The 144,179-nt window shown below is 41.7% G+C and overlaps 1 protein-coding gene across 1 annotated transcript; it reads right to left on the bottom strand.

The window, feature by feature from the left end:
• Positions 1–43,718: 43,718 nt before the first annotated feature.
• Positions 43,719–126,911, bottom strand: FBLN2 (fibulin 2). Its single transcript, XM_086469818.1, has 16 exons — positions 125,531–126,911; positions 81,151–81,262; positions 76,881–77,010; positions 72,594–72,780; positions 71,144–71,350; positions 67,139–67,255; positions 66,585–66,686; positions 59,026–59,160; positions 55,813–55,950; positions 55,372–55,515; positions 51,627–51,755; positions 50,975–51,100; positions 50,274–50,390; positions 49,337–49,465; positions 45,103–45,226; positions 43,719–44,076 (listed from the first exon to the last, which is right to left on the bottom strand). The coding sequence occupies exons 1-16, from the start codon at positions 126,909–126,911 to the stop codon at positions 43,719–43,721; spliced, it is 3,636 nt and encodes a 1,211-aa protein (XP_086325944.1).
• Between the last annotated feature and the right edge of the window lie 17,268 nt (positions 126,912–144,179).

Raw genomic sequence — 144,179 nt, 5'->3', positions numbered from 1 at the left:
TCTGCATATACCCAGAATCAACCCTGCACTGAGACCTGCACCTAATCAAGATCTAAACCCAGCTGTTTCACTGCCTGCATCCTGCGAAAGACTTGTGATAGTAGGTATTATTAAAGAATGCATAACACACAGAGACAAGACTGCGTTCCTTACAAAATAAGTACCAATTTCTGTAAAATTCTGGTAAGCAGTAGTGGATATTATTTTTACAGTAGCCTGATTTTGAGAAGTGGGAGATGTAAGCTCAACTGTCTCCCAGAGAGGGGTTGAAGGCCATATCCCTCACCTTCCCAGCAGAACTGCCTATTCAGCCACTGTCCAGTCTGTGGAAGATAAACTGAGCAGTTTACAATTCAAAATTCACAGGTGGACAAGGTCTATTTAGCATACTCACTTTGGAGAAATTAGGACCATTGACTAAACATGGCTAGACTATGTCCTGGTCCCAGCTCCCACGTTTGCTTACGCATTTTGGATTTTACAAGTTGGTTGGTAAAAAATGAAGTGACTACAGCAAAGGGCTGAGATGAGGCTTGCAGCTCAAATGCAGCAAGAGGACGTGGGATGAAGTTGACATGACTTCGAGAAGTAGACACACACAAAAATTCTTGTCCCCAGAGCTTGTTCTAACGAAACACACCATCGTTTCCACTCATTGCATGGAAAACATACATGCAGCTAACGAATGTGTTGAACAGACAGTCTAGATAATCCCCAAACCATATTTCTGGTTCATAACACAGCTTTTCCCTTCAAAAGGGAATGACTAAGCCTTAGCCCCTCCGCCTGCCCAAGAAGTCACAACTTTATGAAATATGTTCACAGCTGCATAGGCAAAAGCAGGATTTTTGCACAGATGACAGATACCTGGGGCGAGACTGATTCCACAGTTACAATTATACTTTATCCAATATGAACAAGGAAGCACAAAGCACACACAAAGCATGACAGAGGCATGGCAACAGATACCCAAAAAGGAGTCAGACTCCTATATACCTTTACAGTCTGAAGCATAACTGTTGATACGTGGAGGGCACTCCAACACCACAGTGATGGACAGTACTAAAAAAAAAAAAAACCCAACCAAAACCAAAACCCCAAACTTAAAAGAGGTCAAATCTGTTCTTGTTTCACCTGCTATTTCTGAATACTTCACTTTCAATCAACTGAATTCCATTATTCAAGATTTCCTCAATGAGAGTACACTGAACTGGTCCAGTTGAAGCCTTGCATAGGCCCACTTCACAAAGTCTTGAAATCCATGAGCTAAGTTTTCCTCTCAGTGTCACCAGAGTAACTGAAATAGTAAAGGGAGTTTCTCTGATCTCACACAGCTAGCTATAAAGGGAGGGTAGCATTTGGCTCTAGCTGAGAACATTAAAACATTCTAATTGATTTTTGTGAGCCATTAGAAAATGTCATCAGTACCTGTGTACTGACACAATTGTTGTTTTGGATAAACTTCTGTTGTGCCCGGAACCATGATTATACAATATACAATAAGAAATGGAGAACAGGGCACCAGCTTCCCATTCCTGTCCCACCATGACACACTTTTTTCCAAAGGGAATGTCTGAACATTCCTTATTTAATGTTTAATCACAGATGTGCAGAAAAGAGGAAAGAAAAAAAAGGAATTAATGATTACAAAAATTAGTTATAACCACCTACAAAATTATTCCCTTCATTTACCATAATAAGTGGACATGGAGAGGGAGATCAGAGCCATCTTTAATAATTTTGAATAATTGTTAATAATAATCTCCATCATTACTATGATGAACTTCCAAAAAGCTGTGCTGGTGTTTAATATTAGTTCCTCCGGATGATCAGAACACTGATTTGTTTTTTTTTAATATGATGGTAAAAAACTATAATCTGTGCAGTTTTCACAAACTGTAAGTATTCTGCAAGTGCCAGCTACTGCACTGATTATCCTCTTCTAGTTTGTTAGTGAATCTTCTCACCCACTCAATCAGAATGTCTCTAGTTCATTTCCCATCACTTGGTATTATGAAAAACAGCCTGGCATTTAATCAAACTAGGACAGCTTTACTAATAAAGCCAGTGGGGGAAGCAAATAATTTGTCAAATCTTGCTACTCCTAAACATAAAGAGCACTGCAAATCAATACACGGAAGTGTTCTCAGTTTGATTCCGGCTGCAGAGAGGAAAGGGTAGCACCGTGTTCACTGTCTCCATGCTAATTGAGTGAGAGTACATTCTCCATCATATCTGCTTCTTACCAGAAAGGAAATGTGCAAGATACTGAGTTAAACTCAAGGGGGAAAAAATAACTACGAAAATACCTCTTGAATTGCAACTTCTTTAGGTGAACACACCCCCATCCCTTCTTTATGCCCAAACAGATGACCGCATATCATCTGATGGATGAAGTAGAATTCAACAGTTTCTCATCAATGAATCCTGGTGAACTTAAATTTCATATCAAAGTATCTATAAATAGGCTAGAAAAATACAAATTCATGGTGAAATCTTTAGCTGCATTCATGTGTTGCCCATGCTATTGTTTGACAGCTATTATTGTGTGACATTTGTATTTTTGGAAACAAAAACTCAAACCATGCACACAATCCATTTGCCAAATTAACATTCAAGACTTCAAATTTTTGCTAATGTCATTTGTCAAAAAGTTTATTCTATTTTTGTGAAAAAATATCTGTATCTCTTACTATAATGTCTAGCTTATCTGAACTTTAATCAACTTGTTTGTTAACACTATAACCTGGAATGTTTACTCACCTCCCCAAGTTGAAGTAGTCTGTTAAAATATGCCCAAAGACTATGCTAAGAGCCCTCATCTTTCCGAAAGTACAGCGAATGAGATAAGCTTTTTGCAACTCAGTCAGTAGTGGATTGTCACATCACGTTCAGGTTTGTTGGCACGTCAGCAGTTATCCCAAAGAATTCAGCTTTATGTTTCCCAGGAATGCTAATGCCACAAAGACTATTGCAATGCTATGGTAGTTGTATCTAAAACTATACACTGAAGAAATCTGACTTTCATGCACTTTTTCTTCTCCTCAATGTCTCAGGGCTGATACTTACTGTCAAAAAAGAATGCAAGTACAGTTTTTCATGTGATAATGGCCTACAGAGAGAAACAGCATCTATTTTGCTCAACTACTTTGTATATCTCACACGGGTTTCATGCTTTCCAGGCATGTACAAATCCTGTGTACAGGGCCTCTGTCTGGCTAAAGATTTAAGATGCTCAGGTCCTCTCTTTGTGATTGGTTAATAAAGGCTCATTTCTCAACTGCTCCAGATAGTTTGCCTCACTCCCCTTAAGGCTACTCAATGCTTCCCTCCTGTTTCTTTTCATCTTGGGCTGGCTCCTAAGTTGTAGGAAAGCAGCCACCAGACTCTACTGGCTGGCCCCGGCCTGGCTGAGGGCAGCACGCTGCATTCCCCAGACTCCGTACCCAGCAGAGCATGGGGGCTTGTACCACCAGATACCCTTTGAAAGATAGAAGCAGGATTAGGTGGGTTGATATTCCTTTTGCATTAGTTCACTCAGCCAACGGCCAGTTCTGCGGACGTGGTTATGTAACTGGAAACGGGCAGCCTGCCTGAACAAGACAGTGCTTATCCACAAGATGCAGGATCTACACAATCTGTCAGCATTGAGAATAAGCCAAATTAAGATCAGCCCTTTAACTTTCATGTTTGTGGACTCTTCTGTTATCCTAAAGCTTCAGCAGTAACAATGTCACATCTATATTTTTTAGTACATGTTGAAAATATTCACGCAAGCTAGGAAAGCAGCGTGCACATATAAAAACCTTTTCACCGGTTCAAACATTAAAACTACTGTACAAACCACCATTTATTTGCCCCAAATCCTTTGTTGTAGCAGTGTGCAATGTATCAGAGCTTATCGCCTTTGACATGACAAAGAATCTCCTACTGCCAGCATTCTCAGCTCACAACCAGTCAATTAATCCTGCAAGCACTCCAGAGTTAATAAGACACTAAGGACCACCTTCTTAAGGAAATTCTCCCTCTCTGGGAGGTTTACACTTGTATTCTGAGGGGAAAAAAGCCTGAAAGCTTTTTTCTCAAAAAGAAAGCTGATGAAATCATTAGAAGAATCAGAGACATACAGTTTTGTTCTTTTTAAAGTGAACATTAGGAATGTGAATTACATTAATTCTTTAAGGACCATGATACTCTGGAGCTCACTGAACATGAGCTTCTCTCTGGAAAGTAGAAGTGTAATAGTATGGCATGACAACTGAGATAGTGAGTCCTGTATCTACACAGCTCTACACCCAGTATGGCTGATCTTTGGTCTGTTCGAAGAGCAGAAAAACAGCTCTCTGCAGGTTCCTAAACATGCTGGGAGAAATCAAATGCCTGTTCAGTTCTTAAGTTGTTTTTTACCAGTCACTACAAGAACAAGAGTCTGCAGATGAGTGTCTCAGGCTAGGAATATCTTAACTGGGTGTAGAACAGTACCTATGCTTTATTTCAGAGTAGACATACAGCCCAAAGGCAGCACTAGATTCAACTAGATCCAAAAAGGGTACAGCAGTGCAGAAAGTTAGATCCCCAGAAAACTAAACCTAAGCTGGGTTCATTGATTCTGTATGTGGCGAAGGAGCTTAAAAATCCACTGTTCAAACACCCAGCAATTGAGCAGGAAGCTGCCTAAAGTCATGCTTGGTTTATAGTTACCGATAACAGTGCAATAAAAACTCATCTCAGCATGTCTGAGATCACAGCTCTTCCACAACCTGTAAGAAAGATTTGCACTCAAGTGAGGGTTTCCACTTAGAAACACAGTCTAGATCTTTCTACAAATAAAATCAGCTACCCCTTTATTCTCTAAAACCTGAACATGACATTTCGTTGAAAGTGGAGGTGGAAATGCAAGTGGTTAGACTTTTCATGCCAGCAATGACTCTGCTCCAGTCTCCATTTCTCACTCCCACCATCATGCCCTAACCAGCACCTGGCAGCTTATTCTGAGTGGTCATACTCAGCTCCCTACTGCTGGAGCCAGAGCATGATTCAACAATGGATTTACTGAGATAGCAAGAGAGTATGAGTGCGTAGTGCAGGGATTAGAGTATTTAACTGCAAGGGAAGAATTCTGTGATCTGAACTCTGTTTCCATGGCTCCTGCTATATTTGATGTAGAACTTAGCACTGTAAAACGAAAGAACCAGTCCTGGGAGCAGGGAATTGAAATCTCTCCTCCTAAGTGACTTCTCTAAGAGTCATGATCACTCCCTCCCTTCTGTTTGGCCTAATGAAAATTATTTACTACTGAGTTCAGCAGGAGTGGTGAGGATTGCCTGTGCCCAGACTAGTCTGGCAGTTTAAGCTTTCTCCTTCGAGGTGGGAATTGAGGACATTAATGCAATTAGACAGGGGAGGGAGTTCTGTATCTCTCACTTCCTGGCAAATCCCTTAGGACATTGAATAGCAGGTTGCAGAGCAACAAACTTTTTGAAAAATAATAACCATAGCTCTTGTGTTTCTGCAGGAGGTCTGATCCTGTCTGTGCCACAGAAGATATAAATTGTCCAGGTTTGCTATCTAAGATGATATTTTCTTGAACACAGCAATCACATTGGCAGTAATGTTTAGTATAAATGCTGTTTTCCAAGGCAGAAATGGATTGCAAGATCATTTCAATCATAGCTGAAAATCATTTTCTGGAACTCAAAAATCACTCCATTTCAGCTACACAAGACTAACCTCTAAGTCTGGACACTGCTTGCCTTCACTCTTGAGCCAAAGGAACTTTTTGTTGCAGCATTCCACGCTGGTGGAAATGTCTGGTGAGTGGAACTGAGATATTTAATGGCTGTTTGGAGCAGCATAAAGACACTGAACATTAAACCTTACACTGGAAGGTAAAGAGAAAGACAAGTGGTTTAGTGGGCACAGTGCAAACGAAGCTATCAAAGAGCCACATTTAGGAGCACTTCATTAAAATTTTTTCCAGTGTCATCTGTTCTGCATTAATCGTATGCAAATATTTTGTATTCCATATTGGTAATTCTTTTCCCCCCAAGTTCAAGTCCTCCCAAGACATGAGAACAGTAAGGTTTACACTGAAAACAGAGCTAGTGATATGGTTCTAGATAGCACCAGATATAAGTACCTAGAAATATATATTTTTTAAATACAATAGATCAGTTAATACGAAAATATTTACTGCATAACTATTTTGATTTAACCAATGTGTGGCAGCATAGTGCAATATAGCATCAAGACACATACCTAACAAAACCGCCTCTTTTCTGAAGCCATATACAATAGAGCATCCCAAGCAGAGACTCTGCAAAGAAAAATGATGTCCATTTACCTTGTGTCAGTGAAATTATTACCCATGTTATATTTAGCTAACAGACAAAACGTTATAGGGCATGAGCACACTTTTGCAGGAACATCCTTTGGCAGCCGACTCACTGAAAGACATTGACTGTGGCCTTGGGAGGAGAAGTCTGTGAGATTAGCTTTTTGCTTCTGGGAGGAGGAAGGCCCCTTGCCTTGCTCATTGCAACAGAGGCAGAATAAATGATGTTAAAAAGGCGGGGGGGGGTGGGGTGGGTGTATAAATACATGCCAGAAGGTATCGTATTCCCATATGCCAGACGAGAATTGGGTAAAAATTATGGATGGCTCATCATATCTCTTCAGGACTATAAATCATCTCTTTCCTGCCTATTTGACCTTTTCCCTCCTACTTTGCCTTCGGGAAGTACTAACATGCTTCATGCACCTATGCCCAGTGTGTGAAGGGCACGCAGAGAACAGCTCCTACAACTTTGCTCTGGCAGTGCAAGCCGAGACAGTCCTCAGTGTGATTTTTAACATTATCTGCACTACACACGTACATTTGGGTTGAAATATATTGAGCAGAGGACAGATGATATGAGAGATGTAAACAAATGTCAATGGATTCAGCAGTCCTAATTATCTCACTGAAAGATGCAATATTTTCCTATTCAGCTACAGTCAAAGAGAAACTATTCTTGGGGAGGGGGAAGGGACTGTTCTAGGCTTCCCACTTTTTTTTTTTGTTTGTTTTTTAAATGGAGAATTTAAAGGTATGTCTCATGCTTTCAAGTATCAGATTATTTCTGGCTAAGCATAATTACATCCAACTCCACTCCTATCTGATAAAGTAAGATAATACATCCGCATCTCCAGCCAATGTTTCTTTTTCCAGAGCACTGTAACGCAGCCCTTTGTCTTAACTGATAGATCACAAAGACACATCAGAGCTCCAGAGTTACTGAGGAATAACAGGTGACATTTTTCATCTCCAGTTTATGTATTCAAGAGAGGACTAAATGACGCACACAACAGGCCAGACTGACTAGCTGCTATTGCACGGCATGTGCACAGACTGATTATAAAACTCTGACTCATGACCCTCTGCAGCATAGTCTAATGGAATACCTGCTGAAGAAGCATAGGCAGGCAAAAAAAAGCAATCGTTTAAATGAAAAGTAATCACTCCTTTGAACAGTATTTCACACAAGTACATGTGTGTGACTAGAGTAACATAAATATATTCATAGAGACTGAATTAGAGAAATACTAACTGTTGCTAAAATAAAGAAAATCAGCCTTGCTTCTGCAAAGCTATATTAAAGTCCCACATCTGCAGGAAAACACCCTTCCTGCCCTTTCGCAATCAGCCGACAGAGTTGGTTTGCTGCTGTTTCAGCTAGCGATAGTCATTCACAAGAGAACAAAGCAGTCTTGATCCTGTTCAAAAGGAATGTTTTCTTAATAACGAAAAGAAGTTTGTACTTTAGTCTTTAGGAAAAAAGGAGAAAATGTGGTCTTACCTGAGATCTGGACCTTATGACACACAGGGTTGCTACCTTTGCTGTCAGATTTAATGCAGCATTGCAGAGCACTCTTGGGGAACAAGTTATTCATGCCCCCAGGCAAGTCACTGGAGTCCTGAAAACGGCTCAGGGTCAAGTAAAAGGATTGGGCAACATCCCAGTAACAATATACCCAAGTTCCCCAGGAGCATTGGCTTCCCATTGTTTCCTAGTGGTATTTTCCATTTGCTTCCTAAGTGTTTACGTCTCTTGTACCCAGTAGGCTCTTCAAGATACCCAAGTAATACAGAACACTCCTCAGGAAGTCTCAGAGCGTGAAGGGTGAAAGACTACAATCACTTTGAGAAACAAACTGGGCCAAGACACTCAGTGTCGAAAGCTCATCATCTGCCTGCAATTAAGATAATAGCTAAGCAAATAAACCGGTCCAGTCTGGAGAACTTGAGCCATAACTGCCTGAGAGGAGTTGCCAAGACAGGGAACCTTAAAGAAATATTCTGGATGTGACTGCTGCAGATGAACCCATGCAGATGAACAGCTGGAAAAGGGCTCCTTTGTCTCACTTTAAGCTATCCTGGATTAACATAGAGCCAGAAGCTTTCTTCACTGGTAGAGATTTACATCCCATGATGGAGCTGAACCCAGTGGTTTAGCTTTTTTCCCTCCTTTCAGTGCAACTGAGGGATTTACCTGAACCCTAACTTTCCTCAGAAAAGTCTGTAGTTTTAATAGGTAAATAATTGACAGCATTTCTCTCATAAACCCATTGTGGGGTATGCCTTCCTGTCCACACTTATGCCCAGTGATAACATCTGGGGAACTCCTTGGGGTCTGAGTTCATGGTCAAGAAAGGGAAGGATGAGGGCTACTTTACAATTTTAAAAGAGATTCTGAAAAGCATAAATGGAGACACTTGGCCCAGCTCCCTAACTGCCATTTGCCCTTCTGCAAGCTTTCCCTGGTGAAGATCAGACTGTCCCTGAAAAACTGATGAGGAGAATTCACAGCAGGAGTGTTTGACAGCAGCTTCCACCACCAAGCAAATATGCTTCCAAGGGTGATAGCTGGGACCTGGGCAAAGGAAGGAAGTACTCACAACACAGCAGGTCTCCAAGAACACAGCAGATCTGGTTTCACAAGGCAGGTAGTCAGGAAAGTCCAGTACACCCTGTCTTCTGATGGCACTCCTGTCGCAAATTTGGAACTTGTCTCAGCAAAGGCATAAATGGTTGCTGATCTGATGATACTGTCTACCAGCTCATGTCAAACACATCTTACATGCCAAATGAGCTGTAGAACAGAAAACCTTAAAGAGAGAGTAGATCAGTCAAAACTAAAACCAGCACAGACTAGATCGAATGAAACGGTATTTTTACCCGGGGACAACGTGACAATGGGCAAGCCCCATCTGCAAAGCAGGCTTTGGCAATAAACAGACACCAGTGCTACTGTTTACAAGGGGGTGGTCTGCAGCGTGTTATTTCCACTGAGAGAAAACAGAAGGAATCTTGGAGGGAGGGGGTAAACCAAAGTATTATAAAGAGAAAAACAATAATATCATGGAAATGTATGGCAAAGAGAAATTAAATTAAACTGTAATAAAGGAAATTGAATTAATTGTTTACCACTAGTTATGATTTATTTTTAATGATTCAAAAGACAATGATCTTGAATGGAACATACAATCCCATCTATATCTATATCTATATCTATATCTATATCTATATCTATATCTATATCTATATCTATATATCAATGTCCAAGCCCTTTTCACACCCTTTCCTATATTTATAATTAAGAAGGAAGTCTTCTGATGATGTGCCTCAGGAAGAATGAGAAATTACTTAGGTAAGTTAAAAAGCACTTTCAAGTCGTCCTGGAAAATTAATTGTTCAGAGGTCACATTCGTCAGTAGGTCTGCACAGAATGAGAGAAATTCTTTGGGCACATTATCCATGTGTAAATTAGCTGTGTTTACATGTAACCAAGACACAGCATGTAACCAATGTATAGCATATAAATAGTAGGTGACTTCAGATGTTGGGTTTCCTATGAACCACTTTTGCATAGGTACTGAAAAATCAATTTCAAAGATAATGTCAGAGCATTATTTTGGTTCCTTGATGAGCAGAGATCCTAAAACAAGAGTATGGCCACACAAAATGGTGGCTTTGGGTATGTTAATGAAATTAGAGAGTCTTTAGGAATTGAATAGAATCTTCAAATATAAATAAAAAATTAGCACTGGCCTGATGCTGGCCTGAGTGAAGTAGCAGAATAACAGCCTGAATGCTCTATGCATGCGAATCTCCACCTGCTCTAAACACAACTTCACTTACCCAGGAGCATCCTCTGACAGTTCGTGACTCCTAATTAACAAGAATCCAAATGTGGAGCATGCACGTAATTATTACAGCTGTGTACACAATGTAAGTAGGTAGAAGGCTAAATTGTCATTTAACTGAAACACTCTAAAGCACTTTAATGCTGCCATAGTGGCACCCAAACTTCACTGTCACTGCTGCTCTGTGTGTGACTATAAGTTGTTACAAGAATGATTAACGACTCTGCTTTAAGCTCATATAAAGGCTTTGCAATCCAAACTCTTACAATCTGTTTTCATTTTACTTCTTGGATACTGAATCTTTTACCTGTATGAAGAATCTCCTTTGCTGGTCTTGCTGAAATTTTAAACTACTTAAAGCCTTTTTGAGGACTGCATTTTTCTGGATGAGAGCACAGCCACTGTGGGAAGGTTGCTTTCCCCCATAATCAGTAGCTTTAGTTCTCTAAATGGACATCATCTTGGAAAACATGACAAAACTGGATTGACCTTGACAGTGTATGTTCCTCACCTCCATTTTTCATACACTAAAGATCCATTTACTTTGTAGCTCCAGGCAAAAGACAGATCTCAAACTCTAGAAAACAAACTACATTATGGTACCATATACCATAGGATATGGTATCTATATGATATGATATCTATGGTTTCTACATATCATATAAATGTTTAGTTCCACATTTGTCTGGGATTATGTTCCTTGTGTACTTAGCCTGCATTTATCCTTCCGAGATAACCATTTCCCTTATGTAATAGGTCCTGCAACTCTCCCTCTGGTAAAAGGCAACAAGAAAATAATATTTTGACAAACTGAGAAAACGCAACTGAGAGAGCAAACTTCTGGGAACAGGTGAGCCAGAACTTCCCTCTGGTCTTTTTCACCTGCATTGTAAGGTACTGCTTTTGACTAGTCCAACCTGAAACAGCCTGGGACTGACCCACCTGAGTTACTGCTTTTCTCATCAAAACAGCCTGGGACTGACCCACCTGAGTTACTGCTTTTCTCATCATGGCTTCTTGCCAGAGTTGCTAAACCCTTTGATTATAAAAAAGCAAGGAATGGGTGTTCTTTGGATGGATTCCAGGATGCTGGAAGTAGTTCTTTATCTTGGCCCACACAACTGAATTTGTTGCCCTGCTAGACATACTGGGAATAAAAAGGTTTTAAGCAGATCCATTTCTGCTTCCCCTAAAGATTCAAAGAAAAGAGGCCTGAAGAGTCTTTGAGCTCTCATCATTCACCCACTCCAACCCAGACTTAACAATATCATTCTGTAAGATAAGCACCAAGAGGGAAGGGCCGGCACTGACAGGGTGGGTTCATGCAGCAGGGCACTGGCAGTCAGGAACAGAGCCCAGCACCTCTCCCATGTCAATATACTACTCGTAAGAATGAGATAGCAGGCATTAATGAACTGAACAGCACCAACAAGTTTCTTTTTTTGTTATTACAGCTGAAACTGACATTCGGCATTTGAAACCTGGAACAGCTTTGAATTTGTATAATTTTAAACAGACAGATTTTTACTTAGTAAGAGTTTGAGTAAAAATTGCATAAACACTGAAGGAACTGGATACATGCAACAGTGACCAAGACTGCACAGTGTGTCTGGGTTTGCTTGTCTCAGAGTGACTTCTGAAGCCTCTGACGTGACTAGATGTAATCTGGCTTGTTCTAGTGATGCATGCTCACAAGTCACATCTTGTGTGTAACACAAGGTGTTTTAAGGAACCAGGACATATCAGTTATCCCAAATCATCAGATTTCATTTTTAAAGTTTATAGTGAAAGTTTCCTTTAGAAAAAAAAAAAACAAACAAACAACAAAAAAAAACCAAACAAACAAAAAAAAATCAACAAAAAGAGCCAAAATAAACACCAAAAGCTCACAAAAAAAAACCCTGTTACAGAAATGTGTAGTTTGAGGGTTTAAAATCACAGACTTGGGATAAATTTTCTATTCCTTCCTCTTAAAAAATCTACAAAATATGGCAGGCAGGTTATCTGTCCTCATCACTGGTAGGAATTTACTGAGAAAAACCTGTAAGGACCTAACGACTTTTGCAGAAGATACAGAAAAAGTGCCAGGCATCTGCAATAACACTCGACACCACTAGATGTCAATGTTGGTGCATAAAAGGCAAAAATTGGCCAGTTGTTATTTTAGTTGAAAGCTCCTTGCTGTTTTAAGAAAAGTTACTTCCCGTCCCTGACAGCATTAGCAGGGACGAGTGGCTCACCAAGGACATTTTCCCACCCATGAGCCCTCCATGCGTCAGGTGATGTGATGTGTTTGCCCTCTCTGCAACACTGCCCAGGTCCTGGAACGAAGGTAAACTGCGTTGGAGTATTTCTGGACTGGCTTAGCTCTGAATAGGTTCTGGCAGGACTGAAATTATCACTCAGACTTTAGATAGAGTTGTCCGTCAGGTAAAAAAGAAAGCTGCCTTCTTGGGGTTTGAAATCCCAAGCCTCAAGTACTCCAGAACAGGTTGCCTCCCTGTTCCTAGCTGGGGCCTTGTGTGGCCTGACACCCTCCTGCAATCCCAATAAAACATTTTTTTCATTTATTGAAAGGGGGGCAAGCACATTTTGACCCAGGGATGTATGCTACATCATGGATGCTGAGTAAGTTATTTTTTATTTCCTCTTTTCTAGAGTACAGCTAAGGAAGGGGACACTTGCAGAAACAAGTTTTCAGAGACGTCCCAGAGCTAAATGGCACATCTATGACAAAAGGAGCAGAGAAGGAAAAAAAAAAAAGGAATAATTAAAAAAAAAAGTTTTGGGGATAAAATGAAAGATGGATGCTGCTGAGCAGAGGAGGCAGATGAAGGACTGAAAGCAGCCAAAGTAATACATGCTGGCAACTCCTCTGATGTTTTGACATCGGAAGCAAGGATAAGGTAGTATTTGATATACCTCACAATAGCGTAATGACACAAGCAGTAAAGGTTAAGATTGGCATCTCAGTGAGATAAGAATCTACCACCTGGGAGAAAGACCCCTATCTGGAAGCTGGATGTGTTTAGAAAGAGGAAGAGGGACAGGATGATTCCTCTATCTTCCTGATAAAGAATGTGCGGAAATAGTAGTGGTGGTGGTGAAGGGCAGCAGCAGAGCTTGTGGGGAAGGACAGTTCATGGGAGACCAAAGCACAGACCATAGGTCCAAAACAGAGACAGCCTAGGGAAAGTAGAGGTCACCTTAGGACAGTCTACAGAGACAAAAAGGGTAAGTCAAAATATGCTTATGAAAAAAGTAGACAGCTGCTTTCCTTCACCTACTATCCACCGAGGAGTGCAAAACAGGAGATACACATTTTTCTGCACAACTGAAGTGCAGAAAATTCACAGTTACGACTGTCCCAAACCCCAAAAGCTAAACTGGGACTGACTGTGAATAACTCCCTCTAATCAAAAGCACAGTACCATTTTGGGTAACAGGTCTGCAATTTCTAAATGAGAAGGTCCCATATTTTAGTTCTTAAGCAATGGAGGGCATCCCTGGAGCAATGAAAGTCCATGGGTACCATCTTGAAGAGATTCTGTGAATGGTTAAAGCAATGTGCACCTAATAAGAACTCAAAGCAAAATATTCCTATTATTTGGAGAAAATATATTAAAATTCATGCTGCAGAAAGGGAGCAAAGACTTCTTCTGTATTTGTTTACAGCAGTAACTCACACTAGTGGAACTACGTGGATATGAAACTTTTAAAGAGAGAACTGGCCTTGTATTTTGTCAGCTTTATTTCTTTTAAGTTAGGTTTTTATGGCTTGCCTAATTGTTTTGCTTTCTATTCCCCACTGAAGAATCCTGATTGGCTTTGCGTTAATTTGCTGAAAGCCAGAAATCTAGTAAAAATGTAATGTTACCCTTTCTAACAGCTGGAGAACAAAAATCAATTTCAGCAACTTGCTGAGTAATGAAATTAGAGGACTCACAACCGACAGAAACTTCCCTTGAAGGGCAGTGCCACCACTTTTATTTAACCCCCTGATGCAGACAACCTTCGGACACAGCTCAGAAAGCAGCACTAGGCATATCTTCTTAATCTTAAATGATGTTTCTGTCAAAAGAAGATGCAACAGTAGATCACAGAAAACTTGGTTTGAACTAAATGAGGAGCTAACACACAAAGGAAGATATTCGATAAGCTCTAATACCTGTACATGTACATCAGCCATCTGCACAGCTCAAAGCTACTCTAGGAGTAGGAAGCATTCGCTGGAAGAGTTAATTGTACTCACCAGTGTCAACTAGTAACCTGGGAAGCTGTCAGAGCTGAGTCATCCATTTTTAAAGTTAATGACTGCGTTTTATTGTTACCCAGATTCTTCAAGAAGAAATTGGACAACCTGCACCATGGTTAGCCAGAGTTCAGTTCTGCTGTACACCTTCCTGAAGGAAGCTCCAAAGGGATGCTCTGCTACAAGACAACTGACTCGAGTGAAATAACTCTCATAGTCACCTTCCAGCTATTATTAGACTTCCCATGGCTGCTGTCCTACCACCCTCCATAAAGCTCATGAGAAAAAATGCTGAATTTGCCCTTCAGCAGTTATTATGCAGTCTGAAGTTAAGGATTTGTCTGCAGTAACCCAGGGCTCTAAAGAAACAGAGGGTAAAAATAACCCACAGAGCAAAGACAGAGTTGTCTCCATCACTGATTAAAGAGCCATTTAAAAAAAAAACAGACCTATGTTTTGCAGGTATTAGATTACTGATGTTCTTGTTACCAGGTACATGTAATTTCTCTGAGAATATGGAAGACTGGTATTTAGACCTTAATTTAAATTAATCTCGATTTTGCAAAACTGTAAACTGAGCCGAGAGCTCTTTAAATGTGTGGCCTAGAAAGCGAACAAATGCCTTTGGATTTGTTATTGTGCTGCTTATTTGGCCCAAACCCCTTCATCCAGAGGATCCTAAAGCCTTTGCAAGGATGAACTGAATGAAAGTCTCAGCTGTTTGAGATGGGCAGATAGGTAACAAACCTGGAGAGACACGCAGGACTGAGATAGGAAACCAGCAACACCTCCAGCTCACAGGGAAAGAACCCTGCCACGTGCTTCTCCTTTACTGTCTGGTCCTAGTTATTTGGAAAGGCAGAAGAATACAGAAGATTTTACCCCTAATGAAACACAGAAACTGATTCTCTTCCACTACCCACCTCCTTCTCCTCCTGTCTTGGGTGCACATGGCCCGGTGTGCCACTGCTCGCCTTCCAAGCGTATTGGAAATAAGAGTATGATATTCCAGTCAGAGGCAAGAATGCAGTCTAGGCTCTGCTTGGGTAGAAGAACTGCCTATTTTTCAGAAACTGTAAGAAGGTTTATATTTTTGAGGCACTATAGGGGCTGGGCAGTGCAGGCGACAGTGCCCGAGGCATCCTTGCTTACAAGGGAGCTGTGCTCAACGTTTCTATGAAAGAGCCACTGCCTTTAAAAGCACCTCAAGTACAATTCACTGGAAAAAAGATGCTGAAAATAATTAATGTCTTGAACTTTTATGCCTTGGAGATTAACTGAGCTTTAAAAAGCACTGGCATATTTAATGTCTTAAAGAAAGACTAGACAAAATGGCTGCTGTAAGGCTACGGCCTACGTTACAAGCATTTGCCCTTTCCCTTCATGATATCATTCCACATAATAAGGAATAAAGGGACATCCAGGGATCATTCTTTATTCAGCAAAGGAACCCTTTAGGGGTAGCAATTAGCACAATGGTACACTCTTCTTGCTTCTCTTCCACAACCACTACAGCGACTCAGCTCACACAGAAGACAAAACATGCTACTAAGCCATTGGTAACAGCAAGATTACTAATGTAGGTGTTGGTTTTATTTTGTTCCCCACAAACATGGTCTGCCACGTAGTACTGTTTTTACAGACGCTTTATTTTGTACTTCTTAAAACTGACTACGGTAAAATGTGATATTCTGGTTGGCAGCCTCTTAAGAACTAAGGAGAAAGGAATAGATGTTTCGTAAAAAATGAAGTGATTTAAGTGCAGAAAGGAACGCTGAAAGATTATGGCTTTAATTACATTTATTATTCTCCTGGTTGCATAGAGGGAAATGTTCAAGGACTGACTTAGAGATTAGAAAACCTGGTACTGGAAAGCAGCTGATGAATATATTTTTTAAGCAGGTTCTAAGTTTGAATTAGGCTGGTTTATATGGCAGATTATTCATTTATCACCCATTTACAAGATCCTCCTTTTACATCACCAATTAGCAATGTTGGCAATGTGTGTACTGGGGGACACACTTCTTGTGGGATACACTTCTTGCGGGATACACTTCTTGCGGGATAGGTATGTTTATGGATTGGAAGAAACCCACCACTTTGTCAACAACAGTCTTCTGAATCGACAGGTGGTGGCAGCAGCAGCAATGTTACATCCAGATATCTGATTTATGTGGGCATGGAACTGCTCATTAAAATCCACAATGTTTATTTGCAATATGCAACTGTCAGAGATTCCCCAAGACCCAGTTCTGCCAGCAGGTATAGCTTTCCCCTGGGTGAGAACTACCTATCATCAGCAGACTAAGCCCAGACATTTTTCTATGCAACTAAAAGGCACATGGGTGGTGTCTTTATAGGGAGAAAAAAAATATAAAAAAATCAATCTATGCAGCTATAAAGGCCACACCACCTTTTCCCCACCCTGTTCCTCAGTATTGAGCCAAAAAAAGGAGCTTGGTTAGAAGCAAACCCTGACTTGCTGTGCGTACTTCAATATAGTGTGAAATGAGAAGTCTTCAGAACATGGCATCTACAGTTCAAACACCCGAAAAGGAATTTCTAACAGAAACCCTATTCTTTGTTACATGCTGGCCACACTAGTTCTTTTCTGCTTTTATTCCAACACCGAGAGAGATGGAGATTACCCTAATGACATATTTGTATTTGAATTTCATTCATGTCCTATCTTAACTATATGTTACCTTGCTCCCTGTCCCTAATTCTTGCCTAATTATATGTTTCTTCTTCTGCAGAACAGATAGATTCCTAAATCTTCTGAGCTCATCTCCTAGCACTAGTGTACATAGAGTGCACAGAACAGCACTTGCTTTATGCTGCTCAGGGTACTGTGCTCCTCAGGGGTTCATTTTCCCCCCACAAAATAACTTCAGGCACAATATACCTGAGGTTATAAAGTTAAACAGACCCTGAGAGACTGCAGCATATGAGATTCAAACGTCAACTTTTTACTGTGGTGCAGAATCTGACCAAGTAGAAAAGTCCATGAGGTAGCACAACCTCCTTATCCCAAACAAAGTCATTGAAGGTATCAGGATGTGACTTACCTGCAAGAGAACAGACTGCCTGGAGTACTAGCCATCTCCACAGCAAATGGTACTACACAGTGACAAGCAGAACATGAACAAACTGATTTCTCTGTATGAAACAGCATGAAGTTCTGTGCAGGCTCCAAAATCCTTCCAGGACATTGTGAATACAGACACGTGTGATCGACCTGCATGGAGCTCCATGCTGCTCTGACTGCTCAAGCTGCCCAATTTGAAGCTGGCTTAAGACTAGGTGCATATGTGGCAGTCACACTTTTGACTGCAATTTAAACTTAACTGATCTGTCCGTACAGCATTTAACATAACAGAGGCCCAGCGTTTGAACTCCTGAAATAAAAACATTGCCAACAAGAACCTGCTTTCATATAGAAGAAAGCGGATGAGCAGTTACAAAGAAAAGAATATTATTCTTAAGGCTACTCACTGTCTCAGCCTCTGTGCTTTCTCCAGCCCAGTTCCTGCCTGCCTCCTTACTCCAACTACTTTCACTCTTGCCATTTCCTTGCCCATATTTGTGGAAGGAGGACACTGCTCTTGGTTTATGCCAGTGGCAACATCAGTCTCTTGGAGAAAGGCCTCTTGCTCTTCCTGGAATTTGTCCTGCTGTGGAGATGAGATTCAAAACTAATCAAACAAAAAAGAAACACCTGGCCAGAGAGCACCTGGCCTGGCCTTGTGCCCTGACTCTACAGGGAGAGAAAAGGGACTCTGAATGGAAAATTAGCTTTTTACCTAAGATAGAAAAAGCACAGAAAAGCGCTTTCACCCTCCAGTAAAAGCACTGAACTTGGTACAAAGCAAAATCCTACTCAAAAAAACTGGCTTCAAAGAAAGCATGGTCATGTTACTTTCAATACTTGGTTTAAAAGTAGCGTGGTGGTAGTTTACACTTCCATTAACTTCTTGTACCTGGAAGAAGAAAAATAAAGATACTAAAGAGCACTCTGACATGTATCAGAAAACCTATGACAGCAATAGTGATTCTATCTCAACACCACCAAGAGAAATCTTCATCTTAAGTAATAAACTCAGTCTCTGGGGCACTTCACACACACATCAAAAAGAATCCCAAATCACCAAACAAACCCACCGCAACAACAACAGAACAAAAGACAAAAAACACCCACAAAAGCCAAACAAACAAAAAAACCCAAACCAAATCACATCGTACAAAAACCAAAACAGCCCACCCCCAAAAAAGAACCCTCAAAACAAAATACCCTCACACCACCCCCAAAAAAGCCCCAGACAACTACCCCAGCAGACAATAGGATTAATTGCAGAGGTGAGCTACTTCAGGCTAAGGGGAAAAAACAGGTAGAAGAAACAGGAGTAGAAGGGAGAAATTAAATCGCAAGAAGCGTGTAAGTGTTAATGACTTTTTAAAGGGGTACAGTACACTCAGATGTTTCCTTCAGACATACCACCATGCCCTTTATTTATTTTAATGAAATTTTCATTCTTTGTAGGAAAGAACACCCCACAAAATTTGGGACATTTCCCCAGTTTAATCCAAACAACCTCAGCATTTATATTCTGAATGGGTTTTTTTTTCAGGATTGATGCAGGTGAATTTTTTTTTTTAACATTATAAAGAATATAATCACATAGGTAGAAGCTTGACATTATGGCTCTTGGCCTGGGAGCTTTAAAAAAATGTTTAAAAACAAGAATTCCTTGACTCTGTAGGTTATAAGAATGTGCAAATACAGAAGTTTACAAATAAAAATGGAAATCTGAGGCCTTTCTTCAGAAAATATTTTTCTTTTTTTTCCTTTACAATAAGAACCAAGTAACCAACAGCCCCCTGAGTGACACAAGCTTGTCCCCGAGGAGCTGGACTCATACTGGACTCTGAACATAGAATCATAGAATCATAGCAGAGTTTTGATTGGAAGAGACCTTCAAGAACATTGAGTCCAACCTTTGTCCTAGCTCTATCAACACCACTAAACCGTGTCCCTAAGTACAATGCCTACCTGTCTCTTAAACACCTCCAGGGATGATGACTCCACCACCTCCCTGGGCAGGCTGTTCCAATGCCTGACAACCCTTTCAGTAAAGAAATTCTTCTTTCTCCCAAGGCAGAAAGCCAGCTTTACCTATTGCATTGCTCTCCATTTTCTTTGCCAAACTTACAAATACATTTCACATCTAAGCATGCTAGGAGTCAGGGGGAAGTATATTTAGCATGAACTGACAGCTATTCCTTGGAATAATTTCAAGAGCTGGAACGGGGGGCAGTGTGAGTAGGGAGAGGAGGGACTAGGGATCTGGAGGCACCTGAAGGCCTGCCAGGAGCAGGGCAAGGCAAGGCAGAGCTGTGCTGCAGTTACTCAGCATAAAACCTGACCCCTCTCGCATGAGTGAAGCATTTCTGAAGCAGTCCCTCCTTAAGGGCTGAACGAGTCTCTGTCCTGCCCAACAATGCAGAGTCTCGTGGAGGATTTCTTTTAGTGAAATGGCCTGCAGAGAGAAATGGAGTAGCTTCTAGCACACAGCAAATTCTCTTCATTTTGAATTATTGTGGAGGTGGGCCTGCATAAGATTTACATACCTTGTAAACTATGGATTTATGGGGAATATAGGCTGTAATGGGGCATTGTGAACATGAATTTTATATTCATTGTGATATAAGCATGTTTTAATACGTGTATTTGAAAAGTTTCCAAGAGGAAGTTGGATTAATTTTGCTCCATTTATGATCCTCTGTGAATCACTCACTCTAGCAGCCAATGTTTGCCAAATTTTAATCTGCCTGGGATTTTTAAAAATAAATATTGAATAAATAAGTAACGAATAATCAGATTGGTTGGCAAACGTCCGAAGTCATGATTAACTTGCTTAAACCATGAAGCAGAGCTGAAAGTGCTGAGCTGTGTTCTGTACTGGTCTGATCTCTTCCCAGGCCTAAGGAAACCAAACGTCCCTCAGTAAAATCTTTCAGCAAGGAGATTATTTAGGTGGCAGTTGTTTAATGAGTTAATATAAATTCCTTGTCATTTAAGTATGAAAATAAGTGTGTTGTGCCTTCTTGTGTCTCAGAGGAGCGTGTATCTCAGCCCATCCTCACTCTTTAAAATACACTTTCAGTTTAACTTTTCTTTGGAAACAAATGCCCAGGAATGGATATATGCAGTTAAACCAGACCAAATTCATACATCTCTTAGGTAACTTAACTTGAAACATAGTTAAATTGCTAAAGGTTTCAAATTCCCAAACCAGGCTTTCACATCTTGTTTTGCTACTGATTCACTGTGGCCCTGTGCAAACCACCTTCATTTCTGTGGCAGTCTCCCATCAGACCTATCTAAATAGATCTGCATGTCTTTAGGACCAGGTCAGTCTCTAACCACCTTTTAGAGACAGTTAATAACCTTGCCTGGTTATTAACAAGTTTTAGTTGAGGATGAGGTTGTAATCCTAACAAAAAATAATCGCCCACTTGATTCTAAGGAGAAAAAAAAAAAGCCTTTCCAAACTGTTCTAAAGTATCTTAATAAAACATTTTCACTGAAGTCCAATTTCAGCTGTTTTCATATCAATTTGTCAGCTTTGCAGCAGCCGAAGTAAACTCTGGTTTAGCAGTGCAAAACAGTAAATCATAGCTTTCCTCTCTCCTCCTGCTCATTTTTCAACACTAATACCTATAAGATTTCTAGACACAAAGTCCTTGCTATCCTGCTTCTCGTGTTAACACACCACTTGAAGTCAAAAACCACCCTCAGTGCCTGATTCTGCTTGGAGCTATGGAAATGACTATGAACACGTAAGCAGGAGATAGGAGCATATGTTCAGTGCTGAATTCATCCAGTCTGCAAATGGCCCCTAGTCTCTAAACAAAATGGACAGTGTTTTTATGCTCGCTGCTCAGGGCTAGCCTGCTTTAAGCCAGGTGTGTTTGTCCAAGTCTTCTCTGGCCTTCTCAAGATGATCATGTGGTCATAGGACACCACTATAATTGGTTTCTGGATTTGGTTTCTGTTGTGAGGACTTTTTTCCCAAAGCATTTGAAACAACATGATGCCCTTCTTGCAGGCCAGGAGGGTGACAGGTTTTTTGGAATTAATCCAAAATGTGAGCTGTGTTCCTTGCATTTGAATGTGCAAGTCTTTCCGGGACAGCAAGGACTGTACAGGACAGAGAAAGCTAGACCTGGCCTGGTCTCCTGCACTCTGCACATTGGGGAAGGTTCCTGTGGTGAGACACCCCAGGCTTGCACAGAGAGTCCGTCTCAGAAAGAGCTATATGGCCCACAAGAAAAGCAGCATCCAGGAGTGAATACATGCACAAAGGAATCAGGACCTCAAAACAAAACAGAGGATTAAGATATTGCCTGTACAGACATCCCCCAAGGGTTTCATGTTGATAGTCACAGAAGTACCACACAAACACGCAAGAAAGTGCAGTATGCATTCACTCCTGATATTTATAATCTCTGCTGCAGTAACACTCACAGATTTTGCATCATCTGTATTCAAACAGCTAAAGGACTGACAAGCACAAAACCCCAACGCTTGTGAACAAAAAGCAGTTGTGATGGAAATATTATTTCAACACTAACAACCCCAACACATGCACCCTTGCAATTCTTAGGTCTCCTAAAATGCTGCTGCACACAGGACTACTGCTGCACGGAAGACTAATTTTTTTCTTTACAATTCATCACGATCAGATGCAGCAAAACAAAGCAGTTCCGTTCTAAGGACTGGGAATTTTGAAAAGCCCCACAGTAAAGGGAGACCATCTGAATAACCCTGTGCAAATACTGTGCCTTTCTGAATGCAGCAGTGAAACAAAACTGTTCACTAGGTGATGGTCACAAACCACTGCAGACAGTGCAGCTACACGCCTGGTTAATGATGAATTCCAAAGCACAGTGGAGAGAAAAAGAAAAATGCTAAGTATTTAAAGTAATAACATTTAGCTGGTACACGTAGAGCTTTATTTCAGAATTCATTGCACGTACTGATGAGTTTGTCCTCCCCACACACTTGTGCAGATCCTAAGCTTGCAAGTGCTCTCTTGTCTTCCACGCAGGAGGGAGTGTGGCTCAGAGCCGCAGTGCTCAGACAGGAGCCCTTGGGGCTGTTCAGCTAAGGGGGATCTCCAGGAGGGATCCCAGGCACGGTCTGCAGTCGCTGTTTGGAAGAAGGGGAGGCACATGCTCTCTGCATCACCTATAAGCTAGCAGCTTGAAGCTCCTCTTTGAGCATCACAGCAGCACTGATAGTTGGGGATGAGGGGAAGAAGGCAGGGCCTTCTCACCACTTCATGTCTATATGTCTATGGGACACGATGATGAAAGAAATGCTGGCATGGTGTCTGTGTCTGAAAAGGGGTTATGCAGGGTGAAAATGCTCTACCTCCCACAACCGCACTGAAGGTGCGGGTTAACGTTTTCCTAGAGGGCCTGGTTTAGGAAAGAATAGATTCAGATATTCACTGAATCCCTCAGTCTTTCATTCAGCATCGCAAACTATGCTTCTTCATCAGGTAGAAAATTATTTTTCCACCATTAGCTGTTTCACACTGCGACTAATTTTCTTCAAGACTACTGTATAAACCTTACATTCCTCAAAGAAAAAAATTCAAGAGCATACTGGACAGCAAGCCCTTAAAAAAACCCCTCTATTGTCTTCCTATCTCTAGAAGCAATGTGTTTTTTAAAAAAAGTACTTCTCTCTAACTCCTTTGGGCAATCAGTCCAAGATTAAAAAAATGAAGGCATGGATGGGAGCAATGCAGTGAGACCACATTATGAAGTTAAGTGACAAAAGCAGTCTGTTTGGCTGGATTTAAATTTCAGTCCTCATATTAGAGACTACAATAAAGCTGAAGGTCAAGAGCTGATAAGCACTGTTGAAGGGCAATCTGTACACTGTCCATGACACACCAGCAGGGTTAAAACAGCAAAGTGGTGTAGCAGCTGCTCCATCCTTCCATATATCTGCTGGCCTGCTTTAGTAACCCCAGCAATAGAGACAAAAACAACACCAGAATGGGAGATTCAGGTACTATCCTGAGTCACCCACAATGATGTATTTCTGCCTACTTTTTTTTTTTCTTGTCTTCCCTTCCCATCATGTAGCTGATGTATTGTCCCTCAACCTTACTGACTGTGCCCCCCTCTGCAGAAACTTTCACTTCCAAGCCATCTACCCACTGAAGCCAGCTGAGAAGACAGCAGACATCTGGATGTCTCAAAGCCCAGCAAGTATATTCAGCAAGTCAGTTTTTCACATACTTCTAGCCTGTCTTCTGATGAAAGAAATTCTGAAGTGGAGCCCGTTTAACAGCAGGAGTAGTAATGGGAGTAATAGGGTAGTGCAGTGCTAACTGTGGCACTTGGCAACTGTGACACTGTCTGACATTAAGAGGCTAAAACTCTGACTGTGGCACTGGGCTGTTAAGAATAAAACGAACTTTCACTTCTTAGTCATACATATCCATCACTAGCGGACAAACGCTGGCTTTTGTAGTAACGACTGCAGTTTCTTTTGTGAGAGATACCAGTAAGAGATGTAAATGCCGTTTCTTCTGTGATTTCAAAAGCGTTTTAATTCATCAACATTTTTTTAAATGATCTTTAAAGAAGAAATAAAACTCTTCAGTAACACAGCTGAGTTTCAGCATGTACAGCATCTCACCTATCAAAGGCTCTTCCTTGTTTGGCTGAGAACCTGGCTAGAGATTTTTAAGTGAATGGATGTCTACTGTTGCTCCCTTGAGGATTCAGCAGTCAGTCCACAGTACAGGACAACTCTCAGTACCTACTAAAATGCCAGGGTCTTGACTGTGTCTTCAAAGTTAAGAATACTCTGAAGCCCTGCCTGGAACAGAGGACATATGTGGACACTATAAAGGTCATCTCTATGGGATCAGCTGGTGCATGACAGGGTGCTCTCATGTTTCTGTACTGTCCTATACATACATCTCCAACTGTTTTGGCTTCAGGATTGACTGTGATGGTAGCTGTGTGATTCAGGGCCTGGAACATGTAAGTGATAAAGATCTGTGTATTAGATGTTTCCAGTTTGAAAAAAGACAGAAGGCGGCTCCCTCTTACTTTGGCCTTGGGCCTCAGGGGACCTTTATGCTAGCAATTCTTCTTGTGACACTGCTGTGGCCATGGTCTGTTGTGGGAAGATGCCTGAAAACTTCATTAAGATAGCAAGTCACAACCTTAATCAATAGGAACAAGCCAAATCAAGCTTCTCGAATATAAGGATTATCTTTAGGAATAATGACAATACCACAAATTTCTGAAGGGGTAATTGTCCTCAACAGACACTCAGGAAGACAATATTAAAAGTCACTTAATACTACGATTTGAAAGTGTCACTAAACAGAGACAGTGAGTATGAAAGTACAAAGACCAACTCAGCTAAATGTTTAGAGAAGCAAACAGTTGTCAGTTGGATCATATACTGCCTAGACTGGCTCACAGGTAAGTGATTTGCTGAACCAAACCTCTCAGTACTGTCAGCATTGCCATGTAGGAACCATATTACAGTTTCCAGTGCTCATGTCTCTTGTTCAGATCATGAAATGGTTTGGGGTTTTGTGAATTAGTTTCACATTTCCCTCAGATGCATTTGGCTCCAGTCTACTTTGATCTCCCTCTTTCTCTCTCTATCCCAACTTTGGCCTATCTTTGAAAATTATGGATTTACTTGATGGTCAAGCTGAAGCACATTCAAATATCTGCCATTTTGAGATATAATTTATCTGCCTTTCCAAAACCAGCAAAAAAAATCAACACAAATTTCAGGAGAATTTCATCCACCCATCCAGGACACTTCAATTGTTTGAAACATGACACTTCCAAACTCTGTCAGTCTCCTCACAGTGCTACCACAGCATCCGAATAAGATGATGGCTACTGAAAAAAAAATTGGGACTACAAACAGCTGCAACGTTGATTGCTTAGTTCCCCATTTCATCCTTCTCAGTTCCTCTGTCTCATCCACTTACCGTATCTTGTCATAACCTATACTCCAGTTGCTTCACAAACAGACAGCCTGTCACATAATTGCACATAATCCGATTTACGCTACTCTAAAATGCCGTGGCTGTACCAAAGAGCAAAGGATCTTCACTGCAAGGAAAAAATGGAAGCTCCAAAAGGCCAAATGCTGTTTCATTCAGACCTTTATTAGCCTCAGATCAAATATTACACAAATGTAGAAACAGCTAACAGCATTTATTTGCCAAGTTTTACTATTGTACTAATGAGCTACCCAAATAGTAACAGCAGCTTCGATGATTCCCAAGACACGCACATTGCTCTAGTTCCCTTACAAGATGAGCATAACTTTTTATATTCTTGACAAAAATAGACCTCAAAAGCAAAATGAAAAATCACGATTTGCTGGTGTCTATGCTTCCAAGTTAAAATTAGCTTGTGGTGAGCATACCCATGGCAAAAAAAAAAAACCCCTAATGCTTATATGTCCATACAAGGGGAAAATACAAAGAGGGTGTGAGCATAGCCAAAACTAACGCATTCAAAAAGTTGAACAGCTATCTGCAGAATGCTTTTTTGGAGTAGTCAATCAGCAGAGACAGCTACGATGCTTTACTCTTCAAAGAATGCTAGCCTTTCATGTAGGCTGGCTTTGTGCATAAGGAAAGTATTTTTAGCAATGCATTGAGTGATTTGACATTGAGAGAACTGAAAGACATTGTCAAACTGTGAAAACTTGGATTGTTGTACTTGCCTTGTACTGAAGACTTTCTGGGCCTAAAGAACGGCTTTCTCCTCTGATACCAGTCTGGAAGCATCATAGACACTATAATTATTTACATTTCTACATCATATATTTAAAAGAAACCCACATACTCTCATATCATTGTCCAGTCTTCCCAGAGATTGCTAAAATATTCCTGTGTGGACATCTCTCATCCTATTTCAAATTCAGGATTTAAGTAGATACAAGGTCAAAAATGTTGAAACAGGAAACTGGCCTGGTGCTCTAGTGGATATAAAACACAAATAGAACTAAATTTGTCTGCAAATATAAACCATTTCCCCAGGGGATACAGAACCAGCACAGTAGCTGCATCCTTGTGGCACTTGCAGTCTCTGGAACCTAAGATTTCATGATTAAAAGTGGTTTTCACAGAAAATCTCTGTTCCTCGGTCATCCCTTCTGCAGACAACAAACCTTTGGAGTCATAGCACCCAGGCAACTTGATCTAGTGTGGGCAAGAAACTGCCTCTTCCCAGCAGCCTTGTGATGTGGCATATAGAAAGATGTGGCTGGATGGTGTCCATCCCATGCTGTCTCTGCTCAGCACAACTTCCCTGTGCCAAAGATATGGAACCAGTGCCTTGAACCAAGCAGATAACACAAGGATAACACTGCATACTGATATTCTTACACTCTTAAAAGGAGACACCAGGTAGGTGTAGACAACATCATCTATAGTTATAAAATTATATTTTCACCTTCACTACCAAAGTTTTTAGCTATCACATTAATATTCTGCCCCTGCAAATCCTGAATTCTGTGCTTAGCTGAGTGTTACCTATGCCATATAAGGCAGATCTGTGCCATTGCTTGCTATTACATGATGAAATCCCACAGTCCTTAAAAAACTGTACAAAGCACAGCATTCTTAATGTCTAACAGAAAAATAAGAGAGAACTAATCAATATGCACAGACTTTCATGAACCAGAAGTCTTAAATTATGACTGGTATTAATTGTATACAATTGAAATTATAAGCTCCCCAAGATAAATTGTATCTCACCTGTAAATCTTACAAATATTTTTTCCTAACATTTTTTATAAATAAGTTCTCATTCATAAGCATTCACAGATTAATGCAGAGCTATGGATGGAATTTCGCTGCAAATAAAGCTATGCCAGTGTCACTGCTATTTATAATTCTCTAGACTCAGGGGTTTTTTAATAAAGTGTTGCAGGTTATGAATCAAGGCATTTTTTATTGTTTGGTGTATAGGCCTTAAAAATCAGAAAAAAGCTGTATAGTCTTATTTCCCCAGAGATTATGTAACAGAAGGGATAAACTTACAGTTAGTACAGTAGTGGTTTTGACAGTTATAATTTTTTCCCCCTTTCAGAAGAAAGTAATCTGAATTTAGATTAAGACACATCACTATAGCTTTCCTAATAAACTGTTGGATTAAGTTTCTTGATTGCTCTGTATCCAGATCTACCTGAGTGAACCAAAATGTGTAAACTAAAAATGTAGGAAGAGAGGAGCTTATGCATTCCATTGACCTTTATGTTAGTTAAGTATTTGAATTTTAATATATGTATGATATATACTTTAATTAAAGTGTAAATTAGAACTCTGAATTTCTTCGATTTATGAGCCATGTATCACTGAAGCTTCATTCTAAAACTTTTCAGCCAGCACTGTTGCCGTATGACGTACTGTCAGATGCCGATAGGAAAAGAGCATATAATTTAAAGGTGAGAACTTCTGGCCAGTTCTCTTTTTTTTTTTTTTTTTTTTTTTTTTTTTAATTTAAATTGGAATATGAAGGCAATCAGTAGAAAAAAAAAAAAAAAGAGAGGCAATTGTGCTCTTTCCTTACTTGTTCCTTGAAAGAAAAAAAGCAGCATCTCTTTGACTGTCTTTTTGCCCATCTGTTTTTAAATCCCCATGAAAGCTGCTAATTGTCCTTGGTAGCATACGAGTTCATTTTTAGTTTCAGCTCATACTAGTCCATCACTTACACAGTGAGATCAGTGCCTGCTCTAACTTTGTTAGTCTGGATGTTGCATCTAACTGGGAGCTGCAAACCTGAGGGCAATGGCAGGTCTGCGTAAATGTATGAAGACAGTAGTATTTACTATTTGTATTTATGTTTTTACTTTATAGCAAATTCTTTCTGAAGATTTTGTATGTTTGTCACAGGAAACACAAGTTATGCCAAAACTGGAGATGGCCAACGTTGTCTCCAAGAAAATACGTATACTTCCTGTGTTCCTCAGTGCTGGTGCCTGGGGAGGTCATTAGAATAAAACCCAGGATTTAGGAGGAACTGGAGAGAGGTGAGGGGCAACGATCCTAAAGTACCAGAAAGGGTTAGCCTGACCTCCTCTTCTAATGAGCCTCATATCTTCCATCGCAAAACAGATGGAGAAAAACGAGCATTCTTGGTCTTTGTATATATTACGTTACTCTGCATGATGATAAAAATGTGATGATAATAGCAGTTTCTCCATTTGCAACTTGACATTACCCAGTGCAGCCCTAATCCTGTTCTACCGGCAGCTTTGGCAGGACCTAGAGACAAAATCAAAGCAATGGGAGAAGGGTTAAACAGAGAGCTCCTGCAAGGGTCCCAGTGGCTTCAGCAAGCCTAACAGTACTCTTAAGACTCCATTTTTGCACAAACTTATCTAGTAACATCTCAACGAACAGCTTACATTAAATGCATCTGTTTAAGTTAGAGCTTGAATGTTTTTCAATTCTTCTGAAAATAAATCATTAGATCAGTATTCGTCATTTACCATCCTATCTCTGCCTGTCCTAATAAGCAACACATTGCATTTATCACCACCTTCTGTAATCATTTATCATGGTGTAGTCTGTTATAATCCTTGGACAAACCTCTCCTCAGCACTGAGGAGCTGCAGGATTTGGCCCACTTATTTTTAATAATAGAGACAAATTCTTTCTGAAGTCTTCCCAACGTTAGTAACTCAAACGATTTCCTTTTTTTAGATTTGGTTTTATTGCCTTGTACTTAAGGCTCAGATAATTAAGTAGATTTTTATTTATACTGTCTTACTTATTTACCAATGCCTGTTACTTAAAACCTAATAACAAACAACGACATTATTACTAAAGTACTTAGGATATCCATAATATAAATTAAGATCCAGAACAAATGGCTGCTTATTCTGACTTGATGGATAAATAAACGTTCAGCAGTAAAAACAATGAGACAGCAAACAAAGCCTTACTCTCCCATCCTCTGCCAAGTGTCCAGGACATACAGCATACCTTAGAGGTGGGTAAATGCAGACATCAACGTCAAGTATGGGAAAGCAAGTCAGAAAGTCAAATCCTACTAGTCTAATTTTGGACAAGAAGGCCTTGGGATACAAGCAAGACAAGGTTTGATGAAAGAGATAACATCTTTATTTCACGTAAGGATAAACTAGTAAAAAGAAATAGGCATTCAGGCTCAAAATGCTTTTTCAGCTTGCATGCTCTAAACCTTGTCTGGTTTTTCCAAGTAACATCATTATATCTCAGGAACAATATTATCTCTCCCTGCAGACTTTATAGCGCTTAAAATGTCAGCTCTTCTTGTAGATGCCTGCTTTGCACTTTCCATCTGTTCCCAGAGATGAAGCTGCTGTCCGTCACTGCTTCTCACCCCTCCCACAGCAACGTGAGAAAAGGTACATTTTGTAGATAAGAGTTTCCAAATAAATTATGACTTTTATATGAACATTAACCTCAGTTCCATACATAGAACTAGTGTCAGAGACCACAGAGCATGGATTTTATATGCTTGTCATATGAAATTCCTTTTATAGGACCCAGCTCTCAGAGTAGGCACAAGAAAAACTTACCAGTTGTTTCAGTGCAATGTTTGTATGCTAAAATCAGCCTAAAATCCTTAAGAAGTATCTTTTATTACGAAAAAAAGAGTTAAGAGGTAAAAGTTGGTGGGTGTAGCAAAATTAGATTCAGTTCTTCCCAAAAGAAATAAGAAAAACTAAAGCAAACAGGAAATACCCTAAACTCATATTTTAGACACTCAGGTAGCATTTATTTTTATTAGAACTGGAAAAAAAAAAAATCAGTCTTTTGTGTTCACGCAATGTGGGTAAAGGGACGGTGTATTTCCCGTTTTGGAGAGGAAAGCAAGGTAGAGGGAGTTTAGCTGATTTGCCTGGTGTCATGAAGTCTGTACCAGCACAGGGAATTAAACCTTGGTCCCTTCCCAAGAAGCCCATACCACAGCTGGTCCTTGTCCTTTGGACAGAACATCCCCATGAAGGGCCAAAGTCAAACCAGTGCTCACAGGCAAAGTCCCACCACGTTTTTACAGAGGGCAGAAGGGAGGAGAAGAGACATTTTGCACCATTCCGTCAGGGTAAGGTGGACTTACAGTGAAGACAGGTACAGTTTATACCCACTGAATTTCATTTGTACACAGCTAAAGTGGTGTAAGATGGCCTCAGCATCAATGAAAATGAAGCCCAGGAACTCAGTTGCCATGTTCTGGGCTGGCCTCCGTCTCAGCAGCATACAGGCAATGCCACCATCCAAACATAAGGGGACGAGGTCGCAGACAAATGCAGCAACGCCTGCATTCCCACAAAAAATCATAATCTTTCTGCCAGGCACAGATGGAAAAGATGCAGTGTCCTGGCCACAGCTGCTACCTGGGGCAACCCAGTCTTCAGCAGCACACTCGCACTGCGCACTTGTATCACGAATGCCAGCTATGCTCGCGTACTCAGGAGTGCCAGCAAGAAATCCACCCACTCTTCTGGCTCCTTGCTTCAACATTATGTCAGTCTGCTATAAACCAGTGAAGCCAGCTAACTCCCTCGTCAAAGCCCTGCACTCATATAGTCAAAAATATTCCTCTCTTCTGTTCCTGCCAGCTTTCAGCAAGGGGGAGTTTTGCTTTGCTCCATTTTTAAAGCCAGCCACATGCCATACTGCAATGACTTCATACAAGTCTATAGACTAATCTTGCCAAGAACCCAGAACTAAACTGCATCCACTGAACCATGGTAAACCTCAGCACTTATGGTTTGAGGGACGTAATTCCTGGCAGCGGTGCCCTCAAATGGTGCTTTCCAACTCTTCATAGTGGAAAGCCTCCAAAAGCACGTCTGTGCCAACGTTCAGTCTCCAATATGCACACCACTGAGCAAGGAGCTGGTGCTCACTGCATGGTGAACAGCTCATCCCTTCTGTCCATGGCTTTATTGATGTGCATTTCTCCTCTCTGTGTCTGAGAAAATGTGGGCACAGCAGAACGAATGGAAACACCTGGAGGTGTGCTACTTCCCTGACTGGTACTAATTAAAAGTGGGTTATGAACCATCCAGTTTATTGTTTTAGGGTCCTTAAAATTTTACACTGTTAAGGCTCATTTTAAACATTTATTATGCCTGCTAGCTGATCATTAGCTGACAGCATGGCTGGAATAACTACAAGTAGTTTGGTCATTGCTTTTATCAATTGCACTTAAAATCTTATTTTTTCCACGGGTGACACCCTCTGTTTGTTTTCCTTTTAATGTGGTTCTTCCATTCACTCCTTTATGATGGTCCTCTCTGGAAAACTGATAATGTTCAGGTTAGCCATCTCAGGGAGCAATTTTTTTCCTCTGCCATTCTTTCACTCAACATCGAAAGCCAAGATCAAGGGTGCTCAGAGATCTAACCTGTTTCCAGGTTGGGGGATTTCTGCTTTTCCTCTTTCCAAAGTAGAAATGCTGTATGCAGGGATGACTGTCAGCCCCTGAACCCTTGTTGCTGCTTGCAGGGGAAGATGCAACTGTTGTTCAGGCCACAGCAAAACCACACTGCAACACCCCAAAGAACACAGGAGTCAACCATATGTGTGGGACAGATAAAGAGAGTTAATAATCCCAATCGAAACTGAGTCAGGTCATCAAAACTATCCCTCTATACTCAAAGAAAAACTTTGTGCCATCTTGAATCATTAAGACTATTTCAATGCCTTCTTCTCTTCCAATAAGTGTAGATTGATACTTTCAGACACTTTCCCCCTTTTGTTCCGAGACGAGTAGCTCATTGTTTCTAAGATGGCCTTTCGGTATAAGAATGAAGGACAGTAGTAATTTCCCCAGGAAGCTCATAAAAATTCTCTTTTAATCTATTCCAGATCACCATTCCAAGAAATAAAGAGCAAATCAGAGCATCCCCCACATTTCTGGGAGTTTTTACATATATTATGGATCTTGAGATGATTAAATGCCACTTAAGTTAACAGGGAAGATTTTACCAAAAACCTAAGCGTTGTTTGAGATGAAAAGTTATCTTTCATCTCAGCATCAAATTAAAATGTGAGGATTATCAAAGATGCCAGCATTTCTTTGAAAATGGTGTTTATGAAATGCCAAGGAAAAAGTCTGCCCTGCATGTAGGCTATCCAACATCTTCAGTCAGAGGCCGTACTGCTGGACTAATCACCCCAGCCCAAACTTTCTCTGGGAACTTCAGCCCTCCAAGTGATGGTGGTGAGCTCCTGGCCCTTGGCCACACAGCACAGGATATTCTTGGCAACAATGATAAGGGCACTTGTTCCAAATAAGGAGAAATCTAGAAACTGGTTTATCTCAGTACTCTTGGAGCCAAGCAAATCTGCCAAAACTCACGGAGCTGGACACAGGGCGGGGGGGGGGGCGGGGAAATCCACAAAAAACCCAAATGAAGCAGCAGTGTGAACTTATGACTGTCTGTCTAGCCGGTACCAGCAACCTCTCATTATAGAGCAACGATGATGAAATACAGTGACAGGAAGTGGCGCAGATCTGATGAAAAACCCTGAAATGTTTATGCTAATAAAGTTTCAGTTTCATGTTCCATACAAGCTTTTCAAAAAAGAACAGTGCCAGAAAACACACAAGAATGATCTTAAGTTCTAGCTTTTTTTTAAAAAAAAAAAACCAACCCACAAACACCAAAACCCCTGCTCCCCAGTTTGTCATCACAGCCTGTGTAGTTTGCAGGACAGGTAAAAAAAAGGCTTTTGTCCTTGGGAAAAAATTCTTCAGCTCCCTCGTGAGAGAAACCTGCGCTAGAGCTACATGCTCCTTCAGAGTGGCCAAAACCTCAGTTTAGAATTTGGAGAAACAATCTGGTCCCTACAAAGCACCCGGTAGACAGCAGCACAGCTTCACGGGCTGATGTGGCTAGGCCTTTTGTTTTTTACACCATGGAAGAACTACCCTGGTACCTTCACAGTTACTACACATGTATTCACCAGCAAGACACCTGAATGCAGAGGCTGAATAATTTAGCACATTGAAAACAAAGCAAACACCCCAAGAAAGCTCTAGTCCTGCTTCTGCTCCAAACATCTATTATTTAGTCTGACTTGCCCCATTCTATTTCCTCCACTTTGATCAAGTAATGGCCAAGAAAAGCAATTATCAGCATAAGAAAAATATATTCTTGGTATCTTTGAACTGCTGCAGCAAGTGTAAACACATTACTTTCTATGAGAACAGAGAAAGTATTTCTTCAGCCTCTAAGATGAGAAATGAGGAGGGAAAAGGTAGGAGGAGATAGGAGAGAAACTATTATTTTATTAACTATTTAGATCAGTGTTAAAAGAAAATGAGCCTGCCTGCAAATCTCTACATTATTGATTCTGAAGAGAAAGCTGTGGTATACAATGGACATAACGAAACACCTTGATTTGTGTTTGAACATGAGTAGCCCTGCCTGGATGGCAGAATATAGCGATCTACAAAATCATCTAATTATTCTAACAAGGAAGCAAAAAAACCCAACAAATCCCACTGCCAACTGGCAAGTTTGGGAAAACGTTGACTGCAGGTAACAACTGGTCAGTAACAACTGTTTTTCAAAGCCTTCCAGTACCAACACATGAAAGGAAAGAAGAAATCCCCCCACCAAAACTTCAGGTTTTGTGACCAACTTATGAACCCACCATTATCATGCTACTGCCTCCCATGAACATCCCCACTTCCACTGTTCTAGACAGTCAGCCATACCAGTATGAAAAAAACAGAATAAACCCAAGCAGGTCTGCAGTCACAGCAGGGCCAAAACCCGCCTGACTACTTGACCACCAGTTGTGGGTCAGGCCAGACAGCGCCCCAGCACAGCCCACCGCTCTGCCCTGGGCTGTTTCCTGTGTTGGCCCATAGTGAAGGTGATGCTTAAGGACATAAACTGAAAACACCCATACCCTCTCAAAAAAGATTTACATGAAGAACATGTGGGAACAGATATTTAATATTAAACTCTACATTTGATTTCTTCTACAAAAGCAGTCCAAGAAAGAAGGAAACATAACACCTTAAAAAAAAAACAAACAAAAAACAGTGGAATCTGGGAAAGTATAAATCATCTTTTACTAGTGATTTCCCAAGGTGCTCATTCAACAACACAATCTGGGAAGCTCCAGGAGTGCACAGAACAGCTGCCTTCCAAACTCACAACAGTGCACAGTTTAAAGCGATAGCGCAGTTTGGAACAATATTATTCTTCTCCAGATTCTGGACTGGCAGCTCAGTGGTACTGCCAGCGGATCAGTGAGCTGCTAGCACTGGTGAAGTCTCCAAGGCATCAATGAAAAAGGGTTGATGGATTTCTGGATGTTTCGCTTTTTAACCTGTGCCCATTTAAAAGGGAGAGAAGTGATGAAACGAAAACCTCCTGGCAAGGAGGTAAAAATCAAGACAACCTACAGGACGCAGCTACAGAAGAGGAAAGGCACCAGAAGAGGAGAGGCACAAGTGGAATTCCTGACAGGCAGAGGTGAAGGCTGGGTTAAAAGTACCAAAGTTACCAAATACACTGTGAATTCCAGGGATTTCTAAGGATGGGAAAGTTGTGAAGCGGGGCTGACGGCGGCTTTTGCAGTCCTGGGCTGGTAAATACCACGTGTAAAAAGCAACTCTGCACCACGGCCAAAGGTCTTAGACTCTCCCCAAGTGACCTGCAAGCTACCCGCACCACGCATCCATGGCAGAGATGTGAACACCCTATGCCATCTCCTCTGGATGCTCACCAACCTGAATCGCTCAACACATAGACAAAACCCCCGAGGCCCAACCACCACCAACCAAACTCCCCACATACCATCTCCACGCAGGGTGTAAGGCTGATGGAAGATAGGGGGCTCTCACAGAGCACAGCCTGGCAGCTCGAATGCTGACTGTTAGCCCCAAACTGGAGGCCTGGCCTTCTCCCTCTTTTCATCACTTGATTTACAAGCTGAAAGTTATGCTTTTGAATGACAGTACAGGTACACATATGGAGTAACCATATTCTTAAGTGGCCTTCATCATTATATAGGTCAGAGTCTTCCAGATGTGATTCAGCCAACATTGCAAGCATCTGTCATATGTGTCTTTGTTCCTCTCCCCAGAGGAAACTTAAGTTATGATTAAAGCTTTGTCTTCACTTCCCCTGGCCCATTCACTTCAACGGAGCTCTGCGGCAACAGCTGTTGGGAAATTGTAGAAAATTCTCTCTTAAGAAAATTTAGTATTTTTCTCAGGAGATTATTATTTTCAGGGTTATTGAGGTTGGGGTTTTTGTTTGTTGGTTGTTTTGGAGGGTTTTTTTAGTGCTACCTGAGTCAACAGAAGATGCCTGATGGTACACGACACAGCCCACTACAGCCATATGTTTGTGACACCTGAGAACACAGCTTCAGCCTCACACCCTCCAGCCACCGGCACCCTCTCTGGTGTCTGGTACAGGAGATCCTTGGGTGACAGGGAACAGGCAATAGGATTCATTCCAGCCTTTAACGTGGTAACGACAGAAGTACAACCACAAATAATCTCACAGGACATAGGAGAGGATTTCTTTTATAATTCTTAGGATGCAAGGATGCATTGTGGTTGTAAACACGTGCACCGCAACTGCTTTGCACCCAGTTGTCTGTTTGGACAGAGCCCAGAACAGACTCCAGCTCTTCCAAAACCCAGTCAAGTACTCAAGCCTTCCCAGTTTATGTGACTACTTGCAACAATTACTGCCACTTTTGTGTAAATGGGGAGTGCAGACTCTTGCTTACATGAAGTGTAGTTCAGAGCAGCGTTGTCCAATGTATGGAAAACACAGGAGTGTCTGTCTGCTCTGGAAATTTCATGAATATCTGTATCTCCTGTGACAGACTCCCCGGGTCTGCAAATGTAGTAAGTGTTATGCTGACTTTGGGAATCCCTAAACTTTGTGACTGAACTCCACACTTGTGACCTCCCAAATCCAGTGATGATTGAGCATGAGTCCTTACAGGACCATCTTTTGCTGTTATCAATATCACAGTGCCTTCCTGTCCACGTACATTGGGTTAAGCATCACAACACGTGGGTGTAATACCTCATATTTGCCCTGAATCTCAAATACCTACGACATCGAGTACAGTTTTTATGACATGTAGCTGGTGGTTGCACTAATGGCTAGGTACAGTCCTTCCCCTACTCACAGTAGCAATTCCAGACTACAGTGTAACATTACTCCAGAGTTACAGTTTTACTTTAGTCAACCTGAAACAGTGTCTGAAATATTCCTGGTCAATGTGAAAGTTATTTCTCCAAGGTGCAACTGAAAGTTAACAGGATTAACTGTAACTAGACCTCTGCAACAGCTAAGATTAACTGGGATTACTCTCATAAAACTACTGTGAAGAAAGTCCATAAGAGAAGAAAATTATAATTCTACATTTCAATGGCTGCAGCACCGTGGTATAAGCTGCTCCATCTTAGCTACAGGACACTCAAAATTTCCAGTGCCAGCATAGGAAGGCATATTCTCATCTACCCTGAAACGAGTTTGGGAGCTGGGCTTCACCATCCCACATTAGGAGGCCAGTGGCCACCTCCTCCACCATCAAGGCTCCATGAAACGCATCCATTTGATATTCCAGCCACAGCTGGATGTGGGAAATGGCCTGTCCAGTCTCCCAGCCACACCAGCGGCTTCGCACTACTATCATCTTTATCTGTTGGTCAGAGCATTTGTTTTGTTACCACCAACAAAAACCAAACTTTTCATCACGGTGTGTTACCTCCAGAAGATCACTATGTGTTTATCAGTCCTGTATCACTAGTTCACAGAGATTTATTCTAACTCCAGAAGTGGCAATGCTCTGCTTCACATGTACTTCACTGAAGATTGTCAGACTTTTCCCATACTGAAGGTATTCTATGTGCATTTTTTTCTCCTGGCTATCAACGCTGAGGAGGATCTACCCTCTTCTATGGTTTATCTGGCTGCAACCAGTAATTCTGCAATCACAGCGTGTCAAAAACCCTTTCTGGAGCGTAGGCCAGTGGACCCTTATCGACAGAGGCATCTCCACCCTCCTGTTCTCTCCAGGCATTTATGTCTCTTATTTCGGATGCGTTTTCCTTAAATTGGATCAGCTATTGTTACTAACATGTTTCATAATTACTTTCTAGAAATTACGGCACAGAGGAGAATCTAGTAGTGTGCAGAGTTTGCTAGTATTGCAAAATAAAATTAATTCCATTCCCCCCCCCCCCCCCCCCCCATTTCTTGCCCCCACAAAGGATAGCATCACTTGTTCTATTGGGAACAATTTGTTAAACCCTGAGTCCTTCAGATGGCCCTTTCCACAACCCAGCATTTCTCTTCAGAGAAGACTACATATTTTCTGAGAGATTTGATTTAACACTTTAGTTATAGACTATTACCACTGAAAAAAATCTCTATGAACCCTGGACAGAACTAACTTCCACCTGACTTCTCACATGTTGTATGTTGACTAGCGTAGCCCCGGATCATTTGTAAGCACAAGGATCTCACCTGAGACCAGTGCTTCACCTGGGGTGAGCCTGGGGTTACGTTACCATTGGGCTAGTCTCGCTCTGTCAGACCAGACTGCCCTTTTTGCCACAGCAGCTCCCCCAAGCCCTGCATCACCAGCTCAATTCTTCCAGCCCACTATTACCATTACACCATCCCAAGCTCCATGCAATTAAAACACCCTACTGTGAATTTATGCACTTAGTACAATTCTTGGCCTCTACACAGAAGGCTCACTAATGTACAAAGGATCTTTCCCACCCCTCCCTTCACAGTATGTAGGACACCGCAATGGCATCCTCTTCCTCTCCAACCCCAGCTAAAAAAAGAAAATCCACAGCAGATATTAGAATCTCTAACCACACCATGATGCGAGCCTCAGCTCTCAGGATGCCAATGTCACCATCTTCCCTGAAAAGCCCCCTGGGCCAAGCAAGCCTCTGCATTGGGGCGCAGCTGGAAGAAGCCATTCTTTGGGAGTTAGACTCAAGGATCCTTATGGCCCCCTTCCAACTCAAGATATTCTGCGGTTCCCACACTGCCAGCAGTGATGAGAAGAGCCCATGGGGCAGATTCAGGACAAGGAGTGACACTGACCTGGCCTGCCACTGTCAGCCAGCTCCTCCAGAAGCACGTGCCAGGGGTCAGCAGGCAAGAGCCCTGGAAGGGTGAAGCTTATCTAAAGGGCTCCAAAGCTCTGAAATAGCCCTACACAGTGACTGTTATTTACGGAGAGCATGCAAGGTAAAGAAAGAACTGTATTTTAGAAGACAAAAGGCTCGACTTTGTGACTTCAGTTTCACACCACTGAAATTTGATATAATTAAATCCTAGTTTTCAATAGCCACTTAAAAATGAACATCCCTATGATGCAGACAAAACTGAAAATGGGAAGATACTTTTAATTTAACCTCAAAATCCATTTTTACTCCAGAATCCTACTTCTCCCCAGCTGGAACTTTCTCTTCCTCCTGGCATGAGTGGGAGCAATGGAAAGATGAAGAAAAAAAGAAAAACAAATGGGGCAGAACAGCCAGGGCCTCTCACATGAGCTACAGAGAATGAGGAGGGAGACAAGGATATGCAAGAGATTCCCCGTATCCTGTAAACCAGATGAAAGCAACTCCTCACCCTGCAAAGGTCTGAGGAAAAGGACAAAACTTACCCACCCACAAAGGACACCAATTTTAATCACATACTCAGGACTTTATCCCAGGACCACACAAAAACCCAAACTCAGCACCATAACCGCCTACCACAGTACCAGAGAGACGCAAAACCTTACTTCATTTTTGTTGTTTTATTTTCTTGTTCTTCTTTGCTTTCCATCTCATACACGCAGCATTCAGCACTCTTGCTTCTGGCTGGACTGTGAAGAGCAGCATTTTTCAAAGCACTACAGCCCCCATGGCTGGGTGAGCAGCAAAGGTGCAAGCACAAGCAGTGAACCAGCAGGTGCAGAGGAGAAGCTGCCCCTCACCAGGGGCCCAGCTCCATCCAAAAGCTGACTGCAGCCAGGTGCTGAGCATCTGCAGAGCCTGACCAGCTGGTAGGCAAGGAGGCAGGCTGTTGGCTTCACAGGGCCCCTGGTCCCCAGGGCAGAGGCTGAGCACAGCAGGGGAAAGCAGCCTGTGCTCCCCGTCACGCAGGTGCCCTTCTGGCCGCCCTTCTCTGGTGACACGTGTCGGCAAGCAAGGGGCCTCCTCGAGCAGCCCCCTGAGTGAAGAGGGGTGAGGAGATGGCTCGGCTTTCCCCTGCTCTCCAAAATACCAAGGCTTGATATAGAAGCATTTTGAATGGGACCTTAGCAGAGGAGACTGCCTTATGCTCTGATGTTAAAGCCATTGTTCTAGTACATCCCTTATTACAGCTTTAACCTCAAAGGATGATCCAAACCCTAAAATCCATAAATTTGAAATCTGCTTCTGTCCTAAATCCCTAGACTGAGGAATAACTGATTTAAAGGAGAAGGAAAATAAAAGTGAATGAAGTTCTGTTTGTGGGATCTTGGAGCTAATAGAATAATTTTGGCCCATTACAGTTAACAGCTTACACTTCTGTGGTGGGTGAGCCATGCTCTGCTCCTCCAGTGTGAGGAGGAGCAAGGCCCAAGCTGAGCCCTCCAATGACTTTTCTCTGCAGCAGGCTCACAGAGGAACGCTAGCACAGACTAGTCAGCACCTGCAGTAATCCACATACATGTATTTTTTTACATGCAAAGAGATTGTAAAATACTTCCTCCCCGGTGCAGAAAGGAAACTATTAAAAATAAGAAGTAAAAAATCCCATCTTTCTCACCCATCTGCTATTTCAACTATATGTTACGTAAATTGCAGTCAAAAGAAAACCTGATGTTTCTTCCTGTAACAGACCCATCAAATTTCCAGCAAACACTCAGATTTCTGTTTCTTCTTCCTACCACTGATGCCTTTGATCTTCCTCAGTCTCTGGGATCGCTGGATCTCCAAAGGAATACCACAGCCAAGGACAGAGAATCGGATTTCAGAGGCAGGAGTAACCAACCTGCAAAGCTAAGCAGAACATATGTTGTTCAGACAGGTCACATAAAGGCTATTTCCAATTTTGGGAACATACTAATAATCTGAGGTTTTACACATATATAATCATATGCCCCAAGACTGCTATAATTCTTTATTAGGTTTGCAGCTGTTGTCTTCCTCGTGAATTTATCAGCTTGCATAGTTCTCGAGTAGCTGTTCTTAATTCACTTCAATCAGGCAAGGGGGGTGGGAGGGGGGGGGGGGGGCACAAAGCATCTGAGGGACTAAGTAATAGCTACTTAATTCACATTAGAAATGGAGAAAAACAAAAGAAAGATAGATATGGCTGTTCAAGAGAGAATTCAGGAAAGCTATTCTGTTTTAAGAAAGTATAAGGGGCCATAAAGGTACAGTCCAGGACTGAATTCTTTTCACAGAGACACACTTTCATTCTCCATCTAGGTTACCCAGCCAAATAAAGTGGCAGGTGCATTACTGAAGATGGGAACTGGGCCCTCTAGGAGCTACACCAGTTGAAGGAGACTAAAATTCCAGTCCAAAGCCATCGCGACCCAGTGAAAGGACATCCTTGCTGGTCAGTGGGTCTTTGGTGGATGGATCTGTTCAAAGTCAATCATGAGCACTGTCCTCAGGAAAAGCAAAGGACACGGTCCTAACTATCCCTGCATTGCAGCTCCTACTAAAACTGACTGGGAACACACTTTGGGTTTGTAAGAGGTAAAAATTTCCTCTGGTTACTCAGGAAAAGGAAGAATGTGAAATTATCTGCCATAAGCCTTTCCTTTGCTTCGACCAGTTTCACCAAGCAACTATTTCTAACGTTTCTGAATGCCTGCTGGACCCAGTGTTGATGAAGACACGGGGTTTTATAACACTGTATTTTTCCTATAATAGTATACAAAGCCTTACTTAAAACTTTCTTCATCAATTACCTGTCTACAAAACGAAAAGTTGGTGTTACAAACTGCCAGATACTTAATATGATTGACTATGGCTGCTTTTAGTCAGCAAAAGGTCTCCAGGTAACAAATGGCTCGTCCATTTGTTCTCTGACAAGAAAGACTGTCAAGGCTTGAATATCATTTATGCTCAATCAAAGAAAAATGCTGATGGAAAACCAGGTTTTGATAACTCTTGACATGCCCCACTGGGGCACGGAGAAATGTATCACCACTTAGCATGTAGACTGTATAATGGCTCTGAAAGGCTCCTGCTTGTTGCTGCGGTCGCCTCTCCATCTTGCCAGACCTGTAGCTGCAAGATACGCATTAACTGAAGTGACAAATTACATAAACACATGTTTCTCAGCTGGCACTTCCCTGCTAAATGCTTATGAAACTGTTAACTGGAAAACAAAAGATGGATGGAAGAAGATCACTTTTACAAAATTATTTTTACAGAAAAAAAAAAAAAACAACCAAAGAAAAGCTTGATGTATGCAAGCTCACAGATATCTCGTATTTTACAGCTAGGGGATAGCAATAATTTTCCCCTGGTAATGAGTCTTTATGATATCAGATACAGAGAGATTTGCACTTTATTATTGAAAAGAGAGTCCAAATTAAAGAACTGACTTGAAGTGTAGAAATGGCTTTGGGATATAGTGAATACATAGCATCTCCCCTCTCACCATATAGGTGGTGTTTACAAGATTTTAAGATGCAGTTCGAACAAGTGTTTTATAATATAATAAAATTGTTGATTATGACATAAAGAGCCGTAAGATTTGACTTCTCCATTTTTTTTGTGCACACACTGGTCAAAAAAAGATCAACTGTAGAACAGATAATTATTTCGCCAAGAAAGGTCGGACCAGATGATCCCTGAGGTCCCTTCCAGCCTGATATTCTAATTCTATGACTGTAAAACTGCAGCGTAGTAAACATCAACATATTGTAGCTATTTTTTTCCTTTAAAACATTTTGCAGAATAATTATAGCTGGAACAAAGGAAGCTCAGAAAATTTCCACACTGGAGGTTTTTGCTTTTCTGGGAGGAAGAAAAAAGAAAACAGCCATAAAGAAGTTCTGATATTTCTAAATTCTAACAAATACTTTGTTTATACTGTGCTTTGCCACATCTGGCCTTAACTTTGGACCTCATCCAGTTTCCTGTAGAACTAGAGGAAATCTAGCTCAAAACTTTGGTTGTGCTATTTTCTAAATGGCATAATGCAACTCCCCAATTTAACCAGCATTTTCCTCTGCATCATTTAGTAGCACAACTGAAGGGATTTTCCTGAAGAAGTGAAGCAACTCCCCTTTTTATTTCTTTAAAATTGCAAGTGATCGCTCAGTGGCACATCCAAGCTTTAAAATAAGGTGTAGTAATTGATTATGTCATTATTTCCACATTTTGTCTTGGACATTCCTTTAATAATTACAAAGCATCTAATCTGCACTTAGAGTTACCCAAAGAGAATGAGTCTGCACAGAGAGGAACCCCAGCACCTATAAAGACAGCTACTAAAAATGGCAACGTGAGCTTTTACCCTAAGGCATGACATTCTCTTTAGGCCTTGGTCTTGCAAATATTTAGCATATGAGTAGGCCTACTAAAGCAAGACTCATTCATAAGCTTTTTCTCTGGTGGAGTTTTATTTATATATATTTTCAGGCAACATATTATGAAAGTCGGAAGGAGGAAAATAAACTGGTAATATGAGGTGAGCTAACCGTCAGTGTACATGTACAGGCTTTGACACAGCATCTCGACACAGCATCTCAACACAGAGAAATCTCAGTGAAGTCAGCGGCTAAGCCATACCATAAGTTTGTGTAATAAAGAAATTGCTCAAGGTTTTTTTTTCCCTTAGTGGCAAAAACCAATACTCCCAAGGGAACATCTTTCCTCTCTAGTGCAATACCCTGCAGATGTGACTAAACCTAAAAATAATTTCTAAGAAAAGGTTCCAGCATTTAACACAATGTACGTACTGCCTTTCTAACCCTTCCTTCATTCCTTGTCAAATGATGATGTAAAGAATTGCATAAGAAAACAAAACAAAAGATAAAAATTAACTTAATTTACACAACCAATAAAAAAGTTTAAGCAATGATAGAAAAATAATATAAAGGCTAGATACACTAAATGCCAGTTCAACAGTATTAAGCTTTGGTAGAACAGTTAAAGAGCATAGCACCAATAAAATCCAATGTCAATACATGCTTCAGTACGCATGAGCTGTGATGAAAATGTAAATTTTGGCAAGAAAAGTAGTGTACGTTCCCTGACGCCACAGTTTCATTTCAACATCTAACAAAAAGTCTTTAGGCTCTTTCACTTGTCGCTGAAGATAGACGATGCCCGTGTACGAGTTCAGCCTTCGAGTGCTGAAGTACTTTTCTTCATTTCCCTTGTTGATGGCAAGGATTATGTTGTCTCCAGCATAGGCAGGCGATGGTCCAATACGGAAAATATGAGCTGGGACCACAATATTGGTTTGGAAGTTCAGCTGGTAATAGGTAATGCGCACCGGGGTATTTTGGCAGTCCAGGTAATTAAAACAACTGATTCGTTCACACCTCCTAAGAGATGAGAAATGAAGCACATTCAGTGTCTATGCAACAGCAGGTAAAAATACATGTATTTCAGAGTACTGGAAAAGTATTAGACAAACAGGAGACCCAAACTTCAGCTGTGTAACTACCAGATGCTTGATCTGCTTTTACAGTGCCCATAAAGCATTTGTAAATGATATAATTGTCAGAGTACAACAGTGTAAGAAAAAGATCATGGACACAGGGAGCTGTGCTGGGAAGCTCTACAATGAGGAAAGAGCCAGAGTCATGTTGCGAGCAACACAGAGCCTGGAAGAGGAGTCTGTGCTTCGTCACTCCCAGCACCAGCCTGGGACAGCACTTCAAGAAAATAACAACAAAAGCACTTTAAAAGGTAGCCAAAACATGGGCATGGGAAACAAGCTCCTTGACTTGCAAAGCTGCTCAGTTCCATAAGGCAGGAAAAGGACCTTTTAAGTCATAAGCAACTAAATATGGTTTCCCAAAGCACTGGCAGCTGTTGGAGATTTTGAGGCTCCTGAGCCTCAGCTGCTGCAGAGCTGGGAGCTGTGGGGGTGTGCCATTCCTAGAAGCCTGTAGCCTGGCAAGCTCACTGTCCTGCTCCCCTCCAATGCTGCAACACTCGCTGAGGAACTGCAACCCAAATATTAAACCGGGAGCCCCAAGCCCACTGTAACAGTGGTGCACTGAGCAGCCTGGCAGCTCCCGCAATCATGTAAGCAGCATGGAAGATGTTGTTTTTTAAAAACTTAATTATAAACAAAACCCTTTTAGAGCTCTAGCAAGTAGAGCTGCAAGCTCTGATGACTGCTGTAATAGCAGCAGTTGGAGGGCAAACGGGGGCTCTAGGGCTTGGAAGAAGGAAGAGGCAAAATCAGACAGAAACTCTGTATGGGGAAAGTCAATGTGCTCCAGGTATTGAAGCGTCTTCCCAGAGCTCTGAGTGCTTACACCCGCCTGCAAACGAAAGCACTATGTAACACCCACAGTTGGGGACTGGGCTGCTCGCCACGTTGCGATGGAGATACTCACATGTCAGATACTTTTCTGTAGCTGGAAGGGCACTCGAAGAACAGGCAGCGGAAGCTGCCCTGGATGTTATAGCAAGTTTCCGCAGCTGAACAGTTATGGGTTCCTGTTGCACATTCGTCAATATCTAACAAGAAGAAACACAAGGAAAAAGAGATGCTAAGTTCAAAAATAAGAAGGAGTCACAACTTAATATGCTTATGAGGGCTCTGTGTGCATGAGAAACAAGAGAAGCCTGTGGGTTTGGCTCTGCAAACTGAGTGCTCTTGTCTTCACCACTGGGTTGCTGTGTGTTACCTCCTCAGTACCCATGCCTGCAGACCAGGACTGTGAGAACCCCAGAGGAAACACCTGGGGTGTGAAATGCACATTCAGGTGAGGTGTGTCAGGTTCATCTCTGCACAGGGACACTTGCTGGCATTTGAAGGGACAGGGTAAATCACCCTTATTCCAATTCTAAAATTCATGTGCCTTCTGCAGAAAAAAAAAATCTTCTTCCTTGGCATTATCAGTAAATAAGAGGTGCCAGCACTACTCAGCAGTGTGTGCAGTAAACAAGGGAGCCCACTCTTCCCTACAAGGAGCTTGTGATCCTTCTCATGCTGTTTGATAGTCCTTCCCCTGCCCGGCAGAGAGTGTGGCCAGTTGCAGCCACCCAGCACGTGGGCAGGGCTGGCCTTCTACTCCAGGGGAAGTTTGGTTCTTTACCTGTGCTTGGTACGCTCCTGTGAACATAGCTGTTCTCATGCCAAACATATCTCATGCAACACGGGGCTTAACTTTCAGTGGAGAATAAACGTGAAAAGGAAAAAAAGTTCTCAAAACCTGAGATCTTCCTGTCTTGCCACTTCCCACTGCAATGAAACCCAGGCATGAACATGTGTGGTTCAAACCAAACACGAACCTCTAGACAGAACTGGCTGTCTTGTCATATTCTTCCTTGCTCCTCAGATGTAAGTAATATCACAAACTAGGTTGAAAGGAAACAGATAACTAGATAGCGGTAGTCTAAGGCAGTGGAACCCTAAACTTCTCAGACCAGCCAACCTGCCCATCTCTGCAGCTGCTGTGTAAGCTTTCCACAGCTGTTCTGATTAAGATAGAGTTTAAAGGGTTTCCTGAAAGTGATGGGCCATTTTTTTCAGCTTCACAGGTCACTGGTACTCCCTGAATCCTTTTCACACGTAGAGCTAGCCTGTGTCATGCAAAGTGTTTCTGAACAAGTGTGTGTGATAAGCTCAATAGCTGGGGGAAGCATCCAGCTGGTTTCGAACAGCAGAGACTGTGCACGGACTCACACGTGGTAGACAGTGCCTGCAAGCACTGCAGCATGAGGGACAGTCCTAGATGAAAGATGGTCACCGCTATAAATGGCTCGTACACTGCATAACGTGTATGTGATCACAATGGCTCCTTCTTCATGGACAAGGCTGTGAAATGTCCATGTATCCCAAACAAACAAACATCACCCAGTCTGCAGAGGGGCCTTCCCTTCCCCAGAGTGAACACACGTAATGGATGGAGGGACACCCTACATCTGCCTACACATTAGTCATTCACAGCCTATTGGGATAAAAGCTACCTCTCAGGAATGAACAAATCCTATCAGAATATAACCAACCCAAGTCAAAAGCCAACAGGACCTTTTCATTGACTTTTTGAGAATAGATTAAGCTGGCTATGTCAGGAGGAGAATTTATCTACGTATGAAGGTTGCTCTGGTTAAAGCAGGGGGCAAATACAAAGCAAAGCAACTGCTGCTGTACAGCAGCATGATCCAGGAGATGTAAACTCCACCAGACTTATGAAATATGGGAACCTCAGAACAACACTTTAGAACAAGGCACACATTTTTGAAAATTTCAATTAAATATATATATCTTCCCATAATGAGAAACAATGTTACAGAACACCAAAAAAATCTTTTAAAGCTCAAATTCACTTTATGGCCTACAGCATAAATATGGTTACCTAAACAATACATATGTACAAACCTAAGCCATGGACCTTAAAATGCTGAAAGCCAGATGCAATAACAAGGATTCAGTTTGAGCAGAAAATATTGGCAAAGATCTCACAGTCACATTGTGTACTCCCAAATGTCTAGACAACGCACGGAGGCTTTAAAATGAAATAAACGCTAACAGACAAACCACGTGGACTGTGTAGGGCTCTGCAGTTCTGCCAACTGTCACAGAGGAAAGAGACTCTTTGAGGAAAACTATAACCTCCCACTCCCTCCATTCCCCTGGGATGAGAACTGATGTCATACACTGAATTGACTGGTTTAAAAGTCTTGCAAAGAAAAGTATACAATAGGAAGTTGGAGGGAATCAAAGTAAATGAAATCCCTTGCTTATTCTCAGAAGTGCCCCTAGGTGAAAAGAAAATTTCTTCCATATTGCAATCACTGTCACGAAAGCACTCACTTCACCAGTTTCGCGGTGCTGCAAAATACCATAGGCTTTTTCGCCAAAAAGATCCATATGTTGAGATGCTATTAAATGAGACCCAACTCGTCTCTTTGTAAAAAAGGAACAAAGAATGTACCACCAGTAACTCTTAAAAACTGGTCAGATGCAGATCTTTAGCTGGTGGAAACCAATATAATCTTCATGAGCTTATTGCAGCTGACATTGATTCAGACTGTTTCTCTGACCTTGTTTTCAGAGAGACCCCGGTACCTAAACCTGCCCAAACCTGTGACTACAAACTTGCACAGCTCAAAAGAAGGGGCATATACCCAGGGGTTACTTCCAGCACCTGAGAAAATGCTGGCTTACCCAGCCAGGCCCAGAGCTGCTGCACACGTGCTAAGTTTTGCAAGTAGACCAACTTTTCCCCCTAAGAAGGGTGCGTGTATAGCTGGCACAGGTACTTTGAAAAGCTTTTCCAAGCATTACTGTACAGCTCAGTTAGCAGAATTAGTCTATACAGCAGGAACCCTCCCCACACAGGGTGAGCATGCAGGGAGGATTTCACACCATGCAAACAACGCAAGCGCGATCCATAGGTCGGTGTGGCAAAACTTTTTTCTCCACCTCCAGCGCGGGGAGCATGCTAGGTGCCTCCAGCTCAGCAGAGCTGTGCTGGCCAATTAACACAGTGACTCACAGTATTAACTCTGGAAGATGTCCTCAGCTCAAAGCTCACTGCTGGCAGAGGTGGCAGCTCACATGCCAACACTCAAAGTCAGCAGGAAAAAAAACAACAAAAAAAGCCCAAGGAGAGCAATAGCTGCACTTTCCTAAAGGTGACTTTTATGTAAGAATTTAAATGCATTCTGAACATATAACTGCATTCTGAAGTCATACTTAAAAATACACTAAAAAAAAAAGCTTTTAAAAGTATTTCAATTTTCATTTAGTCTGTTTCTCTGCTCCAAAGTCAGGATCAAGTATGCTCATGCCATTCATGATTTACACAGTGCAAATTCACTTCCATTACCACTAGGAAGAGAATTTAAGCATAGGAGATACATAAACAAAAGTTATATGAAGGGTCTCTGAAAAACTCAGAGCAGGAAATGCCTGGTAGTTAGTGTAACTGACTGCAGGAATGCATGTAGAGTTCGTAAAAGTAATCAGATCTTCAATCACTATTACACAGTCAGCGCATCCTTTGGAAGTGGGTGATTTTTACTTCAAAAGCAGACAGCTGTGCACCAGATGAAAACCACCAGATACCCAGAAGACACTTCTTTGATTCTGGAGAAAAGGTGTGTGTAGGGGCAGGATACATGTTATTTACACTAACAGTTACTAATGCCAACATATTTAAGCTTAGGTGGTAGACTTCTGGATGTCCAAGTCCCCATTATGGCTCTCACATTTTCTGTCCCAGTTTGCTGGGGCAGGAAACTGCAACTCATAATAAAGCCATGGATTTCTACATCCGGCACCTCTAAAAAACCAGATCACTTACTGCTGTGCCAAGGTGCCCACATAGCTCATGCAAGTAATCAAATGCCCCAGTTTGAATGATGGAGTGGGCTCCTTTAGGAATTAATTTTAACAGTTACCTCACAGTGACAGCTGAGCTGCCCCAGTACTTTTTTCTAACACAGGAAAAAGCTGACAAAGCAGACACCAATATTTGGCAACTTTGTCAAAACTGGCTTTTTAACAGTGACTAATATAGAAAATGGAGGCTTCATTGAATAAGCATAATGGCTTAGATCATTCCAAGGATTAAAGCTTCATGATATAATCCTTTCAGTTCCTAAACTCCTCATTACCTCGACAGGTTCTTCCATTTGCTGCCATGGTATATCCCTGCTCAGGACAGGCACACTGGTAACTACCAGGAACATTCACACAGCGGAAAGTACAAAGAATGCCTGCACTCTGCATGCATTCATCAATATCTGGGGAAAAAAATCACAATTAAAAACATATGAAAAAAAGAAAAACAGAAATCTGAAAAGGGAGGCTGTAAAACACGAGGAAATTCTTATCTGATGCATTTATAATATGTTCCTAAACAAGAATGTAACCATGAAATTTTGGCATTGCTCTAGGACTGTTGACGGTGCTTTCTGAAATGCTGAACACAAGACTGTTTCCAGTAATACTGGTTGTGAGTAGTATGGACTCATGGAAAAGAACAAGTCCAGAGCACATCTGAGTTCGACAAGCTCTCTCTAGTACCTCTGTAATTCTTCTGGGATTGCTTTGGGGGTTTCCTTGTGCTAGGAAGAAGGTGGGTTTCTTCCCCACTTCTTAAATAGAGACTCTCCAGTGTGTCAGTATGGGTAACTTCAAGAAAACAGGTAAAACCCTTCCTTTCTCCATTCTGATCACTCCTCATTCACCCACCACCAGCAGAAGAGCAAGCCTTCACTCAACCATGGCTGAGTGGAAACTTTAATTGAAGTAATACAGGTAAACAAATCTTCCTTTCTAATTTTTTCCATCATAAGCTCTAGCCCCATGAAACAATAACTCCCCAGTTCTATGGTCACACGAGTGTACTCCAGCCCCAGGTAGGAGGCATGAAAAGAAACTGCATTTTCCAATAGCTAGTGTTACCTTCCACAGCTTCTGCAGCAGGGTGTAACTCACAGCCATCCTTAGGCACCACTAGCAGCATTAGGTGCTGCTGAGAGTTAGACGGCCCTGACTGTTAAAGACTGCACACATATTTCACCTGACCTGACAAAGCAGCAGCCTTACCTTTACAAGAATGCCCATCTTCTGCTAGCTGGAAACCTTGCCTGCAGTAACACTGGTAGGAACCATAAACATTGGCACACTCCTGGCTGCAGGGACTAGTATCACATTCATTCACATCTGTATCCAAAAACAAACCACAGGTATTGTCACAATGGTTCAGAACAGTATCTTTCTTGCCTCTGAACAGCTACCAGATCCTTCTGGTCAGAGTGAATAAGGATGGAGTAATTTGTCTCAAGTGTGAGGATACCTGTTGCACTTGGATTTCATTTCTGTATATGCCAATGAAAACACATACATAAGCAAACACATGTTTCAGACCTTATATGTTACAGTTGATTAAATATATGTAATCACTGCCTTAAAAATATCATTGCCTTAAAAAAATCCCATTCAATTCAAAATCTATTCTTTCAAGTTTTGTCACTACCAAGTTTCACCTTTATTAAAATTTGAATGAAAATCTCCTATCCTAACTCCCTTTTCTCATCTGGAAGGAAAGGAAAAAGTATGTGAAGGAAAGGAAGAAATAGGAGAAACTTGTCAGCTCTCATCTGACAGTTTGAGTGTTCGATTGAGTATCTGCAAACTTGAGCACACATAAATAATGGGTTTACTGTATTTACATTTCACCTCAACTCTTTCTCTAAAGCCCTTCAATTCACACTGCAATTTCTTCTTCACAGAAAAATGTCTGGTACCTTCACAATGCTTCCCATCGTAAGACAAGCGGAAACCAGAAGAACACGTGCAATGGTAGGACCCAGGGGTGTTCTCACATGTGTGCTGACACAGGCGTCCAGGGTAATTCCAGCACTCATTTATATCTGCCAGCATAACAAGTAAATATACAATCCACTTAGGAACAAAAGCATCAAACAAGATGCAGGATATTTGGAAAAGTTTCAGAGATTGATTTGCAGAGCATGAAATGTTGCAACCTCAGGTTTTATGCTGTCTGACTTTGTGCTCTAATTGAGGTACAGTAGTGATCAAATACAAAAAACTGTATCATAGTCTCTTATGAAGAAAGTTGTGAAATCTGCAGAAAGATAAATTTCTACAGCAGCAGAAGCGTAACCCATAGGGAAGTACTTTGCAGATGACTTCAACTGATAACCTGAATTTAAATCAAACCAAGGGCACCTGGTCTGAAATCCCAGCATGGAGTGGCAGAGCTCTAAATGGCCAGTTGCACTGAACGACAACTGCTTTGGAGGCAATTCCATTATCTTTTGAGGCACTGCATTGCAGAGCTAATAACTGTACACTACATTTAACAGTGTTAAATACTGCCTTGACGTCCAAGGCTCAATCAATCAGTCATTTCATCTCATCTTACGCCTTACATACCAATGCAGCTTCTGCTGAATGCATCGTACTGATATCCCATCTTGCAGTCACAGCGATAAGCCCCAGGAAGATTATGACAAATCTGCCCTTCGCCACAATGGTGTACACGAGTTTGACATTCATCCACATCTGCAGAACCAGAGAAAGCAATTAGTTTAAATAGAGTTTGCTGAAAATCAATGTTTATGAAGAGAAAAAAATAAATTAATTAAATAACAGGAATAGAAACTGCGAGGGTTGTCCCCTGAACAGAACAGAGAATATCAGCTTTTCCCACTCTGCTCTTCTCAGAGTCAGCTTTACACATCTTTTAAGTCAAACTTTTGAAAAGCAATACATGATCTTAACAGTGAAACTGGTAACTGTAACTGCAATGGAGCTTTCCCAGCACATTCTGCATTTCAATGTAAACACATTTTGATTCTGATCAAACCATGACATTTAAACACTCTATTCTGATGTTCTGCCATTACGTGAGTCATGGCAAGCCATTTAGAGTAAAATAAGAACTAGCAGAAATTCTGTTCATCCCCTCAATTAAAGCAATAGCTATTTTCATCTCCAGTTGCCCTTTCAATCTTGCTTCTGCTGTCTACCTGTTGCTCTTTCTCAATGTTGATCTTTTCTTTTCTCAATCAACTCATATTTTGATATTCCTCATGGCCTCTCATCCAAAATCTAATACCGACAAATTAGTTGCTTCTTCACTCTCACGCATCACTTCCAATCTCATTTTAAAAACCCTGAGATGAAGATGAAAGTTTTCAATACACACTGATTTACAAGACATGCAACACGACTAAATAGCTCATCAGTATCTAACAAATCTGTTACCAACTGTGATAAGAAGCATCAAAAAGTCTGATTAACCCTCAGAAACTTGTCTTTCTTCAAATACTCTGAGTTCTGTCATTTTCTAAGTCATCAGATCCTGCTTCCTCCTTATTATTCACACCTTCAACTAATTTCACAGCCCAAATCCCTGTTCATGTAATATTAATTAGGATGGCAGTCTAAGGCTGGAGGTTCTTCATACAGCCCTGTTTGAAGACCTAAATTTGAGCACTATCTCATTTCAAAGGGTTCCTGGACAGTTCTCCATCAAATGAAAGCCCTGGAGAATGCTAAGGAAACCAGTCACTTGCTAAGAAAATTATAGGGAAGTGAGAGCAAGTTATGTATCACAGAAATTTGGATTTGGAAAAGTGGAGAACATATCAATCCTGATGAGAGGTGTTAACAAACGCTTTTTCAATACTTCAGCACAGATTCCCAGCTACACAGTCCCTGCTGGCACCGGGATTAGGGGTGGCAGGGAACGCCACTTGCCAAACAAGGAACTCCTGACAGGCTCAGAGATTTCTGCTGAAACACTGTCTTCTCATTTTCTTTTAAGATCAGAGGTAGCATCAAAATAAGGAAGTTGCAAATGCAGATGCAAATTTGTAAAGTAGCAGGTTTATTTGCAATGAATTCATGTGTGCAACCATTTCATTTTTTTTGTTCAAAATAATATGTTCCATTGCCTTCAGGCTTTAATTGGTTCTAGGGCATTCTGCTGTCAGAATCGTGCTGTATTTCACAGTCGTTACACTTAAATGTAAGAGGTAGTTTTTCATAACTCATTTACTAAATCACAAAATATGAACATTTTAAAGAGAGATGAATCCTCTAAACCAAGAAGATGATCATACATATGTAGTTCTGCTAGAGAAATATGTGCAGATGATGTATTTACTACTGTCAATAAATCTGAATCAGGAATCTAATTAGTTATTGTAATGTCTTAAAGAAACTAGTCTTTATCATAGAGGGGGAAATTAGGACCATATGCTTTTCTTTTTTCTTCTCCACGCTCTCTGCCTACCTAAAGAAAGTCATTCCAAAAAAATACCAAAAAATATAGACCACAGAGTGCACACAGCAAAGACAGAGAAATCATCAATTTACATTAAACATTTGTTTTCCCAAAATCAAACTAGAGAAGCTTCCTTATACCTGCTCCTTAAAAGCATTGTCAATCATGTAAAGCAGAGGCAAAGTGTCATCAGTAATTACAATGCATTGCATTATCTCATCATGCTTTAAAGATAGAAATGCTGTATGAATAATGGCAACTTCCTCCTCTGTCACATATTTACACTCAGTCACTCTCTTTTAGAAACAACTGGAGAAAAAATGCTGGATTCTTTCATCAGTTTGAAATTTAGGAATATAATTTGCCCCAGCCTTTAGCAGGGCTCGAAAATGGAGGTCGTTAGCACTACAGCCAGGACTTATGAGCTGCTAGTGGTGACTGCTGACTTGTGAAAAAAGTGGCATTCATGGAGACGTTGGCACGGTGGTAACCCTAAAAACAATTTCAGGGTCGCCACGCTTCAGGTGGTGCAAACATACCTAGCCCAGTTGACACTGCTGAAACAGGTCTGATTGAAACTAGCTGAAGAACAGTGTCTTTATAGCAACTAAGACAGACAGGACTTTTGGATCCTCCCTTCATAACCACTGAAATATTTCAGGCTGCCATATAATAGGACAGCAAATGAGACTGCGCTACTTTGCCCTGAATTTAGGAAACACACCCCTCTAGAGCTGTATTAGGGAGCTTTCTCAATGTTCTCAGTTACGCACATAAACTGTCCCCATCTTCTGCTACTTCCAAATCTTCCCCACCTTCTCACTGGCCAAGTATGGTCTGGATTGTCCTGAGGGTAGAATCATGAAGGAAGATAGAGTGTAATGAAAGGCAAAAAGGAGAACACAGAAATTTATGTGGAAATGGGGCCTATATATACCACTATTTTTCACTACAAGTTGCTAGTCATGACCAAATTAATAGCTGCCAACAAAGCTTCCACCCACTTCTAGCACCCCAAAGCATATTTTGTTTATTTTTCATCCTTCCTTTTATTCAAAGGAAATGTAAGTAGAAATCATTAGGATACCATCACTAACAAAATTTTTTTTCTTTTTCCTCCCTGCTATCATTTTATGATTTCCTACTTCATGTAACACAGAGCATCGGCAATTGAAGAATACAGAGCCAGCATTGCCTTGAGCACCAAGAACCAAGCTTTCAATCCCTTTATGCCTAGTGTCTCATTTACAGAACAAATGCTAGTAAGAGACGAAATCTGCTATTCTGAGTCAGTAACTCCATAAACACACTGGAACAAATACAAATCAGTATCAAGCTGCATGCCAGCCTATATGAATATTTCAACATTCTTTCCACAAAGAAAGAATTTATCCTAAACACACCCACAACTGGATGTAAATGGGGAACACCACTCATAGCGCTGTAAAGAACATCCACTCAGTACTACTCTTGTGAGTACACAAACTCAGTGTTTCTCATTTGGTGCACCCCATGGCTTCAGATCCTATCACTTACAGTGAGATACTGTAAAAAATAGAAAAGGATCGTGGTTTTGACTGACAGCATGAGTTTAAGAAGTAATCAAATCACATTTACTCCAGAATGGAAGCCAGTAAATCCCATACGCAGCCAAAACCAACGTCACCCGACGTACCAAGAGAAACTCCATGCACCAGAGAGACACCAGCGCAGCATCCTACAGTGCAAACAAGCCACTGCGCTGCTTGGACAGCAAATGCATGCAGCAAATTCCCATTCCTCAAATACACTTAGGAATCTGGAGGTAACTCAAAACCTCTTTTTAGAATCGAAATGTACTTTTTTCTCTGAGAGGGCACCTGACCAGACACTGGAAGACAACCTTACCGACGCATCGTGTTCCCTCCTCATTGGAGTGGTAGCCTCTGCTGCATGTCAGCATGTTCCTTTGGCAGGTGTAAGACCCAACAGTATTAATGCAGTTGAATCCTGGTTTACATGGCTCAGGGAGAGATGTGCATTCATTAATATCTAGTAAAGAAAATGAATTAGAATAGTGAGAGAAGCTATTTAACCTTTCTAGTCTGTTTTCTTCCAGCTGTCACTTTTTTCCCTTCGTTTCAATTTATTGTGCCACAAAGATAAGGCTGATGAAGGTCTGCTGTGGTAACACTTTCAAATTCAATATACAAGTATGCATATCTTTAAAAGGACAGCAATGTTTAAATTAAATTCACAGCAGGCTTTGAGGAAAACTATGCGTGGCAAATATACACCCCTTGGACAGGCTAAAAGGAGCAGAAGTTGGCCAGTGCTGGTCACACTTACCAACACAGTTTCCCTCAGGGTCTTGTAAAAATCCATCCATGCAGCGTTGCTTTGACTCACAGTAGAATGATCCTTCAGTATTCTGACAAATGAAGTTTACTTTACAACTGTGAGTTCCTCTCTCACATTCATCAAAATCTGTTAAACAGATCAAAACACCAAATGGTGACTAGTTGAGCTGTAATTTTCAGTAGTTTTCATGACTAGTTAACTGCTCAGAAAGGAAGATAGGAAGCGTCATTTAAACCAGACACCCAACATCACCTATGGGAAATCTGAGGTTTACGTGTGTTTGCTCTTGAATGTCCACTTCAGCATACACTTGACAATTTGTCAGTTCCTGCAGCAAATTTGATTCAGGTCCCTACTGCCTTGTTCACAGCATCTCTTGCAAACTACAACTACTGAAACATCTACAGTTTCAAAATCCTAAAGACACTCTCTTATGAGGAAAGGCTGAGAGACCTGGGGCTGTTTAGCCTGGAGAAGAGAAGACTGACAGGGGAACTTATCAATGCTTATCAATACCTAAAGGGCAGGTGTATAAAGGATAGGGCCAGGCTCTTCTCAGTGGTGCCCAGTGACAGGACAAGGGGCAATGGGCACAAACTGGAACACAGTAAGTTCCACCTGAACATGGGGAAAAACTTCTTTACTCTGAGGGTGGCAGAGCCCTGGAACAGGCTGCCCAGGGGGGTTGTAGAGTCTCCTTCCCTGGAGACATTCAAAGCCCACCTGGATGCAGTCCTGGGTGACCTGCTGTAGGTGAACCTGCTCTAGCAGCGGGATTGGACTGGATGTTCTCCAGAAGTCCCTTCCAACCCCTGCCATTCTGTGATTCTATGAAATTAAAACTAAGAATAAGGTACACATAATAAAATGCATACCACACTCTTTCAAACGCAAAATGGTCTCCCATTCCTTATAGACCTCAGGAATTCTAGGTAGAAACCTGCCTCCACTGAATTTGATACTAATAGGGCACCTCATTTGAACAGGTCTGGGTTCCACTGTGCACACAGGCACATGTTTATATCTACACTTACTTACGTACACAGACCAAACATTCAACTCCAAAAACTATTCTGAAAAAAATCTGAACAAGAGGTAGTAATATCAGTAACAAATTTTGCTTTTTACTCCACAGCCAGAGCTCAACATAGCTTTCTCATTTCTTACTATGTGTATGAAATTATTTCTCAAATTGTGTTCACCAACTTAATGCTTACTTCCTAGGTACATTGAAAACAGACTTATAAATTTACATCCATCTGATCTGTGTTGGGTAACTGCAAGGATCAGCTGGTATAGTGGCACTGCTTCCATTTTACAGTTGAAGAAACCCCACCCAGGAACAGACTTCAGCTATAAAAACGGTCGAAATTCAGTTCTTGTGAATGTTCTCAAATGCTGCTTCCTGAGAACACAAGCGCTGGTTCCTGAGAACACGCCCTATGATGAACATCTTTACTAGAAGATAAAGACAAACAGAGGAAACTCCACAACTGAATCGTCTCCACTCCTCCAGGCAGATAAGGGGAGAATCACAGAATGGTTTGGGCTGGAAGGGACCTTTAAAGGTCATCTAGTCCAAGCCCCCTGCAGTGAGCAGGAACATCTTTAGCTACATCAAGTTCCTCAGAGCCCTGTCCAACCTGACCTTGAATGTCTCCAGGGATGGGGCTTCACCACTCTCATTGTAAAAAATTTCTTCCTTATATCTAGTTTAAATCTGCCCTTTTTTAGTTTAAAACCATCACCCCTTGTCCTATTGCAACAGGCCCTGCTAAAAGTTTGCCCCCATCTTTCTTATAGGCCCCTCTGAGCACTGGAAGGCCACTGTAAGGTGTCCCCAGAGATTTCTCTTCTCCAGGCTGAACAACCCGAACTCTCTCAGCCTGTCCTCACAGGGGAGGTGCTCCAGCCCCCTGATCATCTTTGTGGCCTCCTCTGGACCTGCTCGAGCAGGTCCGTGTCTTTCTTGTACTGCGAGCCCCAGAGCTGGACGCAGCACCGCAAGTGGGGTCTCACCAGAGTGGAGTACAGGGGCAGAATCACCTTCCTTGACCTGCTGGCACTTCTCTTTCTTTTCTAACTGCCCAGTTAAACATTAAGGTCATGAGAGAACATCACCAGTCTGCCAGAAGGTAATGTATTAAAATAAGTCTTCCTATGCTATTTATAGACTGAGACAAAGGAAAATATGGAGTTGAGTATTTCATAAACCTCTGCAAATTCAATAGTTAACCATGGGCAATTTTACACAGATTAGTTCTGAAATTTTAGTCTTTCTTATAAGTCATTTATTTAAAGGTAACTTTAAACCAATTTCTAAACTTTATAATCTGTTTTAACCTAACTTTAAGACTAGAAAGCAATTTCAATTAGCAATAAATGTTAGAAATGCTATAGAATCAGAAAACAGAACAAGACATTCACAAACAGCCTCTTCAAGTAAACCAAGGTTTACTTATGACAGCTGTATATAAAGTGAGACTTCTGATAATGTCTATTTTATAACTTTATGTTCTATGTCAAGAGCTAAGTTTGTTCCTTAGGCATCTCTTACTTCAGCTGTCAGGAAACTCTTTGCATAAAAAATTTAGGAGTAAATAACACTGACTTATGCCCTGGAAGGCTGGGCACATGTTTCTCTTGCATACCCCCGTGCTGCAGAGCAACTTATGCTATGCTGTGACTACTGAGGTCAGCTTCTCTGTTAGACCTCTATATAGACCAAGAAGGGGGAGATGAAGAATAACTTCTCAAACCCATGACCATTCCAAATGTAAATAAATGCAAAGAGCCCTCCTAAACACAGCAAGGACCGGACTGAGGCAGCCCCATGATCCATTCAGGCTGTGATTCAGTGTTCAACAGCCAACAGGATCAGCCCCTTTACAGAAAAGCAGAGCTAGGCAGAGAAGCATAATTTCTCCATCAGTGAGATCTCTCTTCAATGCCTTAAAACCAGGGTAAATCCTAATTCACAAGGTTTAATCTATTTTCCAAGTAATTTATAGTTATTGCTGGAAACGATTTCAAATATATGAATGTACAGAAGGGGCCTATGAAGCCAAACATTTCCATGATGATCAGCCTTTTTTAGTTGCAACCCTGATATCACAGACCAGCAACAATGAAAGGTTTTGCAATCCCTTTCCTTTCCTTTTTGGTAACAGCAATCCATCAGCTGAAAAAGACTTGTCTTACCAACACATTCTCCATCCTTAAATTCATAACCTAGCTGACAGCTCAATTCCTGGAGACATTTGAATGATCCCATTGTGTTGACACAGTGCTCTCTCCGCTGGCAGGTGTGCGTATCTGTTACACATTCATTAATGTCTACAAGAAATAGTTAAACAATTCAGTGCCACATATTTAATATGTGATCTGCCTCTTCCTGCTCTTTTGAAAGGAGTCAAAAGCTCAATTAAAACCTTTTCTTCCAAAAGACAGTCAACATAAACTTTGCCAGTGTTCTGATGAAAGATTTGTTATTCCAGTATATTTTGTTAACACAGAGTAACTCAAGAGACACAAATCACAGTGAGATTTCCTTTTCCTCCCCTCTTCCCAAATGTACAGTGGATGGTGCAGGCATTGAGAACAAGGGATAGACAGACCTGATTAAACGCAGGGTGGGCAGAGGATTGATAATCAGTTTCTGGTTTACTGCATAGAAACCTCCTGGACAACTGAATGAGAAAGCAGTTAATGCTTATTGCTCATTATCAAGTTTTCATAGCTCAGGCTATACATCAGTCCTGCTGCTCCATGCCAGATAGACAAGAACTGCTGGTGTAGAACTGCTGCAAGAGACAGGGACTGAACCTGCCTGCCTCACTGCAGGTGGAGTCATGTAACATACTTATTTCTTAAGGAATGGGTCCTTAGAACTGGATACACGAGAAAATATGGAGAGGAATCCTGAAGGCTCAAACAAGTTTGTAAATTTGTATTTAAATCTTTAAAGAGCTCCGATTTCAGCATGTGGAGTAGTAGAAAAGTTCTTTAACAAAAAATAACTTAAATACAAGAAATTTGGAAAGGAATATGCCACACCTTTACAATGATATGTTTTGACAGGCTTGGATGAGATAATCTCAAATTCAGGTTTTTCTTATTTTAATAATGAAAGCTAGCAATACCATGATGAGCAAATATTTACAAGAAACAAACAGGTAGAAATGGGAAGAGAAACTTTTTTGCCATTCTCTGCAAAATCTTACATGTTCACAGTTCTATGTAAAGCTAAGTATTTCTAGAGCTAACAAAAGCCAAATGTGACCATAACCATTACCAATCATCCAGCTTCTCTGCACATGAAGCTGCCTTCACACTAACACAATAAAGCAAGTATTCTTTAAATCAGATTTTCATTTTGGCTGTAGAACCTCAGTCCCAGATAAGTACAACATCTGATATATTACTTCCCATTACGGAGCATGAAACCAGGAAAAGCCATTTTAAAAGCCTTTTGCCTTAGAAAATGTGACAGCTTGTTTTCTACCAACAAATGAAGACAAACCAAGAAATTTCAGTTCCTGCTGAAGTCTGCTAACTGGTGATGTGCACTGAGCTTTGCAAGACAGGTTTGTCAGCTTGGTGCCATTCACTTTTAATTTATTAGATTTTGTTTTTGTTTGCCATCACTATTCTTCATGTGCTGTGTACTCACTTTCCAAAGCCAGCTGATTAATCCACAGCAAGGTCACCACTGTCAGCTGGATATCTTTCTGCCTGTCCCACTCCATGTTTGTGTACTTCCACTGAGTGGCAGGTATTGCCTACCCCAAAGCTTTTCAGGGTTATGTCCTCCTAATGCTTGTATGGTTTCCCAGTCCCTACACATTAGCCTGAAGTATAAGTGGCAGTATTCTCCTAAGTGGCCTTGGGGAAAAAAAAACCCAAACAAAACCCAAAACCAACAACCACCCAACCAAAAAACCCCTCACATGCTGGGAGAAGAATATGAGCTGCTGTGGTAGACTTCTCCCACCTAACTAGACTCAGATCTTAAATAAAGTTGGGTTTTTTTAAGTTTTAGAGAAAAATGGCTATGGATAGGCACTTATCAGGATCCAAACAAGTGCAAGACTTTCAACTGGTTTAAGATCTGAGATTATCTTTTCTTGCAAACCACAAAAAGCCTGCTCATCTAAACAAGCTATCAGCACTACACTGCATCATATGAACTTAAGTCAGTTCAGTACGGTTTCAAAAGAGCTACTAAAAGGAAAGCATGTTTGTCTGAAATACTACTGAAATACTGTAGGAAGTATTCCACCTGATTAGCAGCTGTAAACAGGTAAAAATATATCACAGAGAAAAAAGGTCTAATATAATTCCATGTTTTGTCTCTATTTTTCGATTCAGTTTTCAAATTTCTAAGTACTTGATAAAATAAGCAGAGTTGGCCAGAATGCATTTGAGCAAGTTAGAGAGACTGGAAGATTACATGCAGAATTTTTGCTTTCACTGAAAGTTTTGTGCATAAGAGACATCTCTAAAGGCTAATCATTGTGGCCTGGGCTGAGACGCAAGGCTTAAACTGTGAGCCACACAGTGTGCAAGGCTCTGCTCTGTCCTATCCAATGTTAGGGCATGAATCTCCATCTGATAACCAGGCCAACTGCTAGCCCACCAAAGCTGTCTTTTCATTTTATCAAACAGACATGCCCTTTTTTGTTCATTGTTCTAAACAAACTCCTAAATGGTCATGACACAAAATGAGATCTCAGACTTGCAGCATCTTGCTCATGAGCTCCCATCAGTCCATGTCAACACTCTCACTATCAACACCTATTGCAAAACAGTGTCCCTTAGCTTGAGGGTGGGAAAAGGCACCTTTGGGAATATGGTCCCAGTTGGTGCCGGGGCAGCACACAAGCTCCTGCGCTAGCTCTGTTCAGCCCAGGCTCAACCTACTATCGTTTTGCTCTACCATTACAGCACAAGGCAGAGGGGAGTGAGGACTGAATACATTTTTGTAAAACAGTACAATCTCTCTCTCCTTTTTACCTCCCTGTTGATCATCCATAAAATCAAGAGGGCCTATAATCTGTCTCCCTTCAGTACTAGAAGCCAACTCAAGTCAGTAAGATACTTGACAGGGCTCTAGGGAAAACATGAGTTATGTTTTCAGATTGAAACAAAGTTAATTCCCAACATAGGAGCAGCTGTAGTCTTCATCCAACACAAGAAAGACTGAGGTAGGGTAAGATTATATTTATAAAAAACTAGGAATGAGAGGGAAAATAATTCAGGAACATATCAAAACCAAGACATACAGTTAATTGTTGAGAAATCTACTAGCTCTATGTGTGTAGCAACAGCATTCCTCACTTTATGTCAGCAAAACCCAGAATGAAATGTTATTGCATAATATCTTCTTTCTCCCTGGAATTGTTGTTGCAAACAGCAACATATACATGATCCCTGAGCATATCTGTTGCATCTAAGAAGCCAACATTTTTGCAAAGGAATATCAGCATTTACCTACTGCTATTTTTTTTTTCAATATGTACTTCAACATTAAAACTTAATTTTTTTGCAAGTTTTATAAAAATGTGAAATGTAGACTTTTTTGTCCTGCATATGTACTTTCTCATGATCTTTTTTTTTTCTCTTCAAATTACTTCAGCTCAATTTGTTTTATGGAATACATATGTTTTATTTAGACCCGTTGTTATTTTGCAACCACCCATCCTGTGCTCATGCACAGTCCCTATGGTTCAGCAATAAAATGACCGCTCATTGCTTGCTCTGGCAGGAGGGAAAATTTAGACGGGAGTAGCAAAGTATTCTCCCATCAGTGTGCATGTGGGCGGTGGTAATGACTTTGCCTGAAAGTCACCAGGAAAGGCAATCCACATTAAAACACTCAACCTGGCTCTTATCTGTGGAGAATACGGAGCTTTTAAGCCTAAAGACATTTTAATATCTGTTCACAAAGTTACACAAAGCTGGTGTGTGCAAGCTCTTTAAACAGCTGGTGACTCTTCATTGTGCATGGTTGGCTTTCAGGAATTCTGGCTATCTGCTCTTGAATGCACCTGGAATTATAATCTTCCACAGTTTGACTAAAGTAAATTCAACAGATAAAAGGTTATCATCTCTTTTGTTGCTGTGCAAAGATTGTTCCTCCTGTCCCTAAAATATGCAGAGTAACATCCTTAAAACAACAACAATTTGCAAACAAGTTACTCATGGTGTTTGAGATAGCTCAAGATGGAGCACAAAAGCAGTTAAGCTGGAAAAGGCTACCTTAGGCAAATATGGCTGCAATGAGGCAGTTCAACAAAACAGAAACCACAGTAGGCTTGTGGCTTTCCCCTTTGACTAGAGCAGTAGGAAAAATGTGAAATACAGCAAATGTTCTCCAGGCATCACACACAAAGCAGAGCCGTATATGAGTAAGGAGCACACAGGGCATATCTATCCAAAAAGAAAGAGAAACTTCAATGTTTTCAGGATTATTTACAAGGATACCTGCAAAAACCTGGCTTGCATTAGAGAAATACAGAGGTTTGAATTTAGTGAGGGAGAAGGGGATCTTTTAGCTTTACAAATGAGAGTTGCATCTTTCATTTTATTAATGATGCCTGAGGTTTATCTTATATCAGGCACAGTAAAACTGTTATAATGTCACGGGGTAGAGGACAGGACAGGAAGAAACAAGGAATAATGAATAAAAGTAATGAATAAAAGGAAGCACTTGGCATCTTCTATAGCACCTTCTGCAAAAGTTGCTGACAAACATGTATTAATTTATTTTCAAAAAGCTTCTGGGAGATATACACAAGGACAGACATATGCCTGCTGCATAGTCCAGGAAAAACATTGGGGGATTAAACGGCAAGATTTTCAGAAGCAGAAAGTATGGTGAGGCAGTTCTTTCAGCTGCTCACTTACCAGACCTCATACTCAGAAGTGTGGTGCATGCAGCAGGCTCTGTGAAAGCCATGAAACACACCATGCAGACTGTGGCCCACTACAAATACCATTTTCCATCACATAATCTGGTATTTTCTCTGTGAAGGCTTCCTTCATTCCTTCCAGTGGTGTTCTCTCAGACTTTTAATTTAAACTAAATAATTTCATTAGTTTCCCATACTTACCAGTATCTCTGATTCCAAAATAAATAATAAAAAAATAAAAACAAAAATCCAATTTTGACAATTTAAGGAAAACCTATAAGATAGTAAATCTCCTTTCCGCTCTAAACCATGACACTGTATAAGCTTTCCTGCTCACGCCCTCATGCCATATGATGCTCATTAATAAGATGAGATCATAGAGCTTTAAAAGAGGAACAAAACCAAAGATGTGATGGTCAGAAAAACAATGCTATAAATGTAAGGAGAAGGACAGGGGTGGAAGGAGGTGACCGTAGTCACAGATGACTTTATAGTCACTGTTGCTTTTATTAATGACTACAGGTCTCCAGGTGCTCCGTTTTTCGAGGAGTTACCACACAACACAGCTGCAGCTCAGGTGCCTCCTAAACCAGCCTCTAGAAAAGTACCCCGAATAGACACTATTGCATAGAGTCAGGCCTTGGCTCTTTGAAGCAAATTAAATCCTCATAAATACACTTGTAAAAATAGATTGGTTTCTTATATGAACTTAAATAGCAGGGATGATACAGCAGAATTATGACGCATCTTTGACTTTTACACAAAGAAATTTGTGCCAGAATCAACAAGGACTATTCTGAATTTTAAAATTCCATCACTTTGGAATGGATCTTTTCCACTACCCGGACCTATGCAGATTTCTCGAGCTGTATTTATGAAGTTTTGTTGTTTCATGATGTCTGGGGATTTGGCAGTATTGACACTGCCCAGACAGCTTGACCACTAAGTTTTCTTAGTCCAGTTTAATAGCCATCAGTACTGCTGCGGTCATCATACCTATGAACTTTTATGACATTTGAACAACGTTATACATATCCTGAGAATGTATTGCTAGGGAAAAAGCCAAATAGCATACAACTCATGATGTTAAGTGGCTGAGCAAATGGTGCACATGTGGTTTTACTGACTCACATTGAAATGTCATATGCAAAGATGGCCAGAGAGCCTTTTAGCACAAATGGTTTAAATGCATCGCAGTGCATGAAGAATTATGATGCTGTTGTGAATGGCTTATACCTATCATCTTACCAACACATTTTCTATGCCTGTTGAGTATAAAGCCCTCTGCACAGATCACTCTGTGGTTGACACAGTAGAATGATCCCAATGCATTCACACATAATTATCCTCTGGAACAAGCGTGAGCACTGTGAGGCACTCATCCAAATCTATATCAACATGTTGCAACCAAAAGGGAAAAACAGAATTCTACTAGAACAATTTCTGAAATGAAACGACGCTTCTTTCACGCTGGAGATGTCTAAATGAAGTGTGCTGGAGCTACCACATCAGCACCGTGCTATAGTATATACAACATTACACTGAAAACAGGGCTGGAACAAACCCTCAGAGATCATCTAGTCCTTGCTCGCACCCCTACACTTTTGTCATTGCAGAAAGAGCCATTCTTAAGAACAGGCAGTCACGCAGAGGCAATGCACACTCTTTGCAGGAAACCTGTTCCAGTGCACCACCACCCTTACCACCAAATACCTTAATACAGATTATAAATGTCCCTTGCACCACCACCCTTGCACTACCACCCTTACCACCAAATACTTTAATACAGATTATAAATGTCCCTTGCTACAATTTGAACTCATTACTTCCACTGACATTTCTGAATTTTTTCACCTCCTGTAGGCAAATGATTGCCTTGAAACATCCCTTTTGATTCTGACATTAATTAATCAAATTACCTTCCACCACACTTGAGTAAGCAATGCATGGTGAATACGTTATCTGATGATATTAAATTCCCATTTTCTTCACAGACTATCCAGAACTTCATGAAAATAATTTGTTATTCAATAAGATCTGAGATTAAGAGGAATGTGGATCACTTGTGAGCAATTCTGAGCATCAGAAGCTTCTACTTGCATTTCAATGCTGGGTGTTATTCCTCCCACACATACAGGTATGTCATGGGGCATTGATTCCCATCCCCAAATCTTTCCTGGGCAAATATATCCTTTGTCACTACGCAAACATGTCCATTTAAATTTCTATAATGTGAATGATCATGATTCAGCTTTGGAATTCACTGTTCATCATTGTGCAGGCCTGAGCTTCAGTGTCAAGTGAAACACACAGAGCTGGACCAGCTCACAATGGCACATTCTTCGTAGCAACAAGGCCTCATTGAATTCAGGTTTTCAAGGCAAGCAGAAATAAAACCAAACAAAACAAGTGACAGGGCAGAGCTGTAGCTTTGAGGGGGTTCCTCAGGACAGCAAACATGCCCATGTCCTGCTGGCTGCTCCCATTCTCAGGAAGAAAAGCTGCGTGTCCAAAGGTGTGTAGACAGACCCTGGTGAGGAACAGTAGGGGGAAGAGAAGTCAAGAGGCCTGAAAAAGAGGCCTGCAATGTCAGAGGAAAAGAGCACAAATCCAGTCTTGCCTTCACCTGAATTCCCCAGGTAACAGACCCACGAGATAGATGTGCTTCAGGAGTTATCTGTGAGGCAGATCTGGTATTCCTTCTGCCAAATGGTCTCTGTACTACCACTCACAATTCACAATACTGAAAATAAGGAACCCTTAGAGAAACATCTAGGGGTAGGAGATCAATGAGATCTATATTAAAGTGCTTTAACCTCGTCTCTGTGGTGAATCTGAACCACCTACCTTCACAAGAAATCCCATCAGCCATGATCGTATATCCAGACAAACAAGAGCATACAACATTTCCTTCCACAATATTGCAGATGTGCTTGCAGGGGCCATTATCTATACAAAGCGAAACAGCAAATCATATTAGCATTCACAATGCAGATCAGCTGAAGTTACAAATCTCCAGGTCATCCAAATACAATCCCAGTTTAGACAATGGCAAATGCAGTTTGTAAACAATCTGTCCAGGCAGCCCTAATCACTACTTACAACCCTCCTATTACATCAAAAGACACCTGTGCCACTCCTACCCCTATTGTTCATGTTATGCTGCACAGCTGCACTGCTTACCTTAAACTAAAGAGCAGGTGTGTAATAACCCTGAAATCAGAGTATAGCCTCAAACTACTTCCTCAGGTTTCCCCTGACAATTCCTCAGCCTTATGCCAGAGGTAACAAATTAAGGATGTGCACTAAAATCAGATTGGTGAAGGCATATGCGGAACTTTATTCTGGCTCTTGAAATGTTCCTCACTCATCTGCATCTGCAGTTTACACCTCCAACATACCTTTACACTTTTCCTGCTCTTCTTGTAAGGACATGACGAGAAGAGACTGTGAAGGAGAGGCTACTGGAGGGATGGTGGCTTCTGCTTCCAGCCTTGTCACCTGTTCTCTGTCAGGATCTGTAAGGCAAAGGAGGCAGAGAAAGATCAGGGGCAACATCATCTCCAGCAGGCACCCCATGGCAAGTGACCCAGTTCCATACATCCCATTCCATCACTGTGTGTAGAAGGAAACATTTTGGTGACCTGGACAACTGTCTATGCATGGAGGTGAACAGTCAGGTTTGGAAGCTGCCATCTGTTTGAGATGAACAACTGTCCGACAGCATGCACAGAGTTCTGCGTGCTAATGGAGATGCTCACAAACATCATCAACGCAGATCAGGGAGCTTGGCTGAAAAAAACTTCTGTAGAGTAAAATATTGCAACACCTAATTAATAAACCAGAAATTGTTAGTTGTATTTTCTCAAATGCTGCTATATTGTAAATACAGTGGCTGTCTTTCATGTAGTTTATGACAAAAAAAAAATGCTGAACACAAACAAGTCTTCAAACTTATTCTGTACATCGTATTTCAACACAAATGAAAAGCAGACTCTCACCTTTACAAGCGCAGGATACTCTGGAATGACTTTTATACAGCCAAGTGGAAAACATGACAGCTGCTATCTGTCATTATGATTTTCAACAAACAGTGATGTTGAACGTATCAGATAGGTAAAAAAAAAAAGAAAAAAGAAAGAAAGAAAAAAGCCCTGTTACATCAATAAGAGTAATCCAGTTTAGCAATATCATCAAAACAGAAGCCTAAATCCATAAGGTTAAGTTCTTCCTTAAGAGGGATGTGTCCTGTTCCCATTGATTTGAGTTCGTGTCACCTGCAGCAAAGTGCAAGCCACCAAACAATGACAACATTAAATCATAGAATCATAGAATCATTTAGGTTGGAAAAGACCTTTAAGATCAAGTCCAACCACTACCCTGACACTGTCAAGTCCACCACAGAACCATGTCACTAAGTGCTACATCTACATGTTTTTTGAGTGGTGACTCAATCACTTCCTTGGGCAGCCTGTTCCAGTGCTTGACAACCATTTTGGTGAAGAAATTTTTCCTAATGTCCAATCTAAACCTCCCCTGGCACAACTTGAGGCCATTTCTTCTTGCCATATTGCTTGTTACTTGGGAGAAAGACCAACACCCACCTCACTACAGCCTCCTTTCAGGGGGTTGTGGAGAGTGATAAGGTCTCCCCTCAGCCTCCTCTTCTCCAGACTAAACAACCCCAGCTTCATCAGCCGCTCCTCACAGGACTTGTGCTCCAGACCCTTCACCAGCCTCATTGCCCTTCTCTGGACATGCTCCAGCACCTCAATGTCTTTCTTGTAGTGAGGGGCCCAAAACTGCACACAGCATTTAAGGTGCAGCCTCGCTAGTGCCGAGTACAGGGGGACCATTACTTCCCTGGTCCTGCTGGCCACACTGTTTCTGATACAGGCCAGGATGCTGTTGGCCTTCTTGGCCACCTGGGCACACTGCCGGCTCATGTTCAGCTGGCTGTAGACCAGCACCCCCAGGCCCTTTTCTTCCAGGCAGCTTTCCAGCCACTCATCCCCAAGCCTCTAGTGCTGCATGGGGTTGTTGTGACCCAAGTGCAGGATCTTGTTGAGCCTCATACAATTGGCCTCAGCCCATTGATCCAGCCTGTCCAGATCCCTCTGCAGAGCCTTCCTACCCTCAAGCAGATCAAAACTCCCACCCAGCTTGGTGTTATCTGCAAACTTACTGAGGGTGCACTCGATCCCCTTGTCCAGATCACTGATAAAGATATTAAACAGAACTGTGACCAATACTGAGACCTGAGGGACACTGGTTGTGACTGGCCACCAACTGGATTGAAGTCCATTCACCACCACTCCTTGGGCCTGGCCATCCAGCCAGTTTTTAACCCAGCATAGAGTATGCCCATCCAAGCCATGAGCAGCCAGTTTCTCCAGAAGAATGCTGTGGGAAACTGAGTCAAAAGGTTTACTAAAGTCCAGGTAAAAAACATCCACAGCCTTTCCCTCATCCACCCAGTGAGTCACCTTGTCATAGAAGGACATCAGGTTAGTCGAGAAGGACTGGGCCTCATCACCTGGCTGTCCTGTAAGCACCACATGATGGCACTCCGGATGATCTGCTCTATAGCCTTCCCCAGCACCAAGGTCAGACTGACAGGGCTGTAGTTCCCCGGATCCTCCTTCCGACCCTTCTTGTAGATGGGCGTCACTTTTGCTAACCTCCAGTCAACTGGGACCTCCCCTGTTAGCCAGGACTGCTGGTAAATGATGGTAAATGACTAAGTGTGATTGTAATACAGGCTTGGGGTATAGAAAGAGCGATTTAATAAAAAAAAAAAAAAATGAAATCACAGACATACAATGAGCTGTAACACAGAAGCAAATAAAAACAAGTCACCTGCTTGTGGCATAGCCTGAATGATTTCCACAGAAAGAGAGCAGAGAAGTGGGAAGAAGCTTTTGAAGTTTCACCAGTGCATGCTTTCTCCTTACCTCACAGAGCCACTGCAAGGACATCACTTCCTCCAAACCTCATGAAAAAGTGTGACATGTTTTAAAAACCAAAAGTTAAATACAAAAACATTCACAGTCCAGCAGGAAATGTACTGGGACAGGCACAAATACAAAAGCATTACACCTAATCACAGGAGTAAAAATTACCAACCATGTGAGACATAAAACTGTCTGGTGCGGTCTCCATGCCCAGACTACATGACAGAGATGTGCATATACACAGAGGAAAATTGAGAAATAAAAGGCCACTGTGCCATGTTGCCAGTGGGGCATACACGGTTTAGCCAAGTGTAGCAAGTGAGGCTCCCTGCCCTGCCATCTCCCTCACCCAGCCTGCAATTTTACTGAAGTAGCAACCCTTCCGTGCCTCACTCTTGCTATGTGTCACAGATGTCTCACTCGCAGTCCCCTACCTTCATTGCAATCCTCTACCTCAGATGAGCTGTGTAAATCCCTCTACACTTCTTGGCACAGCCATAAGCACTGCAGTCTTGCAGCTCTGCCAAGAATACTGACTACCCAGATACAAGATGTATTAACCCAAATCTGCACTTCAACAAAGTAGCGGGAGAAGCAAAGCAAGAAAAACAAAACCACATATATGCTCCAGGTGAATGATCAAGCCAAATTTTGCAGTGCTAAAATAAGAACTGTTTTATTTGCCTCTTTTGGATTAGGTTCCTTACCCAGAATTTTAATATAAACAACAGAGCAGACAGCTGCTGCAGAAACACTGTCAGGCACATTATTGATGTAAGCGCTGTAACATCATGTTGAGAAGAATGACACAATGAGTGCTCTTTGTTTGGTTTGGGCAGAATGTATTTAAAGTCTACGGAATTTTGTCATTGGATGGCAACACTTATTTTGCTTGTTAAATAACTGATAGCACTTGTAACTAATATAAAGTTTCTACTTTTCAGGTTATCTGATTTGAAGCCTTGTCATTGGAAAACTCCAGGCATCAAAACAATTACACACAATAGACTTTCTTTTCAAGACTTTCACCACACTAGATATATTTAGATTTTGTATCACTGAAAGAAGTTAATGATTTTAGATAAAAATCAAAATTCAGGAAGCAATGCTCTGTCTGAACTGAGTAAAGTTTATCTAAAGGAAAGCTAACTGTGAAATACAAAATGACTCTAAGAAAAAGACACTTCATTAACAATCTACAGATCCTCTTCTGAAAAGTGAAAACAGTGATCTCATGCCATCAATACACAAAAATAAGACATAATTAAGTTTCCTAAATGGTTGTTTCTCTTTACATTATTAAACTGTCCAATTTCTATGGAAAATGTCCATGCACCAACACCCATAAAAAGCCTCACAGAAACTACAGAGAAACTAAAGAAAAGCTTGGTAGATCAATGCAGGTGGCACAAAGACACCATCATTCATGGTGTTTCCTGCCCATTTTCTCACCTGGAGAGCAGCTGGTCCCGTCATCTTGCAAAGTGAATTCTGGAAAACATGAACACTTGTAGGACCCCACGGTGTTTATACACAAATGCTGACAGAGTTCCCCACCATAGATAAGACATTCATCCAAGTCATCTCCAGGCAGGTTATTTGATAGTTCAGCTTCATTACTGATGGACAAAGCTTCATTGTGATCTTCCATCTCTGAAACTACAACAGAATAACACTTGCTGGTTCTCTAACAGGTGTTTTAGCATGAGTACTGTACAGTGTGGAGCATTTAGTCACACAAATTCCAGATATAGTCAAAACTATCCAAACAGTTACTCCCAAGACAACAGAAAATGAACCCATCCTGAAGATAAGACCATTGCTCTGAAGGTTCACCACCCCCTTCTGTAAGGCTGGTGGGACAGACATCTCACAGGAGCCACTGGGAAAGAGGGTGACCCTGGGCGATCTTTTCACAATGATTTCTAACCCCATCGCTACTTTATTTATTTATTTATTTTACTTTTATAGTCAGGTATCCCACTGAAGCCCCATCTGAAATTTGCCATTTCCTGACCAAGTTTGACAAGACTTTCTGTGATACTAAAATCAATTTTCGGTGACTTTCTCAGTCAGCTTTTCTTAAACACATACGTGCAAACTTCCTTGCCCAGTGAGGTCTCAGCTAGGTCGAATTAAACCCTTACATTTGTTGCCGAGAGAAAATACACATATAGTTCACAAGAAGAGAATGGACAAAAACTGGACCCTTGCATATGCAGGAGGTTACCATGCAACTCATGCATGACAGGTGGCTAGACAGTGATGCTGGGAGGAGCATGACCTTGGGCTGAGGAAGGAAGCATAGCTGTCCAAGCTCCAGATTTGTCACACTCCCTTTGTCATGCCTCTTAGGCTGCAGGGATTTGACTTCGCTCTTTGGCATCACTATGTTCATATGTTGAAAGAGTGAAAACAAGCTTGCAGAGCTCTGGGGTTTCTCCAGAGTGTGCTGTGAGAAAGCTGCTCTGCTGTTCATCAGTATGATAGGAAATCTCTTTCCAGGAAGTTTCATTGGTATCATAATCCATGGGACTACTTTGTCTGGGAAAAAAAAATCATAATTTGTTTTATGCAGAATCTTTCAGGATTGCTTCTGCTAAAAGAAAATTACCAGCTTCAACTTTGATTCTTACCAAGGGCTAGTGGCAAGTCTCTGTACTATGTGACTCAGGGGGGAAAAATCCAGAACTACTAAAGAAGGTGTACGTTTTAAGGATCAGAAACACCTACGTATTTTTTTCTTTTTCGAAACTGTTTTAAGAACAAGGAAGCCTATACTTGATCTGAGAGGGAAGGCAACTGTACTCCTATAGCATTACTCCTTCCAGCACCTCCCTGTATGACCATGTGAGATGGAGACCTTATCTACAATGTCTTCAAGTCATAAATGGACACTTACCCTTCTCAGGTGTCACTGTTGGCAAAGGTTCAGGATGCCTTTTTATTTCTGGATGGATAAAGTGATCTCCCCCCTCACAGCAGGACAGCATCACATGACTGCAGGGGTAGCCCAGATTTATGTTGGACTCGCAGGTCTTCCCCTCACTCTTTAATCGCAGGCCCAGATTACAGCAATTGCAGCATTGCTGCAAAAGAAAGAGACTCTCAGTAACAAGGATTTAATACAGTCTGCTTCTGAGATGAGCCCCCCCCACACCTGGCACTGATCTGTGCTTTCTTTAACAGTGGAGCACCTGGGAAAGCACATAAGGTTTAGACAGTTGCAAACATCAAAGCTTTACTTGAGCTTTTTTTTTGCCATCCTGCACAAATGAGTCAACTGCAACCAAACTAAACACAAAGCCTCACTGTGATAATGATTTCAGCAACTTCACATGCAAGGAAGTAGCGGTGCCACAGATCACCTCTTTCTAGCTCTTGCACGCATCCAATGCTTTGTGTACAGTACATCACAAACAAAATAATACAGAGCTCTACCTCTTCACATTAGATCTCAAAAAATGGTTAGTTGTTTGAAGCAATGTGAAAGGAATTGTAAATACCTTGCATGGACGTGAGGATCAGCAGCATCTGAGCTCAGTCAGTAGGTCAGTAAGAACTCTTTCCTCTCTGCACCACTGCCCTGCAAACCTACTATGTCCTTTAATTACCTGACTGTCCTGGAGAGCAATCTGCTAAGACAGTAGCTAGAGAAAGGCCAGGGTATATTTTATGAGCTATTTGCCTTCCTATTCTTTCCTAAGAGCATCTAAGCAGCAGCTTCACTGACAGGTTGATGCAATGAGGCACCCCTGAAATGTAGTCTCTCTTACAGTTTCCTCTGCTGCAGGTGGCAGACAAAAACAGTGTTGTGCTTTACTCAGTCACATAAAAATCTATTGTAGTCAAGCCACAAAAATATGTCAGATAAATTATATCAAATCCAAAAAAGTCCATACTACGTATGCACAGTGGATATCTAATCAAGCAAGGCAGCTGAGGAGTTGCAAGTCTCTGCCACAGAGATGTACAGGAGCCTTATGTGAATCAAAGACCCTTGTCTGGATTTAAATGTAAGTGTCCTGACATCCAGAACATATATACTTAGATGCTTTCACTGACAGTCTTGTTATAAAACGCAGCGTCTCTCCCTCTGCAATTCCTTTGATAGCCAAGCCATCTGGCCCAGCAGCACTATTTAGAGTTTGCAGCTACACTGAAATAGCCTCTGAACCACGAGAAGTGATTTCAGTCTACTCAAATACTCAGTCTATGAAAAGGCGGCAGACGCATAAAATGAAGCTCATAATTCAAACTGGCACCAGTTAGCTATGTCAACAGAAAGTCCAAGGATGGAACAGAAGAAAACTGAACTAAGCTTCCACTTCACAGGAGAGAGATCTCTGACCTGAGGAGAGCAAACAAGAGCAGCAGTGTTGTAAGGGTTGGACGCAGTATAGAAACGGAAAGGAATCACGTTTCATGATTAGCAGTCCTAGATGGGCATTCACATTAAACCAGAGTCTGCCCCACTGGGAAGACAGGGAACTTGTCTGCTGACAGCTCAATCTGCAGAAACTCTTCCGCTGTGTCACTGTTTTCAAGATTCAAACACTGTAGCTTTACGTTTTCTAGAGTATGTTACACATAATATCTATCTCTTGCATGTTCAGCCCAGTACCTATGACTACAGCTCATGTTTTATGTCCCTGCTTTCTAAACTGCAAAATCCCCAAACATCATAAGTAGTAGATGTTATTCACCTTTGCAAATTTGCACAGCAAGAAAGAGTTGCCTTTACATGCCCAAATACATGTTTGTGAAAAATTTACAGTACAGGTCCTGAAGATGATGAATTATTTTTTATACTAAATGGGCTAAATCATCTTTTCAAAAGAAGTATTAAAAAAAAAAAACAAAAAAAAAACCGAACAAAACTACCTATAATGGATTGTGGTCATGCTAGAAAAGAGAAAAATCTTGTTTTCATCCTCCTCAAACTCAAAATTTTATCAACTGAAAATTCCGCGTTCTGTAAATATTTTTAGTTTTCGTACAATATATTTCAGCTTCAATATGCAAAAGAAGTTAAGGATAATACATATTTTTACTGAAGTATTGTAAAATGTTAGAATGTTTATCCTCAAGAATATGGCTTTTTTCAGTCATAGTTTTGATTCACAATTTATCCCATGTGCAACATCACAGAGAGTATTAAATCACTCATACACTTTTGGGTTCACACATTTTCCAGATGAATATAAGTGTCTCATTTTCCAGCAGAAAAACTTGTTCATCAAAAACTTCTTTCTAAAATGCAAAAACTTGAATGTCTTGATCTTTTATTAGTTGCCCTTTGAACTTCACCAGAATTCTACCACTGATTTAATAACAAATAACTATTTTTACATTGCAATCAAGAAATACACCTTGAGAACCACTGTTAGATTCCCAGCTTCCTATGTTCCTCTCAAAAATATCTTTGCTAGAATCCAGTGTAATTGGATTTACCATGGTGCATCTCCATCCACTAGGAAAAAGTCCCTAAGCATGTGCTTTTTGTATTAGAGTAAATAAAAAATTAAACGCAGCCTAAGATTAAGCTGTATTGAAGACAAGCTGAATACTGGATCTAAAGAACTGTCACTGCTGCATTCATCTTGAAGCAAAAGTAAGGACCCCACATCTAAAATGCCTGAAGAAGACCTACACACATTTGTAGCCTGGAAGTAAAACCCCTGGCTTTTGGCAAGAGAGCGTCAATGTCTTGCGAAGTCTTTGGGGCAAAAAACTTATCTTTCAACATTCCAGACAAACTTTTTCAATTCATGACACCCAGACACAGCAGTCACTAATAGTGGAGCAGATCAGGGGAAATGCTGTTATACACCATCAGCATTTTCTGCAAGGTCACCTCTGAAAGAATTTTACCATAATACAATTAGAAAGCCTTTCTTAAAGTCTCAACAGTCTCAATATTTATTCTTTTTTATATTTTTTTAAGAAGTAGTTGCAATGACTGAAGAGCTAAAGGAGCTAAAGAGGAGGGCAAAGGTGTTCCTTCGGTAATTTTACCATTTCAGATGGTTTCTCTTGAAGGAAAACATCACATTGGAACTGGCAGGAGGAGCTATTCCACAAGAGTATTTTGTAACTTGTTTCAGTTCAGACAGGAATGATGAAGTTTTCCCTCTCCACATCTTTCTCAGGAAAGGCATGTGTGATAAGAGCTTGTGCTCTGTCTGGCATGCAAAAGACCCACGGTGAAAACCTAAGAATAATAATTCTGTCACACTTCAGAAATACTAATGTCTTCTCCCAAATGCACAAATTCTATTTTTATTCTAATAGTAGACTCCAGACCCAAGTAAATAATAATTCTGAAAATGACAAATTGGCATAGCTAATTAAACTTCAAACTCCACAGTAGATGTCCATGTATTTTGCTTTTCCAGTGAACAATTATCCGCAAGAATCACTGAAGTATAAGAACAGACAGAACTAATCAGTTTCCTGCTAAGACAATGGAAGCTGCACTTAAGCTCAGATATAGCTATGGAAATTATTATCAGAGTGGATGAATGCTGAAATGCACCCTTCTGGTAAGAACAAGACAAGTGAGCAAGCAAGATGCTGAATCTTCAAACTGGTTTAAATTGGTTTGGCTCCACTGATTCTCATAAAGCAAAGCTCATTTATATAAGCTGAGGCTGTGGCTCATGATTTGTGATTTGAACCATTTGCTAATGGTCCGCCTTTATTTATGAACAAAAGCTTCCATCATCATCTAAAATGCTTGTTCCTCTAGTCCATTGTTTTGTTTAACTGAGAAATGAGGCTGCAATTCAACACTGTAGCCAAGCGAACTGTTCAGTAATGGGTTTCACATTATATCTTCGATTAAGTTTTGCCCTATCGTTTTCTAAATTCTTCTATACCATAGATATAAAAACTGAAATGGTCTTTTCAGCTACTTCCAAAGTGAGGAAGCAAAAGTAATACGGCAAGTTAAACCTTAAAAACGGAGATAGAAATAAATCAAAACATTACTGTGAAGTTTTAAAAGGGGCTGCATCACCAGGCAATTGCAAGCTAAATGGAAACAGCATCATTTCCCTACCACATTTCTCCAACTTTGTAATTTTCTGTGCTACATAATAACGTATGAAGAAATCACTGCTAAATGCAGGAAACGAGGACACCTCATATTCAGAACAAAACCTATAGAAGCATCAGAGCAACTGACCTTATATGATGATCCTCCACAGGGATCGCTGTCCTCTGGTCCACATACATCTCCTTCCTTCGCAGCAATCATGCCAGCCAGGCAGCTGTTGTCCTTTATGGTGGAGACGCAACACTGCTTCTGAGCAATTCTGCAATGGATCACAGAGGTCAAGTATTCACTGATACTGAAAAGACATCAGGATGGGATGCAAAAAAACCCAGACCTAAACACACTCCACAGATTTGGTCTCACTTTGATATTCATGAATACTAATATAATACAGATGGTACTACCGACCTTTGCAAGATTTTTTTTTCGTCCTCATTTCTAATAAAAAGATGTACTGACAAATGCTGAAGAAGTCTTGTGTTTAGGTCACTGTCTCTCAAAGTCTGGTCACCGATATCCCTTACAGCTCATCTATATTTGTGCAACAGTCCCTCTTCCCCATTTTTTTGCTTCTCAGGATTCTTCAGAAGGTTTCAGAAACAGACAGTGGGGAATGGGAAACACACCTGTACACACTTACTTCTTCATCAACCAGAGGACTGAAGCTCAGGACAGGACTTCAGGAAAGCGTCATATCACAAACCCCCTACAAGCTCTCCTTTATAGCTCTGCAGATCGTAACCCAGAATTTAGACTTTCCTCTAACTTTGGTTATGGGTAACCTGATCACTGTACATGAAGTACTTTGGGAATGTACATTTCCTATATACAGCTCTTCAAACATTTTAACAAGGTTCACGAAGGTTGAAAGGAAACAGATTAAAAATCCAAGTGGCAAATTCCTAAATGAAATTTAATAGGTGTCCATTGAAATAATAAAATACTCTTCCCTACTATTCTACAGTCTATAGTGGATTTCCCCCCTCCCCCTTCAAAGACATATGTGCTTCTTTCATTCATATACAAAAGACAAAACCACACAGTTCCTTTGGCTTTACTCCATGAGCCTGCCTTTTAATCCGCACAGCATGGAGACTAGCAGCATCCCAGGAAAGGTGTGCATCTGGTCCCAGGATAGGGAAGGGTCCCTATGATGGGGCAGGGTGAGGGCTGAGAGCTGCAGGCCACAGGAATTCTCCTGAGAGGGTTGAGTACGTGACCTGGTCTGGCACATGTGATACAGAGTAACATGTTAAAACTCAGATGAAATGTTATGTTATGTGATGTTATGTGATGTGTGAGGGTAAATTCCTGTTCTGGACAGATCTGGTGGCATGAAGGAATTAAGCAATTTTTTTTCTTTTTCCAAGAATAACCTCGATGTCTAACTATCTTTTGCTGATGCATTGTCACAGAGCATGCTGTCTTATGGGGTATCTTGGTAATGGTGAACAGGAGGTTGATCCATTTTAAGAGCCAGTGCCTCATAGCAAAGCAATTCTCATGCAACAGAAACATTTGCAAGCGAACAACTTTTGTCAGTCTTATGTTATTATTACTGCAATAAAATACAGTTGTCCTAGGAAACAAAATCTTTTCTTTTCTGAGAAGAATGCATTTCCAATTCACAGCTTTCATCCTAATGCTTCAGTTAAAAAAAAAAAAAAAAAAAAAAAAGAAAAGGGATGTCTCTTATTCCAGTAGAAACCAGCGAGTGACAGTCACTTTGCACTTTCCCAATACAATGGCCTGTTGTGTCAGCGTCGCATTAATATTTTTATGCTGGCTAGCACAAGAGAGGTGTAACCAGGAAGCAGTAGTTTGAGTTTGATCACAGGAAGTGGATTACCACCTCCATGCACTTTGTTTTCAAGGAAGTTACTTTTCTAATCCAGTATTGTCAATCGGAGAAATACAATTTTTTGAGCAATGAACGGTTATTACTCAAATATATTCAAGTACCAATTTAACTATTATTGCATACATAACACATCCAAACATTCATTAACAAATTTTTAAAAAATCCTAAGTGAAAGTTATTACGATTTGTAGAAATGATGAAATGCTACTAGAAGCATTTTACATGTGCAAATTGTTTACCATATTAAAGCACTGAAATCTCTATAGATTCATGTTCTTCTGGAATGTGACATTTAGCCATGAGAAATTCCTTTCATGTATGAAATATATACTAGAAACAGTATTGTGTGGAGCACTAGAGTATCAATGTTTTTTTTATTTGAGTACTTCTTTAACTGTCTCCACAGCTCAGTTTCAGCTACTCTATTACCAGAAAATGAATCGGGAACAAACTGTGTTAACCACACTCTCTTGTTTCTTCTTCACAGACCAGACAAATGAGTTGTTGGTTCAAAGAAGATTCAGAACATTTCTGCTTTACGGAAAGAGTTAATGAGTTAAGATCAGTGAAATGACGTCAATGTATTAAACTGATGTGAGTCTCTAATTGGGACACAGTGTCAACAAAAAGCAGGATTCATACTTGTACGGGTGATGTAAATGCCACCCAGATAAACATTGCTCTGTTATGATAAACCACATATCAATTATCAGATAAAAAATACTATATTGGGTTAGATGAGTTTTTATCTAGCCTAACATCCTATTTCTGATACAGCCAGCGGTAGAAGCTCTAGGAGTATTTTTACATCTGGTTATCAATGGACTACCTAAGAATCTCCTATAACTTGCTCTATTTTAAGTCCATCCATCTAGTTACCACACATGACCTCTTTTAGGTAGCCCCAGTTCCCATCTTGCAGTTAGCGTTGTTGGTCACTACACAGAGATAGGCCAAGCTGGTACATGAATGTCCAGAGACATCAAGATACATCAACAAGCAGCTTTAACATTTAAGTTTTTGCCACTTGAAAACCCCAATATGGCATTTGGAAACCACACACACCTCAATCTTCAACCTCTATACAAACAACCTACGGCCTCAGCAGACACTGGGGAGGCTTCACTCATTTGCCTCTGCTGAAAAAATTGATCCTTCAGTGCAGTCACTTGTAAAACCCAAGTATTTTATAGAAAACTATCCTGGCAGAACAGTAATTGATTTTTACAGTTAGCCTATACCTTCTGCTTTTTAAAATCTTCAGATACTGAGTTGAGTTAGTGGCAGACTCTGGGGAGCTCACATTACTTGCAGGCATTCTGGCACACAAAACGGGGCATGTGACATTTGGACACATGCATGGTGATCAGCTCTGCACACTGGCACATCTCCAAGAGGGAGCAGTGAGGGTTTATCTATGCTTTCCTGCTTCTGAGGCCACAAATTTGAATACTTTTTTTACATGAAATGTTTTCTTTACACAGAATATTTACAGGTGGTTTTAAATCTTTAAAACACGGACACAATTGAAGTTCTGAAAGCAAAACAACTGAACTTGTGATCTCTTATTCTTATAAAACCCAATAGATTCACAGTGACTGAAACATTTAGGATCTGGCTTTTTCATCTACTCACAGCCTCAGATGTGCAGGTGCAACTCATTAATGTATTGGATTTGCCCCTACTTAGGACAAGGCTGGAATTTTTTAATCTGTCTTTACTTCATAGACAGTTGGCACGTGTCAGTTATGTCACACCAGATCCCAGTGGGGGGCATTTTAATCTCCCAGTAACTTCAGAACGGTGCAATGATACTGACACTGATAAAACCGATTATGCCAAACTTTTTTAATGCTGAAAATGTTGGGATCACTCTTAGAGAAATCCATCCAGCTTATACTGCACCATGTGAGTCTCAGATAACCTTGCCTTCATCCCTCCTGAAGGCCTGTTTCAGACTAGGGGGGAGGAGAGAGAGATGGGGTGAATTGTAGCCAGCGTAATATGTTGTCCATGTTACTCTGCCCCCGTTCTTCTTTTCTTGCTGTGCAGTTTGAATCTGGCACCCTCACTCAGACCAGATGCTACTGACACCAGCAGCATTATCAAGGTGTACGGTCCCTCCTCCAGCTGAACGCAGACATCAGAACCAGCAGTCATTCATATTGGACAATAAACACATCATTTAATGATACGGATAATCATTGCATTTAGCACTTGCAAATGGAAGGCAAACTCTGCCCTTCTATTTATCTGCAACTCCACAGACACATATAAAACTGGGAAAGAAAAATTTTTGTGCTGCTCACATGAGAGGAAAAGAAATCTTAAAAGGCTTTTGTTTAGATCAGATTTTGGGGAAAAGGAGGGGGAAATCTTTCGTTCTAATTTGCCATGACATATTGCCAGTCTACCAGTAATCTATACAATGAATGAAACAGTTCCCAGTCTCCTGGACACCCCATGACCTGTACAATCATTTGATTTCTTCTAAAGGTCTGCTCTGTAAGTTAAGATGTTTTGTTTTGCCTTACATACCTGCAAATATCACCATCTGTTCCACTTGCAGGGATTTCTGTGCACTCCCCATTGTCTATAGCCCACTGTTGTCCAGCTCCACAGCAGCTCTCAATCAATTCCCTTGTGGAACCTGTATAAAACATAACACCCAGAAGTTTTTGTAGGGAATGTATTAGTTTTAGCTCTGTTTACTTAATTGAGAAGATCTTCAAAATAACAACTGTTCAGCTTTTTCTTCCTTTTTTTTTATTCCACATTTCGTTTGGTTATATGCAAAAAAAGAAAGAGATAACTGATACCTGCAGCATATTGTCATAATCGGTCACCTGGTAATGCCTTTCAGGGAGGAACAGCAGAAGCAAATTAGTTTTAAATACAATAAAAGACATAACTCGTTTGAAGAAAACTCTAACCTTTGACATCTCTGAACAAAAAAAACCCTGAAAAATCATGCTTGGCCACTTTTCGCAAGTTCATTTAATAAGTCATTATGCTGTTGTAACAGTGTCTTCACTACCACTGGCTGGGATAGCATGAAGGTGTCCAAGTGAAGTTCACAATAAACAAAATTCAGTACACAGAGCTTACAGACGCTTGGCATGTAGCACACACAAGCCTCAGTAGTTCTTTTATATCAAATTGTAAAGATGAAGTATCACTGATGAGTAAGAACAAACTGAAACACATTCCTTGTCATGGTCCCTTAAAGTTCTTAGTATTTAGCAAGGGTGCTTTTAGCAGGTGTGGTATATGTAGCTTTAAGAAATGGTTTCCATAAGACAGATTAGTAAATTTCACTCCTCAGAATTACCTAGAGTACATATACCTAGAGGCCCCTATGGCTGAATTTGAGTGTTCAGCGGGTTTAAAACAACAATGGAAAGGGTTTGAGAGACATAATTCTTCTGACCCTGCTAATGAGCTCATGTAAAACACTGGCACCAATATGTAGTAAAAGATATGGGCATGTGGAAAGCTGCACTAGTTTTTACATTTTTCCTTGTGGATTTCCACTTAAGATGTAAATTTTCAAGTTACAGTGAAATGCAACTTAAACTAGTGGATTTGCAACATACCACACATCTACCGTATAGAACCAACTCACGTCACATCAGACTGGGCTGAAACAGTATTTTTTGGAGTCTGCACAGGAGTTTACTTCATGATGGGACATTCGCCATGCTACTGGGGTGCACACATCAAACAAGCACTAACACAAGCCAACCAAACTGATGCTGGAGTGCAAGGAGCCTGCTCCACGGCAGCAGCTGGCAAGCGCTGTGCCGTGTCATTCAAAGATTTCTCCTGTGACTGCTCACGCAGTGGATGGGCTCCAAGCACATCATCTCCCCCTTACCAGCTAAGGTGTCTGCAGCAGGAGCTGTCTGCTTTGGGAACAGTTACACAGGTATCAGGTAAGAAAACTATTAAGTGGTGCCTTTTAGAGAGACATGAAGTGCATTAGAAATGCTTGGGGGCTGTGATTTCACAGTATTGACAGACATGTCAATAACCATAACGAGGATGCTGTATTGGACCACAGGACTCTGCTTTCTCCACAAAGTCAATGGCCCTGTGCTGATGAGTGGGAGCAGCACCTGCTCTCTCCATTGGCTCATCAGAAGTGCTCCAGTTCCTTTTAGAGCAATTAATCCATACTTCCAGGCCAGCATGTGGCATGATTTGGTGTGACCATTAAGAGGAAACAGACAAAACCACCCCCAATTTGAGTTGTAGGAGATGTAGGCCTTTGACACTATCTCCCATCACATCCTCATAGGTAAGCTTAGGAAGTGTGGGTTAGATGTCTAGTGAAGCAGGCTGAGAACTGGCTGAAGGACAGAGCTCAGAGGGTTGTGATCAAGGGTGCCGAGTCCAGCTGGAGGCCTGTGACTAGTGGTATTCCCCAGGGGGCAGTATTAGGGCCTGTCTTATTCAATATATTCATCAATGACCTAGATGAAGGGACAGAGTGTATCCTCAGCAAATTTGCTGACGATACAAAGCTGGGAAGAGTGGCAGATACAGTGGAAGGCTGTGCTGCCATTCAGCGAGATCTGGACAGGCTGGATAGCTGGGCAGAGAGGAACAAGCTGAGGTTTAACAGGGGCAAGTGTAGGGTCCTGCACCTGGGGAGGAATAACCCCAAACACCAGTACAGGTTGGGGGTCAACCTCCTTGAGAGTAGCTCTGCAGAGAGGAACCTGGGAATTTTGGTGGTTAACAGGGTGACCATGAGCCAGCATTGTGCCCTTCTGGCCAAGAAGGTCAACGGCATCCTGGGTTGCAATAAGAAGAGTGTGGCCAGCAGGTCAAGGGAAGTCATCCTGGTAAGGCCACATCTGGAGTACTGTGTCCAGTTCTGGGCCCCTCAATTCCTGGGTTGAATTAAGAAGAGTGTGGCCAGCAGGTCAAGGGAAGTCATCCTGGTAAGGCCACACCTGGAGTATTGTGCCCAGTTCTGGGCCCCCCAATTCAAGAGAGACAGGGAGCTACTGAAGAGAGTTCAGCGGAGGGCCACGAAGATGATGAGGGAACTGGAGCATCTCTCCTACGAGCAAAGGCTGAGAGACCTGGGGCTCTTTAGCCTGGAGAAGAGAAGACTGACAGGGGAACTTATCAACACTTATAAATATCTAAAGGGCAGGTGTATAGAGGATAGAGCCAGGCTCTTCTCAGTGGTGCCCAGTGACAGGATAAGGGGCAATGGGCACAAACTGGAGCACAGGAAGTTCCACCTGAACATGGGGAAAAACTTCTTTAGTCTGAGGGTGGCAGAGCACTGGAACAGGCTGCTCAGGGAGTTTGTGGAGTCTCCTTCTCTGGAGATACTCAAAACGCATCTGGACGTGTTCCTGTGTGACCTGCTCTAGGTGAACCTGCTTTGGCAGGGGGGTTGGACTGGATGATCTCCAGAGGTCCCTTCCAACTCCTACCATTCTGTGATTCTGTGATATGTGCTTACAGCAGGAGGCAGGAACCTCTTTCTCGACAAAGGTTTTAGGAAAAATGCCATTGCTGGAGAATAACACTGCTGAAGGTGCAGTGCTATCCTGTCAAGACTCGGCAACAAAGCTAAACATTTGGAAGCCAGTATCTGCTGGACTGGCCTTCCACAATATTGATCTGCCAGGAAATTGCATTCAGGTTGACTCTGCAGTCATCACATTCGAACCCAGAACCCTCTCCTCCTGCATGTTGACAGCAGTGTTAGATGAGAGCTTCTCCAATAGGCCAGATTTGATGAAAAAGTTAACAGAATCCTTTCTTTCGCCTGCATTTGGTATATGGTATCAAGTAAAACAGTCTTTGCAAAATTGTAACGCTTACAGTTAAGTGAGACGTTTTTAGAAACGGCTACAATTCAAAACATCTGGGTATCCATGCTGCACAATTCAGAAGAAACAGAGACAGCCTACTTTACCAGTGCATTTCTGCTGTCATGTATTTATAGCACTCTATGTTTCAAACAATAGCAGATCCACCTTATACAGTGTCCTGTAGAGCTAACGAGTCATTAGATACCAAGGGTAAGAAGTTTAATTGAAGTGTAGTGCTATCTTCAATGTTAAAAAAAACATTGGCACTTACACAAACAATACAAACCTCCTCAGCAGAAGACTATTCTTTATGCTTGTTACAGTTCATTTAGGAGAAAATATTACATTTTAGAATCTGGAAAGTTCTCATCACCAGCATGACTTGCTTTATAAAAAGCAAAGAAAAGTAGAAAAATTAAACACACACAAAATACAGGGCTTGAGATCATGAAATGTCTGCTTACGAGAAAACCACTTTAACAAACTGTATCTAACAGGAGGGGAAAAGAGTGGGAGAAGAAAAGAAGACATGTCCCATTACCGACCAAGATCTCGTGGGAGAAAACCTGCCAAATTCCATTTCCTTTTGTGTTCTTTGATCCCCGACAGGGTTCATTTCACATGATATAGCAGTGCCTTAATGGACCTGAGTCTGATTTGGCTGAGCGATGTTGACTGCTCCAGTGGCCAGATGAAACATGGTTTGGGGGACAGTCTTGCAAAACAATTAAGCCATCGTACCAAGGATAGGTAGGACTGCCCCCGCTCCTCCCATGGGGCCAAGCCTGAGCCACCTGGGAGGTGAGGGGGCTCTGTGGTGGCTGCTGCCTCACCCTGTGCGGCGATACCGTGGGAGCTTTGTTTCCACCACAGAGCCCACGCTCGTGAGCAGATGGGAACATTAAACATTTCCAAAACAGACTTCTTGGTAAAAATACGTCAATGTTTTAATTACATTTTTCACTGAAAAGAGAAAACAGTCTGCAAAAAACCACCTTCCTCACTGGATGGATGGGTGAGGGGAGGAGCACAGGGAGCAAGTGATAAGACATGGCTCCTCACAGCTGCAGCCACATGTGCCCAAACCAGCAGCAACCGTGTGGCCTGGAGCATCAAACACTGCCCCCACCTGCCATTCAACTGCCATTCTGCCCCCCTTCTGCACTTTTTGTTAGTGCATCAATCAACAGTAACTCCAAAAAAGCAGTAACAGTTTTGACAGTTGACACTAAGAGGGAGAGTTGGGCTTCCAGGACAAAACCCATCCTTTTTGTGCTCACACACTCCAGTTGTGTGACTCCATTAGGTTACAAAGAGAAGGTGAGAAGTGTTATGGCAAGTGAATGGCTGTAGAAAAATCACATGCAGTGAGGACTGCAGACAAGATCATGGCACAGAGAGCTTCAAGCCTACCCAAATCCTTATTTATATGTTAAAAAAAAAAAAAAAAAAAAAAAAAAAAAAAAAGAGTAAGGGGGGAAAGAGGGTGCACTCCACACTTCTGTAAATTTTACTTGGAGGCTTTGTGGAGAGACAACAAAAACCAGACTTGAAGCCATGCACCCTCACCCTGTGCAGCTCAGCTGCAGAGGGGTTTTGATGACCAAAGCCATTTCTATCCTCCCACGCTGCCACACTCATGCTCACACACAAGGGCATACGGCACCGTAACAAACTGCAACTGGGCTTCAGTCGATGCAATGCCTTCATGTTAGGAACTATATTAAAAATGTCAAAAAAATACTTGAGTCTTGAAAGCTGTATTATGTGTAAGAGTTGCTATATGACATGAGAGGGGTGATATGTGCAGTTACACTAGGCAGGAAATACACCTGGCACCAGATAATTATAAAACATTGCTATAAAACAGGCTTTTGACATAGTTTTAACTCAGTCCCTGGGTGGAAACTCCATTCATTTTACCAAGTGATGAAATACATTTGTCGCTACAGTATTGCTAGGTTTAAAACACAAGAATACAGCAGAATTTACTCACCTATACTGCAGTAATCTACATGATTTATAATTCAAACAAAGATGAATTACTTATTCCTCACTAAAGATTCAGTATCAGATTGCTGTACTGAAGAGCCACACTATTAAGCAGTCATATTTACAAAATATATTGCCTTTTGTTATGATGTTATGAATAATTAAATCTAGAATGCAGTTATAAAATGAACAAACTACTGCATTTTATCTCAATCAGGAATTAGAAAAACTGAATAATTCATAATAGGACTCACAGTCATTAGCATGGACTTACGATATTTCGATTATACATTAGCAAGAACAAATATATACAACCAGATGCACGCAAGAGACTGAAGATCACACAGCTTCTACGCTGGATGGAGACTTTAAGCTATATGTATAACAGACTTTGAAATACTTAAACACTCAAACAGAGCTTTGTTTATTTGGGGCTTTCATGATATTAGCAGATTTAGAAGCAGATTTGCATCTGCTCATGGAAAACAGTCATTTTATTTGAGAACACTGTAATCCTCAATATTTCTTATACTGTGTGCATCTTTGATACTTCATGAAGTCGTTTAACAAGACACCTGTTAACAGATAATGGCTATTTATTAATTTCTTCACTAGGAAAAAAAAAAAAAAAGTAATTTATTTCAGGTTGTACTATAAAACAGCACCGGGTCTCCTCACTTGGTTTCCACTTAGTAACTTGTCTCCTACAATTATCACTCTACATCACTCTGAAGATACGAATTAAAGTACATTTTGGCCTGATCTCAAAAGTTTGTGTATTGTCTTTTAGAGACATTTAGAATTTAGTTCAAATATGTAGAGAAACATTTTCCCCCTAGAGAATTTTAACTCGTCCTCAACTGTGCCTTAAAGTGTGATGTTGTCTCAATGCCTGGTCCAAACCTGACTCATGGTGGGATGGCTCCCCACTGTGTCAGGGTTACATCAAGGTTTTCCATAGCCACATGATATCCACGCAGCTTTTACTTGCTGCCACCCAGGAATTTCATCTTTCAGCTAGAAAAATCTGGTATGGGTGCGTGTGTGCGTATTTTAAAAAGCTTAGCTGAAGCTCAAACATTATGCTGAGGAAAACGTACTGTTAAAGGCTACTACATTATTTCCCTGCCCGCCTCGCACAGTGAACCGTAAGTTTGTTAGAATAGCAAAAGAGACAAAAGGGCTTTTCAAAAACCCTCCTCCCCTTTTTTCCCCCCAGTGTTCACAAACTGTTTTGAGAATGATAAAACATCAGCCAGCTCTATGACAGGTCAAGAAAGGATAGAGTATTTCAGTTTCTTGATAGAGTTTTTTTTTGACATTGAAGTTTCACTGATTTCAGCTTCACCTGAATTTCCACTCAGACCATTTAAGAGGTTTAGCACCTCTGATTTCATTGCTTACTTCCATTCTCACTTCAGTTTTGCAGTTCTGCAGAATATTTGCATCGCTTGACTAACTTCTATTGTACAAATATCCATTATTGAGCAAATGCATTGACTCAATGACTGAGCACATACGTTTTACCCACCATTCTCCTGTTCTAAATGTTTCTTTTGTCTAAGCAGAACACAGACACAGAAACCTCAGCACTTCCTCACAAGATGCTAGCAGCGAGCACTGACGCCACACTAACCAATCCATACAAGCCTTCCACCCGCAGGTGGCAAGTGATGGGTTAAATCTTGGCCACTAGCTTTAAAAGTATCAAGACTTCATTTGGTTAAAATAAACAATTATTTCATTTCTACTAAAATAATTATAGGCATGATGATGCATTAAAGAGTCTTACATAGCAACTTTTATGTACAGAGAGACCCATGTAGGCAGACACAGTGCAGGGGCTTGGATACAACCATTTCATCCAAGAAATAGGTAAAGTTCAAAATTTGTATTATGCTCAACATGGTGTACTGATTTTCCCTGGCTAACATCTTCCAGATGAATCATGAATCATTGGGAAGACTGGCATTTCAGAGGCAGCGTGATGTTGTCAGCTCCGGGGCAGCTACATCTCTTCACTGCTGGCTTTAATTTAAGCCGTTAATTGCTGAACTGGCACTCACATGCAAAAGAGGCAATATTCATACCTCCGTAACTGAGCTGAGCCCTTGTTCTTACGATCAAGATGCTATTCAGTTCCTATACCTGAGGAAACTTTATCTTCCCCAAAACTATAGTACTTACTCTTCAGAGTGGGGGAAAACCAGCAAACAACACAGGATCTTGCAAGGAAATGAGTGTGTGCACTAAGATTAATTTTGATGTGGAACCTTCTAGAAATGAGGCACTTTGTTAAGACACACCTTCATTGTGAGGGAGTCATTGCTCATCTGCATGGGGAGCTGACAGCCATGACTCTCAAGCTATAAGGTAATTTTGAAAAAAGCAACTGCACAAACTGCCCAAGTCGTGAGCTGGCACAAATCAGCCACCCATAGAGCTTGGTAGAGCAGCCTCACAGCCCAGTACCAACTGCAGGAAGGCAGCGGCAGCCTGCAACACCCCAGGTCAATGAATGGGCCTCTGAGAGCAGTTAATGAGTCTCCCCAGCAACACCCGTGGCAGATGATGTCTTCCCAAGCAGCAAAGCATGACGGCTGACTCCTGAGGTACTGGAGTACATTAGTGCCTTTTCACACCTCTAAAGAAAGCTGTTATTTGGTACAAATCTGATCCAGTGAGACAGGTTGCTTTCACATGCTGCAACCATCCCTATGCACCAGAAATGAGTGGAGAAAGAACAGAAATGGTATAGAGCAGAACTGGAGCAGTTTCTACCACCTTTCCATGAATACACATGGTCAAGGGAAGGACCAAAGCAGAGTGCTGCTTTTCCTGTCTAGTCAGTGATCACGACTGGTTTCCCACTCCTTTATAAAAAAAAACCAAACAAACAAACAAACAAAAAGCACCTTGAAAATATGTTTATAGTTTTATATGCATCTATGTTTTCTTTTAAAGGAAGGGTATCTAGACCTGTAATGCACCTAGCACATACATTTCACAAGAATTGTTTGCTCACATTGGAGAAAAAGGTATTGTACTTCCTTATCAAATACCTGCCTGAGAACATAAACCCATGTATTATGGCAAATAATGAAGAAGAACTTCACAGAACAATGATTAACTTGATGTAGTTCTTCAAATACTGAAAAATAGCTGTTTCCATTGGGTCTTTTTTCTGCTCCAATCTCTTCATCATTTAAAGCTTTAATAAATTAAATTTAAAAAAAAAAGTACTGTAGCTTTACCCCTTAATAGGCTGTCATTTCTTGTCTTATCAACAGTCTGAAAGGCTTTATTAAATTCCCCTACTGAATTTCACCATTTGGTTGTGCAGTGTAACATGTTCTTAACTTGATTTATATGAGATGGCTAGGAAGACATTTTAATGAGTAAAGGTAAAGAGGAAAAGAACATTTATCTTGGCAAAGGTAGGGAAGGGGAGAATGACAACACAGCCCCAAAGCCAGATGCTTTCACTTGAAACTGAACTATCACTTACGTCATTAGGACTGGTTAAGCTTTCTTCAGGACCTGTTCCCAGATAAATTAGCGCTGGGTTTATTCTGCGCAGGTTACTGCAGACTACTCAAAGTGCCTCAGTGTTCAGGAGCATATTTGACTCTAAATCTTACTGAAATGAGAGTAGTGCTTGAGTGTTTCCATGATCAAATCCTCATTATTAGCTCATTGTTGGGGAAGGGGCTTTAACCCACATGCACTCCTTAGACTTTTAGGCTCCTCTCATTGGAAATAACGAAAAAGCAGATTGCAGGAGAAATACAGGCTGAGCTGAGAGTTCAACACACATCTCATGGCTTCAATCCAGTACCTAATCCTTCTCTTGTCTTTTCCATCATCCTGTTCCATTCCTACTGGACTCAATTTGCCGTGCCATCACCACAGTAATGTAAGTGAGGTCCATCACACTTGCAGCAACCTGCCTTCATTTTGAACTTCATACAGCAAAGTGTTTTTCTGCAGTCTCCTACCTCCTCTGAAGTCACCTGTGTCTCTTTAGAAATCCATCCCACCATTTATCCAGGACGAGTTCCTGTAACATTGCCTTCACTCCTTGGGCGGCATCTGCTTTCTATTTCAACCTGAAAACGCTCTGTTTCCTACATTATTCTTTTTTCATAAATTCCTGATGCTGGCTTGCTTGGCAAAATATAAAGAGTTGTGTCTGCCCAAAGGCACAATGAAAAACTGGATAAAACAAACTGAATGTTCTCATTTTACTATGCACTGTACAACAGAGACATACATCAACATAACCTCAGCCAGGATTGTTTGGCAGATTTTGTTCAAAGTGTGAATTAACAGCAACCTTATATTCCCTCTGGCTTTAGTTCTGGATAATCTTTGTAAGTCAAAACCTGTATTGCCTGTGCCAGAGGTCAGGTAATTTAGACTATGTTTGGTCTTTAACGTTTCCATGATAGCACCCTTTATTAGCTCCAGGTCGAAAGAAGGGGGGGTGGGATGGGGGGAACAGCTAAACAAAGTCTTTAACCTTTTCCACCAACTAAAAACCTAAGTAATTTCTCTTCCTCCCTTTTAAAAATTTGGCCCATTTGGATCTATCTTTCTGTCACTGAGTTTAAAGTGAAACAGTCATCCTTCTATTAGCTACAATAATAACTCAAAGTAGGCATAACATTTCTTACCCTTCAACATAGTCTTGGCTGTGTTTTCCTCCTCAACTTTCCTTCCCCAGATATTGCATAGAGGGTATTTATGCTGTCTATTAACTTTCAAAAGAGCTGAGGCTTTGGAAAACCTGGTTCCGATTATCCTTCTAATTCCTGTCTAAAGAATTTTATCTTGGGAGAGAGCATGCTATTTGCATGCTTCTTTGTGTGGATAAGTAGGCTCCTTTCTTCAAAGTCAGCATATGCACCGGCCACATTTGATTTTGAAGTTAAAATTAAGAGGCATAGTGTTTATCCAGGGATGTAGTCAGGGACTGTCTGTCGGAGCACTTGGGAAATTTAGGCAAGATCACCGAATCTGCTGCAACTCAAGTACTTTCGTATGCTCTTAGCCAGTTACAAATTGAGCTGAGGTTGTAATGGGCATTAAATAACAGAAATAATATTCATTTAAAAAAAAAAAAAAACAAAACAATAAAACATAAAGAAGCAAATGGATGTGTAAGGCCTTAATTTAACTAATGTGCTCCCGCTACTTCTGTATGTTTATCTACAGAAAAAAAATCATTAGTTCCACCACGTAACTATTCAAACCCCCACACTGTGATACTAGGGACAGCCATCCATCAAGACATGTTACCGCTATAAATTTTAAGAGTGTAGCAGTGAAAAAGGTCTTTGTTTTGGACCGGGAATGTTGATCAAGGACAAGCCAAGCTATTGTGCCATTATGGAGTTCAATTGCTTAACAACGCTAGAAACACCTTAATCATGCATCCCATGTAAATACATAATTTAATTTAATATCAATCACAGTAGAAATTGTACTTTTGTTTAAAGTCACAATGGAAGATTGTACATTTGTATCTGACTTGCATCTTCTTCACTGGGGCACAGACCACAGGTTTAGACACTGCACACACACTGGCAGAACTAACATGCAAGAGGGAACTGGTTATGAATATGCATATGAAGTCAACCCTAAAGTTCACTTGTCTTTCAGGTTGCAGTTGTGAGCTTTTACGTAGTTGAGTTTTGTAGCTTTGGTAACTGAAAAAAAATCCCAAGCAGATGACCAGGGCTTGATCTGCTTCCATCAGTACAACTGCATGCAGCACAGACTAAAAATACACACCCTTAGCTGCACTCTAGGAGAGCCCATTCAGAAACTGTTCACAAAAAAACTCGAATCATTTCAGAGAAAAAAAAGGCCAAGATTTTCTTTCTCTTCATGACCAATTCATGCAAAGTAGACAGACAGTAAAATTCATCAGAGAAGTTATTCACTGTGAATTGAATGCTCATCTCTATTCAGAACATACCGAAAGGAACCGGGAAAATTTCCTCACTGACTCATCCCCAGCTGCTGGTGTCAGCTTGCTTTCTCTGCTCCATTTCTCAGCACAACTTTCAAAGTAACTTAATACAGTATGCTAACAGAAGCAGCAGCCCTAAACAGTCTTGCATACCTTGAAGATGGTAAGAAACGATAAAATTACACAATAGAGTCAGCCAGTGGCCCGCAGCACGCCCCAGGAGCCTGACGTGTTCCTGATGAAGTATGCGCCCCTGTTTAGACAGGGCTGAGGATTGTTGACCAAAAAATTATGAACATCAGGGGAAGGAACCCTTTGAGTTTCATTGAGTTTCTAATTAGTGCATAGGGATGTTTAAACTGAATAGAAAAGCTGTTGTAGAGTTCAGCTCTCCTTATTTGAGTATCCTACTGTACTCCTTGCTAGTCCTTGTCAGGTTTATAATCATAATTACATTGTTTATTTATTTTGTGATGTTCTGAAGAATGCTCTCATTTCCTTTGGCTTTTCTTTATGGAGTTCTGCAATCAGTGTTTGTGCAAGAATTTCGGCAATAAATATTGCAGCCCAGGGCACTTCCCTGGATTAACAACAGGCTGAAAGAGTTGAAGGCCCATGGTTCTACCTTGATCCATTAACCCCAAGGAAGTTTAAATTCTCCAGGAAGCACCCACTGCCAGAGCAGTTACTGTGAAGGAAATTCAGTGGGATGCTTTGGTCAACAGCAGTAAAACAAACTTCCTTTTATCCCTCACAAATGTAGAGGGAAATATCAATTTGAGTGGGCTGATAATGATGTTTAGAGCATTTCAGGGGAATTTAGCAGCCACTAGCAGGAAGCACAGCAGAAAACTTCTCTTTTGCCACGCAGTATGCATCAGAGCCAGAACTGTTTGGAAACGAGGTTTTTCAATTCCCTAAGACATTAATGATTTGGAGTGGAAATTAGGAAAATGGAGTTTTTAACATCTAAATGAAGCACCTTGTTTGATGCTGTTACTGTGGTTTCACACAGGAGGTATTGCGTGACTCATTTTGCTCATTTCACTTCAGACGTCACCTCTAGCTCAAACTATCTGGTTTCCTGTGGTACAGCTCAGTGTAACCCCACCAGAGCCTTTGGCCACGATATACCAAGAGAAATACAATGACACGAAGTGTTTAATTACCTAATTCCTCCCTCTCAAAAATCTACACCACTCAAATCACATACAAAATTCATATGTTTTGTTTCAACTCCATGTTCCTGATTAAAAGAAGCAAGTTGTGCTTGTATGTGTCCATCAAGATTAACAATACTATTGTATATTTGCAAGCACTGTTACTGAAGTCACCCTCAAATAAGGCAACCTTTTGCAAATTATTGCAAACCATGGCAGAAGTGGATGTTTTCACCTGAAGCTAGGGTTTGAACGAGTGCCCATGGAAGTCTACAGGCCCTGTCTGCTCCTTTACTAAAAACTAAAGTAAAAATCCTTGAATATGTAGAATAACTATGACCATGTTTATATTTAAAGCAAGTCCGTAGTTCAGCAGCATTGATGAAACTTAAGACATGTGCTGAAGTCCTTTGCTGACTCAAGTCCCATATGAGGCGCAGTGAGATTGAATATGAGCGCTTCCTACAGGGAACATTCAACAAGTAACATCTGTCTCCTACTAAGTATGAAATAATAAGGATGTTGTGAATAGATTAGCATTTCATTAGCTGACAGCTTGTATCTGTCTCTACAGAACCTATTTCTTCAGCGACGTCAGCATTTTATGCTTTTTGTAAAATAGTCACAATACTTTTCCTTCTCAAGCTCTTATGCATGCACCACTTGAAACAAGCACAAACACGACTGGAAAGACCAAGCCACGGCCCAGCTCAGCCATGCACTCCATACACAGCAAGGAAGCAGATTTCTCTTTCTGATCCTGACCAGCCGGAGGTGGCGGAGGACTGTGTGCCACAGCAGCACTCGGGCAGGCTCCAGCACCCCACATGCACCATCTGAAACAGGCACAAGCTAAATCTCAGCTGGAATTCGATCTCCTGCAATGGACTCTGTCTACACTTCCTACTTGGAAACTACAGACTGCAGCCAATTTAAAGGAATTTACATTCCTGAACTTATTTTACTTTGGAACCAGAGATGAAGAGACAGAAAACAGACTGACTTGTGAAAAGCTCCAATTCTGTGATTTAAATGTGTTTGGGAGCATTTGGAATAAGGCGGCAAATTCTAATGAAGGGTGGAGTAGTTTCTTCATCTCTCCCCTAAAGGCTCATCACAGTTACTTACTGCAGGAGACATCTGGAACAGTAAAAGAAAATACTATGAAAGGCAGAACTTTGCATGCCTCTTCATCAATACATTTCCAAAAAATGGGGTTTATTATTTGGATGTAAATAAGTAAAGAGTCCACTGCTCTTTTTCTTTCTTTTTTAACATTCAAACACAAACTGGGAAAGCAATGGTCCATTCACACACAGCACTTGTTCAGGCTGAGGAAACGGAAGCTAGATAAGGGAGGAGATGATGCACAGAAGTAACTGAAAAACAGAGCAGGAAAGTGGTTTTTCGTGCTCTGTGTTTAAAGATCAAATTATAATTGAATGATCAAAGTATCAGGATGGGTCAATTTTGAAATTTCTTACCCAGGTTTCTAGTTCAAGTCAGCCTACTAACAGCTAGTGATAGGCGCAGAGTCTTAGTTCTGTACTGGATGCTGTTGACAAGATCCATGCAAAGAACTCTGGAGATACAAACATCTGGGGGGGAGCACATAAGAAAGGAACTAAGTGTCTGTATACTAAAAGCCAGAAAAGTCTGGGCACAGCTGCAAAAAGAAAATAACTTGCTCAGTCATCATCCACGAAGGAGGGATCCAAGAGGTTGAAACACCAGGTTCTTGGTGGCTGAGAGGTTTTGGAGCACCACCAAATTGTACAGGCTGATGGAGACAAGCACAATGCTTAGCAAGGCCAAGGTCCTTTACATTGTTCTCAGAATTTTAGTTGTGAGCTTCACAACTGTGCTCCATTAGCTGAGTTAGCCAATAGCTTCAAATGGGACAGTGTTTGTTTATAGTCTTAGACTACAAAATGTTGATGCAAAGCCAAGCTTTTTAATGGTCACATGTGTTCAAAATAAAAGTTTTTCTCTCACCCCTGAGTTCTCAGTGGCCTGTTAATGTCTAAGGAAAATGAGTATAATCCTTGCATCTTCACTGAGAAGGGATCTGCCCATTTTTTCTGAAGAATGGAAAAATACATTCATAGCCCAATAAAGCATAAATTTTACCTTCACATATGAGGTAATTACTTCATACAGAGCTGCTTGCTGAAGAGCTACCAACACCAGCACAATTCTAGTAGCTACTGACAGGTTGTTAAAAGCATTGTTTACATAGTCTGCATTCAGTCTCAATGTGGCTTCACAGCCTGAACTCCGTCAGAAGTGTGTGTTTACCACCTCAACTGTGTTTCAATAATCTAGCTGCATTTCCACCCTTGGAATCAAAAGGATATATTTATATCCTGTACAGAGACCAAAATCAGAAGGCAGATATTTTTTCAGTGTTTTTTTTTTCTTCCTGTGTCAGTACACCTCAAGATAAACATGTTCTATAAATAAGGTCAGAGAGCACTGAGAACATAAGCGAAAGATAAACTCACCCCCTCTTGGTTTTTCAATAGATCTAGGCCAAGAGGAGAAATATCTTAGTGCTATCTATGCACACTGGCTGTACTGCTTCATAAACACAGCACTGACATAATTCTGTAAAAGAGACTGTAACGTAGATTTTTAATTCTGTAGGTGATTTAATCTAATTTATTTTGTTATTTATGTACACAAAGGTAAATCAGCAGAAAATAGGTCTTTTATTAACTACTTCGTAGAAGCTGGACTCTATGCATAATATTTGGTCTCTCCAGCAATTATAAAATTTTGACTTATTGCTGAGATCTTACTTGGTTTTTTGAATTTGCCAATTACACCTTTCTGTACTATACCTGCAATCTCAAATGGCTGTGAAAAGGTTCTTTAAAAGCAAAATACAACACTAGAGAGCATCCACAGACAACCCATACATCTCAGTAAAGTGCCAGTGGCACCCCCTCATTTTCCTCACCAGATGCCATTTCTTCCTATTAATCTTCGAAACAGCCTGTCTTCCTAAGAAAAGCCTCTGATGAACCAAGTAGCACATCCCAAATGGGATCCTGGAGGCAGGTAAGGGTGGGGGGAAGGACCCTCCTTACCTCCACCAGGCTCCAGGTCACATTCAAACTGACTCGTAACCTGAATACCTGACTAACTCAAGCAACGGGAAATCCTCTCTCTTACAGCGCTAAAACTCAAATGTTTTAAGACTTCAGAGATGAAACCCGATGTAATGTAGACCTGAACTCCAGAATAATGTGCTTTCTGATGACACCACCTATGAGATGAGAGCTTCTGCACTTAGCACTAGCTGCATTTCTACATGGTCCCGAAGCTGTTACGTCGCTTTCCACTCTCCGTTGCACCCATCACCGATAAACTGATCTAGAGTTCAGTGGGAAGAAGAAAGGGAGCAACGTGCAGGACAATGCAGAATGGTACAGCACGTTCTTGGCAGCGGCCGGGCACCAGCCAGATCTCTCCCCAAGTAAGGAATGCATCTTTCATAATCAAGGGAGAGGTTCAACTTTGAACTTGCTGCTTCTCCCAGTCAACAAACACTCTTTGTTAACTGTCAGCTGTTTCCTAATCACTGCAAGACATCAGCTTCCACATAGGACAAGGGCCACGCAGAGGTGAGAGGTGAAGAATTGTTCTCCTCTACCATACAGTTGGAAATATGGGCTCAAAATCTGATTTCTGGTGTGTCTTTGCCACTCTGTATAAACCTGAAGTGAAAAGGAAGAGGGGTAGAGGGAAGATGGGGTTTAAATGACTATAGCAGAGTATCGGCACATACCTTCACAGTGTGTGCAAACCAAAATGAAAGCCAGAAATTCCTATCACATCAGATAGGTGAGTTCTTATAAACATTTGAAGAAAAATGTACCTGTTTCCAACACAAGAATACTCTGGAAGGCCATTGACCAAAGTAGCCCAAGCTGCAGGTATCTAAGATGCATTTTGATTTGAAGGATTTTCCAGTCCTTTCCGCAGATGAGACAGAAAGCTTTCTGAAGCCTAATGCTGTCCCTACAGCTCTGATGTTCAGTACAAGGGCATGAGAGACGGCTTTTCTGTAGTGGCAGCACAAGTAAAGGTTAAAGCTGCCATGCCAGAGGGAGCTCCAAAGCTGCTGGAAGAAGCACCCGCTGTGCTCCCTTTGGCACGGGTTAGGACCACCAACAGAGTTTATTGGCAAGGCTGCTTTTAGGGAGGAGTTGTTTGTTTTTAAATTCAAGTTAAATGCACTGCAACCACATTACAATGAAAGACTGGCTATCTGGCAAAAGACAATATAAAACCTCTTGGGATCACAAGCTTTCTAGGCAATTTGTTACAAAAACTTTTATATAAAATATGAATATTCAGCTTTCAACAACAAAAAAGTGCCATCCACATGTTTCAGGTTAGGACCAGTCTCTTTAATCTTCTTGTCTCACCCAAATTACACTGGGCAAAGGCAGTGCTGTGCACGCAGCTGTGACCATGAGCAGAGTCTGCTGCTTGCATGGCACTGTACCATATTGATAAAAGCATCAGTAACTCAGCTGCCGGGGCAGACTAGAAGTAACTATAGCAGCAACAGCCCCCTACAACACTAAACAATATCATCTGTGCCCAACTGGCATCCTGTAGCTCTTACCCTGGAAAGTTTCTGTGTTTCACTACTGTCTTTGAGTCCCTTAGCCTTCTCCTTTTGCTACCTGCACACATTACTCCTATTTTTCTTGACCCTTTTTCCTTATCTCCCCCAAATGCTATCTCTTTTCCCACACCTTTTTGGAAACTCTCCAACAGAAAAAAGCAACCCCTCTCCCTCTATGTCAGGACACAAAAAAACCCATCCAGCAAGCCCACAATTGCTGATGCTATGTTTACTGGCCACCACACTGGTTTACTTGTTTCCCCTAGCCCTTGATCAGTCTTAAACGTTTTTGTACATTTGCTCGCTGACTCAGCAAAGCTTCTGATTTCAGTCAAGACTCCCAGTGCTTAGTGTATTCAAAGTGCTTTTAAAAGTGTTATTAGCCCTGAGCTCATATTCAGCAGGCATTAAAAGCCTGAGAAGAGGGGATCCATTATACTGTTGGCAGCACCAGCAAATACTGTGTCTGCGCTGCACCACCCCACTGCATGATTCCTGTTTGCAATCACCTCAAGCCAACGGATGAGATCAAAGTAATGTGATACTTGCATTGGATTCGTACAACTGGAAAAGATTTTATTCCTGTGCAGTGGCTCATTGACTTTTACATGACTTTTAGTCTCCAGTGTCTGCACATGAACTGACTAGCACTATAACAGAATTAATAATATTTCAAGAACTTGACAGAACATGGAAACCTGAGTTAACAGTTTCATGAATTCATAATGATATTAAGACATCTTACATTTACAGCATAGGAAGTATAAAGCAAAACTGCCTGGTGTAGCGTAACAATGTGTTATTGAAGGCTAATTACTTTTCCACACCATCATCTGTTAAATAATGATTAGGGCAATTCTATGCACTCAATTTGTGGATTAAGGTTATTTAGTGAGGAAGAATACTGAATACTGAAAGGAGTGACAAGAAGCCTTCTAAATACAATTTTGCTTTCCACATTCTCTTCCCCTCTACACATTCTCCCATATTACAGTTGCTTAACTGCTTAGGGGTTTCGCCACTTCCAAGACTTTACACCTATGACACCGAAAAGTTTAACGACATCAATTGTCACTGAGAAGCAGTAATAAAAAAAAAGGTATTTTACAAACATCTGTACAGTGGGGTTGGCACACAAAAAACAACTGCAAATGAGGAAAATACATCAGCATTTAAAAAGAGAAGGTTACATTAGTTCCCAAGAGTCAACATCTGGCTTCAAACAAATCAGCCCAAGACCAGCAAAAGCCCAAACTGCCCAGAGACCTACCAGCAACATACAGATCCAACTTGAATAGAAACCATACAGACAGGTAAGACTTTCTAAATGCTATTTCCATGGAATAGTTCCAAAACACTTGGTATGTTTAAGAAGTCAATTAAATTTGATGTTTGCTTGACATCCAGTGATATTTGCTAAAAAAAGAAAGACTCGACGTTTTTAACTCTTGATGTAACATTTTCACAATCCAGTCCAGTATAAGAAAACAAATTACAAGTTGAATTTATGAACTATGTACCCAGCGCCATCCATTACCAACTCTGTTGGAGAAATGTAAATGATGTGAAATTTTATAAAGATATACCTACAATCAGCAATTTAAAAAAATTATTATTGATTATAGCCACAATCACAGCTCCACAAATGCTCAGCTTCTCATGATTTTTTCCCCATCACAATGCATCCACTTTCTTAGCAACTATCTTATTACTTTAAATTCTGAGGACAGACTGGCATGACACTAATTAGACTGACTTCAAGCTGAAGGTACCTTCCCTTCAATATGGCCATAAATTTAAATCTCAGCAGTCTAACTCACAATAACGTCTCTTTATGCATAGCTTGAAAATCTTCTCAATGCCTTAAGAAGTGCTGCTAGCACAAGATATTGTTCCCATCTATAAAATTATGTAGAGCATGGCTGAGGTTGCCTTAATCTCATACAAATCTCTTGCTCAGATGACCTTTTCCTTCCTTTGTCACCTCAGATAAACAAATCACCTTTACAGAATGCATTTTTTTTTGAGTAGGACCCAAGCCAGCATGCAATTTTTATATACTTTTTTAATCATCTTAGCAGGGTACTTTTCCGTTAATAGCGGTAATCTTCACCTATCTGAGCTGGTGCAATACAAATCCCTCTCCCAATCCTTTTTCCCCTATGAAAGAAAAGATTACGATTTTTCATGTTTTATGAAAAAACACATTCATTTTCTTTTTTTTAACTGGCAGGATTTGAGGAAACTAGGGTACTGGAATAATGACAAAAGATAAAAATGCAGTGGGGCTAATATCCCCTGGGCTCCTGACAACAGCAGGGAGGGACAGACTCCTCCAGACAACAAGGAAAAAGATTTAAACTGAATTCCTGCTCCATGTCACTCTCTCAAGTGAAAGTTGCCAATTCTCAAGCCAAAAGCCTTCACAGGTACCAAGTCACATCAGCTGCCAAGCCAAAGGGAGGGGAAGCTGCAGGCATGGCTCCTGAACAGGAGGTGCCAGCAAATTCCCTCCAGCTGGATACATGGACCAGTACACCCGGGTCCTGGGATGATCCTCCAGCACTGACTGGGAGCCCTGTGGGCTGCTCACGTGGGCCAGGACCCCCATTGCTGGTGCCTGGTTGCAGTCCCAGCAGCAGAGCCCTGCACCAGCCCAGGGCTGCAAGAGACTCCAGGGCACTGGCTGGTTCTTCCCTACAGCAGCCTATGTTCCTTCTCCATCTGGGGAAGGAGCCAACAGATCATCCTTTCTAGGCTGAAGGTACCCTTTGCGAGCAATCCCCAGCTCTGCTGACACTAAGGAGTTCATGCAAATGGTGTGCATTTTTCGCTTCATTTACTACAACTGCATGATGCATTCCCACCTTCCCCTGGGAGACTTGGCTCAACTAGCTCCAGCTCACAGGTATGAGCATTATGATTTACTTCCACACAGTTACAAGTTTATTTCGGGGGGGGGGGGGGTGGAACTAACACGAAAAAACCCTATGTCCTATTAGATCCAGAGGTTCACACTTTCTACAGCTTAATCTGACACTGTGAAAAATTAAGATCTGCCTTGTCTCACAGTACGTGGGTTTTGAATGGCATTCCCAATAACCACATCTATAAATAAGTCATAATTGGAGTAGACTGAAGGACACAGGTCAAAAAAACCAATATCCTGGCAAGAAGCCACAAAAAGTAAGAACTACATGTACTAGTAAGTTTCTTTCTGACTTCCTTAAAAAATGATGAGGCTATTCACCAAAAATCCCCCACACTTTACTTGCTATTCTGCATTTCTTGAAAAATATCTGAGAATTTGCAGTGCCAAATACACCTGTGTAAAACTGAGATGAAGCTGCAACTACTTATCTATTTCTATTACCCTGACACAATGCTCCTTTGTTTTCTTTTTCTTTTTTTCATAGGATTTCACAAACTGCAAGGGATAGAAGAGGGCATATTACCTGTAGAGATTGATGCTACTTCTCATAACACAGTACTCAAAGGTAAGGCATTCTGTGTACATTCAGAGTTTATAGGAAGACCAGCCTTAAAACCATGACGACAGCTGAAGCAGGGATGTTGCATACATTCTCAGTGACCCCTACTTTTTTTCTGTAAGCCCTGGGGCAGCTTTATGCCCTGCACCATGCAAAGCTGTTTGCTTTGCCAGACTGCAGGAACACAGAGGTAGCTTTTCCTTATTCTTTCATGACTGAAGAACCTGGGTGACTGCCCTCACACTTGTGTCACGGTCCACTCAGTGGACTCATGATGGTTCGTTTGCTGTGATCTCAAAGTGCAAAATTAAGGCGACCACGCCAAAGGGGTTTGCTACAATCTAACAGTGAAACTTTATTTTTTGCCCATAAAGTGGCGTGCGATAGGTAAAGAGGGTGAAAGGAAAGGAGAAAGTAAAGTGAAAACATGAAAGAGATCAATAGCTACCACTGCGGGTCCAAGGCGTCCCTATGGTCCCAGGTCCAGGCATCATCCTGCCGGTCCTAACAAGCATTGTGATCCTTGGTGGGGAAAGCTTCCAAAGTTTGGGTGCTGAGGGGCCCCTTTTTTATGCCAAGTAGCACACCTTGTTCCTCCTCTGTATCTCTGCCTCTTCTTGGCTCCATAGATGCTGATCGGTCCTTCTTGATAACGGTTCTCAGGCTCGTCCTTGACACCAGAGAACGGCACAGCACTCTTTAGCCAAAACAGAGCTGTCTTGCCTCTGCAAGGCTCCCTCCTTCGGCTGTTATCTCCCCTCACAAGGTTTCTAGAAGGGAGAAGCAGATAGCAGCATCTCTATCCTTTTGCTGTTTCCTGCCAGATGCAGCTCTCGTCCTTGCTCTGTCCAGGGCATAATGATCTTACAAGCCTGGCATTCCATTCCCAGGATCTGCAACTGCTTCTCAGGCAGGTCGCTGCAGACTCATGTTAAGATGTTAGCCTAACTTTCAGGGTACTTTACTGTCCATATTCCTGATGACAAGGTTAAGACAATGCTGTTTTCAGACCGACTCTTACACCTTGCTAAAGTGCAGGCAATCCACATAGCCCTATGCCAGCCTCCTTGTTACTCGTCACTCCCTCAGCCTACATGTCATCTACAGGCTTCATCAGCAGTGACTTTTAACTTTAAATTTCTGATCAGAAAAAGCAAAAGAAAACGCTTGAATGCTGTTATGGGACCACGCTGGATTCCAATCTCATACATTTTTTAAGTTATTAGTCAGACTTCTAGTTGAAGTTGCCAGAAAGACAGCAATATCAAAGCCATCAAGCGTTCCTGCCTCGCCCAGGCGGAGAGAGGCAGCCCCAATGTGATGCCCCAGGGAGGACCAGCTTAATGTTGGGCAAAACCTCAATCCAGACACACAAAAATCCTTTCTGGATGATTTTTTCAAATACCGGCCCTCCCAAGACTCAGCTTGCACAATCAGTATTTAGGACAACTAACACCATATTTGGTGGAGACCAGTAACGAATGGAGTTCCTCAGGGGTCAGTACTGGGATATGCACTGTTTAACATCTTTGTTGGCGACATGGACAGTGGGATCGAGTGCACGCTCAGGAAGTTTGCTGACGACACCAAGCTGTGTGGGGCAGTCAATACACTGGAGGGAAGGGATGCCATCCAGAGGGACCTTTACAGGCTAGAGAGGTGGGCCCGTGCAAACCTCATGAAGTTTAACAAGGCCAAGTGCAAGGTCCTGCTCCTGGGTCAGGGCAATCCCAAGCACAAAAACAGGCTGGGCGATGAGTGGATTGAGAGCAGCCCTGCAGAGAAGGAATTGGGGGTGCTGGTGGATGAAAAACTAAATATGAGCCAGCAATGTGTGCTTGCAGCCCAGAAAGCAAATCACATCCTGGGCTGCATCAAAAGCAGCATGGCCAGCAGGTGGAGGGAAGTGATTCTGACCCTCTACTCTGCTCTGGTGAGACCCCACCTGCAGTGGGATCCTCAGCACAGGAAAGACATGGACCTGCTCGGGTGGGTTCAGAGGAGGGCCACATTATCAGGGGGCTGGAGCACCTTCCCTGTGAGGACAGACTGAGAGAGTTAAGGTTGTTCAGCCTGGAGAATAGAAGGCTCTGGGGAGACCTGATTGTGGCCTTCTAGTACTCAAAAGGGGCCTACAGGAAAGGTGGGGAGGGACTCTTGATCAGGGATGGTACAGATAGGACTAGGAGTAATGGTTTCAAACTGAAAGAGGGGAGATTTAGATTAGATATTAGGAAGAAAATCTTTCCTGTGAGGGTGGTGAGGCACTGGAACAGGTTGCCCAGAGAAGCTGTGGCTGCCCCCTCCCTGGAAGTGTTCAAGGTCAGGTTGGATGGGGCTCAGAGCAACCTGGTCTAGTGGAAGGTGTCCTTGCCATGGCAGGGGGTTGGAACTAGATCTTTAAGATCCCTTCCAACCCAAACCATTCTTTGATTCCATGATATTTAAGTGCAAAATAGGCTTTGATCTTTTTAAAATTGGTAGACCTACACTTTCTCACAGACACACACACATTTTTTTCAATTTAGAGACTGGAAGAGGAAAACCAGCTTTGCTAGATTTTGAAATCACCTCCCCCAGAGAGTTTCCAAGCTCTGACAAAAGGAACGGTTGAACTTAACTGGTTAGGCCAGAATGAAGATGATACTCTCTGGATCTCCAGCAGAACCTGCAAGTGCCTGACACTGATTTACTGCTTGGTGAGGTCAGGCACTGAGCGCCCTGGCACTGAATTCACCCCTTGCAATTCAGTTCAGTTCCCTTCCTTCCTTTCAGAAAACTTAAGCTGCACATATGGATTGTTTCAGCAGCATTAAGCTAAATCACAGCTAGTTCATTAGTTAACTAAAACTATTTTTATTTTCCACACAGACTGACCATGCTGCTCATCCTCTGTTTGACTTGCAGAAATACTTATCCTGCAGGAAATATCATTGTCTGCCTTGGCCTTCCCAAAACCAGGTATTACAATGTCACAAGCCATCCTCTCCTCTACTCCCAGTCACAGGATTTTGTATCAAACCTCTCTCAGCCTGGAAGAAGCCCAGGGCAGAGTCACCCCTGCATATCAGTGGGGCCAGCCCTGCATAAACCCTTCTTTACTTGGGCACAGAGATGGTGCAGCCATGAAACTTTCATGTCACTTAGCAAAGCAGCACCATATTTACTTATCTCGTATTTTTCTCAACACATCTTCATGTGTTCTTTTTGATCGCAACACGGTGACATTTCACTGGTGATGCTGCAGGACCAGGCAGATTCGTGGAGCTCTGCTGTGCAAGAGGCTTTCTTAGACCACAGACTCTGCTGCTCAAGTCATAAATACAGGTCCAGGGATGAATAAAATCAAAATCATTATGATAAATCAACTCCTTCAAAAACAAAGATATTCTTGAATTTTTTTACACAACTGTTTCTCCAAATGGCAGAAACAATTGCAAAAATAACATACAGATATTCACAGAGTTGGGAATCATTTAGGGGTTCATTCTGGCTGTACCAATTCCATCAAGTAAAAGAAATATCTCTAAAGTAAAAGACGAAGTTTCTTATTCTTCTTTTAGCTAATGGGGATATTTAAAATCAAGCTCCATTAAAACCAACAGAAACAACCACAACAGCCTGCTACCTATCCAATGGTTGACAATTTCCATTTGTAAAAATGCAGCCCTGAAGTGACAACCCAAAATTTTAGAGTGATAGAAACCTGCTTATCTGCTCATTAAAAGACAATTCAAAAATAAATTTCTCATTCTATTGAACCAAATTACTAGCAAATAGATAGCTATTAAATGCTACTAAATAAATCTTTGCAAGCCTCTAACTCTTAATTTCTTGATTGTATGCGTAATACATACCAAGAGCTTGAAGTAATACAATATGCAAGAGGACTGAATCATTTTTTGGCCATACAAAGAGGAGATAATTTAAAAACTTTACATAATCTTAACAGACTGACAGCTGAAGTAACCACCTCAAACAACACATATATCTAAAGAACTATATGGAGCATGGCACTATCCCAAAACCTCTCTCTATCATCATTCACTGAAAGCTATTGTCAGTGTGCATCTTTCAATACCACAACCTGTTTTCAGTATGGAAAGAAAACCTTTACCCAAATATGACCTAAGCAGCTTAAATAACTGCTAATAACCCAAAGAGTGGAAAAGTCGATTAAAAGTAAAGATCTGCTATCATGAACTGCACATACATGTTCCCCCATCTGGAATACTGCATCCAGGTCTGAAGCCCCCAACACAACACAGACATGCAGCTGCTGAGCGAGTCCAAGATGGTCAGAGGGTTGGAACACCTATCCTATGAGGACAGGCTGAGAGAGTTGGGCTTGTTCAGCCTGGAAAAGAGAAGGCTCCAGGGACACCTTATAGCAGCCTTCAAGCACCTGAAGGGGGCCTACAAGAAGGCTGGGGAGGGACTTTTTACAAGGGCCTGCAGTGATAGGATGAGGGGTAATGGTTGGAAGCTAAGAGAGGGCAGGTTTAGACTAGATACAAGGAAGAAGTTCTTCACCCTGAGGGTGGTGAGACACTGGGACAGATTGCCAAAGAAGTTGCGGATGTTCCATCCCTGGAAGTGTTCAAGGCCAGGTTGGATGGAGCCTTGAGCAACCTCGTCTACTGGGAGATGTCCCTGCCATGGCAGGGGTGTTGGAACTAGATGATCTTTGAGTTCCCTTCCAACCCAAACCATTCTGTGATTCTATGAGTCTATGATGTTGCAGTACAAATGACAAGAGGATAACTCCAAGTAGTACAACGGCAGTGCCAATTCAGTGCATAACTTAAGTAATGAAAGCCCTAGAAAAATGTAACAAATTATTTATTCACTGCAATACACTGAATATTAAACATCAGATTATGTTTTTCTTGTAGGAGGATGAGAGTGTCTTAAAAAAGGAAAAGAAAGCCTACCTGTATGACTCAATGCTACTAATGAGTTGGACAATGAACCTCCTGACCAGTAACCCAGACCAATACACAGATGAAATGCTGAGAGGAGGACTCATCTGTGCAAGGGCCCTTCACTTCCTCCTCACACACACCCGTCACCCACAGGACTCCTGGCAGAAACTTTTTGTGTTGCTTCAGGATCAAAAATTTATTGTAGCCTTAAACTAACAGCAGATGTAGCCTTAAATGTGTATTTACAGCCAGGTAATTCCAAGAGGAGGTACAACCTTATGACACCTGCACTCTCCTTTAGCCCAAAGTGCAAAGTGAGAGTCACAAAAGGTTCTGCTGTGCACTCCAAAGCTGACAAACATGTCACACCAGCAATACAAACATCATGCCAGACTTGTCTGCAGCTGTACCACAGTTCTGAGGGCTCCAAATTTAAATGTGCTAGAACACACTGCATGGAGGCATGTAACACTTCAGACATTGTAGTCCTCTAAGCTGTATGTTCAAGGAGGATTTGTGCTTAGTAGCCCATCCGCCAATTAGCTTTCTTAAAACTTTATATTTACCTACAAACTTCAGTAACAGCGTCTCAAACCTTGCTACAAAGGTGATAGCTGACATGCACAGAATGCCATGTACCACCCATCTCTTTTAACTCTTTGAAGCAGAGTTTAATTGAAGCTATAGGATGCACAGATCACCCTGGGAATTTGTTATTCCGGCAAACCACTCACAGAAAACCTGAGAGAAAAAAAGATTTGTTCCCATTATAGATAGAGACAAGGACTCAGAGGAACATATTTTTGCAATCCAGGCTTCTCAGCTGCAGATTCAAGACTCGAGACAACCTGAAAATATAAAATATGAATTTTCAACTTAACATTTCTTAAAACTCAAGTTAAATTTAAAAGTGTAGCCAGCAGTGCCAGTCATTTTTAAGCCAGAAGGAGAATGAAGTCCTTAGCGAGGCATACATTTTCACAGCACAATAGCAAGATACTAATGATAAAGAAGCAGAGTCAGATCGGGAACAGACAGCTTGAGAGCATCTGCAAAGCAGAATGGATGAGCTCTCTGCTGTGATGAGTCACCAGAGATATGCAGGAAATGAGGATTACTCAAAACAGGAACAATTATCAGAGCAACATAATGGGAAATTAATGTTTTATTCAAGTGATATTTGCTGGATGTAATTTCTTGTATCCAAGCAAGACTAGAACTCCAGCTCCACCTTTAATACTTGGATCTGATTTTCTGCTCAGTTACGAACTCCCACAATTGCACAAGCCGCTTGAACAACAGACTGTGCCTTTTCACAAGCTGGGAAGCTGGATGGTATAAATGGGATTTATCATACATAATGTGATATAGATGTGGATGGATTTATTTTTTAAAAATAAATAAAAGCTCTTTGGGAACAAACATTTATCCCAGTATATGGTATAAAAGATAAATAAGCACTATAAAGTCTGCCATAGATTTTGAGAAACCACAAAGAACAGTCAGCTCCAGCCTTATCCAGAAATGGAAACAGTTTAAGGGGGCTGGTTGTTGTCCACAGCCTGCAAGTAATTAAGTACTAATTCTCTACCACCTACTGAGAAAAAAATTGGAGAAGTAGTATGACACGATGTTAAGGACGCACTTTTCAGGCCAGACTCAACTGATGTATTCTGCACATCTCTGTCATCTTCTCCAGACCAGTACTGATTTCCCCCCCCCCTCTAAAAATGGACAGATGAAACTAGAACTCTCAAAAGGCAGATTTTCATCTCAAAGTGAGGCATTTCCAGCGTCAGCTGAAATTGTCCCCATACATCCAATGCCACCCACAAAGCTGAAGGCTCCAGTGAAACGTTTCCAATTCCCTTAAGTGGGGCTTATTTGTGATAACTAAATCCTTGAAAAGACCTTCATACATTTCACCAAAACATTTTCCACTTTATTTGTAGATTCTTTTTCACTGAAAGAAGATGAAAGGCTTAGTTGCCTTATCTGTAACTAGACGCATATTTGCCACACATTTCTGTGACAAATAAACTGAACTTACCTTAATAAGATGCTTTTATCCAGCTGAACTACTTTAAATTTGCAGCTGCTTTGTTGCATAGTAATATTTAAACATTAAAATCAAACCCAGTCCCAGGAAAGCAGCATTCCATGGCATTTTTCTGAGCTCTACAGACCTCTTGGGACAAAAAAAAGAAGGAGGAAAACGTTTGAAGCATGAAGAATTTCTCCCTTCTCAGAGTCTCCAGGCCGATGTGAACCCATGCTGGAGCTGCTCAGTGACGTCAAACACGTCCACATCCTCTGCGGTGCGGCTGAATCACTGACTGCGGCAAAGCAAGCTTCAGCATGACTCCTCAAACCCATTCAGCTTTCATCATTCAGGTCCAAGTTTTGCTTTGGTGGACAGACTAAAAGCTTGGTCCAGACCTCTACTTTCAATTTGACAAGTATCTGTGGCAACCATGATACTATTTTAAACCATTCCTATTTAGCCGCCACCAGGTTGAAAGTAAAATGGAAGAAATACCAAGCCTACCCCATAACCCACTCTAACAGGTCTGAGAGTACAACAAAGTAGGACATACCTATCTGCTCACCTCCCTGTTCTTGCTGAAAATTTCAGCAAGGCTCCATTTTCCCTCTTGAGTGATTTCTGTGGGCCTCAGCAAGAGAAATGCCTTAATTTGGCTCTCATACTCTGAATTTGCCTGGCTCCTCTTTGGTTCCTTCTTGCTGCAGTGACCTTCCTATGAATGTGCTCCAGGCGCATACAAGGAGAGGTGCTCGGAAAGATGGCTCCCCCCAGGCTCTCTGCCACGCCACCATGGCCCTGCCACCCCACCGCACACTGCCCACAGAATGTGACGGCTGGGGATGGACTGTGACAGGGGCTGAGCAGAAACATGTATGTGTTTCAATTCTTTTAATGTGCTATCTGGTTCCAAGGTGGGGCAGTTTTGGTTGGCTGTTTTTAAACAAGATTTAGTTTTTCTCTTTAAGGAAGACTGTGTGGCTCTCCTACTTTTTTTTAGATCTCTTAAATGAAAGGTGATGTTTTTGGGCAGCCACACGACTCTGGGAGATGAAACCTCACAAATAACCTGAAATACCAGATTATTTGAAACATGTTGTAGGATCTGGCATGCCTTCCTTAATTTTGTAGGGGATGTCCAAGGCATACATTTCCATGCTGGGAAGTGTTCCTTAGTCTCCTTCACAAGCATGTGTGGCACAACACTTGATAAGCAACTTTACCACATACTAGATTTTTCACTCCTCCTTGTTCTGAACATGACTTGCCTCAAAAGGCAGAAATTTGTCAAATTAATCAATCTTCATAGCCAGCCATTATGGAAGAAAAAGCCAGGCAAGTCTGAGCTGTGAGAAATGTTGCAGCTAACTGTGAAATCAGGTGAAGTCTGTTTACATATTCTTGTTATCAAGCTACAGTTAGAAGTGCATTTGCTGTGCTGTGTTGGTTTGGCAAACCAGAACCTACTTTGCATTACTTTGAGGATTTTCTGAGCCTTGGGGCTCAACGCAATTACCTAAGCAAAGGCTCCCTGTTTCACCAGCGATACCTTGCAGTATAGCTTGACCTCCAGCTACCAAACCCATGGGGGTCTCTGCAGTACTAAACTTTAAAGGGACAAGAATAAAGTTTCCATCTATCTATATGCTGTCTTTACATTGAGCTAGCAAGCATTCCTACAGCACCATGCAAACCTGTGGACTAATAGTGCCACTTGCAAACTCGTACTTAAAAATGCCTATTTTCAGTTACGTAAATTGTAGCAATGGCCATCATTGCGGCAAACTGAACTCTCCCCTGCTTGACAGACTGATTCAGAGAATGTTAGGAAGCATTTTAGTGTCAGACTGAGGTGGGTTTTTTAAGTATACACAAGTAGTTAAAAGTTGCTCAGCAGTTTGAAAGTTAGTACCCAAATTTTACTACCAGGGAATAAGAAAAGAAGAGGGCAAACAAGATAAAGGCATTTTCCAGTCTTATCACACAGCTCCCCAGCACACAGCTGGAAGTTACTGTGCACCTTTTTCAAGGCATTTGATACCCAACAGAGTTGCACACAATCCGTACATCAGTGTTGGCTATATTTATGCATTCATCTTGCATGGTCTCTGTGTGTAACTTCTATAATGAACACCAACTTTAAATTCTACACTATAGCTCAGCCTGCACATCTATGCATGCAGGTACAGCCGTTTCCTTACTCTCCACCAGCTGCATGCAAAGACAAGCCCTGGAACCGGTCCGCAGGAGCCCACACGTAGCGTCTTCTCCCAATTAGATCAAGATAGGGCATAGAAAAAGCCTGAACCTTAGCTTTTCAGTCCCATGAGAAGCACTGCTGAACAAACCTGCACTGTACCACTAGCACTACCAGAGCAGCAGAGAGGACACAGGTTATGAAAGCAGAAAATCTGCTTTCCATTCTTGGGAGAATAGACAGATAGGGCAACACATACCCATGGTAACGAGTGCGCCACAGGCTACGATGCCAGAAATATCAGTCCCCTTAACATCCATTGCTAACTTGCATTCTCCTTGCACTGCACCAACACTTGCTCCTTCTTATTTGTCATCAGCTTTGGCAATTTTCAGGTTCTGAAGAGTCTGGAGCAGATTCAAGCAGCAAAAGAAAAATCCCAGCAAGGTGGCAGCAAACAGTAAGCCAAAACAAACAAGTTGGGTTGGAAAACCTATCTAGTTCTTCATCTTAGAGAACAGAATCCACCACCATTTCAGCAGTGTGGTCCTCTGGCCTTCCAGGAAATGGGCTAATTCCTTAATCCTGCAGCATATATGTATTTTGTTTGTTTGTTTCTTGCCATTATATAATATAAAATATGAAAGTGCTGTGAAGATTTCTTCACTAGTACCAGGGCCTACCTGTGTTGCAGCTGCACCAAAGTAAGCCCAGATTTGCTTCAAGAACAGCAGTATTCTGACCTAGTATGAAGGCAGTACACAAGGAAAATTCTCATACTAACATATTTAGGAGATTGTGCAATTACTCCGTGTTTATCAAGTAGCAAAATAATTATTTGGTCTCTCTAATATCTGAAAGACAGAGCTATATTCATCTACAAAACTGACCATAATCCAGATACTTACGGTCAGGTGCATGATTAACTCCCTGGGGGAGTCTGGACTTTTCTGTGCCACATTTGAAACACAGCAGTGTGAACCTCAGTTCTATTATATGGGCATAGACAGGGGAAGCACATGCAATCGATCAACACCAGCTCTCTTTTTTCCAAAAGAATGTCGTTTGTGGTACCGGATCAAGCCCTCTCCTGCCTGTCATGGGAAGAGGGGCTCATTCATGACCCTCAGCACCCTGTTGCGCTGTGGGCTCAGTCAGTGCTATCAACTGCATCTCCACAAACATCCACTACCCAGACATTCAACTTGTGGAATTTACAAATAAAAAGACAAATGGCTATAATAATGTATTTATATAATGATTGTGCATTTTATGAGGTATTCATTTACTATAAATTAACCATAAGATCCATACTTTGATTCTGATCGAAAAATATAACAGATAAACAAGTAAGTTTTTTGTGACTGCAAAGAATGCTTTGTGAAGTGACTCTAACTGGTCTATGCTCATGGGACATGTAAGGAGTTCTTTCTTAAAGACAGCATTTAATTTTTAGACTTTCTAATGCTTAACAGTTGCCATTTACCATTTTAAAGTAACAGAGGAAGAAGCAATACAGCTAAAATGAGTGTATACATCATTGAAACTAATGGGGTTAATATGGCATTGACAGGACAGGGTTTGTCCTTCAAAGTCTTTTTTCAAGAAATGTTACTGACTCCATTTAAAAGCTGAATAACAGCAAGCAATCTCTCTGAAATACCAGGGTCAGATTTCAAGACTGTGTAAAGCTGGTCACCATACCAGAATGGGATTTTATTATTACCTAATAAAGGTCAGATCCCATAGCTTAAAGGAGTGTAGACAATCAGCAGCCCCGATGAAGTGTTCCACCTTTGAAGTCACTGACGTTAGCTTACACATGAGCTGCTTGCTCTGTCAGGCTGCGCTGGCATTCTGCAAAGTCGGCACTCACCAGTGAGAATGGGGACTCAGGACTGAAGGTTAAAGGATGTTTAGTTTCAGGCCCAGTATGTTAAACTCATTTAACCTTAGTAAAGGAGTGTGAGCACAAATAGTAAGGTGGCCTCTCTGCCACAAGCCAGAATTTTTCAGCATACCAAATTATTCACTCTGAAAAGCAATTGTAACTGGTTGACTCCAAAAGCTCCTATTCATTTTAACTTGTTGGTTAAACTCATCAACAGTAAGAAAACCAGTTGTGTAACTCTTTTTCATCTAAATTGGTTAGTTTCATCTAATACCAAGGCAGTGAGAGTCCCCGCCTGTCCCACAATGGATTCTTGGTCATGCCACCATACAAACCTGCTCCTCTTGCCCCCAGGGCCAAGTACAAAAGAGAAAGAGCGCAGACACTACCACAAATATTGCTTCCCAGGGCCACAGGCCAAGTAAGGCAAAAGTCCGAATTTCAAGAATGTATGTAAAGCGCATTTATTAGTTTAATGCAGAAACTGAAACTTCTGAGACCAGTGCACAACATTTTGGAAAGTCTACATATTTATCTTCATCTCACTTAAAGATACAAGCAAAACCACAATTTGCTTGTGATTGCAGTCAATCCAAGCTGATTGAAATAAAACATTTATGTAACCTTCTAACGTAAAACCTAGTCATCGCTGACGTTTACTATACTTTTTATTTCAATGCCATGACTTAAGACAATGCTAATCAACTTTGGTCCAGAACCAGTAAAAGTACAAATTTCATCATTATTACAGGAGACATTACTTAAGTGTATGCTATCTTCAATAAAAACAGTTCCTCAAAGTAAATCTCTTACAACATCATTTGGCTAGAATACTGTCATTTTGAATCTGGAAATGAAAACTACTAGCAGTTTCATGCAAGGCAGTTCCAACACAAGGAAAACTAATGCACATTGCAGAGGAAGAATTCTTAGATAAGAGGGAGAACTATACTAATCTTCAGCTGCTTATAGACCACAAACAAGATGTTTTATAGTGGTAGCTGAAGAATTACAATTGGGTCTACTTGAGCTTTAGAGAGAAATAGCCATCAGTTGAAAGCTTGATAGCCAAATACTGACAGCATTTGGCAGAGTTGTTGGTTGGGTGTAACGCTTTCCATGCCATCAAGCAGATACTCTTATCTAAAAGTCCTCCTCCTAGTGATTTCTCACAATCACTACTAAAAACAAAACAAAAACAAAACACACCAAACCAAAAAACCCTTAAACACCATTAAACTAGTAAAAGTTTCCCATTCTGCTTCTTCAATGCAAAAGAGCTCTTTAACCTTATGGAAAGAATCATAAGAAATTACCATTATATACAGTAAGCCCCATTTTTATCAAAAAGATACATTTTCAGTAATGAACTTTGCTTTTTTAATGACAAACTAAACAAGCTTAAATATAAGTCTTCTACTAAACCCGGCCTCCCAAAACACAATGCTTGTATCGGGCACACAAGGCCATCTGCTTTCGCCACTAAGCTAGCTGGAGAAGATGACATGCTTTTCATTTCAGTGTTAGCTTTTCAGGAAATTCTGTTCCCCATTGAAGCAAGGTTTGTGTTTCTGGAATTTCTTTTGCACGTGCCACAGCAGGTTTGCTATTAAGTAGAATAAATCCTATGTTACAAGCCACTGACAGCAAAATATAATTGTTTCCTAAGTCCCTGTAGGATGTCTCAATCAGAATACAAATACAAAAAGTACTTTGATGCTTCACTTCATTCAAGATGTGTAACTCTATAATATTAATTTGTGCTCAGTAAATTATTCCAGTAAGTAGCATATATAACATCTTTCAAAACTCAGACAGAAACTAACATATAAATAGTGAGAGGTGAGAAGAAAGGGAAACTGAAGTATAGCCAGATGTTCTTGTTGCAAGAGCTCATTCATCTTCTTCTCAATTCTGTTCCCTGCATACACGCCAGCTCCAGTCAAACTCCAGCTCCCGTGTTCCAAACACAGCTGATGTTGTTGCTCACAAGGAACATAAGGAGGAGGTGAGTGCTATTACAGCTTAATGCCAGACTGCAGCCCTCACATGGTGCTATTGAGCTTATTACTCAAGAAAAAAATACACCAAAAGCATCTCTGTGACGTACTAAGACCAGAATATATTGCATAAAATTGGCTTAAAATTTCTTGGACTGTGTATGATATCTGTGGCAAATGCCATTTTTTCCCCATCTGGTACTCTTCTGTCCCTTTTCAATAGTGCTCACTGATGATCCTGTACCGAGCACTTACTTGTCTTTTCAGTTTATTTGGGTTTTGGTAACCTGTTGACTTCCCTAACACCACTGGAAGCACGTCTTCCTCTGTTTCTTTCTTGCAGCTCTCCCAGAAGAGTTCCTGTACTGATCCCCAGTGTCTGGTGGGCCACAAAGACCTCGTGCTGGGCTGCAAAGTCCCCATGCTGGGCTGCAGCCACCCACAGCCATTGCAGCTGCCACTCCACCTCCAATCCGCATCTATCAACATGCCCCAGAGTGCTGACTTCAGGTGAAAGGAAACATTTCTTCAATGGCAAAGCCACAAAAGTTAGTTCCTCCAGAGCTATGGAAAGGGGAGGAGGAGACACACAGCAAGCAGCAAACAAGGAGGGGTGAAATCAGCGATGAAGTCCAGTGACAGCCAAATAAAAGCAGGGAAAGTAAAGGTGCAGCACAGATGGCTAATACAGGGGAAAAGATGCAAATACTTCTTCTTGAAATAAAACTTCTACATAGTGACCTCATACTAAATAAAACTTATCCTAAGCACTTACCTTACTTATTCTTGAGACACACTCATAATGCCCAACTCAAATAACCTTAGTGGAATGGCGTACAAGACTGTACAAACCTATTACTTCTGCAGTTCTGGTCACTGGAGATGCAAGAAATAACTTGCCCTATGAATAGTAACAATAAGGCTACAAGGTTTCATTTGATGATTTTTATTATTTTTAAGATGTATATTAAACACAGAGCAACAGTTCACAGGAGCATCAACTTTTGTAACATTTTAAAAGTTACTGATGCAAATCCTCCCCTTCCATGCAACTGTTTTCACTGTTAAAAAGTTTTAAACCCGGAGTTGGGGCCATAAACATTTATTTTAGTATTTGATAATTCAAAACTACAGTTGAACAACTCTGAGCCCTTCTGAACGCAATGAGCATCCCTATGGTTCACAACAGCAACACAAAAGCAACCAGCACTCATAGCAACAAGGGAGAATGAACTCAAGAGTTGTGTGTGTTTTTCTGAATTCCTCCTTTTTTGGTGTATGAAGGGGTCGATTAAGCTGCAGCCAGAACTGCACCCAGCACGACCAGGCTGTAGAGGGGCAGGGGGGGTAGCTGGGCATACATAGCCTCAACATGCTGCCCGAACCCCCAGGTGCTCCCCAGGCTGTCTGCAGGGAGCAGCTGCCTCCCTGTAATACCCACATTGGCAACTGCTACCACCTAATTAGGTACTCCATCACTGTCAGTGCATTCCAGTGATGGAGCAAAAACCCAGTAATTCCACCAGGCAGTGAACAATTGCAGACCCAGGGGCTCTGTTGCTGCTTACAAATTCCTTCACTGCCATGTGCCTGGTGAGTCACAGCTGCTCTACAGCAGTGTCAGATCAAAGGCAAGTGGCTCCAGGGGTGGGTTGCAGCTCCCTGGCCCCCCAGGCAAAGGCAGGAAAGAGGAAAAGGTCCAGTGGAGGTGTGCTGGTCCTACAGATAGCACAAATACTTTTTTCCCCTATCCCTCTCTCAGACTTTGGCCTAGCACCAACAGCACCGGTACTTTGGGATGGCAGTTTAGGACTTTTTGGCGGCTTTGGAAGAGAACTGGTCATCTCAGGCACAGCACAGACAGACCGGGAATAGTCAATAAAATGTAAAACCTGCTCACACATAAGGGGATCTTTATAAAATTCCAATTACTGCTGGCTTGTTACCTAAGAATCCCTAAGAGGTAAGAGATATTGCTTACTGTGAGGCTCGGGGTGACGAAATTACAAATCCTTTCATGAGTAAGCATATGCTAGAAAGCTACATTTATTTGACCTACATATTTGAAACTGTTTAAAAGGTTATTGTCTCACAAAATTTGGATTAGAAATTACTACTTATATTTGCCTTTCTCTAACAGGGAGCTATATTCAGGGTTGGTTTTAATTCCTCAGTGATCAATTAGAATACTACAAACACTACTGTAAAGAAGTCTCATTTAAATTCTGTTTTCTGGAGAAGTATTAAACATGCATACAAAAAAAAGTACTCTCAGATACATACTATAAATACCCAGAAAATGCAGTCCCTTCGAGAAACCTGGTGAGCCCAACAGCCTTGTCTTTTCGAGTGGTTAATTAATTTGTATAAGAAAACTCCCATCTTATTTCCATAGTTTGTCTCCAGCATGTTTTAATTTCAGAACTGAGATCAAATGTTCTTGTTGCAAACCACGGATGGAGCTAAATTTCCACAAATGATGTTGTTTACCTCTACAAAATAGGTACACTGGATGAGTTTCCAAAAATATTTGGATGCCATCATAGGTTAGGTGCTCAACTCCAGCTGAATTTATTATTTCAACATATAAGATTTAAACTATTTTGGTAAATAAATCCCATGAAGTTAAGGATATCTGAACCCCCTAGTCTGTGTTTAGTGTCACTGTGGGAAACCTGTCCCAAACAGACACTGCCCTTTGGGCTTGTGGCAGCAATGCTGCACTCCTCCAGGGCAGGATGGGACACCCATACTGCCAATACACATTCCCCAGCCAGGTGTGAATGTTTCATCCTGTTTTACTTTTTCTTCATTCTCTGCACCTTCCCTTGGTGCCAACACTTAACACAATGAATTTCCTTATAAAAATCTGCTCCAGCCAACTGCATGGGTAATAGTCCTTGTGATGCAGCAAAAAGAACTGAGTGTATGAAGTGCATTATCAGCGGATGGGAAATCTGACTACACCACATCACCACACCAGATGCTGGGAAAAAGACCTTGCTCTTCAGAGTCTATTTAATGAAGCCCAGACTAACAGGATCTGAAGGAACATACATGTTTGTTGCACCTTGTACTGCACATTGTACCTGCTTGCCATGGTCCCCAGGGATTCATAGCCTTATCCGTAAGACCACACTGAAGCAAGGAGCTGTTATCTTCATTTCACGGGTAACTCAGGAAGACAGAGTGCCACCTTCTCTAAGACCTCTCATTACTAGATTGGCAGGTACTGAGGCTTAAAAAGAAAAGACCTGGAGACTTGAACATTTCTGTAAGTCATTTAGGCTCTTAAAAATCTGTGTACATCTGACTACGGCAGGTTATACAGACAGTTTTTAGTAAAGCATGGCACTGAAACCTGGCATTCTGCTTACCAGGCTTGTGCTTGCACCACTTCACAGATCTTCACATCTTTAAGAAAAGATCCTCTAAACTATTTTCTCTAACTGGTTCAATATACAGCTATCACTTAAAATACTCTATAAGAGCTAAGGACCAAAACAGCACCATAAAAGCCTGACACAAAGGTAATGCTAACCAGGAGCTCATGCCCTTTGGTTAGTAACTCCATTTTAGCAAGGAGATGCACATAACGAATGGAAGAAGGTCTGCAGTGAGAAGAGCTTGTGCTCACCAGGGGGACTCTTACAAAGGAAGAATAGTGCTCCAAATTCAGAGCCCACAGCTTTGAGAGGGACAGTGAAGCCCAGCCAGCTGGAAAACCAGTAGCAGCGATCTGACTCATAGCAGTTCCCAAAACACAAACAGGCAAGCAGCAGTCATGCAGCGACACGCCCATGGAGATCATCTAGACACAAACACCAAACCATCAACATTGACCCCAAAAGTATGGTCCTGGGTAAGGCAAGTCTGGACACTCAAAATTCAGCTGCTGCCTGCATACCTAGGCTGGCAGACTAGATCAGCCCCCCCCCCCCCCCCTCAAATTCCTCAAGTAGGACCATTCAAAGCACTTGACAGAAGCCTAATGCTGCAACCACCGAAAGCAAGAGCTTCAGAAACAGAAAAACAGGCCAGATCTGGCAGCCCAGTGCCTAGAAATTTGATACGATTGGCTACTGTTTAACTTCAGAGTCTGCAAGCAATTAGTCTGAATATACTCGTCCCTGGCGCTGGGGAAGGCTTTGGGTTTACTTACACCCTTTGCTCACAAGTTCATGCCACAAGAAGTGTTTGGCACACACACACTTGATATTACTTGGTCTTGTGCAAATGGAAAGTGCCAAGAGGGCCCATCCCAGCACAAGTGGTTCCCTTCATCTTGCTGTCCAACCTCAGCCCCTACTTATGCTTTTAGATATTGGAAGGAAGACAAACAAAAAAGACAGGGAAACACAACTGTGGCGACTACTGCATCTCTGCATGCAAAGATGAAACCTTCTTCCAAACCTTGCATGCAGGGGGACAAACCCAGCCGTGCTTCATCCCGCAATGCTCTGCTCAAGCACAAACTTAAAATGACAGGTCCACTGTCAGCAGGGCTGACTGGCACTGACCCAGCAGCCCAAATCTGCCAGCCGGTCCAAGAGAGGTCCTTTGCACAAGCTACTCACAGCTTCACCACCAGCTGGGGCCAGTGGAGCTGGACGAGGAGGGCATGGCAGCCCCTGGCCATGGGTGCTGGGGTCACAGCATTGAGGTGAGCAAGGGCAGGGGACTAGGAAGAGGTTGTGCACTAGAAGCCATGAGAGGATCAGCCCCCCCCCCCCCCCCCCCCATATTTTTTTAATTAGGGAACACTTACATTTTTTCTTTTCCTCCTAAACTAGCACCTGGCTACCTAATAGGGTATGAATGCCAATTTTGGCAAAACAGATAGACCTATTTTGCGGTTCTCTCTTAAAACACTTCTCAGTTTTATAGTATTTTAGTCTTCCTCATTCTGGAAGTATTTCAGCCTGCCTTATACCCATTCACGCTATCTTCCTCTATAATCTTACTATCTTAGAACTTTAACTGCCAAAGAGACAACTGAACGATGTCACCTGTGGCTGCAATTCACGCTGATTCACACTTCCTGTCCCAGAGCCTTTTTCTCCCTGCACCCCACTCTCCTGAGGTTTATTTTTCATTCCTCAGTTATCCTAGTTTGAGGGCTCAAAGATGATTTCTTCCTGCTGCAGAGAGAACTGGGACAAAGTAGACAACACAGGATTAAGCACTAAGTAATTGAAGTAAAAGCAAAAGAACACTTCACCTGATACCAAAAATTACAAAGTAATTGCAAATAGAGTTTCTGAAGCACCATTCATAGCATTCTCCCACATCCAGTGCATTTTATGGTGGCAGGAGAAGGGATGAAGGGTGTTCAGGGAACGCCTCGGAAACCCTCACCGAAGGTCTGATTTATGGATCTCGTTGTCCTCAGTTCAGAAATTCAAGGTCATCTTTCTTCATGAACCTCAGTATCAGCAAAAGTGCAGTAGATGGGTTTGCTCAAATCTCAACTACATCCTTAGAAGTTACAGGACGGCCTCTCAGTACCCTCCTGCCTGATCAGGATTCATATGCAATAAATGCCATTCTCACATCCACTGATCTCGGCTTGCAAATATTTACTTGGTGTAATTGACTTCAGTTGGAGAGCAATTACTCTTATCTCTAAGAATGACCATGATAAAAAATAATAACCTGTTGTGTATGAGTTTAAGTGGAAAAATACCTCCATTCTGAAACACAGTGGTTCCAGCTAGACATAAATCGCTACTCAGCCTGTCAAAACCAGGATGCAAATCCTAAAACTTTCACAACGAGACTGTTTGCTACCTGAGTTACATTTATCCAAGAAACAGCACTCTACTTGCAGAGCATAGGGAAATGGAAAAAAGTGGGGAAATCGTAACAAAACTTGACAGTAAGATCTTTAAAGATGTTTTATTCAATTCCCCCTCCCCCCTTTTCCGGGCATTTTTTAGGATGAGGAAATAGGAAATACAGAAATTAAAAAGCCCTGTTTGCTGCTCTTGCAGTAAGTGACAGGATAAGATCAATGTTTGGAAAGAGACTGTATAAAGAGAATAGGCTCCATCAATCTCATCCCTTCCCTTGGTGAAAGTACTTAATTTACACTTTCTCAGCTGAGTAATTACCTCTAGTTTACACTTAGAGTTCCTTTAGGAATGAGTAATAAGCACTTGCCACAGAAGCTTCAATAGGTCCATAAGATGCTGAAGAAAGTTGCTCTTTAGCCTATATTCCAGGTCTACGACAAGTGTGCTCACACATGGAGTAAAAGACAAATGTTTCTGCAGCAGGGAGTGCTAAGGGCTGGCACAGAGCACAGGGTGACCAAGATCCCTTAGCAGCAGCAGCTGCCCCCATCAGAGGCAGGAAAGCACCCACAGAGCTCACAAAGCTCTGCAGAGCTGGTGCTGCACTTCCCGCCTTGCAAATGGAGAAATCAGCTCCCCAGCATCACTGTTTTACCAGTGGGTTTGCAACAGGGCTTGTTTCTGTGATGGCAGCAGCACCTGCATCCTCCCTGGGGGTCATGAGTGCTGGTGCTGCCCCAAGAGAGCCATCAGTGAGGGCCTGGCATCACAGCATCCAGATAATCAGCAAAATGGCTGGTCCAGGAAAGCTCAGAGAAGTCAAAAAAGGAGAGGGGAAAAAATTTCTCAAAACAAATGGCAATTCACTGGAGTCCATGAATGAAGATGCTGAATAGATCATCTTAGCTGGCTGATACGAATATAGTGCAGTATTACAGCTCATTGTATATGCCTGTGTCTAACAACAGCAGCTTTTCAGATGTAGTTATTTCCGTCCCCAGGCCAGGCAGAGCTCAGCACACACCCCAGGACAGCCTCACAGAGTCCTTCTGAAACACAGATGAAAAACAAAGCGCAAAAGGAGAAAGAGAATCAAACCACAAAATTAACCTTTCCTGAGCACCAAAGTACTGCATGTTGTTTCCACCATTAGATTACATGCGTCGTCAGAGATTTGGGAGATGAAAACTCAGCTACATATAAAACCAAAGTGAGATACATAAAATACAAGTAATGAAGCCAAGTTTTTAACCAAAGGTATCAGGGATCCAACCGCAGCCAAGTTCTGTTGCCAGGACAGCTAGTAGAAAGAACAAATGCAACAGCCATCTAACTTGGGCTGAATTTTTAGTGGCAGCAAATGTTTCTGTGAAGCCTCCTATACTTTTCTAAGCTCCGGAGAAAAGAAAGATTAAAATAAATAAATACATAAATACATAAATATAGAGAGAGAGAGAATGCACCTACAGCCACAAAAAAAAATATATCTCTGACTCGGGAACGTAAATAAATGTACGTTTCCAGAAAAAAAGCTATTAAGACGAAATGTTAATAACCATACTGATGATTTCAAGGAAGGAAAAACCCAAAATAAAGAAAATCCATCCCCATACACAGACTGATGAGAAAGCCAGGAAAATTCAATTATGTGCAAAATGCCCAAATAATCCCCTAATCCAGCCTTCCTTTTGGAGGCAGCCACTGCTGGAAAGGCACAGCCATTGCCAGCCCCTCAGGCTGCACGCATCTTTGCTGCAACCCTCTGCAATCCCACAGCATTCGCAGTGGCCCAAGCATCCTCCCCAAGCTGTGAGCAATGGCCTGTGCACCCCACAGCACCCCGCTGAGAGCTGCTTGAACAAAATCTGCGCTTGCTGCTTCTGGGAGCCCATGGGCAGGGCGGGGGCAGCCGGTGGCCTAGGAGCACCTACTTGTTTTGGGACATGAGTGACTCTATGCCTGCATGAGGGCTGGCTCACCTCATGCCCCAAAAGAGCTGGGCAGGAGCTGAACCTTGTCTCGGGGCTGCCCATGTGGGACCTCCAAGGAAGAGCCCAGCTGCACCCAGAGGTGCAGCACTGCCCTGCTGCAGGTGTGGCAGCCTCATTAGGAAACAGCAGAATGGCTCTGCAGGTTTTAAAAATTAGGGGATTGCAGAAGTTGACATCATGCTGCTGATTCTCGAGGAGAGAAAAGAAGTTATTTGGCAATTCTGGTAGATTATGCCATTTTATAATCATTAATACATGTACAAAATTTATGTTTTCGTTCTATATCTGAAGGCAAAATTAATTTTTCTTTTAAGTCTAATACCTTCACTCACTCTCTATCCCTGGCTCAGGAGTCACCAAAGAGACAGAAGACGGATGTATTTTATCACTTGAAGCGTATGGATCTACTCACATGAGTCACAACCACATTAATTAAAACAACAAAACAAGTGGAAATACAGCAGTCCATAGGCATGAGCCATGTCAAGGGAGATTCCTGATTTTTCGATAAAGTTCTGCACTTCCTTTATAACCTGCACAGATCTGCCTCCATCAACTATTCCTGATGGGAACGGTGGAGCAGATCTGGGGCAGGGGCTGCCTAGCCGGGCCCCACTTGCCAGTGGCTGTGGGGTGTGCACATGGTGCAATGACACTGGTGCTCACTCTGAGGATGTGCAGCCACTCCACGGGCCAAACAGAGAACGAGCAGCCTCAGAGCTACATTGTCTACAGACAAAGAGTACTGTGCTCCCAAGGGCTATTTATTTTCATTTCTACTTCTACAATATTTAAAGGAAATTTTATATACATATGTATATATACATATATATAATCTCAGCTAAGGCAAAAGTGGCATCCAGTGATTTCCAAGCCTCCTCCTGCAGGCTAGATAATTCATGTCTGGCGTGACATCCATCCCATTTTGCTCCTATCCAACAAGCATCCCGACCTAATCCAGACCCCAACCAGACCTGTCTCAGCCAAGCATTTCCCAGGAATCACAGACTGTATATCACCCAAGGAGACTCTAAAATGTAGTAGTTAGTTCTGCTGCTAAACACTTGCACCTCGATTAGCATTTCAGGATGGTCCACACATCTTTCCTTTTTAAGAGAAAAAAAAAAAGGGGGGGGGCAATTTATTTTTAAATAGATTTGGTTTAAGTTACACCAGAAAACAGGTTGTTGCATATTAGTCCCAACTCAGCCCCATGTATTATGCACAGCTTTGATGCACAGCTCAGATCAGATTTTTTGGTAGGCTGCAACAAATACAAGGGAAAACCTTTGTGCTTAAGCTGCATAGTAATACTAAGCGGGGCAAAATCTGACTACAGATTACCTCAGTGCACCATGTAGGCAGATGCTTTTGCTGCTTGCATTTGCACAGAGCAGATGAAGGTGTTACGAACAGATCCTGTTATGCAGGTTACACAAACTGGAAGGCTGGAATCAGTTCACTTACTCCCCGAGGATAATCAGTCAGTCACCTCTGATTCAACTTTCACGTAACAAAAGGAGCTAGAAGTAAAATACAACCAGCATCCATGAAAAGAAGGTAGCACAGAGGTAAGGCTTGGAGCACATTAGCTATATATTAAATCACTTTTGAAAGTCTGCATTTTCTAATGGCATCCCTCTGGATGGTATGGGTGCTCAGCTAATGCCTTCTCATTTCAAGGCATTGCATTCAAACACTGCCGCCTGGTGCGCTCCTACAGCGCAGCAAGGCTCTTCAGGTAAGACTGGTTTCTAGAGCATTGTTCTGGTGAAAACAAGAACTCAAGTTCTGACTCAGATTATAGCTGTTATCACTAATTGTGAGGTCAACATTTACAATAAAAATATATGTGGAAGTGAAAGAAAAAGAAAAAGAAAAAGGCTGCCATCTCCTTTCCTGGACCTCACACATCTTTTGTTTGGTAAATAGTCATGAGGTCATGTTTGTGTTAGAGTCTCGGCTCCAAATCTACTCTCCTTCCTATCTCCCTTAAACTTCTTGAGTAGATGGAAGATGGACTAGGCAGCTCAAGATGTTAAGGGCTACCTGGATAACCCAGGAAGAAATATCACTGTCTAGGGAGTAACCAGTATTCCCTACTCAGACTGCAAGTATTATACATCTGAGTCTCATGAGAACAATTTGTGTCACATATTGAAAAAGGAGATATTACTCTTGATTTGATGAAAAATGAATTGGAAATATGAGCTGTATATATGCTAATTTATAGCGATGAAGTTTGCATTCATTACAGTAATGAGCACTGCATAAAGCATATAATCAGCATTCACTGCCAATGTCAAAAGGAATCCAGAGGCAGAGAGGAAATACGTACGCTTGCCACAATCGATCATAAACATCGTAAACTTTCTGCCCCCAAAAAACACAAAGCAAGAGGCAGTCCTGTTTCTCCCTATTAGTCCCCAAGGGTATTTGAGTGTATCTATCAAGTCCTTCTACTAATGAGCTTAGACAGCCTTTCAACCATAGGATAAATATTACAAGTGCTGTAAATATTTTCATAGTAGAAGCACAACTGTTTCACTTCCTCCCCAGCAAAAGACAAAAGCTACAAATGTGATTACATTCAGTTGGTAACTGGAGGATCCAAGCAGATAATTGATTAAATCCTTTTGTGTACAGTAAGATGTTTCTCTAACATCACATTAGAAATTAAAAGCAAGCAACGGAAGGAAAAGGCCAGAGTTTAACAAATCATCATCTGAAATAAAGTTAAAATACCAGAAAACACCATCCACACTCTGCAAAATCCAAGCAAGGTAGGCACTAGCAAAATGGTATCTATCACGACAAATGAAGCACAAACCATCTTCTGAAAGAGATGAAAGATGGTAACTGGAGGTTTGCTTGATTTCATGCCCATGTGGAGCAGTAAGAAGAAAAGAACAGTGGATATGCACCAACATTATTACAAGTTCTCTAGACATCTACACTAGAAGTAGTTCTTACCTTCTGGTAACCTGGGGTTAGCGTGAATAGAGTTGGGGTCCCCACCTTCCTCGGAATGGTAGTGATAAAGCGTCTGTGACTGCTTTTGGGATGATTGACTATGGTCTTCCTTTAGAGCAACAGGAGGAGAAGTTGTTGCACTGAACTTTACCTTGGGGAACGCATTTCCCTCCTGCATTTCATGGGAAGATTTTGACCAACTGGGCTCTGTTAAATTCACCTCTTTCAAGCCTAGATACATGTTGTTCCCTGAGTCTTCTTTTCTGGCATGCTTCTTCATTTTAGAGTGGGGGGCTCTTTCTTGCTCATGCCTATCTTGGTCCCCTTGCTTCCCCTTTGGTCTCCTCTCCAGTTCCTCCAGGTGCTTGGGTGTCTCAGTGGTGGCCGTAGTGTGCTCTGGAGGAGCACTGGTGGTTACTGGTGCTTCCTTATGTGCCACTTGCTGGAGAGATGCTGCAGTGGTGCGGGGCACCCTCTTTCGCTCACTTCTTTCTGTGGCACTGCGAACTTCAGACGGGACATTACGCACTGGTGTGGTGAGCGATGCAGCCAGTTCCTCCGTGTACGGATCAGCTGGAGCCAAATCTGAAGGAGCAATGCTGGCTGGTAGGTAGTCATAATCCTCGCTCTGCTCTTGGCTGATGCTCTCTTGCTCTAGATGGGACGAATAACTCCTGTATTTTTTTGGAGACTCCACCTGGGTGTTGTCTCCTTCCAGTGCCTCCTGGTCGTAGCTGTACGGATCATCATAGTGCCTCTCTGGTTCACTGTCTTCAGCATCTATTGGACTTGCAGTGTTTAAGGCGAAGGTGTTGCAGTCTGGAAGCTGGTAGCACATCAGCTCACCACCAGCGTTCGGGCAATGGCAAACTTTGCAGGGGGGCATGTGGAAGGTGTGCCCTGCTACATACTTCTGGCCTTCCTGGAGGCAACCTATTCTCCCACACTGAGGACACCCATCAGCTGGCACCACTGCGTCAATGCAGTTTGGTGGCAGCTCCGGGCACAGCATGAACTGGCAGCTGATCTTGCCTCCTCCCTTGGGGCACAAGCACTCAGTGCTTCCAAAGTCCACAAAGTAAGACTGCCCTTCAGGTACTTTGCCATTGATAAAGCCCACATTGACGCAGTCGTAGTACTGGTAGCCTTCGCATGTGCAGCCATGCTGCAGACATGTGGCACAGCACTCGCCAGGCTCCAGCACATCCTCGATGCAGTTGTCCAGGGGCTGGCACTCTGCACCCGTGCAGTCCCTCTGTGCATGGGAGATGCTGGTCCACAGGAGCACAAGGAGGATGGCATGCCAACAGTTCCGCTGCCAGCTCTGGTACCTATCCATAGTCTTCCCAAACAAATATAGCTCCAGTCCAAACTTGCACATTTAATGTATTTTTTTTTTCCTAGAAGGCTGTAGATGCAGCTCCAAGCCTGCAGTGTTTTCCCGAGTTACCTTTTCTTATAGATCCTAGAGTTATGAAAGAAAACTCTGTTAGAGACTATACTCAGCACACACCCTGTTAAACATTAGAGGTCTTTAAAAGTCAGGACAAAATCCAACATCTGGAAACCTAAGTATGAAATCAATCATAATGTCTTCCAAGCATTGTAGGCACTAAGTTTGGAGTTGCATGCTTCCCCCCAACCCCCTTTTAAAAAGGCAAGAAAGAAAGAGAAAGAAAAAAAGGTTGTGACTGTTCCCTCTTGAATCTATTCACAAAAAAATATATATATATTTCAGTAAAAAGAAGGCCTTTATACTTCAATGCCTTTTTGTTTATCTTTCTAGCTAAAAGGAGGAAGATTTTTTGGCAGATACATAATAAGTAAATACACAGTTCTTCCTCTGCAGATGTAAGTTTAAGATAATTATTCCTTATGTTTTAATTACAAAGACCCAAATCTTAAAAGATCTTTCTTAGACAAAACTTAGCCTTCAGATGTGAGAATTTGTCTGTACACGTGAAGTTTTTTTTTCTGCCTGCTTCCACCACTTATCAATCTGTTGCACTTCAGTCTTCAGCACTAACAGTAATTTTTTTGCACCAGTAGTGCTAAAATAGAACTTCTTTGTATATTGCGGTTACTGTGTGGTTAAACATCATATTAGCTATCCTGTAATACGTATTAGAGGCCGGATCCTCAGCTCACAGAAGTTGGCACAGCTCCACAGCAGGCCTATAGCGCACAGAGGGATCGACTCTGACTTCACTAGAGTTACAACTGTATATGCAGTGGACGTTTACACCAACTAAGGATATGCCACCATTGGCAACCACTTCTTTTATTTTTGACAACACCAGTAATACTTTATAGTGAACAGAGTATATATATATATTAAGAAAAAAAAAGAACTGGCAGAGTAACATTTTGTTAAGATGCATTGAGGAAAAGAATGTTGGTTCCTTTTTAGTTACTAAACCCTTTGGCCATAGAGAAGTTTAAGAGTTAAGTAAATCAGCTGTTGTCCTTTATATCAAAAGCATGCTCAAAAAGCTACACAATCAACATGGAAAAGTAGTTAAGCCAGAAAAAAGTTTGACTATAGAATTTTATAGTATTAGCCATCTGATTATTTTTCCAGAACCTCTCCCATCATGAAAAAAATAGAGACTCTAGAACATTTATCTAGGGGGTAAAATGTAGTCACATCACCAAGAACAATAAACCACACATGCAACAGGAATCCTGCCAGAAAATCCATTCAGAAAGATTACTTCTCCCATTCAAACTGGGCTTCCAACAAGTCTGCTTCAGCACTGCTGGAAAGTGGCCAGGCTGTGGGAAAAGCGTGCCTGTTCTGATAAGAAATGGACAAACTGCGCTACAAATTTCCACAGTTCTGCCCTGGAATTTGAATTACTTCAGTACATTGCATAGAGATGTAATTCTTACAAATCTAGGTTTTCTACTACTCATTTAAGTATATTAGTTGAGTGTGCTAAAGGATGCCGATTGAAAGGAAAAAAAAAAATTTTCAGAAAGTATAGTAACAGCTTGGAAGAATCTCACTTTTTCAGAACTGCTCTCAAAACTACAATATTTCGTGTGAAGGAGAATTTTCAATATGTGGTGCTGAAATTAATTCTTCAGAATCCAGCCTGGGAATTAATAATTTATCCTACTTTCAGCAGCTTTTACAGGTAATTCAAATTTGTAATTATCACAGAGCTTTAGCTGGGAAATAATGAATGGAAGGACAATTAAAGATAAGCTGCTTCTGGAAGGGTCCCGCAGCAGGATTTTGTCACCATCCTCTCCCATTGGTACCTCCTGGCTTTAATGCTTCAGTGCATGTAAGTCCCTTGGTCAAACTCTGTGCTTGCCAGAGCACCGCTGGTGGCAGCTGAGCACAGCTCTGCCGTGGCCCGCACCTCCCTCTCCCACATGAGCACTTCCCCAGCTCAGAAAGCCCCAGGACCCCAGTGTGGGCCATTTGGGTGTCACAGCCCCAGTTTTGGCCAGGCTCTGCACACACGAAGGTACACAGGGCACAGCATTGCCTTGGTAATCAGCACCTGTGGGCCACATAAAGGGCACGCTTGTGTGCATCATCCACCTTATATCCAAACAGCAACTGCTCATAGTCAACTGTCCTGGGGCAGAACAGCCCGTCAGGCAAATATGCCAATGGGAGAAGGACACCCCTGTGAACAGTGTTCGCCTGCCCTGCTCGTACATTCAGGTTTCCCAAAAGAAGCACTCACTTCTCAGGCATAAACTTGAACTCCCAATAAGAAACCCCCAAATTACCTCATATCCTGAAGCACAAAGCTGAAAGCCAGTCATCATTTATATCTAGCATGCCTAGAAGTTCAAGAACAGCTGAGGGTTTATCATGGGACAGTCCTATTTTCATGAAAGGAACGGCTTGACTGCCCTCCCCTGTAGTTACCTCCTCCTGTCCTCCTCTGCACCCCCTTTCTGTCCAAGGGTTTGTTTGCTTGTCCAGGTCACCCTGTTCCTCTCCTTGCTCCCTTGCCTCTCACCCACGGAGAGGCCTGGAGAGCTCATGGCCCCTCTCCTGCAGCAAGCCCCATCTCTGCTCCCTGCCTCTCACACTTTCTGCTCAATGCCTTATTCAGTCCCTCTGTACCCTTTCTCTTTTGATCATTTCTACATCCCTCAACATTTGGTTTCTCAAGCTACCAATCTCAAACCAATAAGGCTGAAAATCCTTATAAGACCTTTTTCTGTCAATAACACCAGTCTTCCCTACCCTCAGGCTCACTTTCCTTCATCAGAGTCTCCTTGTTTCTGGTGTAATCATTACAACAAAATTATCTCTTTTTATTCTTTTAATCCACTGCCTTTTCCCTGTGCTTTCTCCATCTGTTCCCCACACCCGTCGCTACCACCACCACCACCCCATAAACTTGCATATCAAAGAAACAGTCTCTAATTCAGGCACAGAGAAAAACAGCTTTGAGTGAAGTGCACAGACACGACTATTGAGCCCCACTGAGAAAATGCATCCCTCCAAACAGAGCGTGTGTGCTCTTGGCCAGCCCATGCAGCTGATGTGCAACTGCCTCTGGATCTATGCCCTTCCCCAATGCTGAAACGATGCTCTGGAGACAGTAGCTAATTACTTGGTAATGGCATCAAAAGCTGGAGCTGTGAAATAAAGGTGCCTATACCAAGAGGGTAAAAAAAATGCCCTGTGTCTGGAGGATAGGGGAGGTTAATACCAGTAGATACTATTACAATAATTTGTTTCCATTAATTATTTTAGTGCTTTCTTTAATGTCCTTTTACACAACTGGGACAATACACAAGGGCTTCAGCTAAACGAGAATCAGGTCTTTTTACTCTTAACTCTGTCCTTCACCTGCTCTTATCAATATCATTGACTTCCACTGATCAGCTGGGTGAGATGTCACAACAAATCAAGCCCTGCACACCTAAAATAGAGGTCTTTCAAAGTCTGTTGAAAGCTTTATAGAGCTCTACAGCATAACTCCAGTGTCACCCCAGTCCTCATGCATTGCTTCATGACCTAGAAGGCTTCAATTTATGTCCTTTGTGGAGTTTCCTAACCTGCTGTGCTGCATATCCTGCTCTCCTTTGGTTCAAGTGCTAACCCTGTTGGCTTTAGTGAGGTCGTACTGGGCCACTATTAAAGTAGCTGTTGCCAGTCCTGTGTACACAGTGCATCCTGAGAAAGTGTGAGTGCTCACGCAAAGGAGGGCCAATGCTCTGCATTGAGACCAAGTCCCTCAAAGTCAACAGAAGTAAACCTGTGAGGTAAATCAGCAGTAAATGGAGGATGGTCAGACCACAAAGGAGTTCTTTATTCCTCAATTCGTTCTTTAAAAACGATTCCTAGGAAAGGCAAAGCAAAGACACCTTATGGAAAACCAGCTTAAAAAAGTAAGAGTCCAAATGAACATGAACTACAGGCACACATCTTCATAGAAAAGGAAATGAGAGTTCTTCACATTGCAGATGAAACCAGTACCTGTGTGACAGGACATCCAAGGCTAACAGCAGTAACCATCAAAATTATTACTACCACAGGCTGAAAATCATCATATTCCTGTCTCCTAGCAGGCGAATTGGGTAGAACAAAACAAGATTTCAAAATGCTTACTTCAATTCAATTGGGGCCAAAAAGCTACAAATTTTGACATTTTTGCAAAACAATATATTCAGAGTGATTTACTTCAATCAAAGCCATAACATAAAGTCGAAAGGAAGAATGTTGACTTGATTAAAACAGTTCAGCTGTATTACTTGAAAATGATAAAACCAGTGTGTTCCCACAGAAGATCTAGACATTTTAAATGTGCAACTTCTTTAAATTAAGAGGAGTATTTTATTGGGAGATTCTTTTTCCAGATGGTTTTGTTTCAGTGTTGAACCAGAAAGCTTATTCTAGGTAAGCAGAGGTGACAGGAGGCACTTTCCTTCAAAGACTTGACATGAACACCATCTTTCTGTGTGAAGGTTGCCCCAGAGACTGCAGAACAACTGCAGAAGGTGCGCACGTGTGGAAGAGATACTGCAGGATCAAGAGCATTCTTTCAAATGTTCACAGAATAAAGAGAGGCAGCCATTTATAAACAAAAAGCAATAAATAGAATAAATTCAGCCCACTGCAGAGGACAATACCTGCATGAGAACCCACTCACTTCTAGCTTTGAAGATGTACCTGTGATTTAACCAGCTGCAGATCCCTGCAAACAGGTTCAGACAGAACAATTCTTTTCTCTATCCTACCTCTCAATTGCCCTTTTCAAGGATGGTGAAAATAGAAGTGCAGTTTTGATATACATCTCCTTTTGAACAGTGTGCAGGGCCAGATGCAAACCTGATGTGAAAGCAGAAGGTGGGGGACAGCTGCGTGATCCCTCCTGTGCCATGTACCGGGAGCGCACTCCCTGCTGGATGTGACTGGGGGGGGGGTTAGCCACTTAGTTTGTCCATTAATCTAAACCCAGCTTTCATGCATGCAAAGAAAGAAGTTTGTCTATGCACTGAGCTGTGGGAAAGCAAATGCGGCACTAGCACTCGCCACCCACGCACAAAGCAAGTTCATCAACCAACAGAGATGCTATAAACAGTTCTCCTGATCTCCAGTGCTACCCAGTCCAAAATTTGCTCTCCAGGCTCAGGTTGTACATAACCAGGGACTAAGCACAGCCCTGGCCTGTGATATTGAATCTCTATCCCACTGGTGAAAACACTGCAAAAAGCACAGCAGTAGGCTGAAGCGTATGTGCACATCCACACTGAACAACAAGGCTACCATATTTCACCAGTCTGTGTATTTTAGCACCTCTCCCCAGCCAAACCTCTCTGGTCTGCTGCAGCAGCCAGCAGCTCCTAAATGGCTGTGGTCATAGTTTAGACTAAAGAAGGAAGAAGGGAGGCGACGGAAGGAAATATCAATTTAAAAACAATACCTTTTAAATGCAAGAGAAAAATGGAAATTTGTGAAAGATCTTTCTTGTATGGAAAACAGAAAAACCCCTAAGCCCGGTAACTCCCCACTCAGCTGTGCCAGCCAGTAGATTAGCTCTTCCTTTCACACCCTCTCTATCCGGAAACTTGTGATCTCACCAAGCACTGGAAGGGATTACTGCTGGCTGCTCCCAACCCATCTCGCTAGTAGAGGTAACTGAAGTGCTATTCACCAGATGGATGAATAAAAAGTGGAGAAGGGTTTTCTTTACTGCTCTTATGCAATACACAGTTCACAGAGCCAGTCATTTCTGCCTGCTAATTAATGAAATCTGAGACGGGCTGCAGCCAGCCTTCTCATTCAGGTTGGGGAGAAAGAGAAGAGGGGTAGGATAAACCCCAGTGTAAATCCAAATCCAATGAGCTGATTTTTCTTATCAAAAGCAAAGCATGAGATGTTTAGTCACTTCAGTGTCATCAACACTCCAGTTCTTGGCAAAATCAGCCTGTTTTCAGAAGTCATAGCTTTTGCAGGCAGTTTTGCTCAGCTTTATTCTCAATAAGAAGTCAGTTACTGTTAACCCTCTTTTCATGGAAAAGCTTAAAAACTGGACATTTGGGAGTCTGGAGGATCACTACTTAATTCAACAGAGAACTCAAGAGCGGGACAGACAAGGAGCAAGCAGCACAGGATCAAAACTCACGCAGTTTCCCAAAAGCAGCTCCGATAAGACCTCCCTTCCCAGCAGAAGCTACCCTGGGCACAGATGCTCCTGACACTCTCCAGGACATTCCCCACACTCAAATCCAAACAGGAACTCGATACGCTGCAGTAGCAGAAAAGCACCGCCCAAGGTATTTCAGATGAAATAGCCAAACACTAACAATAGTGACCAGGCAGCTCTGGGACATACTCTTCCAAAATGTGCAGCTTTTGAAGTAATTTTTGAAGTCCTGGAGAGTGAAGGCAACCTTTTTCCAAGTGAATGACAGGGCAGAGCCAAGGAGGGGAGAATCATATCTCAGGTCTATTGTGTCAGGGCTCCCCCTCATCCTAGACCAACCCAAAAGAACAGGGGAGGTACTTGGCTCACTGGAGAGTGAAATTCTGGGTCATTGCGAGTCGCCACTGCAGCAGATCCAAAGCGATTCAGTGGGAGGATAGCAGCTGCAGAGGAGCGAGAGAGGAACGACTCACATGGGGGAATGGAGGCAAACAGAAATGCTGTCCCACCCAGTGCACGTGGCTGGTCCTCATCCCAGCTCTGACACTGGCAACAGAGAGCTCAGCAAAGGGGCTGTGCGTGGATAGGGACTACAGCAGCTGAAACATGCCAAGCACAGTGCCATGGAGACCCAGACAAACCAACTAAGGTCTGGTTTCTCTCAGGATGATGCAAGTGCAATATCCATGCAAAGGAGGCTCAGCACATACTTGCAACTGGGCCGAGTCTTTTTAGTGAAAAGAAACGTGTTAGTCATTGATACATTTTTTTACATCACCAAGTTTCAGGTGACTATATACACACCTCAAAAACACAACTAAATAGTCCAGCTATTTCCATAGCAGCCAAAAAAATCTAGGAAAAGATAAAAGCAAACTCAGCAACAGCCACTCAAAAACGTTTCTCAAGGCACAGCCAACAAAAACTTGTCGAAGCTTGTAAGTTATGAACTAATTTGCACAGATAGCGCCCTTTTGGCAGCAGGCAGGCAGAGCATGTCCCTCAACTCCATAGCACCTTGAGCAGCCGCACACATGTGGAGACAGCCTCAGGAAACGTGGCAGCACAGCTCCAGTGACAGCCCTGCCCCAGGTGCCATCACCAGTTCAATGTTCTGGGCTCAGGTGAACACTGTCAATAGTGGTAGCTGCTCTAAGGAGTGGAGGAAATATTTTTTTCCTCATTTACTTAGAGCTGCATTCCTCTCTTCCCTCTCAGGAAGAAACAAATCCCTAGTTCCCACAATGCTCCCCATGACTGAGAGACTTATTGGTGAGAAATCATAAGTAACTCAAGCAGGACATACTCCTGTACAGTTTCATAACCATGCTCCTCAAAAAGCATCCTTTCAAGGTCCAGGATTACATTTCTCTCTCTGCTCCTTTCTTTCCTTAATCTTCCTCCAGGATACTCCAGTTCTCTGCCCCTTCCCAGTGTTTTACACAGCTCACATATTTGCAGAGCTGCTGCTGACCCTCACAAAGGTAAAAAAAACAGCTGCAACCTCAAGGACAGTGGCATGCAAAACCTGACCATCTCAGTTCCACTCCCCCTGCAATTCCCTCTCCCCATTTCTTTCCTCAATGAAATGACTATGGTGCTACTTAGAACTTTCTGTAAGCAACAGGTTTGAGCTTTGGGTTTCTTTGTTTTTTCAATTCAGTCTTCTATTATGCACAAGTCCTGCCAGCACTTTGAACCTCACTGCCCTAAGCAGGGACAGCAATACAGATCTTCTCCCTCTGCTGGGAAACATGTTGGATAGAGCATCTGGGCTCTGAGGAGAAGCGTATCTGGGTACTATCTACCTATTTCAGGCAGTCCTTTTTGAACAGTCAAAAATGAAAATTCCCCTACCCCCTCCCTAAAATACAAATCAGGCAAAAGAAAGCCTACTATTTAACTGACAGCTTAGCAAGTGGCCTTTCCTGCCCTGTGCATGGCCTTGTGCCAATTTGGAAATAATTAACAACTGTTTTCATTGAAGGAAGACTGAAGGGAACTGCAACACAGTTTTCCACAGTCTACCTGTGAGGCAAAACTGCTCACCAGCCAGAGGAGCAGCAGTTCTTCCATCACCTAAACTTCAACCTCAGAATTGAAGAATTTAATTTGAGACTCTCCAGAGTAACTCAGAGGGGTTTGCTTCAGTCTGCCGATTAATTCCAAATGAGTGACAAAACAAAATGTCAATACAGTAAGTTTGTAGTAAATAATTTTCCAGTAAATATGTCCTGACCTTGTCACTGTCATGATTAATTGTGAAATTCTATCTGCTGATGAGGTGAAAATAACATGTATTGTACAGTGAACATTTCAGTCTCTTACTAATTTGGTTCACAGTTTCACCACAGCTTTTATAGAGAGCTCTGTCAACATACCTCTTTTGATCCACAACACACACAGTTGCTGTCCACCATCAGGATTTCTCTAGGAGTTGACTGTGAATCTTGACATGTTCCCCTCAAAAGGCACAATGATTTTTCACAATGCAGCAAAATCCCCAGAAAGACTCAAGATCAAACTCTCTTCTTTATGACTCAACAGGATCCAAATCTGTCCCTCAAGAGTTGCAACCAACTGTAGCAACAAAACAACTCCTTTCATTAGCTGTACTCTGCTCCACAGCTGAGAAAATACATCTTCTGGTCTCCCAGCTGCAGAACACACCTAGCTGACACTGGCACAACAGTAGGTGAACTTCTGCACACCCAGTGTCCTGCCTGGGCTCTGGCTCTTAAATAAATAACACTTAGAGACAGACACAAGGCCATCACTGTCTTTGTTCCATACAGAAAGGGCATTCTCTGCCCTATTCTTCTGGATATAGGCTGGGGGGGAGGGCGGGAACTGGAGAAGGAAGACTTCTTAGCTTATTGTAACTGGTGAATAAACGGCTAGCTCAAATTTATCCATTGCAAGCACACCATAGCCTGTGATCCTTTTCAGGTTTTGCTGTTGTCTTCACCTCCACCTCACGCTGTGAGGAAATATCTCTGCCTCGAGTCACTGGGATTGCATTTTCTTCGTTACAGTAAGTCTTCTCAGAAATTTTCATCTACAAAATTTTCAGCCCTCTGTGTAGCCCTGAGCACACTATTACTGCTAGAATCATCCCATATTTGCTAGTTCTGCCCTTGACAATGATCCTGAGAGTTTGCTGTGCTCTAACTCTGAACACAGTTAGAAGGAAGAGACAAGTATAAGCAGCGCAAGAACAAACAACTGTCCTGACCACTGCTTCTACCTATAAGGCTTATCTGGAGTAAGCCTGGCACAAACCAAAATCTTCAAGCTTCACTGCAGGACAGGCTGCGTAGGACCTCTATTGCCAGAGGCCAGCCTGTGCCTGAACCTGCACACAAGAACTGTGGATACAGGATGAAATGGGTGTGTAAGAAATACAGGGGTGGATGCATCTCCCAACAGAAACTGGTACCGGTATCACTAAATAGTCATCGCCTTTGCTTTGCCGCTGCTCAGCCCCATTCCTTGATTTCCCAATCCTATGGTTTTCTACACGCTATGAAGGAGGAGATAGGGTTTAGAAATCAAATCCGCAGAGACAGGCTGGATTAAGGATCCAGCCCTGTAATTTTGGTTTGAAAAATGTTCAGCTAATTAATCTGTTTGATATCTGCCGAGATATTCTTTGGTATGAAGAAAAGGAACTCAGATTTATTTCAGCGCTCTCTCCACCCACACCATGAGACAATGGACTGCAGACAAAGCATGTCTGCAGTAAATGGACTGGATGTACCACAAGGCATATTGCCAACTATAAATTAATGAAGTCCGAAAAAAGCAACAATGATCAATACTTAGGAACAGTTTCCTCTCATATGGTGACAAAAGAAATCCCGTATCAGGGTTATTATATATACCAACTAAATTCTTTAGCTAAAGCAAAAAATTATTATTTTAATGGAAGAAAAACTAGAACATTTGGTTAAAATTTTCTCACAGAAATGTTAATTACCACAGGCATTAAACAAATGGAAATCAAAGCCTAGCATTTGTTGAGCACTTTGAAAAGTTTTAATGCAAAAAATGTGCTGGAAAGAAACCTTCAATTTTTCCTCATGAATGAAAGCAAATCCCTGTAAATGAAGCTACATCTATCATCCTGCTAATCAGTCAGCAACCACAGATGTAATCCATCAATCAAAACTGTTCCTGCACAAACTTTCCATAAAAGATAATGGAATTAATTTCGTTTGTTGGATACCAAAATGTGAAAAGATGCCTGCTCTGCTATTTCATCTCCGAGCCTATCATTCAGAGACGACAATAATATCAGATGTAACTAACAGAAGTTATGCTTGCAATACCTCCCATCTTCCACCCTGTGTTTATTCTTCACTGATCCTCAAAGATTGTGAAGATTTGTGAAAGAGAAGCTGAGAGTTGCCATAAACACGTGGCTCCCATTTTTGGAAAGTAAACTACCCTGCACTTCACTGGCTAGGCATGAGGCTGAGGAAGGTTTTGCTCCTAGGTGGCCAGCAAGTCCTTGAGGTGATGTGACAAGCAGGTTGGGTTCCCATGCACCCAGCACACACTCATTGCCAGGGACCTTTTATTACACCTGCAGTAGTACACCATTATATGAACCAAACTTGAGGCTGACCAGGAAGACGTCTAGCTCCTACAGAGAGGATCCGGACAGATAGTGCTTTCAGCCCTATTTATCGTTCAAGAGATGCCAAGGCCAGTAATGCTACCATATTTACTGAAGATTAAAATCTAGAGAAATGTTTCAGAGGAGGCATCATACTAGATGTTGAAGAAAGTCTGGCTCGTTTCTTCAGTGATAAGATCTGTTCTCTTCTGCGCAGCAAATTTATTTATAGCCAACCTGAAATAGCCTTAAAGCTATTTAAAGGCAGTCATAAAATGAAAGCACTGACTGGTATTTCAACTCATAAAAACAAAATATCTAGTATTAATTCTTGCTGAAAGGTTTCAACATAAATAGATATAGAAACATATAAATACACATATTTCTTGTACTCCCCTGGCATGCTTTCGCTCTATAAGGAAGGTACACAACCCTTTTGTCTGCTGCATATGTGGAACCCTGGATCCTGAAATGTTTCTATTGATTTCAGTAGCTTTGGATCAGATCCAAATTCTCCATGGTGTAACCTTCACTTGGAGGATAATTTCCTGGAGATAGGAGCACCGTTTTTTTCTGTATACTGTACAGAATCTGAAACTGACATACAGATAGTTTGCTGTATGTTTAAACACATTTATACAACTTCTGCCCTCAGATGCACATATGTAATGATTTGTGGTTCTGTACCATATTCACCCTACAAACCAGAGCTATATTAGAAGAGCAAGTCTTGTTTACTTTGTAAGTTATACATTACATTTTCTGTTACCACAGGAAGCTAGTATGATCTGCTGTGTAAATATGCAACCCATACTCCTGAATACTTCAAGTTACATCAATAAATACAAGTAAACCCGTGATAACTTGCAACTAAAGGCAAAACATTCAAAATTAGAACTCTTGGCAATCCAGAAACACTGATACTGCAAAATTTGGCCTTGCTTTACTGGGGAACATATGGTTTTAAGGTATCTAACAAAATGGAAGTTTTACTTTAATTTCTGCCCAGAAGAGAACAAGTGTGATCACTGAAGAAACAAACCAACCAAAACTTCTCCAATCTCTATGAGAAAAAGGCAGCTCCTTTCAAATACACTGAAAAGTAACCTAACCCATATTCTTGTATAAAATTTTGGGGAAATGAAAACACTAATGTAAACTTTGCTTTTCATGTCAGGCCACACCCGGGTATTCCTTGGATGCTGAAGAGAGAATCCAGAGCAATCAACTGACGAGAGGGCTATTTTTGCATTAAAATATGTACATGCTGATTAAATATTTTTATATGTTATCTTATAGAGGAGCTTATAATTTAAACAACAAGAATACTTCTTTTCCTTCCACAACATGTTGTTTTTGTTGAACACACTAACCAAACAGTAAATTGAATCTGATTTTCATTACAATGAACAATATCCCACGAAGGTGGTATTGACTAGTGCACACAATTTGTTTGGTCTTGGTACATTAAAGTACATACATATGGTTTTGTCAATTTTCTCCTGGAATGAGAGGCAGCTATTTTATTTTCCAGCTGAAGAAATCCTACAACTATAACGATGATTTATGCAAAGAGAAAGAAATCACTAATACAACAGAAGAAGAATGAGCTGATATTCCCTCCCTCCAGTCTAGTTAGGTGCAGTCCAGCACATGACTGGCAAGAAAAATGAAGATGACAAAGTTGCCAATATGCAAAAGATAAAGTCTATCAAAATCACAGAACATTTGTCATTAAATAAACAAAACAAAAACCCCACAGCAAACACCAAGGACAATAAAGAATGTGAAATGAGAGGTGTTCCAGCTTTCCAGTCTTCTCTCAAATTCCTGCATTAGTGCTTCCATGAGTGCAGCCTCCGAGGCCGAGCTAACGTGCAGCCATCCAGCAGAAAGAGGCACCTGCAGAGAGCCTTCCTGTGGCACGACCTTGCCTCACCCCAGAATGATTTTAAACACTTTGGCAGCCCAGTCACACGTTCACACCCAGCTGACTGATTTTGGAGGCTGGGAGAGGGAAGACTTTCACTAGATTTCTACTAATATAAAGGTAATACAGCTTTGCAGAATCACTTCTAAAAGCAAGCTGCCAATACAGCAATCTTGGGTATTCGATGTACAAAGAACAAGAACAGAAAGGGGACCATGAATTTAAACTCTCTAAAGATCACAGGTTCAGTTTAACTTCAGCTTTCTAGAAGTTACCTCACTGATGAAGCTTCCTCTACAGTCAATGGAGAGGTGAGTAAAACTTCAGAGGGCAACTAATAATCTGTTTATGATGGATGGATTGCCCCCTAGATGTGAGCTTGTCTTTCACTATACAGGGACCTTACCAGATTAAATACCTTATTTTGAGGTCGATAAAGTTGAAGAGCCTGTAATTTTTCAATATGCAAAGGAGAATTCTACAGGGAGTATGAACAAAATTTATAGAATTGTAAGAAAGACAGGTAAACTGAAGGGGATACTCCTTCACCAAATGTGGACCACAAAAGCACAGAAGCCAGTGAAGAGAAAGCAATGACTCCCTGAGAGGCCAACTAGAAGAACTGCAGCAGAGGTCTGAAAAATGATGGATTCCATCATCCTAGCAGTTCCTGATCATTTAGAAGAACGGAGAAGGAAAGCGATGCAACTACTCACAATTCTGCCAGCCCTCTGTTTGACTTGTAAGACTAACTTTTATGGAGGGTGCAAGATGTGCATCAGGATGGAGATGTTCCACTCAGTTCTGTATGGCTGGCTACATTACACATTGACATGATAATGACTCACAAGATCTGTGTCTTCATTGCTTCCACACTATTCTCAGAGAGCCAAAGCTCTATAAATCAAACAAGACAGAGCTTCATTGCACGGAAACATGATGAAGACATAGACAATCTATCTGAGTATAAATATAACATACCTCTGTCATACACAGACTACTGTCAGTATATATTGACCATGTCATATACTGACCACTGCCTTCCAAGTCCTTACATAAAAGATTTCCCCATTTGGGATGTTTAACCAAAATAAGCGTTCACCTTTAAAATAATGTTAAGCTATAGCTTGCCAGGTTACCTTCCAATGCATACTACCACCTCAGTCTGCAGGCACTGTTTTTCCTTCAGTAGAGAATTTCAAGTTGTTTGACTCTACCCTGTTTATTTCACACAAATGCTATGCCTTTCTTACAGACAGATACGATCTTTTGAAGACCTGGAACATTTTACCCCATAGCAAAACTCATTCAAAAGTACCATCTATTCTTCCTGCATGGGCACAGTAATGCCAGAAACTGTTTAACATTCCATAAATTAAGACCATATAATGGATAGCTCATTGCTAAAGTGAAGCAAGGCATCGCTTGGAACCTGATGACAGACATTTTGCTGGGATTTTGTCTTAAAAATAGTATCCAATGTATTATTTTTGGTCTGCTTCTTTAAAAACTTCTCATTCAATGTTAAACAGCACAGGCATGTCACAATCTAGACCACCTTAATGCCTGGTTTTACTTCACTTCCATTAGTGTCAGCAGGGTCTTTTCTAATAACTTCAGGGGGAGGCTTGGACTGGGCCAGTGGGTTAGAACAGATTCCCCGAAAGACCAAATTCTCTTCTCATTTACCCTGATATATCCCTGCTGTATCTGCATGATATACTTCCTAAGAGAACAGAATTCAATCTTCAAGTTTAAAAGCCATTAAAATATGTCTTATTTTATAGATGTTACAGTAATAAGTTGCACACACACATACACACACAGATCCCCGCCCCACCTTTCACTTACTGGTAAGAAACAGTAGCCAGAAATGAGCTGACATTTCTATTCCTTTCTACACTCAAATGCTAAGACATGCAGATGTTTAATAAATAAAAAGGCTGGACATAAAATCCTGCTATGGCTGTATATAATTTGAGTCAACATTAAAACAGCCTTCCTTTGCCATTCATACAGAGAAACCACAGATTAAAAAAAAAAGTCTACAACAAAAAAATAAAACAGGCACAAAAGAAATCAATAGTGCTTAATTAGAAAAAAATGGCACTATAAAATCCTCCACCCAGGAGTGGGACTCAAGTGGCACTCTGCCCAGTTCTCTGGGCTTCCCGGGGACAAGCAGTCCTCCCTAACATGCAACTCTTGTCACACGTGCCGGGAGCTGTATGTGAGCTGTGCTCCAGTGGCTCAATGCAAAAGTTACACTTCTTAAATCAGAAAACTACAACATAACGGTGCTTTTCAAAGCCTATTAGTGAAACAGATAAGTAGATGACACTGACATGCTCTAAGTAGTAAGAATTATCATCTAAACATTGAGCTATTTAAGCCCATAAAGTTGTTATTTAAGACTATGTATGTAAGTATATACAATTATCATCATCTCTTTGTGAAGCTCTCACATTGCTATAACAATATTTGCAAAAGCAAAGCACTCTTAGCCCAACCCATTGCTATTCCCAGAGACAATGAATATATTTTTCCACCACATCGGATTCTGGATGGTGGGGGAAGGGTAGGAGTGGTGGGGAGGGGGAAATGCAACTTGGAAAGCGGTAAGTGTGTCAAAATCTAAATTACTTGGAGATATTTTGCAGCACAATCATCCTTTATGCTCGTGCAGCTCGCCTCATATGGCTCACATTCAGCCTGTCACACTGAATCATTGCTACTTCTTGACTTACATTAACAAAAACAAACCTAACTTTCGCTTCAGTATGTGAGGTAAAACACTCTCTGAATTCCCAGTCAAAAGGCCAAAAGTGGCATTAAAAATAATTTTTCTAAGAAGCTCACTTCTGAGGAGAAGATAAAAAAAGTCCATGAAGATCTGACTAACAGCACAAACACGTGTGGTTTATGAAGTATTTTGCAGAAAAAAAATCTGTACTGCAAAAAGCTTTGTCCACAAGCAGACACAGCTTTAGCAGTCTTAACAAAGCAATCCGTCCCTGTCTACTTAAGACTTTAAACTGTATCAAACAGAAGATACTTAACAAGAGCCTTAAAGTCTGATGAACAGTTAGAAAGTAAATCTGGAAAACAAAGTACAAAAGCAAAGAGAAACACAGGCAGATACAATCTTTGCAACTAGCAGAACACAAGGCACAAAGCAAAGCCAGCACTCAAACAAAGTTATTTTACACTTCTCCCAATAAATTTTGAACAAACGTCCAGTTAGGAAGGATTTCTGCTGACCTGTGGATATGCAGCAATGCAGTGAGTTGAGCAATGCAGATGCGGTGAGTTTTCCTATCACCTTTTGTTCCTAGCCATGTCAGCTGTGCTCTGCTCCAAGTGCTGCTCACACTCCCAAATCCCCTTTTCCAGCTCTGTTTTAGGAACTGCCCAGATTTTGTAGTGTAATCTGAGCAGGGAAGTACCATGTGCCTATGATACGGTTAATTCACTTTTTACCCACACCCCCAAATGCCTAAGGAAGCTGCTTCGCATTTCAAAGGCATGCCTCTGGCCGCCTGACCCAGGTACAGCTGGGGCAGCACTGGGGCTGCCTCCTCCACCCAAATGGGGCCCTGAAATGCTCATTCCCACCCATCAAACCCTGGGATGGGGGATTCACTGGGCCGCTGAGGCCCTTGTCTCCCCTTCCCCAGGTGCCCAGCACGTAGACCCCACACTGAAGGGGGCCAGCCCTCCTTGCTCAGGGCCACCACCACAGTGCTGTGCCATCACCATCCCCATGGTCAATACCAAGGCTCTCCACTGAGATAGGTCTGGTAAGGCCCAGTGAGGCTTCCTGAGACCCAGAGAAGCCTGGGCATCTAGTCCAGGATCTTTGGCAACAAAGACATTACATGGGTTGGGCTGCAAGATTCCCATTCACTCCTCTCCAGTGTTGCCATCAGCTAAGTGAGAAACAATCTCCATTTCTTCTACTAACAGAAGAAACCTTTCTACTACAAAAAAAAAAAAAAAAACCAAACAAACAAACAAAAGACAAAACACACAAACAAAAAAACAACACACACAAAACAAAAAAAACCCTCACAATTTTCTTCAATTAATTCTTCTGTCAATATTCTTCTATTGTTATTGATCTATTTCTCTTTTGTATTTGCAACCATCAGCATGCTTAACAACGAGAAGACCACACTTCAGAGAAGAAGGAAATGCCTCTTCTTCCCAAATTCTGCACAGGGAAGAGTTAAACCAGTTGTGAAGCTGCCAAACAGGCATACATCAGAGAAGATGAAGAGAAGAAAGGGCAGAGCAGTCCCCAAGCCTTGTCACTCCTGCTCGTCCAGCCCCAACCACACCATCAGGTCCTAAGCGCTTGCATACCAAACCCCAGGTGATTAACAACCAGCGCCAACCTGGTGTAGGCTTTTCCTAAATGTTTAGGTCTTGAAAAGCATAAAGTGTAAACTGTCAATGGTTGTGCTACTC

Source organism: Leptosomus discolor, chromosome 9 (assembly GCF_034619465.1).
Source record: "Leptosomus discolor isolate bLepDis1 chromosome 9, bLepDis1.hap2, whole genome shotgun sequence".
In the NCBI taxonomy this organism is placed as follows: Eukaryota; Metazoa; Chordata; class Aves; order Leptosomiformes; family Leptosomidae; genus Leptosomus; species Leptosomus discolor.
This window is presented reverse-complemented; position numbering and strand designations above follow the sequence as displayed.

Coding starts and splice junctions, on each gene's coding strand:
- FBLN2 (XM_086469818.1), bottom strand. CDS start 126,911: ATGTGCAAGTTTGGACTGGAGCTATATTTGTTTGGGAAGACTATGGAT. Junction 77,011..81,150: donor ACAGATGGTGATATTTGCAG/GTATGTAAGGCA, acceptor GATCCATTGCAG/AATTGCTCAGAAGCAGTGTT. Junction 51,756..55,371: donor GGAGGGAACACGATGCGTCG/GTAAGGTTGTCT, acceptor CTGGTTCTGCAG/ATGTGGATGAATGTCAAACT.